At 41.4% G+C, this 144,179-nt stretch overlaps 2 protein-coding genes across 9 annotated transcripts; both read left to right on the top strand.

Moving 5' to 3' along the window:
* Nucleotides 1–20,026: 20,026 nt before the first annotated feature.
* On the top strand, nucleotides 20,027–44,893 carry LOC108710728 (retroelement silencing factor 1). Of its 2 annotated transcripts, none has more exons than XM_018251886.2 (4): nucleotides 20,027–20,180; nucleotides 37,237–42,589; nucleotides 42,674–42,751; nucleotides 43,712–44,893. In XM_018251886.2, the coding sequence occupies exons 1-4, from the start codon at nucleotides 20,115–20,117 to the stop codon at nucleotides 43,846–43,848; spliced, it is 5,634 nt and encodes a 1,877-aa protein (XP_018107375.1). In that variant the 5' UTR covers nucleotides 20,027–20,114; the 3' UTR covers nucleotides 43,849–44,893. The 2 variants fall into 2 exon arrangements, with proteins under 2 accessions (XP_018107375.1, XP_041441788.1); XM_041585854.1 differs by lacking the exon at nucleotides 20,027–20,180 and adding an exon at nucleotides 35,538–35,946.
* A 22,367-nt stretch (nucleotides 44,894–67,260) lies between these two features.
* On the top strand, nucleotides 67,261–131,525 carry LOC108710727 (protein bicaudal D homolog 1). Of its 7 annotated transcripts, XM_041585849.1 has the most exons (10): nucleotides 67,261–67,822; nucleotides 95,700–95,912; nucleotides 106,765–106,917; nucleotides 109,162–109,596; nucleotides 112,006–113,085; nucleotides 113,280–113,431; nucleotides 117,010–117,217; nucleotides 119,885–120,260; nucleotides 128,628–128,700; nucleotides 131,155–131,525. In XM_041585849.1, exons 1-10 carry the CDS (start codon nucleotides 67,610–67,612, stop codon nucleotides 131,243–131,245), a joined length of 2,994 nt encoding a protein of 997 aa, XP_041441783.1. In that variant the 5' UTR covers nucleotides 67,261–67,609; the 3' UTR covers nucleotides 131,246–131,525. The 7 variants fall into 7 exon arrangements, with proteins under 7 accessions (XP_041441783.1, XP_018107372.1, XP_041441785.1 ...); XM_041585851.1 differs by lacking the exon at nucleotides 119,885–120,260 and having other exon boundaries at nucleotides 67,262–67,822; nucleotides 128,618–128,700; XM_041585850.1 differs by lacking the exons at nucleotides 128,628–128,700; nucleotides 131,155–131,525 and adding an exon at nucleotides 122,939–124,010 and having other exon boundaries at nucleotides 67,262–67,822.
* The last annotated feature ends 12,654 nt before the right edge of the window (nucleotides 131,526–144,179 follow it).

The raw sequence follows: 144,179 nt of genomic DNA, 5'->3' as shown, positions 1-144,179 counted from the left end.
GGGGCAGATTTATTAAGGGTTGAATTTTCACATTTTCTTTTATGGTCAAAACTCGAAGGGGCACATTTACTTAGCTCGAGTGAAGGATTCTAAAGAAAAAAACGTTGAATTTTGAAGTGTTTTTTGGCTACTTCGACCATTGAATTGGCTACTTCGACCTTCGACTTTGAATCGAATGATTCGAACTAAAAATCGTTCGACCATTCGAAAGTCGAAGTACTGTCTCTTTAAAAGAATACTGTCATGGGAAAAAAAAAATATTTCAAAATGAATCAGTTAATAGTGCTACTCCAGCAGAATTCTGCACTGAAATCCATTTCTCAAAAGAGCAAACAGATTTTTTTATACTCAATTTTGAAATCTGACATGGGGCTAGACATATTGTCAATTTCCTAGCTGCCCTTGGTCATGTGACTTGTGCCTGCACTTTAGGAGAGAAATGCTTTCTGGCAGGCTGCTGTTTTTCCTTCTCAATGTAACTGAATGTGTCTCAGTGGGACCTGGGTTTTACTATTGAGTGTTGTTCTTAGATCTACCAGGCAGCTGTTATCTTGTGTTAGGGAGCTGCTATCTGGTTACCTTCCCATTGTTCTTTTGTTAGGCTGCTGGGGGGGAAAAGGGAGGGGGTGATATCACTCCAACTTGCAGTACAGCAGTAAAGTGTGACTGAAGTCACATGACTTGGGGCAGCTGGGAAATTGACAATATGTCTAGCCCCATGTCAGATTTCAAAATTGAATATAGAAAAATCTGTTTGCTCTTTTGAGAAATGGATTTCAGTGCAGAATTCTGCTGGAACAGCACTATTAACTGATTCATTTTGAAAAAATTTTTTTTTCCCATGACAGTATCCCTTTAAAAAAAACTTTGACCCCCTACTTAGCCACCTAAAACCTACCGAGCATCAATGTTAGCCCATGGGGAAGGTCCCCATAGGCTTTCCTAGGTTTTTTTGATCGAAGGAATTTCATTCGATCGATGGATTAAAGTCCTTTGAATCGTTCGATTCGATTTTTCCTTCGATCTTACGAATGACAGGAAATGCGGTAAATCCTTCGACTTCGATATTCGAAGTCGAAGGATTTTACTTCAACGGTCAAATATCGAGGGTTATTTAACCCTCGATATTCGACCCATAGTAAATGTGCCCCGAATTCTGATTTATCCAAACTCGATTCAAATTTTAATTCGAATTTTGAGATTTTCTAATTCGACTATTCGCCACCTAAAACCTGGCGAGTTCATGTATAAGTCAATGGGAGCGGTCCTGGGACCAATGTGGACATGTTACTAGCCTTCCTGGTATCAAGTTTAGTTGAATTCGATTTGAATTTGATTTGATTTTTCAAGTCGATAAAATTTGTGTTAGTTTTAAATATTCTATTTTTTTAGAATTTAGAATTTCAAGTGTATTCAAATTTATGAGAGTTAAAAAAAAAACTTTGATAAATGTGCCCTCAAAAGTTAACTTAAAAATGAATCACCCCTTTAACCCTTCTGGCTGAGCCAGAGCATGTCCCTCTGTTAACCCTGCCTGTGCCTGTTTATTCAATTAAATACAGCTGTAATAGAAACCAGGGGCCCTTGAGGGGTCCGTGGTGTCCCCTGGGTTCCAATACCTCTAACTGATTCTTGGACTTTCTGAATGATGCCCAAGGCATTCCCGTGTCGTGTGTCGGCCACCCCTTCTAAAGAATAATTAGGTTATTAATAATGAGGTCATTATCTCCAAACCTCATAATCTCTCCCGTAGTCCATTATAGATAGTCTGGATAATACAGAAACTCCATTATGATGATATGAATCTCTTACCAAAGTCCAGTCTTCCTAAAAGCACATCAATTCCATTTTTCTAGGAATAACTGTATTTGGCCGCTACATACGCGGATTTATCTGATCCTGTGGAGGCTACATCTGCTCTCCATGATAACTGTCTCGCACATATATGTGACGGCTATTGAATCCGAGTCCTTCCCTTCCATCAACATAAATGTGGCCAACGCTATCGACTTTCATTAGTGAAAGAGACCGTCGGCAGCGTTCGTTCGCACTCTAGTCGCCAGGCGACTTTTTGACTTTATTAAGGTTCCCTGGACATTTTTAATAAAAAGTGGTAACTTCAAGCATTTGCACCAACATTTATAATAAAGACATCCATACAACTTTAAATTACCCGCCGTATGCAATTGATCTAAGCGCAAGAACAAACGAACGCTAGCTCATCATCGCTATGAAATGCTTGCACTGCCGAAGTAACGCTAGCGAAAAGTCGCCGGTGTTCGGAGGCCCAGGGCGCAACTACGCATATTAGTGTATTAGCGCAGAGGTAGCGAATTTGCGTCTGGCGAAGTGGTGCGATGTGCGCGAATAGGTCGCTGGCGACAGTTCGCCCTTTAGTGAATCATTTAAACATTAAGGGCCTTATTTATCAAAGTCCAAATTTTGTTAAAAAAGTCCGACCAAACTAGAATCCACGATTGGACCTTATTTATTATTTTATTTTTTATTAAAAAATCCTAATTTAATCAGATTGGGTAAAAACTCAATTGCTTGATTTTTTTCTAGAATCGTGTAAACATTAAGGGCCTTATTTATCAAAGTCCAAATTTTGTTAAAAAAGTCTGACCAAACTAGAATCCACGATTGGACCTTATTTATTATTTTATTTTTTATTAAAAAATCATAATTTAATCAGATCGGGTAAAAACTCAATTGCTTGATTTTTTTCTAGAATCGTGTAAACATTAAGGGCCTTATTTATCAAAGTCCAAATTTTGTTAAAAAAGTCTGACCAAACTAGAATCCACGATTGGACCTTATTTATTATTTTATTTTTTATTAAAAAATCATAATTTAATCAGATCGGGTAAAAACTCAATTGCTTGATTTTTTTCTAGAATCGTGTAAACATTAAGGGCCTTATTTATCAAAGTCCAAATTTTGTTAAAAAAGTCAGACCAAACTAGAATCTACGATTGGACCTTATTTATTATTTTATTTTTTATTAAAAAATCATAATTTAATCAGATCGGGTAAAAACTCAATTGCTTGATTTTTTTCTAGAATCGTGTAAACATTAGGGGCCTTATTTATCAAAGTTCAAATTTTGTTAAAAAAGTCCGACCAAACTAGAATCCACGATTGGACCTTATTTATTATTTTATTTTTTATTAAAAAATCATAATTTAATCAGATCGGGTAAAAACTCAATTGCTTGATTTTTTTCTAGAATCGTGTAAACATTAAGGGCCTTATTTATCAAAGTCCAAATTTTGTTAAAAAAGTCCGACCAAACTAGAATCCACGATTGGACCTTATTTATTATTTTATTTTTTATTAAAAAATCATAATTTAACCAGATCGGGTAAAAACTCAATTGCTTGATTTTTTCTAGAATCGTGTAAACATTAAGGGCCTTATTTATCAAAGTCCAAATTTTGTTAAAAAAGTCCGACCAAACTAGAATCCACGATTGGACATTATTTATTTTTTTATTAAAAAATCATAATTTAACCAGATCGGGTAAAAACTCAATTGCTTGATTTTTTTTTCCCGAAAAGCCTGAATTTTTCAGATTTCTGCCCAAAAAAGATCGGATTCCAGCGCAGACCACAGAAACTTCAAAATAGGAGAGGGACCTCTGCCATTGACTAATACACAACCTCTGCAGGTCTGCAGGATTTTCGGATTCTGGCTTTTTGCTGCATTGGGCTTTAATAAATCTTGAAAAATTTGAGTTTTAAATATAATATGTTTTCCCCCAAAATGCCCGGAGGTAAATAACCCCCAAAATGTTTAATCTATACAGATTTAAGTGGAATATGCAGGATCCACTGCTCATTAGAAAAGGAAGGCGTAAGTAAATCTGGCCCTAACATCCCATTATAGAGAGAAACAGGTATATGAACAAATGTTGAGTTTTGCTGACAGTGGGATGAATGGGAACTGGGTTCAAAGTCTAAACACAATACGTGGGACCTATTATCCAGATTACTCAAAACCTGGGGTTTTCTGGATAAGGGATCTTTTTATAACTTGGATCTCCATACATTAAGTCTGCTTCAAATTAATCTAAACATTAAATAAACCCAGTAGGATTGTTTTGACTCTTAGGGGCCGATTCACTAACTTCGAGTGAAGGATTCGAATTTAAAAAACTTCGAATTTCGAAGGTTTTTTTTGGGCTACTTCGACCATCGAATGGGCTACTTCGACCATCGAATGGGCTACTTCGACTACGACTTTGAATCGAAGGATTCGAAGTAAAAATCGTTCGATCATTCGATAGTCTAAGTACTGTCTCTTTAAAAAAAACTTCGACCCCCTAGTTCGCCATCTAAAAGCAGAAGGCCCCTATAGGCTTGGCTAACTTTTTTTGATCGAAGGATATTTCTTCGATTGTTGGATTAAAATCCTTCGAATCGTTCGATCGAACTATCTGTGCCACATCCTTCGACTTCGATATTCGAAGTCGAAGGATTTTAGTTCCTAGTCGAATATCGAGGGTTAATTAACCCTCGATTTTTGACCCTTAGGGGCAGATGTATGAAGGGTCGAATATTGAGGGTTAATTAACCCTCAATATTCGACTAGGAACTAAAATCCTTTGACTTTGAATATCGAAGTCGAAGGATTTAGCGCAAATCCTACGATCGAACGATCGAAGGATTATTCCTTCGATCGAACGATTAAATCCTTCAAATTGAACGATTCGAAGGATTTTAATACAACGATCGAAGGAATATCCTTCGATCAAAAAAACTCAGGCAAGCCTATGGGGACCTTCCCCATAGGCTAACATTGACTTCGGTAGCTTTTAGCTGCCGAAGTAGGGGGTCGAAGTTTTTTTTAAAGAGACAGTACTTCGACTATCGAATGGTCGACTAGTCGAACGATTTTTAGTTCGAATCGTTCGATTCGTAGTCGTAGTCGTAGTCGAGGTCGAAGTAGCCCATTCGATGGTCGAAGTGTTATGGACAGAAATATGTCCTGAGAGTATCTGTCCCTTCCAAATTGTGGTGAATAAGTTCAGCTAGCTGATAAGAAAGAATGACACTGACACAGACAGTTCAGTATACAAAAATGCTTCTTCTTTATTGTAAGGTACAAAAGGTTATATAGGCTAGGTGGGGGGGTGTTATGACACCCCCCTAAGCTTGCGGTTTAGCTATATGACTTCAAATGGAAAAGTACAAACTTCATAGATATCAAACTTGAAATGGAAAAAAATACAAAGTACAAAGTCCTTATGCGGTTTTAATTTAGCAGTCGTCTTCCAGGAACAGGTGCATAGAACGAGTCTGTTTCTGTGAAGAGGTTCCTCTTGGTTGCATCCTAGCTTGCATAGATAAGATATATGGTTTTGCAAAATAGCTGAGCAAGGAAATATCTGCAGTAGGTAAAATGCCTATACGTTGTACCCTGTTGTGATTTGCATGTGCCAAATTTTTCTATGTTAAACTACCTCTTTCAATCACAGCAATTTAATTTTTTTTGAGTTTGGACTTTATTCTGAGTTGGGACATTTATATAATTTTCTTGACATTCCAACATAATTGTTTATAATTTAAAAAAAAATTTTTTTGATTTTCTATAAAAAAAATTTTTCACATGGTGGGAGGGGCTAGCAGACTATTTATTGCTTGTACTGATTGCATGTGAACATCACCTGACGAAGGGGCGTGCCCCCGAAACGTTGTGCAACATATGACATAATAAACACTTAGGGGTTTACCCCACATTGCATCTGTTCCTGTGTGCCGATCCTTCCTTTCTTTGATTTACATTGGATATCGAGGGAGTGCCGTCTCCCCAGAGGATTGTGCACCAGGCAATTGATTAAGGAAGGCCAGAGTGTGCGCTCACACAGTTTTCTACGAATTGTGCTCACGGCATCGTGTGCAGTACCCTGTAAGGAAGCCTCCACAAGATATGTCATTCACAGATATCGCAGCTACGACGGACCTAAGAGCCGACACATTCGGCTACACGGAAGCGGAAAGGAAAAGGATTTTAAACGCTTCACACACGCTACCTGCTTTCATCCCACCTGAGGATACAGACTATTTACGTGAACTGGAAAAGCTAAAAAGAAGAGAGGTCACATGGCTACTACACTCTTCTACGCTTACCGAATATGCCAAAGTTCAGCGCATTCCGCGTGGTCTCCGCGTCTATCTAAAGCCTGTCCTATTCAGAGAAGATCGAGAGTTTCTGAGCAAATGGCGCGGGATATTGAACCGCTGCAGTTTAGACCTCATAACACTTACTATTCAACAGCTAAATGCGGTCCTAAAGGAGGTACGCCAGCAGATCCACGTGGCAGAGGAAAACATCAAGTTGAAACAGACCAGCGATCTTTGCGACCAGAAACTGAGGGAACTCCAGACAGAGATCGACAAATTACAACAAGAGATCTTACAGAACAAATTACGAAAATTCAGAAGGGACACGAGGGACTACGAAAAAGAGGAGGTTTATTCATGGAAGGAAGGAAAGAACCAGCAACGGACACGCTCAAGAAGATTTCCTGCTTCAACGGAGCGCACTTTTTCACAACAATCCTCCGAATTGGATTCATCTGCCTCATCTTCCTTTCAAGCTTCACCGGTTTTTTTAGGAAGAAGCCTGCCACACAAAGAAAAACCAGGCGAGGCAAAAGACCTAAAACGAGCTTACAAAGGGAAAACTCAGTACAAGGACAATCGGAGGAGGTAAACAATGTATTTAATTTATCATCCTATACAGTTTATGAGATCACTAAAATTAAAAGCATATTTTTGTGACAAAGATAAGGGTGTGAATAAGGATGATACTAAGTATAAATTAATTAATAAACTACAGAAAAAAAGTAAGTTTATGCCACCAGGTTCCTTTCCATCTATTGATGCGTTTGAAACTATTGTTAAATTGGAAGTTGACACCCAGCTAAGCAAACAAACACATACTTAGGGGCCGATTCACTAAGCTCGAGTGAAGGATTCGAATGAAAAATACTTCGAATTTCGAAGTATTTTTTTGGTACTTCGACCATCGAATTGGTTAAATTCGTTCGAATTCGAACGAAATCGAACGAATCGAACGAAAAATCGTTCGACTATTCGACCATTCGATAGTCGAAGTACTTGCCCTTTAAAAAAAACTTCGACCCCCTACTTCGGCAGATAAAACCTACCGAAGTCAATGTTAGCCTATGGGGAAGGTCCCCATAGGTTTGCTAATCTTTTTTTGATCGAAGGATTTTCCTTCGATCGTTGAATTAAAATCGTTCGATCGAACGAAAAATCCTTCGATCGATCGATCGCAGGATTAGCGCTAAATCCTTCGACTTCGATATTCGAAGTCGAAGGATTTCAATTCGAGGGTCGAATTTCGAAGTATTTTTAACTTCGAAATTCGACCCTTAGTGAATCTGCCCCTAAACGTACCAATATTTCAGCTATGGAAAAAAGGTGTGTAAAAAAACTCCAAGATAATGAATTAATTACCATCTGCAGAGCTGATAAGGGAGGAGGTATTGTAGTCCTGGATAAAAGTTACTATGAGAAGGAAGCCCATAGACAATTAAAAAATAACACACATTATAAAAAAATTGAAAGTGATCCTACATCAAAGCTAAAAGATGAAGTTAACATATTGCTTTATTCGGCTATGATCGAGGGTGTCATATCTGAGGATATATATGGATTGCTACTACAAAAGGAAGCTAAAATTCCATACATCTATTTTCTGCCCAAAATTCACAAAACCCTGATAGATCCACCCGGGCGCCCTATAGTGTCCAATGTAGGATCTTTACTACAACCATTAGCAATATATGTTGATGTAGCTTTACAAGAAATCCTCCCCTCTCTAAAACCTTGCCTTAAAGACACTACTGAATTCCTGACAAGATTACAAGCCATTCCTAAACCAGTCCCACAAGGCATTCTATGCTCATTGGACGTACGTGATCTGTACACCTCAATACCACACGAGGAGGGTGTCGAATGTATACGTACTTATTTAAGTCGTACACTTTTACCTACACATGAAATTAATTTTTTATGCACTTTACTTGAGTTTGTCCTAACGAAAAATGTTTTCACCTTTAACGACGGGTACTATTTACAAATACAAGGTTGTGCCATGGGTGCCAACATGGCACCGGCTTACGCTAACATCTACATGGACTATTTTGAGCAATCATTCATTTTTAACAATAATGATTTTTCTAAACATATACACTCGTATATGAGATTTGTCGACGACACGTTTTTTATCTGGACTGGCACTGAGATTGAGTTAGAATATTTCCTCCATTATCTTAATAATGTGCACCAATCTATTAAGTTCACTTTAGAGTGTCACTCTAATAATATCCATTTTTTGGACGTGAATATACAGTATGAAAACATGGGTTTTACCACTTCACTTTACACCAAGCCCACTGATCGGAACAATTTACTAAAACCAAACAGTTTTTACCCACCCAGTCTATTTAAAGGGCTTCCTAGAAGTCAATTGCTCCGCGTCAGAAGAATTACTTCTACTGATGAGCTATACTCCCAGGAATCTGTTAAAATGATTGAGAAATTTCACACTAAAGGGTACAACTATGGAGATTTACTTAAAACTAAAAATGAGGTTGAAAAAATTCCTAGAGAGAAATTACTAACAACAAAAAATACAAATCTCAATTAAAAATTTGAAAGAGTACCATTCGTGTCAACATATGACACCAATTCCAAAGCCATTAAAAAAATCATACTAAAAAATTGGACGATACTTAAAAATGACCCTAAACTGGGGAAATTGTTTTCTGTCCCACCTATTTTTTCTTACAGAAGAGGTAGAAATATAGGGGATATGATCAGAAATGCCAACAAGAAACCCCTCTACGCTAAGGTTAACCCTGGTACTTACCCTTGCCATAACTGTGGACATTGCACTGGCATCACTAAAGGTGACATTGTCACTCACCCTTGCAAAGGAACAAAACATCACACAAAAGGTTTCCATACATGTAATTCTACTAATGTTATCTATTGCATTAAATGTCCATGTGGACTGGCCTACATAGGCCAAACAAGTAGACAAATCAAAACACGCTTGAACGAACACAAATCCACAATTCAAAACTTTCAACCAACAGATGAGGATAAAAACTCATCTAGTAAATCTAAGAAATATGAAACTACACTAGCCAAACACTTTTATGAGAATAAGCACAAAACATCGCAATTACGTTGGCAGATTTTAGAGAGAGTTGAAGTTAAGAGGGGGCAGGATGTAAAACAGAAATTGTTACAGCGCGAAAGTTACTGGATTTGGCTACTTCAAACGCAAGTGCCAAGGGGACTGAATGAAGACTTCAATTTAACCTGCTATCTCTAACATAATAATCGGTTACTATATATCTATAATGTGAAACAATTTTTGAGACATTGTGTATTTTGGTCCTGATAAGTTAGTAACCTTGTATTTCTACCTTGCAGATAACAGCTGCTTTGAATCTCCCTGACATAGTACAGCTGAATTGAATTTTTCTGCAGTAGGTAAAATGCCTATACGTTGTACCCTGTTGTGCCAAATTTTTCTATGTTAAACTACCTCTTTCAATCACAGCAATTTAATTTTTTTTGAGTTTGGACTTTATTCTGAGTTGGGACATTTATATAATTTTCTTGACATTCTAACATAATTGTTTATAATTTAAAAAAAATTTTTTTGATTTTCTATAAAAAAAATTCTTCACATGGTGGGAGGGGCTAGCAGACTATTTATTGCTTGTACTGATTGCATGTGAACATCACCTGACGAAGGGGGCGTGCCCCCGAAACGTTGTGCAACATATGACATAATAAACACTTAGGGGTTTACCCCACATTGCATCTGTTCCTGTGTGCCGATCCTTCCTTTCTTTGATTTACAGTGTTATGACACCCCCCTAAGCTTGCGGTTTAGCTATATGACTTCAAATGGAAAAGTACAAACTTCATAGATATCAAACTTGAAATGGAAAAAAATACAAAGTACAAAGTCCTTATGCGGTTTTAATTTAGCAGTCGTCTTCCAGGAACAGGTGCATAGAACGAGTCTGTTTCTGTGAAGAGGTTCCTCTTGGTTTCATCCTAGGTGCATAGATAAGATATATGGTTTTGCAAAATAGCTGAGCAAGGAAATATAGAAAACACACAGTATAACAGTAAAATAGACTTTTTAAATGATAGTGAACAGAATAGACTGACCAGTCCACCACAGAAGTAGCCCAAAAAACACTTCGAAATTCGAAGTTTTTTTAATTCGAATCCTTCACTCGAGCTTCATGAATTGGCCCCTTAGTGAATCGCCCCCTCAGGGTCAGGGCACATGCTCAAATTCGGGGATATTAGTCGCCCGGAGACAAATCTCCTCTTTTTCGGGGCGACTAATCTCCAGAGCCTCCCGCCGGCTAGAATGTAAATCGACGGCGGGATGGCACTCGGATCACTTCATTTTTCAAAGTTGGCCTACCTCATGAGGCAGCTTCGGGCGACTTCGGAAAAGGAAGCAATCCGTATTGGTCTTGATATTTACTACAGACTTTCCAACATTCAGATTATAGGTCATCAAGCCTGTTTTAAAACATACACATCTTGCTTCATTCATATATTCTGAAACCTGATGTCTAATTCACTAGGAATAAATCAGATACAGTATTTTGTCAGTCATGGGTATCTATACCCAGAGCTGGACCAAGTCCGGTCCGTTATCCGGAAACCCGTTAATCCGGAAATTACAGAAAGGCCGTCTCCCATAGACTCCATTTCATCCAAATTATTCCAATTTTTAAAACTGATTTCCTTTTTCTGTGTAATAATAAAACAGTCGCTTATACTTGATCCCAACTAAGATATAATTAATCCTTATTGGAAGCAAAACCAGCCTATTGGGTTCATTTAATGTTTATATGATTTTCTAGTAGAATGATCCATTGTTCGGAAAACCCTAGATCCACAGCATTCTGAATAACAGGTCCCATGCCTGTACTGCATAGTTTCATTAAAACTATCATCATTAAGTCCGAATGGCAAAAACTAGAATTTTATTTTTTTTTACTATAAAATCTGAATTTTTAGTGGGAAAAAAAAAACCTCGAATTTTTCCATATTCCGGAAAATCTGGCGTCTCAGACCTGCCGAGGTTGTACATAAGTAAATGGGAGAGGTCCCTATCCTATTTGGAAGTTTCTGTGGTCTGCCCTGGATTTAGCCCAAAAATCCGACTATTTGGGGTTTTTAGGGCAAAAATATAAAAAATTCGGACTTATCGAGCCTGAAATATCGAGCAATTCGGGGGAAAAAATCATACGATTCGGATCTTCGGTCGAGTATATCAAGTTTTTTTCCCAATCTGATAAAATTCAGCATTATTAATAATAAATAAGGTGAAAATGTGGATTGTAGTTTGGTCTGACTTTTTTCAATGAAATTATCATAAAATGTGGATTTTATGCTAAAATTTTAGTATGTTATAGAATGACTAATTCTAAGCAACTTTTCAGTATAGTTTTTATAGTTTTTGAATTATTTGGCTTTTTCTTCTCACTCTTTCCAGCTTTCAAATGGGAAGGGGGTTGTCAGTGACCCCATCTAAAAAAACAAATGCTCTGTAAGGCTACAAATTTACTGTTATTTTTACTTGTTATTCCTCTTATTTCTATTCAGGCCTCTCCTATTCCTATTCCAGTCTCTTATTCAAATCAATGCATGGTTGCTAGGGGGATTTGGGCCCTAGAGACCAGATGGCTGAAATTGCAAACTGGAGAGCTGCTGAATAAAAAGCTAAATAACTCAAAAACCACAACTAATAAAAATTGCAAATTGTCTCAGAATATCCCTCTCTACGTCAACAGTTAATTCAAAGGTGAACAACAATTGTCTCATTTACACAGTTCAGCAACAACCAATCGTTGTCCATTAAAGCGCAAGCCTTGTGAACAAAAGACAATTCTTCATATGGCTGCTGGCAACATGCCTAAAACCCAATAATATCAGCAGCTTTGTGTTCTGAATTTTCTCAATGTTCCCAGCACATTAGTCCCCAAAGTGACATCATATCCATTCACATTAATGAACCAAAGAAGAAGACATTACAGTTGTCTGGCTGATGCAGAGACACCATTAGAATTATATTAATATCTGATCTAGACAAGAAAGCCCGTTCCTAAAAGCCCATCAATTCTACTTATTATAAAGACATAACTGTATTTGCCCCAAACCTAAGCCGATATATATCTGTTCTGGTGGAGGCAAATGTGCCAGTAGATTAACATGAGGGTCCTAAACATCAATGATCTCTATACAAAAGGCTATTCTAATATTTCATTTCATCGTCTTTAAAGGATAAGTTAACCTTTAAAATAAGTGAATGTAAAACTGATGAGCGGTCTATTCTAAGCACTTTTGCAATGTACATTCATTATTTATTTTGTTTTTATTCCAGGATATTAAGGGATACATGTACTGTTAATATGAATGAATTTTGTTACAACAGCACCACCTGCTGGTCAGTTTCTGACCAGTCTGACCAGCAAGTAGTCAAGGAAGTTGTCAGGAGAAAGAAAGAGGCTGATGTTCTTCTGTTTAGGAATAAAATTATAAGCCTTTCTCACATCTTTCCTAAGCAGAAGAACATCAGCCTCTTTCTTACTCCTGACAACTTCCTTGACTACTTGCTGGTCAGACTGGTGGGAAACTGACCAGCAGGTGGCGCTGTTGTAACACAATTCATTCCTATTAACAGCACATGTATCCCTTAATATCTTGGAATCAAAACAAAATAAATAATGAATGTACATTGCAAAAGTGCTTAGAATAGCCCCCTCATCAATATTACATTCACTTATTTTAAAGGTTAACTTATCCTTTAATTATACCTCTCCTTCCACTGCAAGGCATATAATGTCCTTGTGTGACTGTACATGTATGGGATCCGTTATCCGGAAACCTGTTATCCAGAAAGCTCTGATGTCCTTATCCTAAATCAGTTGCTTGTACCTCATCCCAACTAAATTATAATTAATCCTTATTAGGGATGCACCTAATCCAGGATTCGGTTCAGGATTTGGCCAGGTTTCAGCCTTTTTCAGCAGGATTTGGATTCGGCCGAATCCTTCTGCCCGGCCGAACCGAATCGGAATCCTAATTTGCATATGCAAATTAGGGGCAGGACTTTTTGTCATAAAACAAGGAAGTACATTTTTTTCCCTTTCTCATCCCTAATTTGCATATGCAAATTAGGATTCTGATTTGGTTTGGTATTCGGCCAAATCTTTCACGAAGGATTCGGCCGAATCCAAAATAGTGGATTCGGTGCATCCCTAATCCTTATTGGAAGCAGCACCAGCCTATTGTCTTTATTTAATGTTTGCATGATAAACTTAAGGTAAGAAGATTCAAATTACGGAAAGATCCGTTATCCAGAAGAAAAACGCCAGGTCCCGAGCATTCTGGATAATAGGTCTCATACCTGTATATAGTATTATGGTTATTTGCGCTATTCTTAGTAATGTTCATATTCTTTCTTCTTCTTCATCAAGTTTAAGGGCTCCTAGTTGTTATTATTATTATTATTATTAATAATAATAATGTATTTTTAGAGCACCAACATATTGAGCAGCGCTGTAAAATAAATGTGTTTATACAAAATCACATGAATTACATACAGAATTACCTACATAGCGACCAGTCCTGGGACAAAAGGTGAGGAACGCCCTGTGTAAAAGAGCTTACAATCTAACAGGGGAAGGGAACGAGACACAAGGTGTGGGAGTGGGCAATATCAGAAATAAGCAATAGGTTATTGCCTCCCAATGATGACCAAGCCCAAAAGTATCCTTTAGGTGATGCTTTTCCATAGGCGAGGAACACAGTGAGACACTGATTTGAGATGCGGTTACACAGTCATTGGTAAATATTAACTCCTATATGCAATAAAAGGCACTAAGTTTGCCCAGGAGCAGTAATAGCAACCAATAAGATGTTTGCTTTTTAAACAGGCGACCAGTAAATGCTACCTGCTGAGTTCTATGGGTTACTGCCCCTGGGCAAACTTAGTGCATGTTATTACATAACCCAATAAATTGCTACTAATTTAAATGTAGTGGATCTTTTTCCTTAAAATGGTGGAGAATGCGGGAAAGGGGGTGAGTATATCTCAATTCTCACCTCATCTCATAGGATGCTCTCAGCCAAAGAAACCTGTTGAAGATGTAAGAGCTTCAACTGAAGGAGATGAAGGACCAATGTCTCCAAACCTGGCAGAACAACTAAGGATCACTGGAGTCAAGGCAGAGACTGCCAAGACTGATTTATGACCAATAACAAAATAAACCACTTCATAATGCAGCCATCCTCTCCAGACTCATAACAAAAGGAAAAACGTACCCAGGAATATTTTTTCCTATAGTATTTAGAGCTCTAAATCATATTTCAGAAGTCGAAATACATAAAAACTCCACACGATTTAGAAAGTTCTTCTAGTTCTCCTAGGTAAATTAAGAATTCCCACGATTTTTTCGGAATTTTCATCCAAAAACTCCATCAAAAAATCATTGGGACTTATATGCAACCTGGACAGGTCTGAGATGCCGGATTTTCTGATTCAGACTTTTCCATCCTCGGGGTTTAATAAATTCCGAAAAATTAGATTTTTTTTAAAAGTCCGATTTTATTAAAAAAAAAAACATCACGAATTTTTAGTGATTTTTGCATTCGGAGTTTAGTAAATAAACCCCTTAGACAAGCTGTTTGTTGACAGTGTCTTGAGATCTACCAATCACCAACTAAGGGGCAACCTTGGATAGAGAATTTTCCATGTACTTTGGTTCAACTTTGGAAAAGGGAAAAGGTTAATGTGGTTGTCAACCCTCTTTTCACTGGAAATTCTTGATTATTTATTGATCTAATGGAACGGTAATTAACGCCTAATATGTTAAAGAGAATATAAAGATCTGTCATGAGACCGGAGACGTATGTGACATCACAGCATGATGTAATAGAAGGGCAGACGTCCGCCTGCGTTAGAATTTATCTGCTTGTGAGACTTATTTTGTACTAGAGATATACTGTATATCTATTATATTAAAACTATCAAACAAGCAAAACCCTGGCTTGCCCAATGTACATTTATAAAAAAAAAATGCATGGAGGTTGAAGGATGAAGGGAGGTTGCTGTTACCAAGCTGGAGATTATATTATGGGTATTTTTTTGGTGTCTGGAATGAGATCACTGGCAATGCAAGATATATTATCATATTTTTCCTTTGCGTGACTGAGTAAGTTCTGCTTTGCTGTAGATAAGAAGGAAAGAGAAGAGCTGGATGTCTGGGGGGCCCCTCTGTTACCCCGGTGGGAGGCTGCATAACTTTCCGGACCTATAAATATAAGCTGGAGATAATTGATTGGTGAATAGGAAGAGAAGTGCAACACCGAAGAGGTTCTTGTTGACTTTCATTCATTCTTGTATTTGGCTGAAGCCCTGAGCTCTCACTTTATGCTCCTCTCACTTTATGCTCTTCTATCTTCTTCCCTCTGAGTAGCACAGTGTAAAGAGGCAGATGCTTTGGAGCTCTTGGATCGAAGAAGAGCTTGCAATCTTCATTTACTCTTCATACAGGTAAGATGCAAATGCTGTGATCTTCTTATGTTTGGAGGCCATGGGAAAGAAAGAAGCAGATGATGTCCTCTATTTACAACTGTGTGCAACTGTTGCCACCTACTTATACTGGGGGAATAGCTGAAAATAAAGGATAACTACTAAAAATAGGATGTGACTTTTGCATTATAAATGTAGAAATATATAAGGTATCAGGAAATGTATGTCATCTTCTGTTATTGGGGGGCTATGTACAATAAAATACACAACTGTTGGGGATCTATATCTGCTGGGGAAATCTGCATTTTACTTATAGTATAAAATACACAACTGTTGGGGATCTATATATGCTGGGGAAATCTACAATTTACTTATAGTAGATGATATTTGCAACTCAGAAGCAACTGTAGTGCTTTACTTGTAGAGGGGGAAATAGATGAAAAAGGAAGCAAGAGTGTCAATCTATGTATCATGGGGCGTAACTACAGAGAAAGCAGATTTGATGAGCAATTTCAACATATATTGGTAAAAAAGAACAACCTCTGGATATGTTGGGGACCCTAAAATGAATTTGCTGTGGGGCTCGGTAACATCTACTTTTACATTTATAATCTGCATACAGAGATGACGACTAACCCCGCATAATTAGGCTGGGTATGATCCCTTCAGGACATTTTGAGACCTTACTTCATGTTTAGCATTTAGAAAAATCCAGGACTGGATCATTATTGTTCCCAGGGACAGGATGGGAGTAGAGGATATTGCCCATAGCTCAGAAAGGGCAGGGAGCCCCGCGCTCAATGAAGCGGCCTTGAGAACAGAAAACGTTCTACACATTGAGCGCGTCTGCAGGGGAAGATGATGGTACAGGTTGGTATCCGGAAACCCGTTATCCAGGAAGCTCTGAATTTACGGAAAGTCTGTCTCCCAATGATTTCCTTTTTCTCTGTTATAATAAAACAGTAGCCTACGTGAGGCCCCTAGGCTACACTTTCCACAGGGGTCTGACCCCCGTGCCACCGACCCCCGCCCCTTTCCACAGTGCCCCCCAACTGCTGCTGAACTTGGTTGGGTGCCAATCTGCCCCCCCCATGCACGGCCAGTACCTGTAGGCAATATGTGTATCTGTGTGCGCTCAGGCTCTACATGCTGCATCTGCCTTGGGGAGCGGCTGTGATGTCACTGGCGCTTGCCAATTCCCTGAAACCGTGCTCGCGTCTTGCTACTTTGCCTAATCCTCTATAAACCGGCCATAAAGCAGGTACCACCTGTGCAGGAGGGGAGGGAGGTGGGAGGATGGAACAACACCCTACTGGGACAAAGCAGCACAGTTAAAAAAAACTATTTTTTTAAACAAATTAAAAACAAATTGAAAAGGCCCCATGGGCCCCTCAGCACTGTGGGCTCCTAGGCTATAGCGTAGGTTAGCCTAGGCATTAATCCGCCCCTGACAGTAGCTTGATCCCAACTAAGAATCCTTATTGGAAGCAAAACCAGCCCATTTGGGTTTATTTCATGTTTTCATGATTTTCTAGTAGACAAGGTATGGAGATCCAAATTAAAGAAAGATCTGTTATCTGGAAAACCCCAGGTCCTGAGCATTCTGGATAACAGGTCTTCTACCTGTATAATAAACCCTTATAGTTAGCAAAACCAGCCTATTGGTTATATTTAATGTTTAAATGAAATATCCGTTTCCGGAAAACCCCAGGTTCCGACTCACGAGCCTTCTGGATACCAGGTCTCATACCTGTACAATTAATGCTTATAGGAAGCAAAACCAGCCTATTGAGTTTTATAATGTTAACATGATTTTCTAGTAGAATTAAGGTATGAAGATCAAAATTATGGAAAGATCCATTATCTGAGCATTCTGGATAACAGGTCCCATACCTGTATATCTTTCCATACCTGCCAATACTCCTGTTTTCTTTGGTACAGTACTGATTTGCGGAGCCCAAAAGGGACTGGGCTTACCAGAAAATTAATGTAGTTTTGGGTATTGGGCAGATTGGGGCGATGGATGTGTCCTGTAATATCTAAGGTTGCCACCTTTTTTGTATATTCTTGCCAGGTGGCAACCCTAGTAATATCCCATTTTGAGAGGACTCAGAGATTTAGAGGTAGGGTAGCCACCTGGCCAGTATTTTACCGCCCTGGCCGGTAAAAATGATGGTTAATCCCAATGTTATTAATAGGAAAAAAAGATAAATATATAGGAAGGCCCTTATTTTTTTCCAGAAAATGTGGCAACCCTACTCCCAGTACAGCTCCCATTCACTACAGCTCACAGTCACTACAACTCCCAGTACCTTCAGTTGCCAGTACAACTCCCAGTCACTACAGCTCCCAGTTAGGGTTGCCCCTGGCAGGTATTTTACGGGCCTGGCCGATAAAAATGATGGTTGATCCCAATGTTATTAATAGGGAAAAAACATAAATTTATAGGTAGGCCGTTATTTTTTTCCAAAAAGGTCATGGCTACTGTAATAAAGGAGTGAACCTTTATCAATAATAATACTTGTATTAATTAATATTAAAAAATTTAAATACAAATATACAGAATCAATGATTAAACCTTTTGAAATACTGCTTGTGAGCAATAACACACACACAAGTAAAGGTAGAATTTAAAAACGTTTACTTTACTTCATATGATGGTAATTATATAAATAGCCAGTTCTGCACAATCGGGGAGCCCCACAACCTTCGGTTCATCACCCTTAGGTTCCCAATAAATCCCAATCTCCTTCACCAAGATTGTTACTCAATCTGAGTCTTGTCTGTCTGCTGTCTGTTCATTCATTCTTAAAGATGTTTGCTGGCCAACAATGCCTGTGTTTGCTATAGAACGTTTGCCCAGCAATGTAACTACATCGGGGACTTTGGACTCAAATAACTATCCCAAAATCTTATACTTACTCAAACTTAAGGTTTGATTCACTATAAATCAGATATATATATTGTAAATCATTAAATCAAATATTCACAGTGCTACACAAGCCTATTTAGAGGTAGGGTTGCCACCCTGGCAGTTATTATACAGGCCTGGCCAGTAAAAAGGATGGTTGATCTCAATGTTATTAATATGGAATAAAGATAAATATATAGGAAGGTCAGTGATCCCAATGTTATTAATAGGGAATAAAGATAAATATATAGGAAGGTCAGTGATCCCAATGTTATTAATAGGGAATAAAGATCAATATATAGGAAGGACAGTGATCCCAATGTTATTAATAGGGAATAAAGATAAATATATAGGAAGGCCAGTGATCCCAATGTTATTAATAGGGAATAAAGATAAATATATAGGAAGGTCAGTGATCCCAATGTTATTAATAGGGAATAAAGATCAATATATAGGAAGGACAGTGATCCCAATGTTATTAATAGGGAATAAAGATAAATATATAGGAAGGCCAGTGATCCCAATGTTATTAATAAGGAATAAAGATAAATATATAGGAAGACCAGTGATCCCAATGTTATTAATAGGGAATAAAGATAAATATATAGGAAGGTCAGTGATCCCAATGTTATTAATAGGGAATAAAGATAAATATATAGGAAGGTCAATGATCTCAATGTTATTAATAGGGAATAAAGATATATATATAGGAAGGTCAGTGATCCCAATGTTATTAATAGGGAATAAAGATAAATATATAGGAAGGCCAGTGATCCCAATGTTATTAATAGGGAATAAAGATAAATATATAGGAAGGTCAATGATCTCAATGTTATTAATAGGGAATAAAGATATATATATAGGAAGGTCAGTGATCCCAATGTTATTAATAGGGAATAAAGATAAATATATAGGAAGGTCAGTGATCCCAATGTTATTAATAGGGAATAAAGATCAATATATAGGAAGGACAGTGATCCCAATGTTATTAATAGGGAATAAAGATAAATATATAGGAAGGTCAGTGATCCCAATGTTATTAATAGGGAATAAAGATAAATATATAGGAAGGTCAGTGATCCCAATGTTATTAATAGGGAATAAAGATAAATATATAGGAAAGTCAAAACTTTATTTTTTGCCACTCTTTAAAATGGACGCAACCTTTACTACAGATTATTTTCCCTTATTAAAGATGGGAGCCGGCGCTACAATCGCTTCCCTAACAACCAACGGTAACAGACAGCCAATCACACCCTTCAATCGATAGCGGTTCATGTGTTTGCCCAATGGAATGACTACATTATAAAGGCCGCTCCCCGTCCCCTGCTATTTGTCTTACAGAGCATGCGTTTAGTCTAACTCCTTGTGATTGGCTTACCGTCGCATCCGCCACACCTCCGTAGCTTTCCTATTGGTTGTTCATTAAATGCCGCGCCTCTCGGGCGTCGGCTTCCACTGAGCTTGAGTACTACTCGCCAGAAGTTCGCATGGCTGCCCGGGTGGGAGCATCACGTCTCAGGGAGGAATCGCAGAGTTGCAGTGACCGAATCGCATGTAAGTGAGTCTGGTAGGGGCAAGCGTGATGCTCTCGCAAACTCAGCTGCCTCCCCCTATACGAGTTCTGGGACCAGCCTTGTTTGTATTCGGGGTAAGCGGCTCCCAACTCTTTTTACACTGGAGTCAAGCGATTTGCAAAATTGAACGCGTCACGTTTAATGGATATTTATATAAGAGCATTTCCCACTGGCGCCTGTTCTGATCTCTGCACCGCTGCTTCTGACTACTGAAACCGGCTGACTCCGGAGTCTGAACAGAAGTGCACCCAGGGACTGGCACGTACTGGCTTTAAACAAGGAATTAGTTGCCTAGAATGATATTTATTTAGTAGGCAGAAAGTTCTGGTTGGGTTTACTTTCCCTTTAATATTCTCCAGCTCTGAATTGATGAGGTTTTTGCACTTTTGTATCTGGGGTTTCTTATTTATTTGGGCTCTCTCTCTTCCAATCTCTCTATCTCTTGCACCCTGTTGTATCTGGGGTCTCTTGCAATTTATTTGGGCTTTATTCCTCTCTCTCTCTCTCTCTCTCTTCCAATCTGTCTCTCTCTCTCTCTTGCACCCTGTTGTATCTGGGGTCTCTTGCAATTTATTTGGGCTTTATTCCTCTCTCTCTCTCTCTCTTCCAATCTGTCTCTCTCTCTCTCTTGCACCCTGTTGTATCTGGGGTCTCTTGCAATTTATTTGGACTTTATTCCTCTCTCTCTTTCTGGTGGAACTTGAATGAGGGTCAGAATCTGTTTTTAATTCTTTCCTTCCCATTCTGGAATTCCATGGCCTTGGGATTTGCTTTATTTTATTTACGTCTCCTTCTAATTTCCTTACGTGTCCATTAAACCCTCCTCCTCTCCCCCCAGCGCTGCTCACTGGGTCATGGGGGAACTGCTCCTGTGTATTCTCTCTGCCCCTGCACTTCGGGTTGTAACCAAGTATCAAATGTACATGCTTTTCATCTGTTAATTTCCTCTCCTAAATTCTGTTTATTGTGAAAGGAGTTTTAAAGGCAGTGGCACAACTAGATATTACTCGGCCCCCAAAATGTCTAGAGGTTGGCCTGTTTTACCAATATTTATTGAAGTTGTATATGAATTAGGGCCTCATGGGGCCCCTATACCTCCTGGACCCCCCCTGCAGCTGCAGGATCTGCTTCCTCTGTAGTTACTAGGGATGCACCAAATCCACTACTTTGGATTCAGCCGAACCCCCGAAACCTTCGTGAAAGATTCGGCCGAATACCTAATTTGCATATGCAAATTAAGGGTTTTAAAGGGAAAACAATTTACTTCCTTGGTTCTTTGAAATCGCAAAAAGTCACGCGATTTCCCTCCCCGACCCAAATTTGCATATGCAAATTCGGTTCGGCCAGGCAGAAGGATTCGGTGCATCCCTGGTAGTTACACCTCTGATTAGTGGCAATATCTGAGCTGCCTCTAGGGCTGGCGTAGTGTAGTACTTTGTACAGGTATTGGATCTATTATCCAGAATGCTCAGCACCTGGGGTTTTTCCGTGTAAGGCATCTTTCTATAATTTGGATCTTCATAAGTTTGCTCAAAATTAATTTAAACATTAAACCCAATAGACTGGTTTTGCCTTCAATAAGGATTAATTGTATCTTTGTTGGGATCAAGTACAAGCGACTGTTTTATTATTACACAGAAAAAGGAAATCCGTTTTGAAAATCAGAATTATCTGAATCTAATAAAGTCTATGGGAGACGGCTTTCCCGGGAGTTTGAAGTTTTCCCACATCCGTATTGAGCTGGAGTTGTTCCAGGATAGATAGATAGATAGATAGAGATATATTTATATATAGATAGAGATAGATGGATATATTTCCAGTAACATGTAGAAAATACAGGGTAGCCCAAGCCATTGCTCTATATTACCCAGCATCCCACTAAGAGACTTAAGACAAAAACAAAACTGAAACCTGAAGGCGTCGGCACCCATGGGTGTCTCCTGGAAAGAGCTGATTGTTATGTTCCGTGCATTTGTTGCTTCTTTACACTCCTTGACTGATGTTGGCGACTCGGCTTCGCTGAATTGCGAATTTGAATGTCATCGTTTTCGGTTTACTATGATCAGGTTATAAGGACTTTCTAGGCCTATTAGAATCCGTATATTCCTTTAACTGGCACATAATACGGCACGCGAGCCATTTAACTAAAGTCGTATGTACAGCAGCGATGGAAAATCAATGGCAACCTTGGCTGCTGAGAGTCCGTATGTAGATCTTATTTTGGTTAAGCAAACAAACGTGTTTCATTGTTAGCAGAGCTCGATATTTGGACAAAAATGCACTTTTGCCCAGATGCAATATTTAAGGAACAGTTACTTTTTAACTACAATAATTAGCCTCCGCTTTCGTTGCTGATGCTGATGTAACTAAATTATAGGCTCCGATGGGTTATTGGATGGAAGCGCCTCAATTACTATAGGAATAGAATTACTCCTTCTGACCCTACAACTTGTAGTAACAAAGTATCAAACATACAAATACAACTTCTAGTAACCGTATCACGTGCACAAATACAACTTCTAGTAACAAAGTATCAAATATACAAATACAACTTCTAGTAACAGTATCACGTGCCCAAATACAACTTCTAGTAACAGTATCACGTGCACAAATACAACTTCTAGTTACAGTATCACGTGCACAAATACAACTTCTAGTAACAGTATCACGTGCACAAATACAACTTCTAGTAACAGTATCACGTGCACAAATACAACTTCTAGTAACAGTATCACGTGCCCAAATACAACTTCTAGTAACAGTATCACGTGCACAAATACAACTTCTAGTTACAGTATCACGTGCACAAATACAACTTCTAGTAACAGTATCACATGCACAAATACAACTTCTAGTAACAGTATCACGTGCCCAAATACAACTTCTAGTAACAGTATCACGTGCCCAAATACAACTTCTAGTAACAGTATCACGTGCACAAATACAACTTCTAGTAACAGTATCACGTGCACAAATACAACTTCTAGTAACAGTATCACGTGCACAAATACAACTTCTAGTAACAGTATCACGTGCACAAATACAACTTCTAGTAACAGTATCACGTGCCCAAATACAACTTCTAGTAACAGTATCACGTGCACAAATACAACTTCTAGTTACAGTATCACGTGCACAAATACAACTTCTAGTAACAGTATCACGTGCACAAATACAACTTCTAGTAACAGTATCACGTGCACAAATACAACTTCTAGTAACAGTATGACGTGCCCAAATACAACTTCTAGTAACAGTATCACGTGCACAAATACAACTTCTAGTAACAGTATCACATGCACAAATACAACTTCTAGTAACAGTATCACGTGCACAAATACAACTTCTAGTAACAGTATCACGTGCCCAAATACAACTTCTAGTAACAGTATCACGTGCACAAATACAACTTCTAGTTACAGTATCACGTGCACAAATACAACTTCTAGTAACAGTATCACGTGCACAAATACAACTTCTAGTAACAGTATCACGTGCCCAAATACAACTTCTAGTAACAGTATCACGTGCCCAAATACAACTTCTAGTAACAGTATCACGTGCCCAAATACAACTTCTAGTAACAGTATCACGTGCCCAAATACAACTTCTAGTAACAGTATCACGTGCACAAATACAACTTCTAGTAACAGTATCACGTGCACAAATACAACTTCTAGTAACAGTATCACGTGCACAAATACAACTTCTAGTTACAGTATCACGTGCCCAAATACAACTTCTAGTAACAGTATCACATGCACAAATACAACTTCTAGTAACAGTATCACGTGCCCAAATACAACTTCTAGTAACAGTATCACGTGCCCAAATACAACTTCTAGTAACAGTATCACGTGCCCAAATACAACTTCTAGTAACAGTATCACGTGCACAAAATACAACTTCTAGTAACAGTATCACGTGCACAAATACAACTTCTAGTAACAGTATCACGTGCACAAATACAACTTCTAGTAACAGTATCACGTGCACAAATACAACTTCTAGTAACAGTATCACGTGCACAAATACAACTTCTAGTAACAGTATCACGTGCACAAATACAACTTCTAGTATCAAATATACAAATACAACTTCTAGTAACACAGTATCAAATATACAAATACAACTTCTGGGGCACATTTACCTAGGGTCGAAGTAAAATCCTTTGACTTCGAATATTGATGTCAAAGGATTTTGCGCTATTCCTACGATCGAACGATCAAATTTTTTAAAGAGACAGTACTTCAACTATTGAATGGTCGAATAGTTGAACGATTTTTAGTTCAATTCAAAGTCGAAGTTCGTGGTCGGAGTAGCCCATTCGATGGTTGAAGTAGCCATATTCGACCATTCGAAATTTGAACTTTTTTCCCTCTATTCCTTCACTCGAGCTAAGTAAATGGGCCCCCTAGTAACCGTATCACATGTACAAATGCAACTTAGTAACAAAGTATCAAATTTAAGAACATTTCCTTTCCATTTCCTCTTCTGCTTCCTTTTTATTATATCCCGATTTAGCAAGTAGAAGGTACAGGGGTATCCTACAAAAACAAAACTGAAAGCTGAAGGTGCCGGCACCCATGGGTGTATATGGAAAGAACGAATTGATCTATAAGGGGAAGCTGCACTGTTATGTTTCGTGCTCTTGTTGTTTGAGTACACACCTTGTGTGATTTACCTTGCAGCATTTTAATAGTCTTCCGGGAGGAATTTGAATGCCCTTATTGTTTTCCTGATTCCCTGTTGATTTCAGTTGAAATTGTGTGTTGTTTTTTTGGCTATTTTGGGTCTGTGCATTCTCAGGCGAGTTCACTAGGAGGCGCAGTTCCGCATCCCAGGGAAGGCAGTTTCGGTCTTGGTGTTTAAGATCTTTATCTCAGGTATTCGGATTCGCTTTGTTCTTATCCCGATGTTGCTTCTCAGATCTGGGAGCCTTGTTTTGGAGGGGACGTCAATCCGTATACATTTTACAGTGACGGAGATCGATACGATTGTCGCGTACTGATTTTGTGACCCAAAAAGGAGTATAATAAGCATTGGAATAAAGTTCCAGGTGGGTGATACCATTTCCTAAGTAGCCCATAAGCTTGTTAATGTGCTCAGATTAAATTCCCCCTTATTAATATTGCAGGCAGCGGGTAACATGTTGCAGTTGGCACCTTTATTCTGTGTGTTTACAGTCTCAGTGCAGGTCGATAGGGCGAGATGACGGGGTCGGGGGAATGAAATGCGAGTGTAGAAATTCCTTAATCCAGAATTGACAAAGGTGAAATCTCAACATCTGGGAACCAACAAGGGTCTGGTTCCAATTTGTGTTGTAATTAGTCTCCGAAAATGACAGTTGCGTCTGTACAACTGAATTTTCTAGTTCAGGAATCTCAAGGTCTGAGGTCTCAGAATTTCCTTGTAGTTTTTCTGTTCATAGCCTGCGGGCGTGTTTATCTGTTCTTGAAACCCTCTTGGGAAATGATCCTAAATTGGGTGTATTAGCAGCTGCGTACAACCTGATCTTGTTTCCTACAACGTGACGCCTGCAAAGTATTCAGCCACCTTTGTGTTGGGGAAAAAAATACTTCCTTGCTTTATGGCTGACATTCTAGCTATCTGTATTACATCATTCTGTCCCATAAAGCAGGACAGGACTGCTGCTTACAATGGGGATCAGATAGGATCTGTGCAGCCACTGGGACAGAATGTTCTGTTATACAGATAGCTAGAATCTCAGCTGCCATAAAGCAGGACAGGACTGCTGCTTACAATAGGGATCAGATAGGATCTGTGCAGCCACTGGGACAGAATGTTCTGTTATACAAATAGCTAGAATCTCAGCTGCCATAAAGCAGGACAGGACTGCTGCTTACAATGGGGATCAGATAGGATCTGTGCAGCCACTGGGACAGAATGTTCTGTTATACAGATAGCTAGAATCTCAGCTGCCATAAAGCAGGACAGGACTGCTGCTTACAATGGGGATCAGATAGGATCTGTGCAGCCACTGGGACAGAATGTTCTGTTATACAGTGTTTATATTTTTTACATCTCTTTTATATCTGGAAACGTCTATTTCCTTTGACGGACGAATGGCTAGTGTCAGAGGGTCGATATCTATTACCCCCGCCCTCTATGACACAATAACGCTTTAAGGTCCAGGGCAGGATGGGCTATAAGGGCAAATGGTCAACTGTGGACAAAGGTCATTCATATAGACCAGTGATGTCCAACTTCTATGGTACCGTGGGCCAGAATTTTTCCAATCTACATGGTGGAGGGCCTAAACGGAAGCCAGTGTTAGCCACGCCCTGTTTTTAGACCACACCCACTTTAAACCACACCCATGTTACCGCAAGACCATGCCCACATTAATAGCACACCGATAAACTAGATGGTTGGTGCTCACTGCAGGGATCAGGGCCGGAACTAGATGTAGGCAGAGTAGGCGGCTGTCTAGGGCGCCATCAATTTTTTTTTTTTTTTAATTTTTTTCAAGCGTTTATTTAATAAATTTGTTTCAGTAATCATGGTCATCCAGTTGGGTGGAATCCATCTCCTTCACCTTCTCACTCTTCCCAGCAAGTAATATCTCCTTCTGTGCGGTGCACCGGGATGTGCGTATACGCGTCAATGACATCACTGATATGATGTCAGAGAGAGGCAGAGAGCTGGGGGGCTGCTTGGTGTGACTCTCGCTGCTCTCAGACTTGCACAGTTACACTGAACTGAAGACTTTCTTTCTATTACTGTAAAGTGTGAAGCCTCCTGCTGGCACAGCCACGTATAGATTGGGCTGGGCGCTGGCACAGGTACATAAATACTTGGGGGCAATATGATGTGATCAGATTTATTTTTGGCTGCTGCTGACACAGGTAAAGATTGGGGGCAATATGATGGCGGCAGGAGGGCTGTATGATGGTATGACCCACACAGGAGTATAGGGAAGGCAGAAGAGAGCAGGAGACAGGGAAACCTATCAGAACCAGTCTAATATGTACTACATACAGTGACACAGTGCTGGGGCCCCATTAGTATTTTGTATAAAGTGTGAACAATGTGGCAGTTTCAGTCTCAGGTAGAACAGTACAGGGGCTTTAGTGTGTGAACAATAGAGGTGTCACAAATCTTAACAATGCAGGGGGATCACAGGTGTGAACAATACAGGGGATTACAGTCTGAATTTGAGGTTTAAACAATCCAGGGACTAGTTAATCTCTGTAGTGATACCTTTTAAACCTTACATATGGTAATCAGACACAGCAGGCAGACTTTGATGTGGAGGGCCATGCGGGCCGCCAGTTGGACAGCCCTGATCTAATTTATACTCGGCCGTACACATAAATGATCCCCGCTGTGTTACTTAGATTCCAGAGTGTCCGCATGTCTCTCGGGGGGCCCCTTTTGCAGAAGTGTTGCTCAATTACTGGCCTCACCACAATGGCTATGTTTAGCCAACAGATGTTTACGAGGCTACCGACCATTAGAACCAGGAATAATATGTTGCAATATACTCTGCAATACATGTAATGCTAAGCAAATCATCTAGACATATAACGTACAAGGAGGAGTCAGACCATGTATGGTATCGGTATACCCCCCCATTTTTATCACCCCGTCTATGACATCAAAATGGGTATATAAACGTATGTTATGTGGGAGTATCTTTCGTAAGCGTTTGTGTACCACCTAGGTGACCCCAGGCAAAACCCATTGTCTTGTATTGGACTCAATAAACGACCTCATTGTATTTGTAATTGCCTCATCTTTTGGTTTTCCTTTACATACGAGGTCATAGAGGTAAAAATATAACAACAACAGATAGAATCTCAGCTGCCATAAAGCAGGACAGGACTGCTGCTTACAATGGGGATCAGATAGGATCTGTGCAGCCACTGGGACAGAATGTTCTGTTATACAGATAGCTAGAATCTCAGCTGCCATAAAGCAGGACAGGACTGCTGCTTACAATGGGGATCAGATAGGATCTGTGCAGCCACTAGGACAGAATGTTCTGTTATACAGATAGCTAGAATCTCAGCTGCCATAAAGCAGGACAGGACTGCTGCTTACAATGGGGATCAGATAGGATCTGTGCAGCCACTGGGACAGAATGTTCTGTTATACAGATAGCTAGAATCTCAGCTGCCATAAAGCAGGACAGGACTGCTGCTTACAATGGGGATCAGATAGGATCTGTGCAGCCACTGGGACAGAATGTTCTGTTATACAGATAGCTAGAATCTCAGCTGCCATAAAGCAGGACAGGACTGCTGCTTACAATGGGGATCAGATAGGATCTGTGCAGCCACTGGGACAGAATGTTCTGTTATACAGATAGCTAGAATCTCAGCTGCCATAAAGCAGGACAGGACTGCTGCTTACAATGGGGATCAGATAGGATCTGTGCAGCCACTGGGACAGAATGCTCTGTTATACAGATAGCTAGAATCTCAGCTGCCATAAAGCAGGACAGGACTGCTGCTTAAATCCTAGTGCTAGTAAAAGTCTAGGGTATATTTAGATATAATACACAAAAGCCATGAATATCTTGTAAATTATATCCTTATTAACGGTGAGTAGTGATGTCATCAGTTATAAACGGTGAGTAGTGATGTAATTTCTGTCACATGACTCACTAAAATTTGTGTATTATAATTAATAAAGTACCCCTAGTTGTAAAATATGAGGATATTATAAGTTACCTCGGAGTTCCATGACCTGTATAAAAACACTCGGCCTTCGGCCTCGTGTTTTTATATGGTCATGAAACTCCTCGGTAACTTATAATATCCTTATATTTTACAAGAGGGGGTACTTTATTCACTATATATCTGTTGCTTCGCTGAAAGTCTGATATTAACCCTAACCTCTCCTTATTCATGTGTAATTGTGCCCACGGGGTCGGGTGCCAGATGGTGGAAAGGGCACAAGTTTATGATGGAAATACAGAGAGATGTGTAAGGCCTTCGGTTTGTTGGAGAAAACATGTTGTTGGGTCTGACCTTCTTATTGGAGCGTTCGAGCCGTGACATGAACTTTGCTGTTTAAACTGCTCTTCTAACCTCTGAAATCAACCAAAGATAATCCAGATAAAAGGGACTTTACTGAACATGATTGATACCACATATACCTCCCAGCACCAAGCAGAGTCGATTCTTATCTGGAGATGTTTATTTAACCCAAGGAGCTGCTTTGTACGAATGACAACGGCAAATTCCTTTGTCCCATCTGAACTTTGTCTTTTATACAACGTTTACCATTATATTCCCTTTTACAGTAACGTTAAAGGGATACTGTCATGGGAAAAAAAATTTTTTTCCAAAATGAATCAGTTAATAGTGTTGCTCCAGCAGAATTCTGCACTGAAATCCATTTCTCAAAAGAGCAAACAGAGTTTTTTTATATTCAATTTTGAAATCTGACATGGGGCTAGACATTTTGTCAATTTCCCAGCTGCTCCAAGTCATGTGACTTGTGCTCTGATAAACTTCAATCACTCTTTACTGCTGTACTGCAAGTTGGAGTGATATCACCCCCCTCCCTTTTCCCCCCCAGCAGCCAAACAAAAGAACAATGGGAAGGTAACCAGATAGCAGCAGATAACAGCTGCCTGGTAGAGCTAAGAACAGCACTCTAGTAAAATCCAGGTCCCACTGAGACACATTCAGTTACATTGAGAAGGAAAAACAGCAGCATGCCAGAAAGCATTTCTCGCCTAAAGTGCAGGCACAAGTCACATGACCAGGGGCAGCTGGGAAATTGACAATATGTCTAGCCCCATGTCAGATTTCAAAATTGAATATAAAAAAATCGGTTTGCTCTTTTGAGAAATGGATTTCAGTGCAGAATTCTGCTGGAGCAGCACTATAAACTGATTCATTTTGGAAAATTGTTTTTTTTTCCCATGACAGTATCCCTTTAAGTATCTTACAGAATGGCCTATTCTAAACAACTTTTCAATTGGTCTTGATTTTTCCTATTTATTATGGTTTACCTTATTCTTCTGACGCTTTCCAGCTTTCAAATGGAGGTCGCTGACCCCATCTTAACAAGAAATGCTTTTTATTCCTCATCTTTCTATTCAGGCCTCTCCTATTCATATTCCAGTCTTTTTCAAATCAATGCATGGTTGCTAGGGCAATTTGGACCCTAGCAACCAGGCAGCTGAAACGGCAAACTGCTGAATAAAAAGCTAAATAACTAATTTTGCACAAATTGCAAATTGTCTCACAATATCACTCTCCACATTATACTAACAGTTAATTTAAAGGCAAACAACCCTTTTAAACGGGAAGTTGAGCATGGATCGGTGTTTGACATCTCAAGTTCAATTTGGGAAAGTTAATAAATAATTAGAGGAACAAAACCACTTTTATGTTGTGTTACGGCAGAGACACACGCTCAGATTCCGGGCGATTAGTCGCCTGGCGACAAATCTCTTTTTCGGGCAACTAATCTCCCCGAACTGCATCTCGCCGGCTAGAGTGTAAATCACCGGCGGGATGGCAATTGGTGTGCTTCGTTTTCCAAAGTCGCCCGAAGTTGCCTCACGAGGAAACTTCGGGGCGACTTTGGAAAACGAAGCACTTCCGAGTGCCAACACGCCGGCAATTTAGATTCTAGCCGGTGGAAAAGTAGGAGTATATAATAATAAGTTCATATAAAATAATTCATTTAAAAAAAATGATTGAAAAACATTGACTTTTTTTTAAAAAATCTGATTGATGGAATCGACCGGAAGACTCGAATCTAATTTTATTTGAGTTTTAAAAACTTTTTTTTAGTTTTTTCTCCAAAAAAAAAAAAAAACCTTGAATGTCAGGAACAACACTTGAACCCGTGGATGTCTCCCATCGACTTCAACAACAATTCGGCAGGTTTTAGGTGGCGAATAGTCGAATTTGAGTTTGTAAAAGGGCCAGAGTATGATAAATCTCAAATCGAATTAGAATTTTTTTTTTAAAAAACTCTAATTTGAATAACGCCCTAGTCGAATTTGACAGTTTCGACCATAAAAAACACAAAAATTTGAATTTCGAATTTTCAGTTCGACCCTTGATAAATCTGCCCTATAGAGGCCTATTTACTAAACCTCAATTTTTTCTGGTTGAGTTTTTTTTTTAGGAAGTTTTAGAGATTTATTATACTCCAAAGCTGCTAAAGATCCTAAAACATGCCATCTAAGACCTGTTGAGGTCATGTAGAAGTCAATGTCTTGACACAGTGATCTGCGCTGGTTAATCCAATAAAGTTGGGGTTCGAAAATCCAATAAAGTCAATTTTTTTAAACGCCCATAACTTCGAAATTCTAATTAAAAAAGACCAATCGAAATATTGAAAAAAAAATCAAAGTTTTGGGTTTTTTTGGCAAAATAGGTCAGTTTTCGATTGATTCAAAGTCCACCAATTGACTCCGAAAATTAGCTCGAAATTCCAATTTTTTTTTTAAATTCAAATTATACACTTCGGCCTTTGATAAATCTGCCCCTAAAAGTAGACCTCGCATTAGTAAAGTATGGACACTTCTGAATTAGATAAAACTGAGTTTTCAGAGCGTCCATTGTACGATACGAATTGAAGCTCGATTTTTGTCGCAGGGTTTTTTGCGCTCAGAATTTTTCAAGAAAAAATGATTGATAAATAAATTTAAATTCATGGAAGGTAGTCGGGTCAACTTTGTTTTAATAAAAAAAAAAAATCAGATTCATTTGAGATTTAGTAAATGGGCCTCCCCATAACCAATCAACTGCTGCATATAAAAAGATTGATAAGGATATACTTTTTCTTAATACAAAATAGGGATGCGCTGAATCCAGGATTCGGTTCGGGATTCAGCCTTTTTCAATCGTATTTGGCTGAATCCTTTTTCCCAGCTGAACTGAATCCTAATTTGCATATGCAAATTAGAGACGGGAGGGAAATCACGTGACTTTTTGTCACAAAACAAGGAAGTAAAAAATGTTTTCCCCTTCCCACCCCAAATTAGGATTCGGTATTCGGACTTAAAAAAATAGTATGATTTTAGATTAGTATGTGTTTTGATAGGAAAAAGAAGGTTGTACTCATATTGTTTCTGAAATGTTTGTTGAATGTCATATAGTCAAAGTTTTAGAGCTGCGACAATAAGTGTAATCTTTTTATAGAACAGTTCAGTTATTCCAAATGATTAGGTAAAATGTTATAGCTGGTTAAACAACTCCATTGGAAGTTCCATTAAGTCTATCCATGTCATCCTAGCATTAATACTATATTTCTCTGTTAGAATTTGTGCTATAAATACCCCCCCCCCCCCCAACTTCTGCTCTCATTTGATTTACATCTATAAGATAAAGCTTTTCTCAGCCATGTGTGGGGAGGTTTGAAAGAATAATTTTTTACTTTTCAATAGAAATGAAATCAGTATTATATTAGTCTCTTATAACATGTTACATGTATATTATATATTCTTTGTCATTTTATAGGGTTTTCTGTTCCCAGCTGCACTTTACCACTTAACCAAGTTATTTCATGAAACAGGATGTATCTGTAGCTCCCGAGCTTCCTGTTTTTTCTTTTCACTGATTTCAGCTTTCAGCTGCACTTCTGTACTGGTGCTGCCACAACAGTTGAACTGTAACTCACAACAGCGCACACCATTGTCCCAATTATAATAGACCTCCCTTGTTCCTGGGGGTCCTCTCAGCACTCTTACTGTGCCTGTAATTACTAATGTGAAACGTCTTACAACGTTTCAAATGAGGAATGTTATGAAAAAAATATATCTGGAACGGTCTAAATCCTAAAACGGACGAATGGCTAGTGTCAGAGGGTTGATAGTTGTCACCCCCACCCTCTATGACGCCATAACGCTATAGGGCCCAAGGCAGGATGGACTATAAGGGCTAATGGTCAACTGTGGACAATGGTCACTCATATAACTTATACTGGGCCATACAAATAAATCATCTCCACTCTGTTACTTAGAAGAGTGTCAGCAAGTCTCTTATGCCCTTTTGCAGAAGTGTTGCTCAATAGCTGTCTGTACCACAATGGCCATGTTTAGCCAACAGATGTTTACGAGGCTGTGGACAGTTGGAACCAGAAATCTCTTATGTTGCAAAACTGCACATCTTACAGGAATGTATAAATATATGTCAGTAAGTCTCCTCGCCAGACCATGTATGGTGTTTCCGTGAACCCCTTGTCACAATTACTGTAAAGGCCTTCTGAAAGTTATATAACGCCTGGACCAAGAGGTGTGTCTTTGGTAAATCCTTGGTGACATTCTGTGTGTTACTCCAACAGATTACCCAGACAAAACTGTTATGTTGTATTATGTATGAATAAATTGCCTGACTATTACTAAAGGTTTTCCTTTACTGAGTTTTGTCTTACACGAGGTCAAAAATGGTACTACTAAGAATACCATCAGATGGGCGAATTTTTTTCGCCACAGAATTGACGCCCATAGACTATTATGGCTGCGTGCGTCCAAAAAAAAAAAGACGCGCAACAAAAACATTTTGCGCGCATTTTTTTTACTTTAATGGGCGTCGGCGACAATTCGCCCATCCCGACAATATCTCCAATGTATTTTAATTAAAAAATGTGTACCGTTTTTATAAGAAACCTGACTGTATGCAGTGAAATTCTCCCTTCATTTACTGCTGTGGATAGGAATTGTCAGACGGTCCCTAACTGCTCTGCAGGGAAACAATCATACTTATGAACAGCAGGGGGAGCCCCCGCCTTACTTCCCAGCCATGCAGAACTCAAGCAGCTTTGTTTGTTTCCCTGTAGAGCAGTCGGCGACTGTGTAGAGATTTGAATTGGATTTTATTTTTGCCTTTACATCCCCTTTACTGTTTCCAACTCCAGCTGCAGGGACAAAGATCATGGAGCCAGATTTAAACAGATAAACTGGGATTCTATTTGGAGGATTATTTTGCTGCAGCCACTGGTTCTGCAGAGTTGGACAAAGTTTGTATTAAACAATACAAAAACTATAAAATCCACATTAGATTACATGACAACACAGGACCCAGTGCAGTCTGTATATTCTGATTATTAATCAGTCTTGCTGTATCGGCTTCTGGCAGATATTATTTGATAATTTATGACGATCCCTAAGCAGCCCAGACCACACTGAGCATGTGCACAGTCTTGGTCTTGCAAAGATGTATACCAAAGTTACAAGATGGTGACCCCCTGTGGCCAACTTTGAAAGCATAAATCATTTGTTTTATTAGGCTTGTGGTGCAGTAAGTTTATGTTTAGTATACAAAATACAGCATTTCTAGCCTTATTCTATTTTACACTTTACTTCCCCTTTAAGAGAGTGCCCCTCTGTCCGGCCTTGCTAATATAGAGAGGTTTGCTAGTTACTGTTTCTTCCAACTGACTTTTATTTTGTCCCTTCAGAAAATTTGCCAAACACCAGTTTAGAATCGGGACCCACTGACATGTTTTTGTATTTCCCTCTTAACCATGTTGGAAAAAATGGGAAGATGTTCAGCAGTAACAATGACGTCAAATTGCTTAGAGTTAAAAAGACGATAAAACTCAGAATTTTCATTTTGGTCATTGAAAATAAAATTCTGCTAGCCACAGAGGTTGTTGCTTTATCCGCAACAGCAGATGTATTAGAGCTCACTCAAATCACAATCTAACAAAATAACTGCCTTTTGCACAAATTCTGCATTTAGAGAGACATAATGTCTGGTGAGTTTAATAGAGTGAGCTCTACTACATCTTCTACTGCCTTTTGCACAAATCCTGCATGTAGAGAGACATAATGTCTGGTGGGTTTAACAGAGTGAGCTCTACTACATCTTCTACTGCCTTTTGCACAAATCCTGCATGTAGAGAGACATAATGTCTGGTGAGTTTAACAGAGTGAGCTCTGCTACATCTTCTACTGCCTTTTGCACAATTTCTGCATGTAGAGAGATGTAATGTCTGGTGATTTTAATAGTGAGCTCTACTACATCTTCTACTGCCTTTTGCACAAATCCTGCATGTAGAGAGACATAATGTCTGGTGAGTTTAACAGAGTGAGCTCTGCTACATCTTCTACTGCCTTTTGCACAATTTCTGCATGTAGAGAGACGTAATGTCTGCTGATTTTAATAGTGAGCTCTACTACATCTTCTACTGCCTTTTGCACAAATTCTGCATGTAGAGAGACATAATGTCTGGTGAGTTTAACAGAGTGAGCTCTGCTACATCTTCTACTGCCTTTTGCACAAATTCTGCATGTAGAGAGACATAATGTCTGGTGAGTTTAACAGAGTGAGCTCTACTACATCTTCTACTGCCTTTTGCACAAATCCTGCATGTAGAGAGACATAATGTCTGGTGAGTTTAACAGAGTGAGCTCTGCTACATCTTCTACTGCCTTTTGCACAAATTCTGCATGTAGAGAGACATAATGTCTGGTGAGTTTAACAGAGTGAGCTCTACTACATCTTCTACTGCCTTTTGCACAAATTCTGCATGTAGAGAGACATGATGTCTGAATGAGTAATAACAGATGCTGAGAGAGAAATCGTGAAGATAAACTCGATTAGTTCAGAGACGGCACAGAATATTTAATTGATTGTATTTAGAAATTAATATTTCTCAATATATTAGATATAAGATATTACATTTTAATTTTCGTTACCTTTTTTAAAAAGGAAAACCAGAGGCTTTAGCCCTCACCGATGGAATTATGGGCAGAGACGTGGCTTACTGTTGGGTCTCAAATTCCCTTCCCACCCACTGGGGACATTCCTGGGCGGCAGGAGAGCAAATCTGGGAATAGAATAGACGTCGGGTGAAAAACAAATGATCTTGTTGTTAGCGAGTGTCTTGTATTCCCAGGTAATGTGAGACGCGGCCCAGGCCTCCAGATCCCAGAATAACCCAATTGGTTAATTCTCTGAGGGTAAAAGGGGGGGCTTGTGTAGAATGAGCGTGTGCCCAACATTCAGCCTCGATTTACCAACACATGGACATTGCTGCTGCTTTTTATAGTGAGTTTCTATATTGTACATTCTGTCACCTTTGTTTCCCTTTATGGGGCTCCCAGATGCGTCTATTGTGCATTTGTTTTACCAAGGCTCCAGTTGTGATATGTTGGCAACCAAATGGCTAGTGTTTCTGCAGAATGTCCTGGATTCTGTTGCTGATCATCATCTCCCTGTTTTTCTGTAGACTCTTCCGAGCATAACTTGCATGTTCCCTTCTCTATAATCAAGCAGGGACAGGACCGTCTCTGTAATAATGCTTAAACCACTGAGCCTGCAGCCTTGTGCCTTTATATGGTCACAGAACAACCCCTCAGTGACTTCTAATATCCTTATCATTTACAGTAGGGGGTACATTATCCCTTATAATACATGAGTGATACTCAGAGTTCCCTGTATAACTCAGCCTGCAGCCTTGTGCCTTTATATGGTCACAGAACAACCCCTCAGTGACTTCTAATATCCTTATCATTTACAGTAGGAGGTACATTATCCCTTATAATACATGAGTGATACTCAGAATTCCCTGTATAACTCAGCCTGCAGCCTTGTGTCTTTATATGGTCACAGAACAGCCCCTCAGTGACTTCTAATATCCTTATCATTTACAGTAGGGGGTACATTATCCCTTATAATACATGAGTGATATTTAGAGTTCCCTGTATAACTCAGCCTGCAGCCTTGTGCCTTTATATGGTCACAGAACAACCCCTCAGTGACTTCTAATATCCTTATCATTTACAGTAGGAGGTACATTATCCCTTATAATACATGAGTGATACTCAGAGTTCCCTGTATAACTCAGCCTGCAGCCTTGTGCCTTTATATGGTCACAGGACAACCCCTCAGTGACTTCTAATATCCTTATCATTTACAGTAGGGGGTACATTATCCCTTATAATACATGAATGATACTCGGAGTTCCCTGTATAACTCAGCCTGCAGCCTTGTGCCTTTATATGGTCACAGAACAACCCCTCAGTGACTTCTAATATCCTTATCATTTACAGTAGGGGGTACATGATCCCTTATAATACATGAGTGATACTCAGAGTTGCCTGTAGGTTGTGGGCAGCCAGTCTTAGGCCAACTATTAGAGTATTGGGTACAGTTAGTATGAGTTTTGTTCTTTTTGTTTCCATAGAACTCTGAAGAAATTCAATGCAGTATGGACTGGTCCAGAAGAAACCTCAATAACTGCCACATAAATCCAGAAAACCAACAGTATTCGGTGCCAGCTGTCTCGACTGCAGGACATTCTTTGGCAAGTCGAGCCTCGTGCCAACCTCAGAACACGCCCGGTCATGGGCAGAGAGCCGGGGAACAGATGAAAAGCCAAGACAGGCTCATTCAGAATTTACTACAAGCAACAAGTTCTGAAGAGATCCTAAAAATCCAGCAGAAGGCTTTGGCGAAGTCCTCAAGCAATCCGCATCGGCAAGTTCCAAAATCCCAAGCATCTTCAGTGCCCTATAATGTTTCTGCTTCTACCCCAAACTACAGAGGAAATCTGAATTCTGTGCATGTTTCCAGCTACAGATACCAAAACATTGGCAATTCTGTTCAACAAGCAGCACTGCAGCCCCCGGCTGGACCACCCCAGGCTTCTGATAATCAGCCGAATAAATCCTACTGTGGGAATGGGTCTTATGTGTATGCTCAGCCGGGATCACAGCAGCCTGCAGCCAACTATGAGATGTATGCTAATGGCCAGAATGTAAGGCACATCCAGTTGCTCCAACAGCCTCAAAGGCAAAATGTTCCTCAGGCTGCGTATGACTTAAACAATGCAGCAATGCAGCAACAGCGATGGAATAATGCAGCTCACTCCAACCTCAAAAACCCAAAAGACTGTGTTGGAGGGCAAATGGTCTTCAGGCAAAATATCCAAAATGGCCCCATTAGTTTGTCGGAAAACGCCTTGGAAAGTCTTCATGCAAATGCAAGTTTACAGGTTCCAGCCTCTTATGCTGCCGCTGTGGGTAATCTTGGGAGCAATGTGCGAAGTGACCAACTGTACACAAACCAAAGTGCCAACTACCAGTCATCAAATTATCACAAATCTGTCCCAAATCCAACTGAACAAAGCACCAGTCCACCACAGGGCCAAGGCAGTGAGCCAGATGCTTACTCGAACCCCAGTGCATCGCAGAACATTAGAGAGGCTATTGTGGAATATTACAAAGTGAGACATATGTTGTTAACCCTTGCAAGAGAACATAAACTCCAGTGGCAGCATATGCAGTTATTAGCTCAGGGCCAGGCTGCAGCAAGAGCTCAAAATGCACCTTCAGATATAAGTGCAGTGGGGCCCCAGATGGTTTCTACCAATGCCATGTCACCACCGCTAGTCAGCAGTAGACAAACAACTCAACAAATGGGGCTGCAGGCGGCATCCGTTCCATTCAGTAATAACGCATCGTCATATGTCATGAGGCAAGAGCGTAACAGAATTAACATAACAATAGCCCAGAAAACAGGTAATCCCTTAGCTAACAGTGTTCCACAAGGCGTCAATGCCATGACTGTGAATGTTCCTCAGCAAAGTGTCAATGCCATGGCTCTCAATATCCCTCAGCAAGGCGTCCAAGCCATGGCTCTCAATGCTCCTCAACAAGGCAGCAATGTTCCTCAGCAAGGAGTCAATACCATGGCTCTCCGTTTTCCCCAGCAAGCAGGCAATGCCATAGCTCTCATTGTTCCCCAGCAAGGCGGCAATGCCTTGCCCAAAAGTGTCCCACAAAGTGTTAACACCTTGGCCAACAAGACAAGTTCTAACCACCAAGTCTATCAAATGGATGGGAGAAACAGGCCTGAAGTAAACAACTACACAGTATTTAATGGAGGTCAGATAAGTTCTGCTCACAGTTTAGTGGCCAGTCAAGCTCAAAGTTCGGAAATTAGACAGAACTTAGACTGGTCCTTAAGAACCTCATTGACTCCACAAAGAGCTGCTGTTACGGGAAATTGTGATGATCTTTGTGGTGTTAATGGCAGCCCCAATACCCAAGTATTGTTACAGAAAACACACCACTCAGGACCCCAGCAGTCCATTGCGTCAAACCAGTCCAATGCAAACATGAACATTTTACAGAATAATCTGCCAGGGTGTTCTGTAGCTCAGCAAAACTCCCTTTCTAGTCCTGTCTCTGAATCTGGCCATAATTCATCAACTGCCTTTAATGCCAACTCAACCAATATTGTAGGTGGATCACTAGAAGCCTTAGAAACGTGCTTATCTCTGTGGAAAACCACAGTACATAATATATCTTCAAATGAGCAAGGAACTGCAAGGCCGGACCAGAAATTGTCTCCTTCAAAAGCTTCTGAGAGTGGAGTCAACCTCTCAAATGACATTTCCACTGCTCATGTTGTAAATGAAGGTGTAGCTAATGAGGTTTCAGTCCAGAAGCAAGACACATTGCCTCCTAATCCGTTAAAAGGCACAGAACCTCAAATTGCTATTGTTTCTCCATTAGTACAGGAAAAGTTAAACAGATCTAAGGAACGGCAGCCCCCCAAAGAATATGAACAATGTCCTGTAGTCCAGCAAGGTAGTGTTCACCGTTTAGAAGCCAATACCAAGGAAAAGTTGGAGTCCTACTTCATGGATATGGAAAACCTTGCTGAGATCAAAGACAGTGAATTCCTAGACAAGATTAAATCTTTAAATGATTTTGACTTTGTGAAGGCTGGAATTCAGAATATGGAGACCCCGGCAAAGAGCTTATCCCCTCCGACACCCTGTGGCTTGGACTTGACTTGTGTCCCAGCACAGGATAACAATCCTGTTCTCGAACCACGGGCTGAAAATACCATAGAGAATTCTAATGGAGAGACCACAAATGATAACTGTGATGGGGATTTGCAGATAATAAGTGTCTGCTCTCTTGCTGAAGGAAACACCTTCTATGATTCATCTATTGCCCACATGTTTGATAATGATTCCTTGCCATCAGAAGACAAATTAATGTTAGAAGTTAAAAAAGAGCCTGAAGAGCCAGCAGAGGAGGATGTTGATACTAAATCTGTCTTGACTGAAACATTCACAGACTCGATCGATTCAGAAATGGCTAAAAAGGCAGAAATTCCAGAACCCAAGAGTGGGGTACTGTCGGGAAGTGCCGACTGCTTGCCGGACTTGGCAAACCCGGGTTATAGTATTGCAGCAACTTCATCAGAAGAAACACCATATGCAGAATTCCAGTCTTCCGGTGTATCTGACCAGTTGTCTGATTTATTAATGGAATTCCCTTTTGGCATTAAAAATTATGTTTCTGAGGATAAATTGGACCATGTTTATTGGCCTGGAGATAGGGATGCTGCCAAGGGGGTAACCAAGTTAGAGCCAACTGCTTCTCAAACTGCACCCTTACCTATGAGCCAAGAAGTGACTGTAGCAAAGACTGTATCTGTGCACCACACTCTGGTAGATGGTGACAGCATGTCAATGCCTCTTCATTTAGAAAGCTCTGTAGTCAAGTCAAGCTCCTTGGACATCAGTCATGGAACGTCTTTTGCAGAAATGGTGTCCACCCATATCAGACAGATGACTGTAACTGAAACAGTGACTACACTCCTCAGTGAGGTGAGGACTGTGACTCCTCCCATTGACCAAGACATGACTGTAGAGGAGAATGTGTCTGTTCTGGTCTCCCAAAGTAAGAACGTGGAGGAGACGTTCTCCATTCCTATCGATCAAATAAATGTTGTTGCAGAAAGTGGGCCTGTTGCTGTCAATGAAGAATTGACTGAGGAGACAGTGGTTTCTCCTATCAGTCATGCTTTGACTATGGTCAATAGTGTGCCAACCAAGCAGGAAAGTTCTTCAGTGGAGTGCTTGTCCTCCACGGGCAAGCAAAATTCTGCAGTTCCAATTCAAACCAAGGCTGAAGATGAGACCGTGCCTCGTATGAATGCAAATGTAAGTGACCAGTCTGAATGCGTGAATATACCCTTTCTTGATCATGCGAAAGAAGCTCTCCATATAAAAACAGAATTCCAAGAGACTTGTGAAGAAACTGATAAAAGTGCCATCAAACCATCCAAGGAACCTGAATCTAGTGATGAAAAATCTGAGACTGTTCTGGGAAAAGATTCTAAAACACCAGATCAGAACATGTTTTGCTGCTTGTTTAGTTGGCTCAATTATTCTTATGGAAGTGCACCAAAGAAATGCTCTTGTAAGGTACAAGATGACCATAAAGTTGTGCCGTCAACACAGGAGTCGGCCCAAGACAAAAGTTCTACCATTCCTATAATCAAAGAGGACCCGTCAAAGAGCTACGCTAAATCCAAAGCAGAATTTAAAGCGAGATTGTCAACAGAGGACAAAAAACCCAAGCAGGAAAATAAGTCCCCAGTTCCAGAATTGTCTGACTTGAAAAGGAAGACTGGAAGCCCAAAAAATGACCCTTCTCCAAAGTGTCTAAACCCTGAGAAAAAACATAGAGAGCAGAATTTTGATAAAAAGTCAAAATCTCTTCATTCGTCCAAAAAATCTGAGAAACTTGTTGTTAAAACAGACTTTTTGAAACACCGTCCATCCCAAAAAGAGAGAGACCGGTCAGTCGATAGTCCATCAAGCATTGACCATAAAATAAAGTCTAGGATCTCAAAAGATCCTGATGTCAACTGTCATAGTGTAGATAAAGCATTTCCATCCCGGGAGACTCCTCAACACAAGTCTTTAAAAAGGCCATCTAGGTGTAGCCAGATGTCTTCTGGACCTGTGAAGAAGCAAAGGGAATCCTCCAGTGGCCAAAAACGACAAGATGATAAACCAAGCACTCGGCAAGATAAAAAAGTTCTTACCATACAGGAATATTTTCAAAGAAACGGGTCAAAAGACACTCCCAGCAAAAGCCAAGAGCCTCAGCCCACACAAGCAGATGAATGTCCAAGACTTGAGAAGAGGCAGTCTCTTGCGGAGAAGCACAAGGCAGGGTTAAGTAGCAATGGCTCTCGTAGCGTTGCTTCTAAAACCAGGTCTCCAGCAAAGTTTAGAAGTCCCGCTTCAAGATTTCACAAAGAGCAGCCTGGAGCTCACAAAGGTTCCAGACCCCTTAAGAAAGAAAAAACGAAATCCAACATGTCAGGTGGTGCTGATCTTTCCAAGCAAAGGGACCTTCTAAAGAAACATTTTAAAGCTCCTGGATCGCAAAAGGATAATATGGGGAGGACCTATTCTTCTATCAAAGAGAAAATCTACTTGACCCCGTGTGCCCTTGCCGGTGCTGAATGTCCTTCTCGTGAAGGGATACGCTTGACCAAGCTAGAGATCAGACCTTCACCAGAAGAAAAACCGCATAAACGGGCACGGAGAAGGTTGTCCGAACCAAGTTCACAGGGCAGAGTTTCAAGTTCTTATAAGAAGGGAGCTGAATGTCCTAAAATGCTGGAGTTCAAACTGTGTCCTGAGCTGCTCCAGGGGATCTCTACCTCACAGGAACGACTGGGAGAATCCAAGACTGTGAAAGAAAAATATACTGTGGAAGGTAATGATTACCTGCTACTTGTAAAGGGAAAACTTGCCTCCGCTGGATGTTGTCCGTTATGAACTCACTGTGTTGTTTTCGTAGGTATTAAAAGCAATAAGGAGGCTTGGTACAAAGATATTCCATTTAAGAAGCGCAAGTTGGATTGCACTGAATGTGAAGGTAATTTTTTCCCTATCTGTCAGCAGCCAATGAAAGTCTCTTAAACTTTTTGGCTTTCTCTCAAGTAGGAATCTACTGTTACTATAGGCACCATCTCTCCTACTATACCTGCTATCCCACAGTCACACTCCCTTCCCAGAGACTATTATCCCACTGTTACTATAGGCACCATCTCTCCCTACTATACCTGATATCCCACTGTCACACTCCCTTCCCAGAGACTATTATCCACTGTTACTATAGACACCATCTCTCCCTACTATACCTGTTATCCCACAGTCACACTCCCTTCCCAGAGACTATTATCCCACTGTTACTATAGACACCATCTCTCCCTACTATACCTGCTATCCCACAGTCACACTCCCTTCCCAGAGACTATTATCCACTGTTACTATAGGCACCATCTCTCCCTACTATACCTGCTATCCCACAGTCACACTCCCTTCCCAGAGACTATTATCCACTGTTACTATAGACACCATCTCTCCCTACTATACCTGCTATCCCACAGTCACACTCCCTTCCCAGAGACTATTATCCCACTGTTACTATAGGCACCATCTCTCCCTACTATACCTGATATCCCACTGTCACACTCCCTTCCCAGAGACTATTATCCACTGTTACTATAGACACCATCTCTCCCTACTATACCTGCTATTCCCACAGTCACACTCCCTTCCCAGAGACTATTATCCACTGTTACTATAGGCACCATCTCTCCTACTATACCTGCTATCCCACAGTCACACTCCCTTCCCAGAGACTATTATCCACTGTTACTATAGGCACCATCTCTCCCTACTATACCTGCTATCCCACAGTCACACTCCCTTCCCAGAGACTATTATCCACTGTTACTATAGACACCATCTCTCCCTACTATTCCATCTAGGGTGCCTTTAAGATTTGAAATACAAAACTCTATAACGAGTGACTTGTTCTCCTCTTATCCAGGTGAACCTCAGCCAGACACCTCTACCGATAAAGAAACCGTCCGTCAGACTCAAGATTCTAAAACCACCTTTGATGCCTATAAAAAGATGTATCTGGAGAAGCGCAGCAAGAGCCTTGACAGCAGCCTGACCAATTAACTCCTCTCCTGTGTATTTTTATACAACTCTGCTGGACTTTCGGTAGAACCCAACTGATAAAGGTCAATGGAGAAGACCTCCATAAGTGCAGTATTATAGAGCTTGAATCCGCTCTGAGCCTGTGGTTCTGATAGCAATTAATGTTGTAACCCCAACCCTCAGCTGCCTTATCTGGGCTTTTATATAAACAAAAGTGCAAATGTAAAAGTCAGAGAGCTGATTCATTTCCCCCCACGTCCCCGGTTTCTGCACTGCTTTAAGTAACCGAAACTGGATTGTTGCATTTCCTGTACAGATGTATCTTTTTTTTTTAACCAAGCCGAGCACTGGTGCTTAATACTTTGTTGTTGTTATTTAATGCTGCTACAAAGAAGGGGGTTCCACCTCAAATCCTCACTCAACCTCCCCAGTTGCCAAGACCCAGTTTAAGCACCAATCGGATGTTTGCTTGTACCCCGGCTGCTCGACGGAATATTTGCACTAAATGTTTACGTTGGGGGGGAGGGGAGTTTTTGTTACATATTCTGTTTCATATAAATACATATATTTTTTTATTTCTCGGAAGTTGAATACATTTCCTTCGTGGTTTTTTTTTTTTCTTTCTTTTTGTAAAAGATTTTGATTTATTCTGAAAGTATTTTTCTTACACGGTTTGTAAAAGTTTCAAATTGAAATGTTTTTCGTTATTCTTACGTTCCGACCGGCCTCGACGAAGAGCTGCTGATTTTTATATAGAAAACCACCGCCGCCCCGTCCTGCAAAAAAAAACTTGTTATTGCGCAATAAATTCTCTTTCCCGAGAGACTCCCCTTCAATTGCGGCGTTTTCTATGTTCCTTTTTGGAGAAGCCAGCGGAGTCCTGGAAAGGGAATTCTTTGCACTGATAAATATTGTTTTATTGTTGGGGATTTGCTTGTACAGAGTAATACAGCTTTGTGCTGTGAGTACTTACACCCACTGTATATTGTACCGACATTTTTTTTTTTTTTTACTGTCACCAGTTGTAGCGGATACTGTTATTGGAATAAAAAGTGGTTATTGCCTTAAAACAGTGTGGCTTTTATTGTTTAAAGGTCAAGACGCTTTCTATGGTCAACTGGGGTGGGAAGAGGCTTTTCTAGAACAGGGTAGAGTCATCATCGAGTGGGGTACCCCAAAGTGGTCTGGTTTTGGTCAGAAAATCCCTGCTTCTGTGTCCACGTGGATAGTCCATGGGGAACCCGCCTGGGTAATTAAACCACAAAGAGAAATGGTGCACCCAGCCCATATAAGCACTAATGAAATAAATGCCGTTTCAAAAAGTAGAATATAAACAGGAAGGCATACTTACAGTTCACCCCAGTCCAAGGTGATGGTATTTTTAGTAATACCTTGTGTAAGACCAAGCTTAGTGAAGGAAAACCTTTAGTAATAATGAGGCAATTTATGGAGTACAAAATAACATAACCGTTTTGTCTGGGTAAGATGTTGGAGTAACACACGGAATGTAACCCAAGGTCTTGCCAAAGATACTCCTACTTGACAATAAGCTTTTATACCATTTTTGATGTCATAGATCAGGGATCCCCAACCTTTTTCACCTGTGAGCAACAATCAGATGTAAAAAGAGTTGGGGAGCAACACAAGCATGAAAAATGTTCCTGTATGGAGCCAAAAAATAAATGTGATTGGCTACTGGTAGCCCCTATGTGGACTGGCAGCCTACAGGAGGTTCTGTTTAGTAGTACATCTGGTTTTTATGCAATCAAAACTTGCCTCCAAAACAGAAATTAAAAAAATAAGCACCTACCGTATATACTCGAGTATAAGCCGTCCCGAGTATAAGCCGAGGTACCTAATTTTACCTCCAAAAACTGGGAAAGCTTATTGACTCGAGTATAAGCCGAGGGTGAGCAGCAGCTTCTGGTAAGTTTCAATCAAAAAATTGAGGGTTTCTGCTCCCATTGGAGGTGCCGGCGTCTCGTTTTTGGATGCTGGCGACCATTCTTGGACGCCGGCGAATATTCTTGGAGACTATTCTTGGACGCCGGCAACTATTCTTGGATGCCGGCGACTATTCTTAGATGCCGGCGACCGTTTTTGCGCTTGACCCGAGTATAAGCCGACGTAGAGTTTTTCAGCATATTTTGGGGGCTGAAAAACTCGGCTTATACTCGAGTATATACGGTACTTTGAGGCCACTGAGAGCAACATCCAAGGGTTTGGGGAGCAACATGTTGCTCACGAGCTACTGGTTGGGGATCACTGATGGTAAGACAGAAGTGGGGGTACACGGACATACCATAAATGGTCTAAACATTGTAAGGAATGGAAACTTACGGACATATACATTTATATGTTCTTGGGGTGCCAAATAAGGGCTGTGATTGGACATTTGGTAGCCTCTATGTGGATTGTCAACCTACATTGAGTCTCTGTTTGGTAGTGTACCTGGTTTTTATACAACCAAAAAGCCTGGTATTCAAAAATAAGCACCTGCTTTAGGCCACTGGGAGCAACATCCAAGGGGTTGGAGAGCAACATGTTACTCACGAGCTACTGGTTGGGGATCACTGGTCTAGATGAACATTGGACCATTCTCCATGTCCATATCCTGGCTTGGGCCGTTGGCATTGTGGCATCGGAGTGATTGGGGGACTCAGATAATGGCTATAAACCCAATATTATTATTACACTCTGACACTAACCATTCGCCCGTCTGAGGAATAGGTTGGTCCCATGAAATATATCAACAAAGGGTGAGTACATATAGGAAAAAAACCAAAAATGTGAGTTCCTCCAAAAAATAATAAAGCAACAAGTAAAAATATATAAAAAAAAGTTAATTAGGATGCGTTTCGTGATGGTCGGGGCACTGACTCATACACTAAATGGCACAGCCCAATACAATGCTTATATACGGGTTGTAACCAATCAACAGCGCCACGTGTTTCAACCAATCACAGCCAGCGAAGACAAATTGCCTGCTTAAAGGCTTATTTACATACAGGCTTCACATAATGTATTGCAGTACACTCCAAAAAGAAATCAATAACACTCAAGAAACAATGAATAAAAATAACAAAAAAATGATAAAGAGATATGGTAGTATATATACAAATGAAAAATAGTAAATAGGTAACCTGAAAGAATTTCTCCAATTTCTTACTTAATGAGGGTACTCAGGGAACATATTATAGACCCGTATCTTTAAATTGTGAGCACAAGATACAGTTGCATATAATGTTACGAGTTATAAAGTTGTTTTTTTGTTATTCATTACTGTCGTTTTCTTTTTGTTACTCTTATATGAGTCTACTGCAATCTATTATGTGAAGCCTGTATGTAAATAAGCCTTTAAACAGGCAATTTGTCTTCACTGACTGTGATTGGTGGACACATGTGGTGCTGTTGATTGGTTACAACTCCTATATAAGCATTGTAGTGGGCTGTGCCATTTAGCCTATGAGTAAGTGCCCCAACAGGCACGAAACACATCAGGCCATGTCCTAATAAACTTTTTGTATTTTTTTTTTTACTTTGCTGCTTTATTATTTTTTAGAGGAACTCACATTTTTGGTTTTTAACCCGCCTGGGTACCTGGCTTAATGCATGACTTGATCCTTCCACCCACTATAGGCAATTTTTTTATTCCCTTTCCGGAATCAGAGCCGAAGTGATGTTCCTTCCGGTCTAAGGTGTAGGGTCCGGGTTGGGTAACGGCTCTGGTAGGGGGATGTGTTGGATGGCGGGTTGGGTTACAGGTCAGCGGGTCCGGGTTGGGCACAGGACCTTATGATTGGACCCGTCCACGACTCTAGAACAGGCTGCTAAAGATCATCCATTGCCTCAAAGCTTAGGCAGGTCCTCCAGGATCAAAAATTGATCAAATTTCCCCCAAAGGAAAGTCAAAGGCAGGAGGAAGGCACCGTAATGATACCCAAACCCCCTTAGAAAATTGGGGCTGGAACCCTAATGGGTAAATAGCACCCTCTAATCCCTGGATTCTGTTGTGGCACGGTTAGCTGGTAAATTATTTGGTTTATTTAGCTTTGATAATTATAAGGAAGCTTGTCCGAAGCATTGCTAGTAGTTCCTAAGGCACCAAAGAGGGTGGAGTTGATGTGCATGAGAACTGGATAAAAAGTGGAAGAGGGGCAGGATTAATGGGAACCACATCAATAATGTAAAATAAAATAAGATACAAGGAGAAAACAGAGCTTGGAAGTCTTGGAAGGTTGGGAGTGTTAAGGATACTATAGGGTCCTTTACGAACACAGCTGCAAAGTAGAGTCCTGTGCGGAACCAATCTGTTAAACCCGACCCGCAACCCGCATACTTACCCACTTGGACCCGCTACCTGACCCGGAATTACATTATCCGCAACCCGATCCGCGACCTGCTGACCATCAAGAAACAGGAAGTGCTGTCATTGTAAACCAGAAGTGACATCATAAGAAGTGGGCGTGATCAGAAAAAAAGGAGTAAAACAGGAAGTGACATCATTAGAGGTAGGTGTGCTCAGAAAAAAAAGAGTAAAACAGAAAGTGACATCATTAGAGGTAGGTGTGCTCAGAAAAAAAGGAGTTAAAACTCTGCGTCTGTACCCGGTACCTGATCTGAACCCAATTGAGCTGCATTTCACTTGTTGAAGACTAAACTACGGACAGAAAGGCCACAAACAAACATTTTTATGCAATCTTTTTGTTCAACCCACTGATATAAAGCTGAAATTCTGCAGTTCAACTGCATCCGAGTTGTTTTATTTAAAAAACATTGTGGTCATGTACAGAACCAAAATTAGAAAAAACTCTGTCTCTGCCCAGATATTCATGGACCTAACTGTAGATTGCTAGTGATCCCCAACCCCTTGTATGTTGCTCCCAGTGGCCTCAAAGCAGGTGCTTATTTTTGAAATTGAGGCTTGGAGGCAAGTTTTGGTGCATAAAAACCAAATTTACTGCCAAAAAGGGCCTCCTCTAGGCTGCCAGTCCATATCCAGCGACTGGCCAATCTCCATTTTGGATTTTCTTTTGGAGAGGATTAATAGGAGTTTTTCGCCTTCTTCTTGATCAACTGGCAGTTAGGCAGGTTAAAAAAAAAAGTCAAAAGGCTGAACTTGATGGACGTGTGTCTTTTTTCAACCTAAATAACTATATCGGGGCTACCAAATGGCTAAACACTGCTCTTATTTGGCACCCCCAGGAGCAGTTTTCATGCTTGTGTTGCTCCCCAACTCTACTTACATCTGAATGTTGCTCACGGGTAAAAAAAAAGTTGGGGACCCCTGGTGTAGAGCATATGTCACAAATGCTAACCCATGAGGATGACGTGGGTACCCAAACAGATGATGCCAACCAGAGTAATGTCTGACACTTTCCTTATCCGACTGATATCTCTGTAGACTGTTCCATGCAATGTTCCTTCCAAGCCAGAGATTAAGGGGCAAATTCACTAAGGCGCGAAGCGCCGAACGCTAGCGTTAATTCGCTAGCGTTTGGCATTTTCGCTACTGCGCAAATTCACTAACGAACGCTGGCGTAGTTTCGCTAGTGTTACTTCGCAACCTTACGCCAGGCGAATCTTCGCTAGCGACGAAACTACGCAAATTCACTAACTTGCACATTGTACTGAACGCTACCTTTTACGCTAGACTTCCTTCGCCACCTCAGACCTGGCGAAGCGCAATAGAGTAGATAGGGATTGTTTAAAAAAGAGTCAATTTTTTTTTCTAAGTCCCAAATAACGCTGGCGTGTTTTCTACATGATGGCTGATAGGCTGAAAAAGATCGAAAAATTTTTGGGGCTCCCCTTCCTCCCCCCTACATTTCCTGACTCATGGCAACTTACCTAGACAGTGGGCACATGTGTAGGGCAAAATAAAATTTTTATTGGCTGATTTGAAGGTTTTCTAGGCATTTGTAGTGCTGATACGTATTCCTCCATTGAAATTTGAATTTTGCAAATTAGCCTTCGCTAGCGTAACTTCGATTTATATATCGAATCAACGCTAGCGCAACTTCGCAACCTTACGCTACCCCTGTGCGCAACTTCGGATTTTAGTGAATTTGCGGAGCGCTGGCGAAACTACGCCTGGCGAAGTGCGGCGAAGTGCGGCGAAGTTGCGCTTGGCGCAACTTCGCATCTTAGTGAATTTGCCCCTAAGACTCTCACACTTGTCTGAAGGCCAAAGCTTGCTTAGTGAATAACAAAATTCTACTATACCGGTAAATACAACGTACTGTATATCCAAGTATGAACGAGGCCACCCTAGCTCCCCATAAAGATAGACTTCTGGGTGTATCTAGGAAAAGTGAAGTGCCAGCTGTGTGCACACTTTTAAAGCTTTGAACATCCGAAGAGCAGATGGAGAACGGAAAGGAAAGATTATTTCAAGGCAAAGCAAAACAATTTTTAGATAAGAAACTGCTCCCATAATAGATGGCTCTGCTCTAAAGGCCAGGGTGGGAGACACCGTGGTTTGACTTTTATAGGGGTTGTTCACCTTTAAATTAACTGTTAGTATGATGTAGAGAGGGATATTCTGAGACAATTTGCAATTGGATTTCATTTTTTATTATTTGTGGTTTTTGAGTTATTCAGCTTTTTATTCAGCAGCTCTCCAGTTTGCAATTTCAGCACCTATCTGGTTGCTAGGGTCCAAATTCCCCTAGCAACCATGCATTGATTTCAATAAGAAACTGGAATATGAATAGGAAAGGCCTGAAATGAATGATGAGTAAAAAAAAAAAAAAAAAGTAGCAATAACAAAACGTGTAGCCTTAGTCCACACCAGGCGAACTGACACGGAAAGTTTCGGGAAAACGAAGCGCCGCGTGCGTTATAACGCAGGCGACTCTCATTACAGCCGGCGCAGGAGAAGAGGAAGTGGTTCGGGGAGATTAGTCGCCTCAAAGAAGAGGAGATTAGTCGCCAGGGCGCTAAATCTCCCCCGAATCGCCTGGTGTGGACTAAGCCTTACAGAGCATTTGTTTTTTAGATGGGGTCAGTGACCCCCATTGGAAAGCTGAAAAGAGTGAGAAGAAGAAGGCAAATAAATAGATAAAAATAAAGGCCGATTGAACAGTTTCTTAGAATTACCCATTCTATAACATGCTAAAAATTTAACGTAACGGTGAGCCATCCCTTTAAAAGAATAAGAATCTAATGTTTCACTGAGCTTTCTAATGGGTTTCCAGATAATAGATCCCATGCCCTATATATATATATATATATTTATATACAATCACATTAGCACTGGAGCTGAAGTTTTGTACTGCACCCCTACACAGCAGCTGTATAGGATGAAAGTACTGCAACTCCATTGTGGCATTGGGGGCACAGCGTGCAGTTTCCTGCACTGCCGGAAAACCACACGACTACTTGTACCGAAGGTGCAATTGCACAACAGTTATTCAAAGCAAGTGACAACCTATGATTTCCTATATATAAAAATGTGTCAGTCCTTTGCTGCCAGGAGTGCAAGGAACAATTTTTGACCTTCAAATAAATGTCGTTTTTTTCATGCAACTGACTTTGGTGAACTTGTGCAACTGCCAGGGGACTTGCGGCTCAGAAATGAGCTGTCCTCCAACCAGGACTTCATTTGCCATTTTCTTCTTCTACTTGGGCCTGTTATTTACGGAGGTGACGTTCTGGCTGGAAGACAGCTGACTACTGATACAATGCTTTACTAGTACATGTAGTCAGGACCAGCAGTGCAGAGAACAGAAAGGGACAGACATTAGCAATGACAGTTACACAGAACTATAAACCCAGTGAGAATGAGGAATGAATGGATATTGGGAAGTTGTATCAGGAGTCAGAGGCAGCAGTGCAGAGAAAGGGACAGACACAATGACAGTTACACAGAACTATAAACCCAGTGAGAATGAGGAATGAATGGATATTGGGAAGTTGTATCAGGAGTCAGAAGCAGCAGTGCAGAGAATAGAAAGGGACAGACACAATGACAGTTACACAGAACTATAAACCCAGTGAGAATGAGGAATGAATGGATATTGGGAAGTTGTATCAGGAGTCAGAAGCAGCAGTGCAGAGAAAGGGACAGACACAATGACAGTTACACAGAACTATAAACCCAGTGAGAATGAGGAATGAATGGATATTGGGAAGTTGTATCAGGAGTCAGAAGCAGCAGTGCAGAGAAAGGGACAGACACAATGACAGTTACACAGAACTATAAACCCAGTGAGAATGAGGAATGAATGGATATTGGGAAGTTGTATCAGGAGTCAGAAGCAGCAGTGCAGAGAAGAGAAAGGGACAGACACAATGACAGTTACACAGAACTATAAACCCAGTGAGAATGAGGAATGAATGGATATTGGGAAGTTGTATCAGGAGTCAGAAGCAGCAGTGCAGAGAAGAGAAAGGGACAGACACAATGACAGTTACACAGAACTATAAACCCAGTGAGAATGAGGAATGGATGGATATTGGGAAGTTGTATCAGGAGTCAGAGGCAGCAGTGCAGAGAAAGGGACAGACACAATGACAGTTACACAGAACTATAAACCCAGTGAGAATGAGGAATGAATGGATATTGGGAAGTTGTATCAGGAGTCAGAAGCAGCAGTGCAGAGAAGAGAAAGGGACAGACACAATGACAGTTACACAGAACTATAAACCCAGTGAGAATGAGGAATGAATGGATATTGGGAAGTTGTATCAGGAGTCAGAAGCAGCAGTGCAGAGAAAGGGACAGACACAATGACAGTTACACAGAACTATAAACCCAGTGAGAATGAGGAATGAATGGATATTGGGAAGTTGTATCAGGAGTCAGAGGCAGCAGTGCAGAGAAGAGAAAGGGACAGACACAATGACAGTTACACAGAACTATAAACCCAGTGAGAATGAGGAATGAATGGATATTGGGAAGTTGTATCAGGAGTCAGAAGCAGCAGTGCAGAGAAAGGGACAGACACAATGACAGTTACACAGAACTATAAACCCAGTGAGAATGAGGAATGAATGGATATTGGGAAGTTGTATCAGGAGTCAGAGGCAGCAGTGCAGAGAAAGGGACAGACACAATGACAGTTACACAGAACTATAAACCCAGTGAGAATGAGGAATGAATGGATATTGGGAAGTTGTATCAGGAGTCAGAAGCAGCAGTGCAGAGAAAGGGACAGACACAATGACAGTTACACAGAACAATTTGCAATTGGATTTCATTTTTTATTATTTGTGTTTTTTGAGTTATTCAGCTTTTTATTCAGCAGCTCTCCAGTTTGCAATTTCAGCACCTATCTGGTTGCTAGGGTCCAAATTACCCTAGCAACCATGCATTGATTTCAATAAGAAACTGGAATATGAATAGGAAAGGCCTGAAATGAATGATGAGTAAAAAAAAAAAAAAAGTAGCAATAACAAAACGTGTAGCCTTAGTCCACACCAGACGAACTGACACGTAAAGTTTCGGGAAAACGAAGCGCCGCGTGCGTTATAACGCAGGCGACTCTCATTACAGCCGGTGCAGGAGAAGAGGAAGTGGTTCGGGGAGATTAGTCGCCTCAAAGAAGAGGAGATTAGTCGCCAGGGCGCTAAATCTCCCCCGAATTGCCTGGTGTGGACTAAGCCTTACAGAGCATTTGTTTTTTAGATGGGGTCAGTGACCCCCATTGGAAAGCTGAAAAGAGTGAGAAGAAGAAGGCAAATAAATAGATAAAAATAAAGGCCAATTGAACAGTTTCTTAGAATTACCCATTCTATAACATGCTAAAAATGTAGTACTGCACCCCTACACAGCAGCTGTATAGGATGAAAGTACTGCAACTCCATTGTGGCATTGGGGGCACAGCGTGCAGTTTCCTGCACTGCCGGAAAACCACACGACTACTTGTACCGAAGGTGCAATTGCACAACAGTTATTCAAAGCAAGTGACAACCTATGATTTCCTATATATAAAAATGTGTCAGTCCTTTGCTGCCAGGAGTGCAAGGAACAATTTTTGACCTTCAAATAAATGTCGTTTTTTTCATGCAACTGACTTTGGTGAACTTGTGCAACTGCCAGGGGACTTGCGGCTCAGAAATGAGCTGTCCTCCAACCAGGACTTCATTTGCCATGATTTTCTTCTTCTACTTGGGCCTGTTATTTACGGAGGTGACGTTCTGGCTGGAGGAAAGCTGACTACTGATACAATGCTTTACTAGTACATGTAGTCAGGACCAGCAGTGCAGAGAACAGAAAGGGACAGACACAATGACAGTTACACTGAACTATAAACCCAGTGAGAATGAGGAATGAATGGATATTGGGAAGTTGTATCAGGAGTCAGAAGCAGCAGTGCAGAGAAGAGAAAGGGACAGACACAATGACAGTTACACTGAACTATAAACCCAGTGAGAATGAGGAATGAATGGATATTGGGAAGTTGTATCAGGAGTCAGAGGCAGCAGTGCAGAGAAAGGGACAGACACAATGACAGTTACACAGAACTATAAACCCAGTGAGAATGAGGAATGAATGGATATTGGGAAGTTGTATCAGGAGTCAGAAGCAGCAGTGCAGAGAAAGGGACAGACACAATGACAGTTACACAGAACTATAAACCCAGTGAGAATGAGGAATGAATGGATATTGGGAAGTTGTATCAGGAGTCAGAGGCAGCAGTGCAGAGAAAGGGACAGACACAATGACAGTTACACAGAACTATAAACCCAGTGAGAATGAGGAATGAATGGATATTGGGAAGTTGTATCAGGAGTCAGAGGCAGCAGTGCAGAGAAAGGGACAGACACAATGACAGTTACACAGAACTATAAACCCAGTGAGAATGAGGAATGAATGGATATTGGGAAGTTGTATCAGGAGTCAGAGGCAGCAGTGCAAGAGAAAGGGACAGACACAATGACAGTTTACACAGAACTATAAACCCAGTGAGAATGAGGAATGAATGGATATTGGGAAGTTGTATCAGGAGTCAGAAGCAGCAGTGCAGAGAAGAGAAAGGGACAGACACAATGACAGTTACACAGAACTATAAACCCAGTGAGAATGAGGAATGAATGGATATTGGGAAGTTGTATCAGGAGTCAGAGGCAGCAGTGCAGAGAAAGGGACAGACACAATGACAGTTACACAGAACTATAAACCCAGTGAGAATGAGGAATGAATGGATATTGGGAAGTTGTATCAGGAGTCAGAGGCAGCAGTGCAGAGAAAGGGACAGACACAATGACAGTTACACAGAACTATAAACCCAGTGAGAATGAGGAATGAATGGATATTGGGAAGTTGTATCAGGAGTCAGAGGCAGCAGTGCAGAGAAAGGGACAGACACAATGACAGTTACACAGAACTATAAACCCAGTGAGAATGAGGAATGAATGGATATTGGGAAGTTGTATCAGGAGTCAGAAGCAGCAGTGCAGAGAAGAGAAAGGGACAGACACAATGACAGTTACACAGAACTATAAACCCAGTGAGAATGAGGAATGAATGGATATTGGGAAGTTGTATCAGGAGTCAGAAGCAGCAGTGCAGAGAAGAGAAAGGGACAGACACAATGACAGTTACACAGAACTATAAACCCAGTGAGAATGAGGAATGAATGGATATTGGGAAGTTGTATCAGGAGTCAGAAGCAGCAGTGCAGAGAAGAGAAAGGGACAGACACAATGACAGTTACACAGAACTATAAACCCAGTGAGAATGAGGAATGAATGGATATTGGGAAGTTGTATCAGGAGTCAGAAGCAGCAGTGCAGAGAAGAGAAAGGGACAGACACAATGACAGTTACACAGAACTATAAACCCAGTGAGAATGAGGAATGAATGGATATTGGGAAGTTGTATCAGGAGTCAGAAGCAGCAGTGCAGAGAAGAGAAAGGGACAGACACAATGACAGTTACACAGAACTATAAACCCAGTGAGAATGAGGAATGAATGGATATTGGGAAGTTGTATCAGGAGTCAGAGGCAGCAGTGCAGAGAAGAGAAAGGGACAGACACAATGACAGTTACACAGAACTATAAACCCAGTGAGAATGAGGAATGAATGGATATTGGGAAGTTGTATCAGGAGTCAGAAGCAGCAGTGCAGAGAAGAGAAAGGGACAGACACAATGACAGTTACACAGAACTATAAACCCAGTGAGAATGAGGAATGAATGGATATTGGGAAGTTGTATCAGGAGTCAGAGGCAGCAGTGCAGAGAAGAGAAAGGGACAGACACATGACAGTTACACAGAACTATAAACCCAGTGAGAATGAGGAATGAATGGATATTGGGAAGTTGTATCAGGAGTCAGAAGCAGCAGTGCAGAGAAAGGGACAGACACAATGACAGTTACACAGAACTATAAACCCAGTGAGAATGAGGAATGAATGGATATTTGGAAGTTGTATCAGGAGTCAGAAGCAGCAGTGCAGAGAAGAGAAAGGGACAGACACAATGACAGTTATACAGAACTATAAACCCAGTGAGAATGAGGAATGAATGGATATTGGGAAGTTGTATCAGGAGTCAGAAGCAGCAGTGCAGAGAAAGGGACAGACACAATGACAGTTACACAGAACTATAAACCCAGTGAGAATGAGGAATGAATGGATATTGGGAAGTTGTATCAGGAGTCAGAGGCAGCAGTGCAGAGAAGAGAAAGGGACAGACACAATGACAGTTACACAGAACTATAAACCCAGTGAGAATGAGGAATGAATGGATATTGGGAAGTTGTATCAGGAGTCAGAGGCAGCAGTGCAGAGAAGAGAAAGGGACAGACACAATGACAGTTACACAGAACTATAAACCCAGTGAGAATGAGGAATGAATGGATATTGGGAAGTTGTATCAGGAGTCAGAAGCAGCAGTGCAGAGGAAGGGACAGACACAATGACAGTTACACAGAACTATAAACCCAGTGAGAATGAGGAATGAATGGATATTGGGAAGTTGTATCAGGAGTCAGAAGCAGCAGTGCAGAGAAAGGGACAGACACAATGACAGTTACACAGAACTATAAACCCAGTGAGAATGAGGAATGAATGGATATTGGGAAGTTGTATCAGGAGTCAGAGGCAGCAGTGCAGAGAAAGGGACAGACACAATGACAGTTACACAGAACTATAAACCCAGTGAGAATGAGGAATGAATGGATATTGGGAAGTTGTATCAGGAGTCAGAGGCAGCAGTGCAGAGAAGAGAAAGGGACAGACACAATGACAGTTACACAGAACTATAAACCCAGTGAGAATGAGGAATGAATGAATATTGGGAAGTTGTATCAGGAGTCAGAAGCAGCAGTGCAGAGAAGAGAAAGGGACAGACACAATGACAGTTACACAGAACTATAAACCCAGTGAGAATGAGGAATGAATGGATATTGGGAAGTTGTATCAGGAGTCAGAGGCAGCAGTGCAGAGAAGAGAAAGGGACAGACACAATGACAGTTACACAGAACTATAAACCCAGTGAGAATGAGGAATGAATGGATATTGGGAAGTTGTATCAGGAGTCAGAAGCAGCAGTGCAGAGGAAGGGACAGACACAATGACAGTTACACAGAACTATAAACCCAGTGAGAATGAGGAATGAATGGATATTGGGAAGTTGTATCAGGAGTCAGAAGCAGCAGTGCAGAGAAAGGGACAGACACAATGACAGTTACACAGAACTATAAACCCAGTGAGAATGAGGAATGAATGGATATTGGGAAGTTGTATCAGGAGTCAGAGGCAGCAGTGCAGAGAAAGGGACAGACACAATGACAGTTACACAGAACTATAAACCCAGTGAGAATGAGGAATGAATGGATATTGGGAAGTTGTATCAGGAGTCAGAGGCAGCAGTGCAGAGAAGAGAAAGGGACAGACACAATGACAGTTACACAGAACTATAAACCCAGTGAGAATGAGGAATGAATGGATATTGGGAAGTTGTATCAGGAGTCAGAAGCAGCAGTGCAGAGAAGAGAAAGGGACAGACACAATGACAGTTACACAGAACTATAAACCCAGTGAGAATGAGGAATGAATGGATATTGGGAAGTTGTATCAGGAGTCAGAAGCAGCAGTGCAGAGAAGAGAAAGGGACAGACACAATGACAGTTACACAGAACTATAAACCCAGTGAGAATGAGGAATGAATGAATATTGGGAAGTTGTATCAGGAGTCAGAAGCAGCAGTGCAGAGGAAGGGACAGACACAATGACAGTTACACAGAACTATAAACCCAGTGAGAATGAGGAATGAATGGATATTGGGAAGTTGTATCAGGAGTCAGAAGCAGCAGTGCAGAGAAAGGGACAGACACAATGACAGTTACACAGAACTATAAACCCAGTGAGAATGAGGAATGAATGGATATTGGGAAGTTGTATCAGGAGTCAGAGGCAGCAGTGCAGAGAAAGGGACAGACACAATGACAGTTACACAGAACTATAAACCCAGTGAGAATGAGGAATGAATGGATATTGGGAAGTTGTATCAGGAGTCAGAAGCAGCAGTGCAGAGAAGAGAAAGGGACAGACACAATGACAGTTACACAGAACTATAAACCCAGTGAGAATGAGGAATGAATGGATATTGGGAAGTTGTATCAGGAGTCAGAAGCAGCAGTGCAGAGAAGAGAAAGGGACAGACACAATGACAGTTACACAGAACTATAAACCCAGTGAGAATGAGGAATGAATGGATATTGGGAAGTTGTATCAGGAGTCAGAAGCAGCAGTGCAGAGAAGAGAAAGGGACAGACACAATGACAGTTACACAGAACTATAAACCCAGTGAGAATGAGGAATGAATGGATATTGGGAAGTTGTATCAGGAGTCAGAAGCAGCAGTGCAGAGAAGAGAAAGGGACAGACACAATGACAGTTACACAGAACTATAAACCCAGTGAGAATGAGGAATGAATGGATATTGGGAAGTTGTATCAGGAGTCAGAAGCAGCAGTGCAGAGAAGAGAAAGGGACAGACACAATGACAGTTACACAGAACTATAAACCCAGTGAGAATGAGGAATGAATGGATATTGGGAAGTTGTATCAGGAGTCAGAGGCAGCAGTGCAGAGAAGAGAAAGGGACAGACACAATGACAGTTACACAGAACTATAAACCCAGTGAGAATGAGGAATGAATGGATATTGGGAAGTTGTATCAGGAGTCAGAAGCAGCAGTGCAGAGAAGAGAAAGGGACAGACACAATGACAGTTACACAGAACTATAAACCCAGTGAGAATGAGGAATGAATGGATATTGGGAAGTTGTATCAGGAGTCAGAGGCAGCAGTGCAGAGAAGAGAAAGGGACAGACACATGACAGTTACACAGAACTATAAACCCAGTGAGAATGAGGAATGAATGGATATTGGGAAGTTGTATCAGGAGTCAGAAGCAGCAGTGCAGAGAAAGGGACAGACACAATGACAGTTACACAGAACTATAAACCCAGTGAGAATGAGGAATGAATGGATATTTGGAAGTTGTATCAGGAGTCAGAAGCAGCAGTGCAGAGAAGAGAAAGGGACAGACACAATGACAGTTATACAGAACTATAAACCCAGTGAGAATGAGGAATGAATGGATATTGGGAAGTTGTATCAGGAGTCAGAAGCAGCAGTGCAGAGAAAGGGACAGACACAATGACAGTTACACAGAACTATAAACCCAGTGAGAATGAGGAATGAATGGATATTGGGAAGTTGTATCAGGAGTCAGAGGCAGCAGTGCAGAGAAGAGAAAGGGACAGACACAATGACAGTTACACAGAACTATAAACCCAGTGAGAATGAGGAATGAATGGATATTGGGAAGTTGTATCAGGAGTCAGAGGCAGCAGTGCAGAGAAGAGAAAGGGACAGACACAATGACAGTTACACAGAACTATAAACCAGTGAGAATGAGGAATGAATGGATATTGGGAAGTTGTATCAGGAGTCAGAAGCAGCAGTGCAGAGAAAGGGACAGACACAATGACAGTTACACAGAACTATAAACCCAGTGAGAATGAGGAATGAATGGATATTGGGAAGTTGTATCAGGAGTCAGAGGCAGCAGTGCAGAGAAGAGAAAGGGACAGACACAATGACAGTTACACAGAACTATAAACCCAGTGAGAATGAGGAATGAATGGATATTGGGAAGTTGTATCAGGAGTCAGAAGCAGCAGTGCAGAGGAAGGGACAGACACAATGACAGTTACACAGAACTATAAACCCAGTGAGAATGAGGAATGAATGGATATTGGGAAGTTGTATCAGGAGTCAGAAGCAGCAGTGCAGAGAAAGGGACAGACACAATGACAGTTACACAGAACTATAAACCCAGTGAGAATGAGGAATGAATGGATATTGGGAAGTTGTATCAGGAGTCAGAGGCAGCAGTGCAGAGAAAGGGACAGACACAATGACAGTTACACAGAACTATAAACCCAGTGAGAATGAGGAATGAATGGATATTGGGAAGTTGTATCAGGAGTCAGAGGCAGCAGTGCAGAGAAGAGAAAGGGACAGACACAATGACAGTTACACAGAACTATAAACCCAGTGAGAATGAGGAATGAATGAATATTGGGAAGTTGTATCAGGAGTCAGAAGCAGCAGTGCAGAGAAGAGAAAGGGACAGACACAATGACAGTTACACAGAACTATAAACCCAGTGAGAATGAGGAATGAATGGATATTGGGAAGTTGTATCAGGAGTCAGAGGCAGCAGTGCAGAGAAGAGAAAGGGACAGACACAATGACAGTTACACAGAACTATAAACCCAGTGAGAATGAGGAATGAATGGATATTGGGAAGTTGTATCAGGAGTCAGAAGCAGCAGTGCAGAGGAAGGGACAGACACAATGACAGTTACACAGAACTATAAACCCAGTGAGAATGAGGAATGAATGGATATTGGGAAGTTGTATCAGGAGTCAGAAGCAGCAGTGCAGAGAAAGGACAGACACAATGACAGTTACACAGAACTATAAACCCAGTGAGAATGAGGAATGAATGGATATTGGGAAGTTGTATCAGGAGTCAGAGGCAGCAGTGCAGAGAAAGGGACAGACACAATGACAGTTACACAGAACTATAAACCCAGTGAGAATGAGGAATGAATGGATATTGGGAAGTTGTATCAGGAGTCAGAGGCAGCAGTGCAGAGAAAGAGAAAGGGACAGACACAATGACAGTTACACAGAACTATAAACCCAGTGAGAATGAGGAATGAATGGATATTGGGAAGTTGTATCAGGAGTCAGAAGCAGCAGTGCAGAGAAGAGAAAGGACAGACACAATGACAGTTACACAGAACTATAAACCCAGTGAGAATGAGGAATGAATGGATATTGGGAAGTTGTATCAGGAGTCAGAGGCAGCAGTGCAGAGAAGAGAAAGGGACAGACACAATGACAGTTACACAGAACTATAAACCCAGTGAGAATGAGGAATGAATGGATATTGGGAAGTTGTATCAGGAGTCAGAAGCAGCAGTGCAGAGAAAGGGACAGACACAATGACAGTTACACAGAACTATAAACCCAGTGAGAATGAGGAATGAATGGATATTGGGAAGTTGTATCAGGAGTCAGAAGCAGCAGTGCAGAGAAAGGGACAGACACAATGACAGTTACACAGAACTATAAACCCAGTGAGAATGAGGAATGAATGGATATTGGGAAGTTGTATCAGGAGTCAGAGGCAAGCAGTGCAGAGAAGAGAAAGGGACAGACACAATGACAGTTACACAGAACTATAAACCCAGTGAGAATGAGGAATGAATGAATATTGGGAAGTTGTATCAGGAGTCAGAAGCAGCAGTGCAGAGGAAGGGACAGACACAATGACAGTTACACAGAACTATAACCCAGTGAGAATGAGGAATGAATGGATATTGGGAAGTTGTATCAGGAGTCAGAAGCAGCAGTGCAGAGAAAGGGACAGACACAATGACAGTTACACAGAACTATAAACCCAGTGAGAATGAGGAATGAATGGGATATTGGGAAGTTGTATCAGGAGTCAGAAAGCAGCAGTGCAGAGAAAGGGACAGACACAAGACAGTTACACAGAACTATAAACCCAGTGAGAATGAGGAATGAATGAAATTGGGAAGTTGTATCAGGAGTCAGAAGCAGCAGTGCAGAGAAGAGAAAGGGAGAGACACAATGACAGTTACACAGAACTATAAACCCAGTGAGAATGAGGAATGAATGGATATTGGGAAGTTGTATCAGGAGTCAGAAGCAGCAGTGCAGAGAAAGGGACAGACACAATGACAGTTACACAGAACTATAAACCCAGTGAGAATGAGGAATGAATGGATATTGGGAAGTTGTATCAGGAGTCAGAAGCAGCAGTGCAGAGAAAGGGACAGGACACAATGACAGTTACACAGAACTATAACCCAGTGAGGAATGAGGAATGAATGGATATTGGGAAGTTGTATCAGGAGTCAGAGGCAGCAGTGCAGAGAAGAGAAAGGGACAGACACAATGACAGTTACCACAGAACTATAAACCCAGTGAGAATGAGGAATGAATGGATATTGGGAAGTTGTATCAGGAGTCAGAAGCAGCAGTGCAGGAGAAAGGGACAGACCACAATGACAGTTACACAGAAACTATAAACCCAGTGAGAATGAGGAATGAATGGATATTGGGAAGTTGTATCAGGAGTCAGAGGCAGCAGTGCAGAGAAAGGGACAGACACAATGACAGTTACATAGAACTATAAACCCAGTGAGAATGAGGAATGAATGGATATTGGGAAGTTGTATCAGGAGTCAGAGGCAGCAGTGCAGAGAAGAGAAAGGGACAGACACAATGACAGTTACACAGAACTATAAACCCAGTGAGAATGAGGAATGAATGGATATTGGGAAGTTGTATCAGGAGTCAGAGGCAGCAGTGCAGAGAAGAGAAAGGGACAGACACAATGACAGTTACACAGAACTATAAACCCAGTGAGAATGAGGAATGAATGGATATTGGAAGTTGTATCAGGAGTCAGAAGCAGCAGTGCAGAGAAGAGAAAGGGACAGACACAATGACAGTTACACAGAACTATAAACCCAGTGAGAATGAGGAATGAATGGATAATGGGAAGTTGGTTTGAGGTATATTGTTTCAGGAGTCAGAACCAGTAATCCAGAGAACAGAAAATGAGACCATTTGCAATTTCAGCGATGGTCCAAATTCCCCTAGCAACCAGGCACTGATGTGAATAAGAGACTGGAATATGAATAGGAGAGGCCTGAATAAAAAGATGAGAAATAAAAAGTAGCAATAACAATACATTTGTAGCCTTACAGAGCATTTGTTTTTTTTTTTAGATGATTAAAAATAAAATAAAGAATGAAGACCAATTAAAAGTTGCTTAAAATTAGCCATTGTATAACGTATTAAAAGTTAACTTAAAAGGGAACCACCCATTTAACCCAGCTGTAAGCGTTGAATAAACCAAATGACATAGTGAATAAAGTACCCCCTCTTGTAAATGATAAGGATATTATAAGTTACCGAGGAGTTTCATGACCATATAAAATAATAATGAATGTGATCTGAATAGCCAATCAGATGGAAGGATGACAGTGATGTGATATAGTACATGCCCCAACCTGGGGTCAGCTGACGTGTCTGAGCGAGGGGAGGTATTCAGTAAACAGGGGTAAGTAGCCCGGGCATAAGCTGACATACAATGTACCCCATTCCTTTATAGTTATAAGTTCAGTCCTATGGCCGATACTGGCGAATTTAGATCACATTATCCATAAACCTGTTGGAAATAGATGTGTATGGGAATGTTAGTGACTTCCCTGTATCTGATCCTGGGACAAGTTACATGTCGTTCCCCAAATAGATCACCCCCCCCCCCAAATACACTGCTGGGAGCTGAAATGACACCAAGGAATTTGCTGTGTAGCAGAACAGTGCCACGCAGGGGTCGGCCGTATATATAGATATATACCAGTGATATCATCGCTATGCATGAATGGTTCCTCTCCTGTTTGTGCATCATGAGACAGATAAAGCTGATGATAGACGAACAATTAGATACATAGATGATCGGTTAGATATACGATTGATTAGATAGATAATCAAGTAGATAAATAGTTTAAATAGTTAGATAGAAAGATAGATAGATAGATAGATAGATAGATAGATAGATAGATAGATAGATAGATAGATAGATAGATAGATAGATTAGATAGATAGATAGATAGATAGATAGATAGATAGATAGATAGATAGATAGATAGATAGATAGATAGATAGATAGATAGATAGATAGATAGATATAGATGATAGATAAATAGATAGATAGATAGATAGATAGATAGATAGATAGATAGATAGATAGATATGATAGATAAATAGATAGATAGATAGATAGATAGATAGATAGATAGATAGATAGATAGATAGATAGATAGATAGATAGATAGATAGATAGATAGATAGATAGATAGATAGATAGAATAGATAGATAATAGATAGATAGATAGATAGATAGAAATAGATAGATAGATAGATATAGATAGATAGATAGATAGATAGATAGATAGATAGATAGTAGATATAGATGATAGATAAATAGATAGATAGATTAGATAGATAGATAGATAGATAGATAAGATAGATAGATAGATAGATAGATAGATAGATAGATAGATAGATAGATATAGATGATAGATAAATAGTAGATAGATAGATAGATAGATAGATAGATAGATAGATAGATAGATAGATAGATAGATAGATAGATAGATATAGATGATAGATAGATAGATAGATAGATAGATAGATAGATAGATAGATAGATAGATAGATATAGATGATAGATAAATAGATAGATAGATAGATAGATAGATAGATAGATAGATAGATAGATATAGATGATAGATAGATAGATAGATAGATATAGATGATAGATAAATAGATAGATAGATAGATAGATATAGATGATAGATAAATAGATAGATAGATAGATACATTTGAGCGAATAAAAGGGAAACGGGGGCGAACCAGCGGCAGCGGGCCTAGGCGTGCCTACTATGTAAATCCGCCCCTAGACAGATGGACAGACACATGATTGATCAATAGATTGATGGACAGACAGAGAAAGACAGATGATAAATAAAATGGAAAAGATAGATGGTGGACAGACAGATAATTGATATATTTATTGGCCGGCAGACATAGATAGATGATAGATAAATAGATAGAGAGAACCCCTCAGTGACTTCTAATATCCTTATCATTTACAGTAGGGGGTACATTATCCCTTATAATACATGAGTGATACTCAGAGTTCCCTGTATAACTCAGCCTGCAGCCTTGTGCCTTTATATGGTCACAGAACAACCCCTCAGTGACTTCTAATATCCTTATCATTTACAGTAGGGGGTACATTATCCCTTATAATACATGAGTGGTACTCAGAGTTCCCTGTATAACTCAGCCTGCAGCCTTGTGCCTTTATATGGTCACAGAACAACCCCTCAGTGACTTCTAATATCCTTATCATTTACAGTAGGGGGTACATTATCCCTTATAATACATGAGTGATACTCAGAGTTCCCTGTATAACTCAGCCTGCAGCCTTGTGCCTTTATATGGTCACAGAACAACCCCTCAGTTACTTCTAATATCCTTATCATTTACAGTAGGGGGTACATTATCCCTTGTAATACATGAGTGATACTCAGAGTTCCCTGTATAACTCAGCCTGCAGCCTTGTGCCTTTATATGGTCACAGAACAATCCCTCGGTGACTTCTAATATCCTTATCATTTACAGTAGGGGGTACATTATCCCTTATAATACATGAGTGGTACTCAGAGTTCCCTGTATAACTCAGCCTGCAGCCTTGTGCCTTTATATGGTCACAGAACAACCCCTCAGTGACTTCTAATATCCTTATCATTTACAGTAGGGGGTACATTATCCCTTATAATACATGAGTGATACTCAGAGTTCCCTGTATAACTCAGCCTGCAGCCTTGTGCCTTTATATGGTCACAGAACAACCCCTCAGTGACTTCTAATATCCTTATCATTTACAGTAGGGGTACATTATCCCTTATAATACATGAGTGATACTCAGAGTTCCCTGTATAACTCAGCCTGCAGCCTTGTGCCTTTATATGGTCACAGAACAACCTCTCAGTGACTTCTAATATCCTTATCATTTACAGTAGGGGGTACATTATCCCTTATAATACATGAGTGATACTCAGAGTTCCCTGTATAACTCAGCCTGCAGCCTTGTGCCTTTATATGGTCACAGAACAATCCCTCGGTGACTTCTAATATCCTTATCATTTACAGTAGGGGGTACATTATCCCTTATAATACATGAGTGATACTCAGAGTTCCCTGTATAACTCAGCCTGCAGCCTTGTGCCTTTATATGGTCACAGAACAACCCCTCGGTGACTTCTAATATCCTTATCATTTACAGTAGGGGGTACATTATCCATTATAATACATGAGTGATACTCAGAGTTCCCTGTATAACTCAGCCTGCAGCCTTGTGCCTTTATATGGTCACAGAACAACCCCTCAGTGACTTCTAATATCCTTATCATTTACAGTAGGGGGTACATTATCCCTTATAATACATGAGTGATACTCAGAGTTCCCTGTATAACTCAGCCTGCAGCCTTGTGCCTTTATATGGTCACAGAACAACCCCTCGGTGACTTTCTAATATCCTTATCATTTACAGTAGGGGGTACATTATCCCTTATAATACATGAGTGATACTCAGAGTTCCCTGTATAACTCAGCCTGCAGCCTTGTGCCTTTATATGGTCACAGAACAACCCCTCAGTGACTTCTAATATCCTTATCATTTACAGTAGGGGGTACATTATCCCTTATAATACATGAGTGATACTCAGAGTTCCCTGTATATCTCAGCCTGCAGCCTTGTGCCTTTATATGGTCACAGAACAACCCCTCAGTGACTTCTAATATCCTTATCATTTACAGTAGGGGGTACAATACATAGTAACATAGTTAAATCGGGTTGAAAAAAGACAAAGTCCATCAAGTTCAACCCCTCCAAATGAAAACCCAGCATCCATACACACACCCCAACATACTTTCACACACACACACACATATATAGAGAATAAAGTACCCCCTCTTGTAAAATATAAGGATATTATAAGTTACCGAGGAGTTTCATGGAACTCTGAGGTGACTTCTAATATCCTCATATTTTGCAACTGGGGGTACTTTATTTATTATAATACACAAGTTTCAGTGAGTCATGTGACAGAAATGACATCAGAACTCACCGTTTATAACTGATGACATCAGAACTCACCGTTTATAAGGATATTATTTAAAGATATTCATGGCTTTTGTGTATTATATATATGTATAGATATATAAAGTAGACACAGCCAGTGTCAGTCTGTTGTTCACACAAACACAAAAACACACAGAGTTGGACACTGGAGCAGAATGTCTGGCTGAGACACCTGAGCCCAGGCGGACCCCCCTCCTTCCTGACATGTGCTGTTCCTGAGCAAGCGCCGAGAATGCCGGTTCCTGGCAGACTGCATCATTTGGAAGGCTGCGGTAGGGGGGAGCAGGTGGATTCTTGGCACTGCAGTGTCGCTGCTGGAGGCGCCGCCGGTGAGTGAAGGGAGAGCGAGACCATTGCTGGGGGGGATCGTGAGGCTGGGGGGCTGAGTGTGATGCTGCAGATGTGAGTGTATCGGGCAGATCCCCCTCCCCAGCCTGTGCTCGTCCCCTCCCCTCCCATCTGTCCATCCAGTGATTGTGTCCCAGCACAAGGGGCTATGGCTGCGGAGGAGCTGCTGCAGACTGTGGAGGATTACAAGGAGGAGATCCAGAGACTGACCAAGGAACTAGCCGAGACCACTCAGGAGAAGATCCAGGCGGCCGAGTACGGGCTGGTGGTGCTGGAGGAGAAGCTCGCGCTGAAGCAGCAATATGATGAGCTGGAGGCCGACTGCGATTCTCTGCGACACGAACTGGAGCAGCTGAAAGAGGTGAGTGTGGGGCCCTCAGTCTGATGCTGCTGTGGTGGTTGGGATGGACTCTATATGTCACTCTGAGCATGGGGGTCTGAATTGGGGGGATTTAATCAGATTCTATAGAAGTGATGGGGAGACAAAGTGGGGGTTCTTATGGGGATCAGTTTACTGTACAAGGGGGCCCAGGGGCTTGTCTGTAACAAGATATTACTGGGCCCCACAACCAATGATTTTTCAGGCCCCCAAAATGTCTAGAAGTTGATCTGTTTTACCAATATTTATTGAAATTATATATGAATTAGCGCCTCGTGGGGCCCCTATACCTCTTGCCCCCCCCCTTCTTCCTCTGTAGTTACACCCCTGGTCTCTTATATTGGGGAGATGCTGAATATTTGGGAAGCTCATATGGTGCAAGTGGGGCTGCTCTTTCCATTGGAATCAGCAAAGTGTTGGGAGAAGAGGCGTCTGGCAGGGGTCGTTCAGGTGTGAGTATTTGGGGTCACTAAGAAAGTGAAAGTTTGGGGGGGATTCAGCGGCTTAACGGCAGATACCAGGAAGGTACAGGAGGACAAGGCTGAAATTGTTGGTGTCAGAGAAGCAATGGACCAAGATAAATAAATGGGCGGATGTCTGGGTTTTTGTTTGGCAGAGATATTAGGGGTGTAGGGGTTAACATAGACATTTGGGGACTGTTGAGAAGGATTCCTGGCTGAGAAAGAAGTAAGGAAAGGCCTGTGTAGACATTGAGGGGTTGGCACTGTAGGGAGAACTGTAGGGATTTGGCTTTAAATGATTATGGGGTGTGAGAAACAGGAGCCTGTGTGATGTCTGGGGGTGCAAACAGTAGCACTAGTGATACATATATATATATATATATTGTTACTTATAGTTACTGTATAATTTATATGTAGCACTAATATATATATTGTTACTTATAGTTACTATATACTGTATATGTAGCACTAGTGATATATATATTGTTACATATAGTTACTATATCATTTATATGTCGCACTAGTGATATATATTGTTACTTATAGTTACTATATCATTTATATGTAGCGCTAGTGATATATATATATATATATATATATATATATATATTGTTACTTATAGTTACTAATATACTGTATATTTAGCACTAATATATATATATTGTTACATATAGTTACTATATCATTTATATGTCGCACTAGTGATATATTGTTACTTATAGTTACTATATAGTGTATATGTCAGTGGCGTAACTAGATATTACTGGGCCCCACAGCAAATTAATTTTAGGGCCCCCAACATATCCAGTGTTTGTCCTGTTTTACCAATATATGTTCAAATTGCTCATCAATGAGCGCCTCATGGGGCCCCCTGTACCTCCTGGACCCCCCTGCAGCCGCAGGGTCTGCTTCCTCTGTAGTTACGCCCCTGGTATATGTAGCACTAGTGATACAGGGGAGTAGAAAGGCTGACAATCACTCCTGACTTTGCCAGAGATGCGAGGGTGGTGCTGAGGCAGGAGGAGGAGGAGGAGGAGGAAGAGCATCAGCTGTGCCTTTTGTTGCTGCTGAAATAGCTGCTGCTACATTGCCTCACACCCATGAACTTAACCTCTGCCTGCAGCCTGGGTGCAGCTCATTGGCACAGCAAGATGCCAGCTCCACTCTCAGCGCAGCCCCTTGTGACTTCTCAGCTGACTCCATAGATTTATCACAGGCCTCACAGAGTGCGGGTGCAATTAATCCTCCCACCCATAGCCCCTAACCCCCCATAAATCCTCTCTTTTTACCCTCCCCGCCGCAGATACAAATGGTAAATATATTTGATTTAATAACTCAGACACTGTAAAGAGAAACGGCTACTTTAAAAGTGACAGCGCATGTATCACAGCTGGACAGCAGGATCAGACAAAAGTGTTAAAGGACACAAGAGCTTACAATCTGGAAGCAGAGAGTATATAAAGACAGAAATTAGGGATGCACCGAATTTGGTTCGGGACTTGGCCAGGATTCTTAAGCAGGATTCGGATTCAGCCGAATCCTTCTTCCCAGCCAAACCGAATCCGAAACCTAATTTGCATATGGAAATTAGGGGTGGGGCGGGAAATCGTGTGACTTTTTGTCACAAAACAAGGAAGTATAAAAATGTTTGCTATGCAAATTAGGATTCGGTTCGGTATTCGGCCAAATCTTTCGCAAAGGTTTCGGGGTTTGGCCGTATCCAAAATAGTGGATTCGGTGCATCCCTAACAGAAAAACACAGATAGACAGACAGAGAGATGGAAGGATAGACACCAGAGTTACGTTACTAAAGATATTTCCATGAAAGCAGCATTTTTATTACGTTAGAGGGTTTTTTCTGCCGTTTAGTTGATGTTGCCAGACACTGACAGCCTGAGAAGCCATCGATCAAATGTTGTTTATTGCTGGAGAGGGAGGTGGCTGTTGATTGTAAATCCGGGAATCAAAGCTCCCCCCCCCCCAACATGACCTTTATCTTAATGTTTCACTATAAATTAAACAGCGTTTGTATCAGCAAGTCAGTAACCCATAGAGCTTACAATCTATTCTTTTTGCTGTGGTTCCAAAAGTCCAGAGAGAGAGAGAGATTTAGTGACTTTCTAAAATAGTTGGACCTCACAGCTTAACCCCTTAGTGCACTACTTGCGGAGGATAAGTAGATTGCAAGCTTTAAGTCCCAGTATATCCTGGATTTCTTGAGCAGGGTGAATTGCAGCAATTACCCAATGTAGCTTAGATGTTGTAGAGGGGATGCTGGGAATGGTCAAGGGCAGTAGAAGCAGTTTGTGTTTGGGCAGAGCCTGGGGCAGTTATAAAGTCAGCGGCAGCTGCAGGGGTTACTTTCAGTGCAGTGACAGCATGTCTGGGGCATTATTATTCCGTGAATCAGATGACAAAGACGCATAGTGATTCAGTAGGAGCAAGGAATGTGGAGCAGGCCGAGCCCAACTCTGTAGTTGCATTGTCAGCTCCCGCTCGATTGGCAATCTGCAGCCCAAAACAATTGCCATGTCTGCGCTCCTTGAATTAGCAACAGCACTGCCTTCTCGTTGCTTTCTCCAAAATATATGTATTTAAATATATGTATATAAGCGGCCTGGTTAGGAGGAAACATATTGGCACCCCAAAGGATTGTGGGTTTAGTTCTCCTTTAATGGAACAACGCCGGATCCCTATGGTAAAGCAGTGATACATTGTAGATCTGTCTGTGCGGCATGTTCCATTTTACCTTTGTAGGGGACAACTCAACTTTTAACTGGCGTTTAGGGGGGCCACGGCTGTATCCCCATTGGATAACAGCGTAGTAAGGCCTTTGCTTTGATTGGAGAAGACTGTTCTGCTTATCACCCGCAGCAAAAATCTGCAGCATAAAATAACAAAGGGGAAGTCAGCAAATGTAAAACTCACATGGTAATTACTAATACGACTCATATGGTAATTACTAATATCACTCACATGGTAATTACTAATGCCAGCGCCAATGACGTTAACCAGTTAACCAGTTAAATCCCTGTATAAAACTAAAAAAAGAATTTCCTTTATTCTAAAAAAAAGTCAGAACCCTGAGCGGGGCATTCCATTTCAGCTTTGTTGGGGGGGGGGGTCGCTTATGCTTCTGCTGTCCCAGGGGAAAATAATGTCACGTAAGCTGGGACCTAAATGGATTTGGGCCAAACATTAGCTGAACTAATGCACTGACCTCAGAGCCGGGGGATCAACGGGCAGTCACTAATATTGTGTCTGTGAGCTGCGATAATCAGCTTGGGCCCTGTGCTGGAATGCAGAGCTGCTGTATATCAGACTGTATATATATATATATATATATATATATATATATGAAACATATTATTCTAAGCCTGTTTATATGCATTTCCAAGGAAGGCTTATTTCACATGTATAAGTACTAGAGATAGGCAGATACCCTGCTTGCGTACTGTCTATGGTAATCAGCATGGCAGCTCCCACCCATATGTATTAATAAATATCTTTGCGTTCTTAATATTAAGACAAATACAGTCAGAAGTTGCCCTTTAATAATTTGCATTGCCTAGAATGTAATATTCGAAAACGTCAGGGGCCGGGACGCAATCCATTAGGGAGTAAAGCAAATCAGACCGACCGCCATGTGTAAAGGCTAAGAGCTTCTCTTGGAACTGAAGTCCGACCCTGTTCGATTAAGGAGATGACATCATTCCGGGAATTTCAATAATAGTTGCGGGACGCCCCGGAGGGTTCTGGTGCTGAATACAAATGAGTCTCGGATCTTGGGTGCTAAGGTTCTTGTTCCAATGGGGTTGCTGTAGATTTTGAGATTGTGCAGACGCCCTACGATATGGGTTGAAGGTGCAGGAAAGGAGCATAGATTGACGTGTCTTCTACATTCTACTGCCCCTAACAATCTCACTCCCGACCCTCAGAGCTGACAACCCAGTGCCAGTGTATGTGGCCACACAAAGAGCTGATGTGTTAGACTGTAGCAGATAAACGCCTACATGTGTTGTGAGATAAGCGCCCTGACATAGGGATATATGCGAGGGAGCCCTAGTGCCCATTGGCTAACATTCAGGGCAGGTCTTATTCTGGTGGCCAAACCCACTGCAGATCTATAGGATTCTGTTGAACCACGCTGGATGCACAAATAAATAGGACTTCAATGAAACACAGTCTTGCACCCGTGTGCCAGATGCCTCACTAAGGTCTGCTGCACCCTGTTCCTTATAGAAGCATCTCCCACTTAGGACTTGTTGTTTATCCTACTTGGCTATGGGTTAGGCCAGGGGTCCCCCAACCTTTTTCACCCGTGAGCAACATTCAGATTTAAAAAGTGTTGGGGAGCAACACAAGCACGAAAAATGTTCCTGGGTGGTGCCAAATGATGGTTGTGATTGGCCGCTATGTGGACTGGCAGCCTACAGGTGTGTCTGTTTGGCAGTTCATATGGTTTTTAAGCAACCAAAACAAGCCTGGAGTTCAAAAATAATCACCTGCTTTGAGGCCACTGGGAGCAACATCCAAGGGGTTGGTGAGAAAACATGTTACTCACAAGCTACTGGTTGGGGATCACTGGGTTAAGCTATTAATCATAAAGTCCCAGAAATGTGTCTGCTACAGGTTGGCTCAGGCCCCACCAATGGTACATATGAAGATGGCCTGAGGGTGCAGCACTATGGACTGGCCCATACTACTTTTTATTGATATGCAAATCCTAAATCATCTGTCCCCCTGCAGCCATGGGATTTAAAGTAAAGTCTAAAATAGAATAAGGCTAGAATTGCTGTATTTTGTATACTAAACATAAACATGAACTTACTGCACCAGAAGCCTAATCAAGCAAATGCTTTCAAAGTTGGCCACAGGGGGTCACCACATCTTGTAACTTTGTTATACATCTTTGCAAGACCAAGACTGTGCACATGCTCAGTGGGGTCTGGGCTGCTTAGGGATCGTCATAAATGATCAAAACAGCACAAGTCAAATAATATCTGCCAGAAGCCGATACAGCAAGACTGATTAATAATCAGAATATACAGACTGCACTGGCTCCTGTGTTGTCATGTAATCTAATGTGGATTTTATAGTTTTTGTATTGTTTAATACAAACTCTCCAACTCTGCAGAACCAGTGGCTGCAACAAAATAATCCTCCAAATAGAATCCCAGTTTATCTGTTTAAATCTGGCTCCATGATCTTTGTCCCTGCAGCTGGAGTTGGAAACAGTAAAGGGATGCAAAGGCAAAAATAAAATCCAATACAAATCTCTACACAGTCGCCAACTGCTCTACAGGGAAACAAACAAAGCTGCTTGAGTTCTGCATGGCTGGGAAGTAAAGGTGGCCATACACTGGCCGATAAAAGCTGCCGACAGACCGTGTATGGGGCCCCCCGACGGGCTTCACCGATCGAGATCTGGCCGAAAGTCAGCCAGATCTCGATCGGATGGGACAGAAAATCCCGTCGGATCGCGGCCGCATCTATTCGTTGATGCGGTCCCGCGATCCGACCGCCCGTTAAGGCATCATTAGGATCTGATCGTTGGGCCCTAGGGCCCACGATCGGATCAGCCCGATATTGCCCACCTCAAGGTGGGCATTTCGGAAGGAGATCCGCTCGTTTGGCGACATTGCCAAACGAGCGGATCTCTCAGTGTATGGCCACCTTAAGGCGGGGGCTCCCCCTGTTTCCCTGCAGAGCAGTTAGGGACCGTCTGACAATTCCTATCCACAGCAGTAAATGAAGGGAGAATTTCACTGCATACAGTCAGGTTTCTTATAAAAACGGTACACATTTTTTAATCAAAGTATATTGGAGATAGGTTTCTTTTTCAATACAGAAAGTAAAAATGGGATTTTATTTTTTTGCATTTACATGCCCTTTAACACACATTAGATACACAATATTGATGAAGGATTGTTTGTTATGGGACCCAATACACACTGCAGCCTCCCTTAGTCCAAGCAGCTTGAATGGGACTGGATAAACCCTCGGAGCTTCTGAATAATTCATCCCTTTCTCCATGTTCTGGGACAAACAAGCCGATAACCGGTGGTGCAAAGTACGGCAATTTGATGCTTGCAATTAAATATTCAGGCTCTGGCTTTCTCTAGGTCTTTATTATGAGGTTTAACTGTCATAAGTGCATCTCATATTGGCTCCTTCTATACCCAGGGAAACGGATGGGATGGAATTTCAGTCATGCGGAGAATAAACCACTTGCTTGTTTATTGGTCATTGGTCAAACCTTTCTAAGAGATCATTTGTCAGCAAGTTATAGGTCCTTGTCCAACCATCTTCATCTTGCCCTACTGTCTCTAACTCTCCATCTTGTCTTACTGTCTCCATTTCTTGCCCTACTGTCTCTATCCTGCCCTACTGTCTCCATCTTGTCCTACTGTCTCTATCCTGCCCTACTGTCTCCATCTTGTCCTACTGTCTCTATCTTGTCCTAATGTCTCCACATTTTGTCCTACTGTTTCCATCTTGCCTTACCATCTCCATTTTGCCCTACTGTCTCCATCTTGTCTTACTGTCTCCATCTTGCCCTACTGTCTCCACCTTGTCCTAATGTCTCCATCTTGTTCTACTGTCTCCACATTTTGTCCTACTGTCTCCATTTTCCCCTACTGTCTCCATCTTGTCCTACTGTCGCCATCTTGCCCTACTGTCTCCACATTTTGCCCTACTGTCTCCATCTTGCCTTACCATCTCCATTTTTCCCTACTGTCTCCATCTTGTCCTAATGTCTCCATCTTGTTCTACTGTCTCCACATTTTGTCCTACTGTCTCCATCTTGCCCTACTGTCTCCACATTTTGTCCTACTGTCTCCATCTTGCCCTACTGTCTCCATCTTGCCTTACCATCTCCATTTTTCCCTACTGTCTCCATCTTGTCCTAATGTCTCCATCTTGTTCTACTGTCTCCACATTTTGTCCTACTGTCTCCACATTTTGTCCTACTGTCTTCACCTTGTCCTACTGTCTCCATCTTTTCCTTTGGTCTCAGAATTGGTGAGACCAAAGTAAAATGTCAATGTGAGAGGGGGGCGGTTTTGGTCACTTCAAGAGTATAGAGACTACATCAAAATACTAATGGCTAAAATCCAGTGGCAAAACTAATGTGTGCCAGGCCCCCCTGCAAAAAAAATCTTCGAAGTGGCTCAATGCACAGCAATCCCTACATGGAAACCTGTTGACCCACTCCTTGTGTCCTTCCCCTGAACAACGGGGAGTTCTTTACTATAGAGGAAGCAGATCCTATGGTCCAAGTCCCCCTGTTACCCAGGCTCCCCTGCAACTGCCAGATCTGCTTCCTATATAGTTAAGCCACTGCTAAGGTACAAGGGCTTTTCATGCTATTTAATTATTTTAATAAATTGAGGCTGAGGCGGTGATGTTTCTTGTGCGTCAGCGCTATGTTTTTTTTTGGGGCTATTTAAAAATGCAGAACTATTTAGTTTTCTAAACGCATCCATTGGAGAGACAGGCCCTTGAAGGTTCCAGCTGTCACTTGGGGTCTGACAGGTCACTTAGATACTGTAAATACAAACTAACAGCCGGCTTCTCCATGTAACTGTCAGTAACACAATGCCTGTTGCTTAGATACTGTAATCACAGACTAACAGCCGGCCCCTCCATGTAACTGTCAGTAACACAATGCCTGTTGCTTAGATACTGTAATCACAGACTAACAGCCGGCCCCTCCATATAACTGTCAGTAACACAATGCCTGTTTCTTAGATACTGCAACTACAAACTAGTTGCCGGCTCCTCTGTGTAACTGTCAGTAACACAATGCCTGTTTCTTACATACTGTAACTACAAACTAACAGCCGGCTCCTCTGTGTAACTGTCAGTAACACAATGCCTGTTTCTTACATACTGTAACTACAAACTAACAGCCGGCTCCTCTGTGTAACTGTCAGTAACACAATGCCTGTTTCTTAGATACTGTAACTACAAACTAACAGCGGCTCCTCTGTGTAACTGTCAGTAACACAATGCCTGTTTCTTACATACTGTAACTACAAACTAACAGCCGGCTCCTCTGTGTAACTGTCAGTAACACAATGCCTGTTTCTTACATACTGTAACTACAAACTAACAGCCGGCTCCTCTGTGTAACTGTCAGTAACACAATGCCTGTTTCTTACATACTGTAACTACAAACTAACAGCCGGCTCCTCTGTGTAACTGTCAGTAACACAATGCCTGTTTCTTACATACTGTAACTACAAACTAACAGCCGGCTCCTCTGTGTAACTGTCAGTAACACAATGCCTGTTTCTTACATACTGTAACTACAAACTAACAGCCGGCTCCTCTGTGTAACTGTCAGTAACACAATGCCTGTTTCTTACATACTGTAACTACAAACTAACAGCCGGCTCCTCTGTGTAACTGTCAGTAACACAATGCCTGTTTCTTACATACTGTAACTACAAACTAACAGCCGGCTCCTCTGTGTAACTGTCAGTAATATCTGTTACTTAGATACATACTAAAAGCTGATCCCCCATGTTATCACAACACCTTAATCGACTTCCATTTTTGTGTACATATGGCCAGTGATTTTTTAGTAACACCTGGGGTCAACGCTCCCAAAATCTCTCTCTCTGGGTGTGTGAGCCATTGTCCAGAGAAATAGAAATATTTACCAGTCGACTCTTCTAGATATTATATGTGTTCTGCCTATTTCCAGCACAAACCTACATATACAATAATGAATATTCACCTTTTTGAGTATCGGGGTGTGTTTGCTGTAGTACAGGGATGTTATTACTGATAATTCCAGGTTTATACATATTTCATGGGCTGAGTACTTTGACTCTGGATTTGAGACTGATACTATAACGCATTTCTTACCACAATCCCAAAATAGCTTGGAACTCAGAGCTGTAAATGGCAGAGATACATTGTCATAATGCGGAAAACTCCTGTGGTTTTCTACTACAGACTCTGACCATATGTACTCAATATGCAACATAGTGGCTGAGCCTGGCATATACTTATTTATACCTTTCTGTTCTCTGTGCTCACACTGTAGCAGATGTCTGTCCTCCTCCCGGCCTGTTAATCAGCTGGCTACTGTGTTTCAGGAGTAAGAACCCACAGTGCAGAGAATATAAACAACCAGACACATACCACTTTCAATAGAAATTACATTTACATTTAACCAAAATTTATTTAGAAGGGAAGAAATTAGTCCTTGACATCAGTCCCTTGGAAAAGCTGTCCTAATTCAAACCTTTTAAAATGCAAGCTCTTGTGTACAGGGCTGTCTGATCCCACAGTTGTATACTCCAGAGCAGAGACAAAATTCTCACAGGAAACCTGTAGCCTTTGAAATGCGACTCTGTACTGACGATATCAGAAATTCCAGGGCCCCTGAGATGCCGTTGCCCTGTCTGGCAGGAGGTGTAGCTGCTAAAACTGACACTTTGAGATTAAGCCCAGTGGCCAAGCACAAAGGCAGGATGAATGTCGTTAATTTGCTTTGTCATTTCCATTTGAAAGGAAATATATAGGCAGGTGTTTAACCCGGAGACATGGGAAAATATTTTGGCTATTCCATTAGTTCTGGCCATTTGTTTAATGAGAAACTATACTATAGGCATTTTGAACTATAAAGCCCCTCTCTGCCCCATCCCTAACTGCATAACTCTGCCCTGATGTGCGGGTCGATGCATTTTCAACCCGCAACTGGCCCTAACCTGTTGCTGTAGGACCTGCACTACCTACTATAGTTCCAGGGGTACCCAGGGTACAAATAAACACTCACCCCAAATCCCCCCCTAACTGACCTTCAGACTGGGCCCCCTTATCTCATAACAAGGTTACAGATATATAGAAACATTGGGGTAACAGTCACCCTGCTATAGTTCCAGGGGTACCCAGGGTACAAATAAACACTCACCCCAAATCCCCCCCTAACTGACCTTCAGACTGGGCCCCCTTATCTCATAACAAGGTTACAGATATATAGAAACATTGGGGTAACAGTCACCCTGCTATAGTTCCAGGGGTACCCAGGGTACAAATAAGCACTCACCCCAAATCTCCCCCTAACTGACCTTCAGACTGGGCCCCCTTAGCTCATAACAAGGTTACAGATATATAGAAACATTGGGGTGTCACCCTGCTATAGTTCCAGGGGTACCCAGGGTACAAATAACCACTCACCCCAAATCTCCCCCTAACTGACCTTCAGACTGGGCCCCTTAGCTCATAACAAGGTTACAGATATATAGAAACTTTGGGGTATCACCCTGCTATAGTTCCAGGGGTACCCAGGGTACAAATAAGCACTCACCCCAAATCTCCCCCTAACTGGCCTTCAGACTGGACCCCCTTAGTTCATAACAAGGTTACAGATATATAGAAACATTGGGGTAACAGTCACCCTGCTATAGTTCCAGGGGTACCCAGGGCATAAATAAACACTCACCCCAGACAGGTGTGATGGGCAGAATCACGGGCAAATTGTGGCTCTACGTGGCATTAAAATTGGCATAAATGAAATGTTTACTGGAACATAATGAGAGACATAACAGTGAGAAGTGACAGGAGCTCAATCATATTCCCCCCCCCACAGGATACTCAGCACTGATCATTCATACGGCACATTTATACAGACTGTGTAAGGGAGAGTGTAATGTAAGGTATAAAGCTTTCTGTTATTCAACTTGGAGGGTTGGAGTTTTTTTTTAAATCAGGTAACATTTGCCCTTTAATTTCCTTCTTTAGGGTTTAAAAAATAAAATGTAGGGGTTCTGAATATACGGAAAGGGGAAATGAGATTGATATAAATATATATATAGGACTGTCTCTTGCACAAGCCACTTCCTCTTCTCTTTAACTTCCTGTTTTTCGAGATGAACCCATTTATTAAATACTGGAGTGGATTTGTATTAGAGGAGTAATGAAAGTGGTCTTTGTATTTGTTTATTTCTGGACAGTGGTATAAAGTCGGGATTCAGCCTTTTTCAGCAGGATTCAGATTCGGCCGAATCCTAATTTGCATATGTAAATTAAGGGGAGGGGAGGGAAATCGCGTGACTTTTCATCACAAAAGAAGAATTTTTTGCCACTTTTTTCCTTTCCTGCCCCAATTTGCATATGCAAATTAGGATTCGGTTCGGTATTCCATCGAATCTTTCACCAAGGATTTGGGGATTCGGCCGAAACCCAAATAGTGGATTTGTTACATCCCCAGTATGAAGGTGATACGTTTATTAACTAACTAAGGTAATTATGTTAATTAAAGGACCAGTAACATCATTTCTTTTTTAAATTCGTTAGTATAGAATGAAAAAAGACCACAAAGACAAATTAAACTTTGAAGTCTTTATTAAGAAACAACTTACCGAAACTCTTCAGAAAAGGCAACACTGTGATGATCCATCATGCGGCGCTCGATTTCTCCTCCCTGGCTATCTCCTATAATAAGGAAGGCAGGGAGGAGAAATCGAGCACCGCACAACGGATCGCCGTTTCTGAAGAGGAGCACAAGCGGAGTTTTGCGATGTTATTTCTTAATAAAGACTTAGCGATTTCAAATCTTTCATTCACATTATCTTGTACCTTATCTGTCTGTCCCTTGCATGTCCCCCTGTATATGACTTTGTTAACCCCTCACACACTGTGATCTATGAGCTGAATGTTATACAGGTATGGGACCTGTTATCCAGAATACTCAGGACCTCGGGTTTTCTGCATAATGGATCTTTCTGTAATTTGGATCTTCATCCCTTAAATCTACGAGAAAATCAAATAAACATGAAATAAAGCCAATAGGCTGGTTTTGCTTCCAATAAGGATTAATTATATCTTAGTTGGGATCAAGTACAGGTATGGGACCTGTTATCCAGAATGCTCAGGACCTGGGGCTTTCCGGATAATGGATCTTTCTGTAATTTGGATCTTCATACCTTAAATCTACTAGAAAATCATAGCCCAATAGGCTGGTTTTGCTTCCAATAAGGATTAATTATATCTTAGTTGGGATCAAGTACAAGTGAAAATCATTTTTATAAATTTGGATTGTCTGTATAAAGTGGAGTCTATGGGAGACGACTTTTCCGTAATCCAGATCTTTCTGGATTACAGGTTTCCGGATAATGGATCAGATTCCTATAAATATATATATATATATATATATATATATATATATATATATATATATATATATATATGTATATATATAGACAAATCCTCTTTGCTCAACCCATTATCAATATATTTAAGACATAGTATATATATATATATATATATATATATATATATATATATATTAGAGAATGGCACAGCTTCATTATATTCATCTTGAATACCTGGAATTAGTACAGGTATTGGATCTTTTATCCGGAAACCCGTAATCCAGAAAGCTCTGGATTACAGAAAGGTCGTCTCCCATAGACTCCACTTTATACAAACAATCCAAATTTACAAAAAGCTGAAGGGAAAAGCCGTATCCCATAGACTTTATCCAAATAATCCAAATGTTTTTTTCTGTGTAATAATAAAACAGTCGCTTGTACTTGATCCCAACTAAGATATAATTAATCCTTATTGGAGGCAAAACCAGCCTATTGGGTTTATTTCAAGTTTTCTTGATTTTCTAGTAGATTTAAATTCTGGAAAGATCTGTAATCTGGAATACCCCAAATCCCGAGCATTCTTGATAACAGGTCCCATCTGGAATATTGGGGATGGCAATGGCTCCCCTACATTCGTTCTGACTCTGGCTCTATCCGGGCATTAGCTGGACCTGCCGGGGAATTTACAGTTTTCTATGGAGAATTCATTTATTGATTATTATTATTATAATATTTTTCTTGGTTCCATTAAGAGCAGCGACTAATGCGTCTCCTGTCGGATCAATTCCAAGGAACGTAGCAAAGCCGGGGAGGCATCATGACGTAGAAATCAATGCTTTTAGCGTATTCAATTACCAATATCAGGAATTCTGCATTTCTTCCATTAACCACAACCCGCCCCTTTGGTTTCCCAGGAGGAAGAGGTTATTTCATGGGACAGGGATCAAATACATAAAACACAAGATATAATAACAAGCGACATTCACATCTCTGCTTTATACACTGAACAAAGGGGCCTATTTTTGGGGGTTCAGAAACTTTACCCCACCTTGTTCCCTTGTTCAAATAGGGGTCACCGACCCCACCAACGAAAATCCTATTGCTCTGTATTGTTATTTTTTATCCTTTATCTTATCTTCTATTCATCTTCCAGCCTCTTATTCGCACCACTGCCTGGTTGCTAAGGTAAATGGGACCTTAGCAACCTTATAGCTGCTGAAATTCCATACTGTAGAGCTGCTGAACGAAAAGCTGAAACAACCTCACAAAACTGAAAAAAATGCAGACCAACTGCAAATATCATCATGGTATAAGTTCTTTTAAAGGGGAATAAACCCTTTAACAATATATATTCTGATGCAGGTTGGAAAATACTGGTTGAATCTCCCTGTTTGAGATATGCATCAGGGAGTCAAGCTTCTTATGGGTGTTAGAGCATGGTGTTGCTGCTGAACCGCACTGTGTTCTAATACCCCATAAGAAACAATTGTGATCGGTGGCTGAAAGCCCCCCTAGGGCTGCTGTTATGAGCCTTCTTTAATTTATTTTCTTTATTTATCTAATTAAAGGCAAACATTTTCAAAATAGAATACCTTCTTATTGGGCAACCGCAGCCTGAAATTGACATGGTCATGTGACTTTCTAGATAGGCTTGCTGTATAAATGTCTGTGTACAGGAGCCCTTTGCAACTGAAGTTCTAGCAGATCATGTTCCTGATAATGGCTGTACATATAATGTGCTATTTGTATATATATTATATATATATAATGCATTATATAAGGCTGGTTATACCCCGCCCTGGGACCTGAGGTGACCTTCGCATGTAATGGAAATAATCATAGAGATAATACATTAAGTCATTACTGGGGAAAAAATACTCTGTTTTATTCTGTGTATCAGCCACTGATTATTATTAATGGCCAATAATGTATCCGGCCACTCAAGAAATAAGATCATTATAAAGCAGTTATCATTATACACTGGGTCAGAGCTGCAGCTCAGCCAGGGACTGTACACTTTCCAGCCAGTCAGAGGCAATTGCTAGGTTTCGATTGCAAGCTTTGGTGGTTAGGACAGTTTAAACAAGTCAAACTTCCCCTTTAAAAAGAATTTGTAAATGCTTGTGTTTTGACACATGACACATCTGCATAGATTCTGCCCACAAAACCCGATTTTTTGCAGTTGTGTGTGAATTAATATTAGAGGCAGACGCCATGATTGCTCCAACTTCGTCTGCTTATTTCTAATGAAACAGTGACCCCCAGTGGCCAGACTGTCAGGAAGAGGAGAGAATGACCAAGGGCAGTGGTGTAACCAGATATTTCTGGGGCCCCTATACCCCCTGGGCTTCCTCTGTAGTTACACCCCTGCCCATTGCTCATCTTTGTCACTTTTTTTCTCAGGAGACACTGCAGGCCGTTTCTTATTGACTACAACTGGAAGCCCTTTGTGTCTCTTCTGCCTTGGGGGTATCCCCCAATATCATGGCCATTTAGTTGGATCTTGTGTTGTTTCCCTCAGCTCTAGCTCAGTTGCCTTGATCTGATTGGATAAAAATTGGATAGAATTGGGTGTAAGTTGAGTGACACTCACTAGTTACTCAGGAGCACCATTGTCCACATCTGGTCAATGACCAACACTGGACAGGAGACATATTAGTAATGGATAGTTTGTCCATCAGTCCAGTTACATGGTGGTGTGTTCTGTCCATTGTTTAGTTTAGGGTTCTCCTGTCTCATCCCAATGGGGTTTCCTGTCCAACCACAGTGCGGGGTTCTCCTGAGCATGGGCCCTGGAAGAAGGGAGCAATGATACATAAAGAAGGATAAAGATGGAGAAAAAGAAGAGAGCTGGTGGTGCATGTATCTAAGGTTTCCCTACTTGACCTTGCTTTTACCCACACCCTGACCTTGAGTAGATATTGTATGAGGTCCTTGACATAACGTTCTGCTTACTGGTAATTCCTACTTAGTGCCACCCTCAGCTGTATTCCCCTCACCCTCGCACAGCGATGGAAGCTCGGATTTAGCTAGGAACATGAGCCCAGCAAAGGCTGTAGGGGTGATACTATTTATTTTAACCGGGTCCAACTCTACATGATGGTTCTATCATTTTCTGAAGCTTTCCTCTTCATCTATAGGTGAATGGGCTGTAATGGATGGACTGAACCCAATGGCAGGATCTGGAATAGAATGATCTGGGCTATTTCCAACCATCTCCAGAGATTGAAAGTCATATAAGGACCAGAGCCCTCGTACGTGAGGCTAATGGGTGGCCAGTCTTCCCAGTCCAGTTTCTTGGCACCCACTATTCATTGCTTGTATGATCTCACATATCTACATGGGCTTTTGTGTCTTGTGCTTTGCTTACTCAGACCTAAAGATTAGTTTGGTGGGGAAGCAAGGAACCAGACTGGGTTTTCATTGGGCAGGGGCCCAGAAGTGTAGGCCCAGTAAGACCCTAACCAATAAGTCATTTCATTATATCTTGGTAGAATAGCTAAGCTTACGCATGTTTTTGGGGCGCTAAATTGAATGTGCTGTGGGGCCCAGTAACATCTAGTTATTCCACTGGTGGTGGGAAACACACTGGGGGAGACAGGGGTTGGTGGGTAACACAATGACTAGTTGGAACCAGGGGAGGCTACACCTAGAATGGACACAATGCCTTTCTATATATACACACACAATTGCAATCCATGAGCTTCTATGTATATATATATATCTGGGTCAGTAAGCATGATTCAACTCTCTGCACAGAGCTGCCAGACTGGTGCTGGTGTATATTTAATTGTGCCAGTTCTGTGTTTATCCAATGAATATACTGTATATACTGTATGTATATATATATATATATATATATATATATATTTTTTTTTTTTTTTTCTCTGCCCAAAGGCATCAGATCTTGCTGATAAAATAAAGTTTGGAAATTGCTCTAACACTCTCGATCTTGGTTATGTGGCACAGAGTAAATATTGGGCAGTTAGCACCCCAAAGGCAGATTGTAGCAAAATGATTGGCTGCTGGGCAGGTAGTGACGGAAGTGATTGGTTGACAATGCCAGGTTAGAAACTATTAGCATTACTCCTGCATTTTGTCCATCTGGATTTTTATCTGATTAAGTGACAATTGATTAAGTTGGGCTGCCGACACATTATATGGACCATTCATTTACATTCAATTTAATGCAGGGGACTTGTTATTGCTCAGCATAAAGCCTGGTCATAGCAATGTGCTGTAGGGCTGCCGCAGTCACATATCCCAGTCTGTCCATTAATGTGTCTGGGTATTTGCCAGCGTTCTCATCCTTTGCTCTGTTCATATTTAGCAATTTTATGATTTAATCCTGTTGGATCAGTTCATGGTTCAGGTGGAGGGACCATAAGGCTCCTGTGGATAATTCCCATGATAATTAGTGTGAATGTCAAGTGACTTGTTATATCCTGAACACACGAGTCAGAGCTAAAAATCCTGTTTTATCTCAATTTGATGCCTGTCAGTGCGGCAGAAATAGGAGCAGGGAAGAGGATTTGAAGATTTACTGAATAGCGGCTTTGGGATTAACTATTTCTAGTCATGAGAACATCAAGGAAAGTGTCTGCTTGTCCCCAAATCCAAATGTGCCATTCTAAAATCATTACAAGGTTACAGATATATTGGGGTGTCACCCTGCTATAGTTCCAGGGGTACCCAGGGTACAAATAATCACTCACCCCAAATCTCCCCCTAACTGACCTTCAGACTGGGCCCCCTTAGCTCATAACAAGGTTACAGATATATAGAAACATTGGGGTGTCACCCTGCTATAGTTCCAGGGGTACCCAGGGCACAAATAAGCACTCACCCCAAATCTCCCCCTAACTGACCTTCAGACTGGGCCCCTTAGCTCATAACAAGGTTACAGATATATAGAAACATTGGGGTGTCACCCTGCTATAGTTCCAGGGGTACCCAGGGTACAAATAAACACTCACCCCAAATCTCCCCCTAACTGACCTTCAGACTGGGCCCCCTTAGATGGAAAGAGATAAAGAAGCAGGACACAGGAATCAATAGCAACAGTTAATTAGGAGGAATATTACAGGAATACTGTATAATTACCCGTGTGAAATATTTATAGAGATAGAGAGCGGGGAGCGTGGGATGTGGGAATGTGGGTGCAGCTCGGAGTGGATCCATTACATGTGAATAAATGCTGTGCCAGGGAGAAGTGGATGAGAAGGCAATTAATCATTGGTCTGATCATTATAACAGAATCTGGGGTGGGGGAGGTACATCAATTAATCTTATTAATACCTCCAAGATTTATAATGAACAGGTTTAATCAGATTATTTTAGGGTAATTGGTGCTAATGGGGACAAGTACAGGCTGTAGGGAATGATGGGAAAGAAGGGTCCCCTTGGCACATCTGAGCACGGGGTGCCATCAGCACGAGGTTTGTATTAATGGAGGGTGGTGGGTGCCATAGTAAAGAGGTTGGGTACTGGTGCCCTGTCTGCACATTATTCTTTAGGGGAGGTGGGTCGTGGGTGCTGTAAGGTCCGTACCAAGTGGTAGGTTTCCCAATAATCACAGCCATGACTTTTTTATTAACCAAGTATTCAGTAGCAATGTGAGATCTCTCTCTAACTGCCCGTTACAATCTTAGTTATCACTTAGTATGTCATGTCAAAATCATGTCTTTATTTTAATTGCTTAAGTTCAACTCATAATGCTAAAGAAAATTCAGATTAAAGTTTAAGCAAGTTGTTTCTCAATAACCATTGATATCCTAATTCCCTCTCCTTATCTCCCTGTGTCGCCCAGTGTCTTCCTGTGTTTCGCTGTATCTCCCTGTGCCCCCTGCTTCACCCCGTGCCCCCTGTATCTCCCTGTGCCCCCTGTTTCATCCTGTGCCCCCTGTATCTCCCTGTGTCCCCTGATTTTCCCTGTATCTCCCTGTGCCCCCTGTATCTCCCTGTGCCCCCTGTATCTCCCTTTGCCCCCTGTTTCACCCCGTGCCCCGTGCTTCACCATGTGCCCCCTGTATCTCCCTGTGCCCCCTGTTTCACCCCATGCCCCCTGTAACTCCCTGTGCCCCATGTTTCACCCTGTGCCCCTCTGTTACACCCTGTATCTTCCTGTGCCCCCCTGTTTCACCCTGTGCCCCCTGTATTTCCCTGTGCCCCCCTGTTTCACCCCGTGCTCCCTGTATTTCCCTGTGCCCCCTGTATTTCCCTGTGCCCCCTGTTTCACCCTGTGCCCCCTTGTATCTTCCTGTGCCCCCCTGTATCTCCCGGTGCCCCCTGTATTTGCCTGTGCCCCCCTGTTTCACCCCGTGCCCCCTGTATTTCCCTGTGCCTCCCTGTATCTTCCTGTGCCCCCTGTATCTCCCTGTGCCCCCTGTATCTCCCTGTGCCCCCTGTATCTCCCTGTGCCCCCCTGTATCTCCCTGTGTCCCCCTGTATTTCCCTGTGTCCCCCTGTATTTCCCTGTGCCCCCTGTATCTCCCTGTGCCCCCTGTATCTCCCTGTGCCCCCCTGTATCTCCCTGTGCCCCCTGTTTCACCCTGTGCCCCCCTGTTTCACCCCGTGCCCCTTGTGCCCCCTGTATCTCCCTGTGCCCCCTGTATCTTTTTGTGCCCCCTGTATATCCCTGTGCCCCCCTGTATCTCCCTGTATCTCCCTGTGCCCCTGTATCTCCCTGTGCCCCCCTGTATCTCCCTGTGCCCCCTGATTTTCCCTGTATCTCCCTGTTCCCCCCTGTTGCACCCTGTATCTCCTTGTGCCCCCCTGTATCTCCCTGTGCCCCCTGTATCTCTCTGTGCCCCCTGTATCTCCCTGTGCCCCCTGTATCTCCTTGTGCCCCCCTGTATCTCCCTGTGCCCCCCTGTATCTCCCTGTGCCCCCTGTATTTCTCTGTGCCCCCTGTATCTCCATGTGCCCCCTGTATCTCCCTGTGCCCCCTGTATCTCCCTGTGCCCCCTGTATCTCCCTGTGCCCCCTGTATTTCCCTGTGCCCCCTGTATCTCCCTGTGCCCCCTGTATCTCCCTGTGCCCCCTGTATTTCTCTGTGCCCCCCTGTATCTCCCTGTGCCCCCTGTATCTCCCTGTGCCCCCTGTATCTCCCTGTGCCCCCCTGTATCTCCCTGTGCCCCCTGTATCTCCCTGTGCCCCCCTGTATCTCCCTGTGCCCCCTGTTTCACCCTGTGCCCACCTGTTTCACCCCGTGCCCCTTGTGCCCCCTGTATCTCCCTGTGCCCCCTGTATCTTTTTGTGCCCCTGTATATCCCTGTGCCCCCCTGTATCTCCCTGTGCCCCCTGTATCTCCCTGTGCCCCCTATATCTCCCTGTGCCCCCTGTATCTCCCTGTGCCCCCCTGTATCTCCCTGTGCCCAGGCATCAGATGGTTCTGGAATGTGAAACAGATAATATTTCAGGGAGTGGAAGTTGGAGAAGGTACAGACTGGTCTCACTCAGTTCTATTGGATTGACATATAAATTGGCTTTATTGGCTGTCAGTATGTGTGTGTATATATATATATATATATATATATATATATATATATATATATATATATATATATATATATATATATATAGTAAAGGGGAAATAAACCCCAGGCTGGGCACTTCCAGTCAGACCTGCCTCCTCACTAATAATAATGTCTCACTGGTTACTGGAACATAAAGACATTCCCCGAAATGTTTCCTCTTTCCTCCCACAAAGGGGCAATAGTTCCCCGGCACTTATCTGGATTACTGGGCATCAATCAATGTTACTGGCTGTTTAGTTCTGACCTATGTGACGGGTACCAAACGCTTAACGTCTGTGTGTCCCACCACCTGATAGAGCCCCCTCGCACCCACCGCCCAATTGTGCTCCATGGGATTAGAGCTTTCAATTTTAAAATTCAAAAAGCCTAAGAATGTACTATGGATATCGGGTCAGTCCAGAGATCGGTGTTGCCCAGAAATAACAGGATTGTATTGTGTCCCCCCATCCCTGATCTGCCATTGGCTGCGCGACAGTAATAAGATAATAAGGGAAATTCTATAACTAGAACATGATTCAGCACAAGGATCAATAACTTCCATTTCCCGCCTGGGGAGGGGGGTCTGACGCATGGGCCCGACATTTATCCTTTAGCGAAACAATACCCTTGGGTTTATATGTAAAATTATAATTAGATTTAATATGAAATGCAGCAATTACTAATTGGGCTAATTCTGGGCAAACATGTAGCTGGTGTCCATATGAAATGCCAAGCAGGGGGGCCTGGTAGTTGTGATGGGGAAAAGAACTGACTGCCACTGGAACCTTGGGTTCTGGCTGCCCAACAAGGCCTCGTATTCCGGATCCGGGGAACTTGCACAAATAAACATCAGAATAACAAGTTCCGTTTATTGAAGGCCAAACATAGGCTTATATAGGTTATAAGTAAAGACATCCCAATATAGTGAGGTATTAGCATAGTACATGTCTGTAACAGGTACAGCATTGAGGATGGACAAGAGAGAAATAAAGAGACAAATATGTGCGTGCGGATTTGCTAAGACATTTCGGCTGAGACAAGCTGATAATATTGTTTATAGTACATGATGATACTTGTGCAACGTTGTCTAAGAAGAGCCAGTACAGGGTCGTACAGAAAAACAAGTACAGAGGCCTACAAGGGTCGGCACGTAGGCATGTAACCCTTCAAGTTGGTTCTGTCCATCTGGGGCCCTAGGTTTGATTCCAGCCAGGGTACTATCTGCAAGGAGTGTGTTGGTTCTATCCCTGTGTGCAGCCTCTTGGTTTGCTCTGGGTTCCCAGGTTTCTCCTCATACCCCAGATACATAAAGTGACTGTATCCAGGGGAATTGATACATTGTATCAGGGACTGTATCCAGGGGTATTGATACAGTGTATCTGCGACTGTATCCAGGGGGGTCGATACAGTGTATCAGCAACTCTATCTAGGGGAATAGATACAATGTATCAGCGACTGTATCCAGGGGAATCGGTGACTGTATCCAGGGAGGTCGATACAGTGTATCAGCGACTGTATCCAGGGGAATCTATACAGCATATGAGCGACTGTATCCAGGGGGGATCAATACAGTTTATCAGCACCTGTATCTAGGGGAATTGATACACAGGGGAATCGATACAGTGTATCAGCAACTGTATCCAGGGGAATCAATACAGTGTATCAGTGACTGTATCCAGGCGGATCGATACAGTGTATCTGCGACTGTATCCAGGGGGTCGATACAGTGTATCAGCGACTGTATCCAGGGGAATCTATACAGCGTATCAGCGACTGTATCCAGTGGGGATCGATACAGTTCATTAGCACCTGTATCTAGGGGAATTGATACACAGGGGAATCAATACAGCGTATCAGCAGCTGTAGCCAGGGGAATCGATACAGTGTATCAGCGACTGTATCCAGGGGGATAAATACAACATATCAGCAACTGTATCCAGGGGAATCGATACAGTGTATCAGTGAATGTATCCAGGCGGATTGATACAGTTTATTAGCGCCTGTATCTAGGGGAATTGATACACAGGGGAATCGATACAGCGTATCAGCAGCTGTATCCAGGGGAATCTATACAGCGTATCAGCGACTGTATCCAGTGGGGATCGATACAGTTTATTAGCGCCTGTATCTAGGGGAATTGATACACAGGGGAACCGATACATCGTATCAGCGACTGTATCCAGGGGAATCGATACAGCGTATCAGCAGCTGTATCCAGGGGAATCAATACAGCGTATCAGCAGCTGTATCCAGGGGAATCAATTCAGTGTATCAGCGACTTTATCCAGGGGAATCAATTCAGTGTATCAGCGACTTTATCCAGGGGAATTGTTACAGTGTAACGGCGACTGTTCCAGGGGAATCGATATAGTGTATCATTTGTGGGTGTGCAGCTCCTGCCCAATGTGCCGCTCTGAGTCTCGCTCTGCTGCTCCGCAGTCCGTGTTGCACAGCAGCTGATTTATGGCACAGCTAATTGGGTTGAGCAGAAGTAATGCTGGGTAATAAAGTGAATCCTCATTAGTTATGTTTTCCTATTATGTCTTTATACAGTCACTGCGCTAATGTAGTTCTTTTCTGCTTTTTTGCTCGGAAGTTTGGAATTTATCTGGTTGCTAGGGTGCCACTCGCCCTAGTAACCAGGCAGTGGTTTGAATGACAAGCTGGAAGATGAACAGCAGAAAGTCTTGATAGAAAGCAGAATTCTGTTAGAATGACAGTGGCTTTTCTTCACTGCTCCCCACATATCGTATCTCTACTGTAATATAGTGAATAAAGTACCCCCTCTTGTAAAATATAAGGATATTATAAGTTGCCGAGGAGTTCCATGACCATATGTTTTTATACAGGACAAGGTGACTTCTAATATCCTCATATTTCGCAACAGGGGGAACGTTATTTATTATAATACAGAAGTTTCAGTGAGTTATGACATCACTAAGCTCCGATTATAAGCGATGACATCACTAAGCTCCGTTTCTATCATTTACAGGATATTCATGGCTCTTGTGTATTATACCAAATATATCACATTGGCTGCTATAATTAGAGTTTCTTAATAAAGATGGCTGGTGTTAATATATTACACTCCTTCATTAAAGGCCCCACAATGCACAGAGTAATGTCCTTTGCATATACAAGTAGAACTTTATAATGAATATATTAATACTATAGTTCCTTCCCTCTGTATAACGCTCAGTCAGACTTATTGATGTCTCTGTTATATTCTCTCCCCCCCTCCAGACCCAAGGAATGTGTTTGTCTGGAGCTCTGATGGGGGAATAAATCACTGGAGGTTCTTATACCCGTGGGGGGTTCGACATAATGGATTAGAAACTACCAGCAGAGTTCATTAAAGGGGCAGCACCTAATTTCCCCTCTTTAAAAAAAAAAAAAACACCTTGTGTTTAAATAATTTAATTCTAGAAGAACCGCATTTTAAAGGGGAAGCAAATGGTTTTTAATTTATATCCCTGCACTATCCCTTGTGCTGAGAAGTTAGTTGCCCCCCCCCGTACCTGTACTAAATTGCGGATGGTGGGGTTGGAGACCACTATCGCAGGCTCCTGACATGGGTGTGACCCCGCATTATCAAAATAACTGGCATTAAGGGCAGAGACACACGGGGAGTCGGCGACAAAACGCCTATTCTACGGGCGACTAATCTCCCCGCAATGCCTTCCTGCCGGCTAGAATGTAAATCGCCAGCAGGATGACACTTGGATCAATTCGTTTTCCAAAGGTGCCCGAAGTTTCCTTGTGAGGCAACTTTGGGCGACTTCGGAAAACAAAGCGATTCAAGTGCCATCCCAAGTGGGATTTAGATTATGGCCAGCAGGAAGGCAGCTCGGGGAGATTAGTCGCCCGAAGAAGAGGCGATTTCTCGTGGGGCGACTAAATCTCCCTGAATCGGCATGCGTGTCTCTGCCCCTAGGGCAGGGGCACATGGGCAGATTCGGGGAGATTTAGTCGCTTGGCGACTAATCGTCTCTTCTGGGCGACTAATCTCCCCGAACTGCCTTCCTGCTGCCTTCCTCCTACTATAATGAGAAAACACCAACGCAATGGCACTCGGATCGATTGGCTTTCCAAAGTCGCCCGAAGTTTCCTTGTGAGGCAACTTCGGGCGACTTTGGAAAACGAAACCCTCCAAGTGCCATCTCACCGGCGATTTAGATTCTGGCAGCAGGAAGGCAGTTCGGGGAGATTAGTCGCCCGAAGAAGAGGCGATTTCTCGTGGTTCGACTAAATCTCCCTGAATCTCCACGTATGTCTCTGCCCTTAGGGCAGATTCGGGGAGATTTAGACACCTGGCGACTAATCGCCTCTTCTTTGGGGCGACAATCCCCTTGAACTGCCTTCCCCCTGCCTTTCGCCTGCTATAATGAGAAAACACCAGGACATTTTGTCAATTTCCCAGCTGCCCCAAGTCATGTGACTTATGCTCTGATAAACTTCAGTCACTCTTTACTGCTGTACTGCAAGTTGGAGTGATATCACCCCTCCCTTTCCCCCCCCCCAGCAGCCAAACAAAAGAACAATGGGAAGGTAACCAGATAACAGCTCCCTAACACAAGATAACAGCTGCCTGGTAGATCTAAGAACAACACTCAATAGTAAAAACCCATGTCCCACTGAGACACATTAAGTTACATTGAGAAGGAAAAACAGCAGCCTGCCAGAAAGCATTTCTCTCCTAAAGTGCAGGCACAAGTCACATGACCAGGGGCAGCTGGGAAATTGACAAAATGTCTAGCCCCATGTCAGATTTCAAAATTGAATATAAAAAAACCTGTTTGCTCTTTTGAGAAATGGATTTCAGCGCAGAATTCTGCTGGAGTAGCACTATTAACTGATTCATTTTGAAAAAAACATGTTTTCCGATGACAGGATCCCTTTAAGGTTACAAATATATTGCTATTGCTACTCTTTCTATTAAAGCCCTCTCCTATTCATATTACAGTCTCTTATTCAAATCAGTGCGTGGTTGCTAGGGGAATTTGGACCCTAGCAACCATATGGCTGAAATTGCAAACTGGGGAGCTGCTGAATAAAAAGCTAAATACAGTAACTCAGAAACTATAAAAAAATGAAAACCAATAGAATATTATTTATTATTATAATTATATTTTACAAGAAGGGGTACTTTTCACTATATTATGGGAGCCTTGGAGTTCCAGGACCTGTATAAAAACATATGGACATGGAACTTCTCGGCAACTTAAAATATCCTTATATTTTACATGAGGGGGAACTTTATTCACTATAATACGGTAGAGATCAGATATTTGGGGAGCAGTGAGGAAAAAGCCACTGTCATTCTGCTTTCTATAAAGACCTTCTGCTGTTCATCTTCCAGCCTGTCATTCATCCCATTGCCTGGTTGCTAGGGCAAGTGGGACCCTAGCAACCAAATAAAATTTTAGAATATCACTCTCTATATCGTACTAAAAGTTAATGTAAAGGTGAACAACCCATTTAAATTTAGTACTATCTACAGGGGTGTATCCTCCCTGAGGGGGGGCATTAACACCCGCGGTGCCAACGGATTCCTGCCCTATTAAACCGAATGCCAACGGCAATGTTCCCAGACTGGTATGAAATGAATGTGTTATTTCCATATGTCTGCTGGAGGCCAATTACCTCTCTGGCACATTCATGCCTCTCGCTGGGTTTGAATGAAATCCCCGGGGTGACGGAAACAAGTCGCTTTTAATTAGTGGGACTCGTTAGTTTGGGAGCTTAATTATAAGGAACCTTTACGAGCGATCCAAAACTCGGGCAACTGGGGAGGGAGAAGGTACTGATCATTTATCATTCAATCGGTAACTAAAGTGTGTAATTAGGAATACGTGTGTCGAGATAGAGCCTTTGGTTACCAATAGATTGTCAGCTTCGGGGAGACAATTACAGACAAGAGAACAGACGTAGACCAGGAGTCTCTTTGTTCAGTTCTGCCGGATGGGAGGACAGAGCTTTATTTTATCTTCCTATTTTTGCACAACTGGTTAATGTTACACCTGGGGTGGTTTCACAATCCGACCAATCAGGTAGAAGAGTTTTAGCATCAGTAAAATTTCAAAAAGATAAGCGTTTCCCCAGTTACACAAACCAGAGTCTTTAGAGTCAATCGTTTGTTTAAACAAAGTTATTTGCTCAAACAGAAATGACACATTTGGTGTTTTCCGTCAGGTCATCTCGACCTCCCAGTCGCGCTGTAACCCTTGCTTGTCCTTAGGTTTCTCTGTTTTAAGGGACTTTTACGGATTTTAAAATTAGTATTATTAGTATATATTATATAAGCTCATCATCCCCCCCTTCTGGTCAATCTACTGACCACACAAACCTAACACTAAACCTGTCCTATATGTAAATAACCTTATTGTAACCACTATGCCTCAAAGAGGGACTTGACCATCTTCAATACCAAGAATCCTGTCTCCCCCAACTGTTTGACCTTACTCTCCCCCATCCTCCCTCTTCTCTCCCCTTCTATATTTCTCCTCTCCCCCATTTGTCTCTCTCCCCCCTAACCCCCTTTCCCTTCTCTCCTTCTGTCTCTCATCCCCTCTCCTTTCCTTCCCCAACTGTTTGGCCTTACTCTCCCCCATCCTCCCTCTTCTCTCCCCTTCTATATTTCTCCTCTCCCCCATTTGTCTCTCTCCCCCCTAACCCCCTTTCCCATCTCTCCTTCTGTCTCTCATCCCCTCTTCTTTTCTTTTCTCCCCAACTGTTTGGCCTTACTCTCCCCCATCCTCCCTCTTCTCTCCCCATCTATATTTCTCTCCATTTGTCTCTCTACTCCCTAACCCCCTTTCCCATCTCTCCTTCTGTCTCTCATCCTCTCTTCTTTTCATTTCTCCCCAATTGTTTGGCCTTACTCTCCCCCCATCCTCCCTCTTCTCTCCCCGTTTATATTTCTCTCCATTTGTCTCTCTACTCCCTAACCCCCTTTCTCTTCTCTCTTTCTGTCTCTCATCCCCTCTCCTTTCCTTTTCTCCCCCAACTGTTTGGCCTTACTCTCCCCCATCCTCCCTCTTCTCTCCCCATCTATATTTCTCTCCATTTGTCTCTTTACTCCCTAACCCCCTTTCCCATCTCTCCTTCTGTCTCTCATCCCCTCTTCTTTTCTTTTCTCCCCCAACTGTTTGGCCTTACTCTCCCCCATCCTCCCTCCTCTCTCCCCTTCTATATTTCTCTCCATTTGTCTCTCTACTCCCTAACCCCCTTTCCTCATCTCTCCTTCTGTCTCTCATCCCCTCTTCTTTTCTCCCCCAACTGTTTGGCCTTACTCTCCCCCATCCTCCCTCCTCTCTCCCCTTCTATATTTCTCTCCATTTGTCTCTCTACTCCCTAACCCCCTTTCCTCATCTCTCCTTCTGTCTCTCATCCCCTCTTCTTTTCTCCCCCAACTGTTTGGCCTTACTCTCCCCCATCCTCCCTCTTCTCTCCCCTTCTATATTTCTCCTCTCCCCCATTTGTCTCTCTACTCCCTAACCCCCTTTCCCTTCTCTCCTTCTGTCTCTCATCCCCTTTCTTTTTCTCACCCAACTGTTTGACCTTACTCATCCTCCCTCCTCACGACCAGATAACTTGGAGGGGCAATTTGAAACACTACTTATGTTGCAGTATTAGACATTGATCTGCTTATTGACTATTGGGCCAGCAAGCCTACTGTTGTTAATGGTACATAGACGTGTTTTATGCTCATGACTCTTTCCTATATCAAAAGTTCTCTGTATTCACATCCTATTTTCCCTTTTCTCAGGCCTTTGGACAGTCCTTCACCGTCCATCGCAAGGTTGCAGAAGATGGCGAGACCCGGGAAGAGACCCTACTGCAGGAGTCGGCCTCTAAGGAGGAGTATTACCTTGGGAGGATCCTGGAGATGCAGAACGAGGTCAAACAGAGCAGAGCCGCCATTATCAACGTCCAAGGGGAGAATGAGCGTCTCAGTTCTGTGGTCCAGGACTTAAAAGAGGTCAGCAGAATTTTACATTTTAAGTTTGCAGTGGTGGAACTATCCACAGTGCAAGTCAATCTTTAGGGCACTCACTGAAAGGGTTTATTCTGATATAGTGGGTGGAAGAGAGCCCCATCTAATAGTCTTGTTCCACCCCTTGTTTCAAGACTATCATTATAATATATCAGTATCTAAAACGTAAAGGTCCAATAACTTTAAAACTGAATGATGAATACTTGTACTTGCAGGGTCTGTAGGATATATCAGCATATTGTTGAAGTAGTAAGAGACGAGGCTCACATTTATGCACCTATAGGATAAATCCAAGGGAAAGAATCTATATGATCTCAGATAATGTAACTGTATCTTCCCCTCCCTCCCCGGAGGTCTGATTAGTGTAGACCCACAATATGGAGGCCTCAAGCATGTACAGCGTGTTGCCAAGCACAGCAAATCTTCAGCACGTTTGCCGTGGAACAGAACATCCAATCAATTCTGCAATCCATGTGATAATGGAGAAGCTTCTATGTCTCAAAATAAACCAAGCTCTGTCATTCTGCCGTGTTCCGATCCAAGGTCACACCAGTCAGTGCCATTGGCAAGGCAAGGTCATCCTCTACGGCTATCGAAATCTGTGGGTTCTTTTTCTGATTATAGATGGAAAGTATGTGTTTTGTTAGATAAGGATCTGGGTTCCATTTGGGTTTCATTGAGAATAAGTCATTGAGCTTTGGGTCACCTACCTACTCTATGACTGTAAGTCTGCCCTCTTGGGTAGTGTCTGGAGCGGGTGCTCTTCAAGGCCTCGTTCCACCCCAGGTATGTGTATAGGTATTCCTGACCATGACTATAGGCTGCATTTGATGATGGCTTCATTTATGGTTGGCCAGTTGAGATACAAGTAGGCAGCAACCCGGCTTTCCAAGTGAGAGGTAGTGTCCGTATGCCTTTGTGCCGTCCTACGAGTGCATTTGGATCTGTAGGTAAAAGTGAAGCAAGTGATTGACCACAGCCGAGAAGAAAGGGCAACAACCGTCATGCTCTGGGCACTTGGAGGCCATAAAGTCACTTGGCAGTCAGACAAGACCCTAACCCTCTCTTTGTGATTGGCAAATCCACTGTTAAGCTTCGCTTTCAGAGAAATTCACTTGTGTTGGCAAATGTGCTACATGTGTATATCCAGCCTGGCACGGAGAGCGACCCTCGGGCTTCTGCCTCGGCCAATCACAAAGGGGCACGGGGGGTTCGTTGTAGAAACGTGTTTAAGGAATGAGAAGAGTTTTATGTAATAAAATGGGCAAACCACCTGTATAAACCAACCAGCAGGTTCCAATTACCTGTTTAAAACTGTTCCTATGAGTTACTGCACCTGAGCAAATTTCGAGCCTTTTATTACATATAGGGGTAAATCTCTCAATCGCATCCCAAACAGTCAAGCTGCCAAAATAATAGTTATATTTTTCTGAAAAATGAACCTATGCCAATGTTGCTGCTGGGTAATAAGATTGTGCCATCTACTGAAATTTTATTGGCTGGCAGGGCACGTGTGACCTTATGATAGGGGCTTGGACTGTAAGCTCCACTGGATGTACCCCAAGAGATGTACCCCTGGAACTATAGCAGGGTGACTGTTACCCCAATGTTTCTATATATCTGTAACCTTGTTATGAGCTAAGGGGGCCCAGTCTGAAGGTCAGTTAGGGGGAGATTTGGGGTGAGTGTTTATCTGTACCCTGGGTACCCCTGGAACTATAGCACGGTGACTGTTACCCCAATGTTTCTATATATCTGTACCCTTGTTATGAGCTAAGGGGGCCCAGTCTGAAGGTCAGTTAGGGGGAGATTTGGGGTGAGTGTTTATCTGTACCCTGGGTACCCCTGGAACTATAGCACGGTGACTGTTACCCCAATGTTTCTATATATCTGTAACCTTGTTATGAGCTAAGGGGGCCCAGTCTGAAGGTCAGTTAGGGGGAGATTTGGGGTGAGTGCTTATTTGTACCATGGGTACCCCTGGAACTATAGCAGGGTGACACCCCAATGTTTCTATATATCTGTAACCTTGTTATGAGCTAAGGGGACCCAGTCTGAAGGTCATTTAGGGGCAGATTTGGGGTGAGTGTTTATTTGTACCCTGGGTACCCCTGGAACTATAGCAGGGTGGCACCCCAATGTTTCAATATATCTGTAACCTTGTTGTGAGCTAAGGGGGCCCAGTCTGAAGGTCAGTTAGGGGGAGATTTGGGGTGAGTGCTTATTTGTGCCCTGGGTACCCCTAGAACTATAGCAGGGTGACTGTTACCCCAATGTTTCTATATATCTGTAACCTTGTTATGAGCTAAGGGGCCCAGCCTGAAGGTCAGTTAGGGGGAGATTTGGGGTGAGTGCTTATTTGTACCCTGGGTACCCCTGGAACTATAACAGGGTGACACCCCAATGTTTCTATATACCTGTAACCTTGTTATGAGCTAAGGGGGTCCAGTCTGAAGGTCAGTTAGGGGGAGATTTGGGGTGAGTGCTTATTTGTACCTTGGGTACCCCTGGAACTATAGCAAGGTGGCACCCCAATGTTTCTATATATCTGTAACGTTGTTATGAGCTAAGGGGGCCCAGTCTGAAGGTCAGTTAGGGGGAGATTTGGGGTGAGTGCTTATTTGTACCCTGGGTACCCCTGGAACTATAGCAGGGTGACACCCCAATGTTTCTTTATATCTGTAACCTTATGTGCTAAGGGGGCCCAGTCTGAAGGTCAGTTAGGGGGAGATTTGGGGTGAGTGTTTATTTGTACCCTGGGTACCCCTGGAACTATAGCAGGGTGACACCCCAATGTTTCTATATATCTGTAACCTTGTTATGAGCTAAGGGGGCCCAGTCTGAAGACCAGTTAGGGGGAGATTTTGGGTGAGTGCTTATTTGTACCCTGGGTACCCCTGGAACTATAGCAGGGTGACACCCCAATGTTTCTATATATCTGTAACCTTGTTATGAGCTAAGGGGGCCCAGTCTGAAGGTCAGTTAGGGGGAGATTTGGGGTGAGTGCTTATTTGTGCCCTGGGTACCCCTAGAACTATAGCAGGGTGACTGTTACCCCAATGTTTCTATATATCTGTAACCTTGTTATGAGCTAAGGGGGCCCAGTCTGAAGGCCAGTTAGGGGGGATTTGGGGTGAGTGTTTATTTGTACCCTGGGTACCCCTGGAACTATAGCAGGGTGACACCCCAATGTTTCTATATATCTGTAACCTTGTTATGAGCTAAGGGGGCCCAGTCTGAAGGCCAGTTAGGGGGGATTTGGGGTGAGTGTTTATTTGTACCCTGGGTACCCCTGGAACTATAGCAGGGTGACACCCCAATGTTTCTATATATCTGTAACCTTGTTATGAGCTAAGGGGGCCCAGTCTGAAGGCCAGTTAGGGGGGATTTGGGGTGAGTGTTTATTTGTACCCTGGGTACCCCTGGAACTATAGCAGGGTGACACCCCAATGTTTCTATATATATGTAACCTTGTTATGAGCTAAGGGGGCCCAGTCTGAAGGTCAGTTAGGGGGAGATTTGGGGTGAGTGATTATTTGTACCCTGGGTACCCCTGGAACTATAGCAGGGTGACACCCCAATGTTTCTATATATCTGTAACCTTGTTATGAGCTAAGGGGGCCCAGTCTGAAGGTCAGTTAGGGGGAGATTTGGGGTGAGTGATTATTTGTGCCCTGGGTACCCCTAGAACTATAGCAGGGTGACACCCCAATGTTTCTATATATCTGTAACCTTGTTATGAGCTAAGGGGGCCCAGTCTGAAGGTCAGTTAGGGGGAGATTTGGGGTGAGTGATTATTTGTGCCCTGGGTACCCCTGGAACTATAGCAGGGTGTCTGCTTGTGCCTAAAGAATCCTGTGCTGACGTCATTGTGAGCCCGAGTGACGGAACGAGGCAAAATTTTCAGCACAATTGTGACGGGTCTGGTGAATGAGCCCCTGTGTTTCTGTGCAGTGTTAATGGATTAGGACAACAAGAGAATTTCTATGGGTGTTTCCTATGGGCACAATGAAGCTCAGTATTATCTGTCCCTGTGACTCCTGTATAAACTATTCATATTGACTTGAGTTTGGAATTCTGGGGATACTAATTAGCTCTGTATCTCTGCCCATATTAACTGTCAGTTTTATCCTCTATGAATCATGTAACACATTAAACTGGGGTTGATCCCAAGGTGCTCATGTACCAGTCACTACTGAAAAGTTAATTCAGTCGCCCAATAAAAGTATCAGTTCATTACTGAGATATACTGTCCTGGCAAATAAATCTTGGTAGGGTAAAGGACAGGTCCCGGGTTCCTCAGCTCTTACATTCTGTTTTCTTTGCTCGTGTTGCCCATGTTATATCAATTTTATTTAGTCCTACAACTTAAAAGGAATGGTTCAATTATAAGCAACTTTACAATTGGTCTTCATTATTTATTTTTATCGTTTTTTGAATCATTTTCTTTTTTCTTCTGATACTTTCCAGCTTTCAAATGGGGGTCACTGACCCCATCTTAAAAAAACAAAAACAAATGCTCTGTAAGGCACAAATGTATCGTTATTGCTCCTTTTTTTATTATTCATATTTCTATTCAGGCCTCTCCTGTTCATATTCCAGTTTCTTCTTCAAATCAGTCCATGGTTGCTAGGGGAATTCGGACCCTGGCAACCAGATGGCTGAAATGGCAAATTGGTGAGCTGCTGAATAAAAAGCAAAGTATCACCAAAACCATAAAAAATAAAAACCAGTTGCAAATTGTCTCCGAATTTCACCATCTACATCACAATCTACAGTTAACGGAAAGGTGAACAACCCATTTTGATAAGGTGTCCCTTTAAAAATCATATACAGGTATAGGATCTGTTATCCAGAAAGCTCAGAATTACAGAAAGGCCTTCTCACATAGACTCATTTTATCCAAATAATACAAACGTTTTAAACTGATTTTTTTAAACTGTGTAATAATAAAACAGTCGCTTGTACTTGATCCCAACTAAGATATAATTAATCCTTATTGGAATCAAAACTGGCCTATTGGGTTTATTTCATGTTTATATGATTTTCTAGTAGACTTAAGGTATTGCAATCCATATTACAGAAGGATCTGTTATCTGGAAACCCCAGGTCCAAAGTTTCTGGATAACAGGTCCCATATCTGTATATATATATATATATATATATATATATATATATATATATATATATATATATATATATATATATATATATATATATATATATATTCCTAGAAAGCTCTGCTAATTGAATATTTTGTTATAAGGAGGCTTCTGTGTGTTACACCTCCATGTCATTCCACAAAGTTCACAGTCCAGGTCCAGTCTTTTAAATACAGAGACTCGTATGGGATTTGAAAATCAATTTATTGAAGTGTATTAATGGGGATCAGCAAGAAGCCAGGCTTTAATGAATCAATGGAAATCCAGATGGACATAATACAATGTACACAAGTTTTCCAACACCCCCTTATTTCTAGCTTATTATTATTATTATTACTATTATTATAGTCACTTGTGTTACTCCACCCCCCAAATCTGTTAACCAATCAATGCCCAGTGCCCAGTATTTCAACCAATCACAGTCCAGTTTTATTGTTCTTCTCCTTTGACGCACATCGGGTCTGTCTGCTCGTTGGTAATAACACATTCTAGACAAAATACAGATGACTGATATGATCCCTGAGTTGTTGATCTTCTTTTTAGCGGTAAATAAGTCACAGAAATAACAGCATGGATGAAGTTGGGGCCTTTGTTTGGGGCCAAACTTCTGGCTCAGGGAATTTATTACAATTATAGGAAACTAAACGTATTGAGTAAATAACAATGTATTATATTTGCAATGTATTACAATAATAACAGTGACATTGTATCATTGTTACGTTTATGGGGAAACAGGAGAGACGGGCGCTGGTCACTGGGTGAAGAAAAAAGCAAATAATAAATATATAAAAGACTTCTCGGGGCGTATGTCTCTGCCCAGTGACTCCCCAGACTCCTGGGGGCAAATTCCCTAACCGGCGAAAATTCGCCAGTTTATTGCAACACTTCGCCAGGCGTAAATTCGCTAGGACAACGCTAATTCACTAAAAGGCGAAGCTGCGTCGAGGGCGAAGAACCATGGCGAATTTTCGCTAGCGTTACTTCGGCAATCAATGCGAAGATACGATAGCGTTGCCTAATTTGCATACGGTGGGAAATGATAAAATTAAACGGACATATATGTTGCAGCAAATACATTACATTACACAAGTCCAGGGAACCTTAAAGGGATCCTGTCATCGGAAAAGATGTTTTTTTTAAAACCCATCAGTTAATAGTGCTGCTCCAGCAGAATTCTGCACTGAAATCCATTTCTCAAAAGAGCAAACAGATTTTTTTATATTTAATTTTGAAATCTGACATGGGGCTAGACATATTGTCAATTTCCCAGCTGCCCCTGGTCATGTGACTTGTGCCTGCACTTTAGGAGAGAAATGCTTTCTGGCAGGCTGCTGTTTTTCCTTCTCAATGTAACTGAATGTGTCTCAGTGAGACATGGGTTTTTACTATTGAGTGTTGTTCTTAGATCTACCAGGCAGCTGTTATCTTGTGTTAGGGAGCTGCTATCTGGTTACCTTCCCATTGTTCTTTTGTTTGGCTGCTGGGGGGGAGGGGGTGATATCACTCCAACTTGCAGTACAGCAGTAAAGAGTGACTGAAGTTTATCAGAGCACAAGTCACATGACTTGGGGCAGCTGGGAAATTGACAATATGTCTAGCCCATGTCAGATTTCAAAATTGAATATAAAAAAATCTGTTTGAGAAATGGATTTCAGTGCAGAATTCTGCTGGAGCAGCACTATTAACTGATTCATTTTGAAAAAAAAATATTTTCCCATGACAGTATCCCTTTAATAAAGACAATAGAGTTGTTATATTGCCCTACACATGAGCCCACTGTATAGTTTATGTTCCATTTATGTTTTGGCGAACCAAAAAAAATTTTTTTACGGACCTTTGCAGGCTATCACTCTGAAAAAAAGGAAAAGGCGCCAGCGTTGTTTTGGGACTTTGCACTTCGCCGGGTCTGAGCTGGCGAAGGCAAGTCTGGCGAATGAGGTTGCGTTCAGTAAACTCCGCATCTTAGTGAATTTGCGGAGTTACGTCCATTCGCCAGAGGCGAAAATTTGCCTGGCGTAAGAGTGTGAAGCGTCTATCTCCTTCACTAGCGAAGCGACGCCTGCGCGAAATTGGCGAATCCCTGCGGGCGGTAACGCTAGTGAATTGACACTAGCGTTAGCCACTTCGCCCTTTAGGGAATCTGCCCCTTTCAGCCTGCAGGGTCCAAGCTCCGGCGCCGGGTTCTGTATAAATGCTCGCGTAAGGAACAGACACTAGGGGGCCGATTCACTAACTTCGAGTGAAGGATTCGAAGTAAAAAAACTTCGAATTTCGAAGTATTTTTTGGGCTCCTTCGACTACGACTTCGAATCGAAGGATTCGAACTAAAAATCGTTCGACTATTTGACCATTCGATAGTCGAAGTACTGTCTCTTTAAGAAAAAACTTCGACCCCCTAGTTCGCCATCTAAAAGCTACCGAAGTCAATGTTAGCCTATGGGGAAGATCCCCATAGGCTTGGCTAACTTTTTTTGATCGAAGGATATTCCTTCGATCGTTGGATTTAAATCCTTCGAATCGTTCGATTCGAAGGATTTAATCGTTCGATCGAAGGAATAATCCTTCGATCGTACGATCGCACTATTTGCGCTAAATCCTTCGACTTCGATATTCGAAGTCGAAGGATTTCAATTCCCAGTCGAATATCGAGGGTTAATTAACCCTCGATATTCGACCCTTAGTGAATCGGCCCCTAGGAGTGAGATTGGTTCCCCTCTCTCAATACATATTTCATGGCCATGTTTGTGCATAATGGGGCAACCGTGTGAGTTTCAGTGTGAACAGATGTTTCCTGTTATTATGGTCTGTTCCTTGGCTTTCTGCCTGTTTTGTGTCTCTCCCCTCCCCCTGCCTCTTGCGCTTCCCTTATCCTTGTGTCACGCTGCACTTTTTATTTTGAGTTTTAACTAAAGCCAATAAAGATGTAGTAGATTGGGGGGTGGGGGGATCAGAGGAAGAGTGGCTACCAACTGATGAGTCTGTTAGTCCTTATTGTCCCGGAAGAAGTGATGGGCGAATAAATCCGCCAGGTGCGAATTAGTGGCGAATTTGCCGCCGGCAAATAAATTCGTAAAACTGCTGGAAAAATCGCAGTCGAAAAACCAAGCACTTCAAAAAAATTTGCCCGTGCGTCAGAATAGTCGCACACATAAAAATTGCCGTGCTTAAAGGGGAAGGAAACCTAGTCTGCGCAGGTCCAGTCCAGGGAGTTCACCAACGACATCTTCTTCCACGCGATCTTCTTCCTGCTGTGAACGGCGTTTTGGCGCATGCGCAGTAGGATCATTTCGCCGGTACGATCTAATGCGCATGCGCGTGACTTTTGGCACATGCGCAGTAGATTCGTACCGGCGAAATGATCCTACTGCGCATGCGCCAAAACGCCGTTCACAGCAGGAAGAAGATCGCGTGGAAGAAGATGTCGTCTGTGAACTCCCTGGACTGGACCTGCGCAGAAGGGTAAGTAACAATTAGGGGCATTTGCCCAGCGGGACAGGTAGGCCAGGGGGGAGGAGGGAGGGTGGGCAACAAACGGGAGGGGGGGTGGGGGGTTTGCGCCGACTAGGTTTCCTTCCCCTTTAAAAATGATTCGGACGCCCGTTGACTTATGATGCATTTGGACAAAATAGGCGCGTGTATAAAAATTGTCGAAATAGACGTGCATCAAAAAAAAAAAAATTCCCCCATCTTAAAAAAACAAATGCTCTGTAAGGCTGCAAATGTATCCTTATTGCTACTTTTTTTTTTTTATCATTCATCTTTCTATTCAGGCCTCTCCTTTCTATTCCAGTCTCTTGTTGAAATCAGTGCATGGTTGCTAGGGGAATCTGGGCCCTAGCAACCAGACGGCTGAAAGTGCAAAATGGAGAGCTGCTGAATCAAAATAACCACAAATAATAAAAAATAAAAGCCAGTTGCAAATTGTCTCCGAATTTCACCATCTACATGTTCTACAGTTAACTGAAAGGTGAACAACCCCTTTAAAATAAGGTGTCCCTTTATAAACCATATACAGTTATGGAACCCATTATTCAGAAAGCTCCGAATTACAGAACGACCGTCTCCATTTTATCCAAATAATCCAAATTTTTAAATATGAATTCCTTTTTTCTGTGTAATAATAAAACAGTAACTTGTACTTGATCCCAACTAAGATATAATTAATCCTTATTGGAGGCAAAACCAGCCTATTGGCTTTATTTCATGTTTATATGATTTTCTACTAGACTTAAAGTATGAAGATCCGAATTACGGGAAACCCCAGGTCCCGAGCATTCTGGATAACAGGTCCCATACCTGTACTTGATCCCAACTAAGATATAATTAATCCTTATTGGAGGCAAAACCAGCCTATTGGGTTTATTTAATGTTAATGTGATTTTCTAGTAGACTGAGGGGCAGATTTACATAGGGTCGAATATCAAGGGTTAATTAACCCCCTCGATATTCGACTGTCGAATGTAAATCCTTCGACTTCGAATATGGAAGTCGAAGGATTTAGCGTTAATCCTACGATCGAACGATCAAAGGAATAATCGTTTTAATCCATTTTAGTCCATTCCCCATAGGCTAACATGGCACCTCGTTAGCTTTTAGATGGCGAACTAGGGGGTCGAAGTATTTTTTAAAGAGACAGTACTTCGACTATCGAATGGTCGAATGGTCGAATAGTCAAACGACTTTTAGTTCGAATCGTTCGAAGTCGAAGGACGAAGTAGCCTATTTGATGGTCGCAGTAGCCATATTCGACCATTCGAAATTCGAAGTATTTTTTTCTTCTATTCCTTCACTCGAGCTAAGTAAATGGGCCCCTGAAGGTATGAAGATCCAAATTACAGAAGAATCCGTTATCTGGAAACCCCAGGTCCCGAGTATTCTGGATAACAGGTGCTATACCTATGTAGATATATATTCCTAGAAAGCTCTGCTAATTTTTTGCCGTTTCGCGGATTTCGCTGTAAATTCGCAAAACAGGACAAATTCTTCCATCACTACCCGAAAGGCTTACGTGGGGGTCATGGTTAGTGGTGAATTTTTCAGGGTATTCTGAACAGACTAGACTAGGAGGAGGTGCCATATTGATTCCCTTAGACAGTACAGTATGAGGGTATAGCTTATTGTGTGCCCAGAACATTCCTTCTCTGTATATTTGTATTTATACATATGGGAGGAGGAGGTGCCATATTGATTCCCTTAGACAGTACAGTATGAGGGTATAGCTTATTGTGTGCCCAGAACATTCCTTCTCTGTATATTTGTATTTATACATATGGGAGGAGGAGGTGCCATATTGATTCCCTTAGACAGTACAGTATGAGGGTATAGCTTATTGTGTGCCCAGAACATTCCTTCTCTGTATATTTGTATTTATACATATGGGAGGAGGAGGTGCCATATTGATTCCCTTAGACAGTACAGTATGAGGGTATAGCTTATTGTGTGCCCAGAACATTCCTTCTCTGTATATTTGTATTTATACATATGGGAGGAGGAGGTGCCATATTGATTCCCTTAGACAGTACAGTATGAGGGTATAGCTTATTGTGTGCCCAGAACATTCCTTCTCTATTTGTATTTATACATATGGGAGGGAGGTGCAACCTGCAGCCAGTGAATTCTTACCTGTGCCCTTTTATTCTGCTGTTTTTTGTAACATTCTCCCCTTTTCTGGGCAGACAAATGAGATCCTGGAGCTGCAGCGGCTGAGGATGAAAGACGAGATCAGAGAATACAAATTTCGGGAATCGAGACTCCTGCAGGATTACACGGAGCTGGAAGAAGAGAACATCACTCTGCAGAAGTTGGTGTCCACTCTGAAGCAGAACCAGGTCAGGGGCCGCCATGCCGTTGGCTTGTCTAAACCGGTCAATGGATTTTATTTGGGTGTTGTTGAACTGTAACTCTCAGCCCTGCTGCTACTTGGAATTTAACTCTATTTCATAGGTTTTGCTTTCCTAACGACCCTGGGAGGGTATAATAGTCTCATAGACTTATAGAAAGGGAATCATAAAGAACTAGATTACAGTGATTATTTTACCCTGTTTTTTGCATAGATTAGATATGTAACAGGAGCGCCCCCTGCTGTTCAGTCAGAGGCAGAGATTTGGCAAATAATGAAAGAAGGGAGACCAGGTGAATGTTGTGGGTACAAGTCAGGGCTTCTGATATTACAGACTGACGCTCATAGGGGAGTGGGACCTCGGTGGCTGTGCAATGTCAGTACACAGGAGCTTAATTAGGGGGATATATCAAATTTCATCCAAAATAAGTGCCATTTCTCGTGGGAATGCATCAAAGAGTGAGTGCACCGATCCTTAGGGACCCCCAACACAACACACAGACCGTCAGCAAATTATTTCTGCTGGGCTAATTAACGCCCTTCCTTTTTCTATAGCTTCAATTGATCATTACCCCCAGTGTTTGTTCTATGGAATTCTAGGGTAGTGGGTTCATCTCAACGGTGTCTATTTCATTTGTACCATCGGATCAGTGACTGGGTTTATTCTTGGGTCCAAGGCTTTTATTTAACTAATTACTCAGGGGACCCCTTTCTGTGTCATTTAAAGGAGAAGGAAAGCTACGGAGACATTTTATTGCCAATAGATTAGCCACAATAGTGCAAGCTATAACACTATATTTTTTCTGCAGAATGCTTTACCATACCTGAGTAAACAGCTCTAGAAGCTCTCTGTTTGTTTAGGATAGCAGCTGCCATATTAGCTTGGTGTGACATCACTTCCTGCCTGAGTCTCTCCCTGCTCACTCATAGCTCTGGGCTTAGATTACAGCAGGAAGGGGAGGAGGGAGAGAGGAACAAACTGAGCATGCTCAAGCCCTAGCCCTGGAGGTTTAAGCTGAAAACAGTTAGTCTGATACAGAAGCCCATGAGTACACAATAGAAGGAAAGAAATGTGCTGTTTCTTATGACAGAGGACTCAGAGCAGCATTACTTTGAGGGTTTACTGGTGTATTTATATAGACCTTTCTGATAAAGCTTACTTACTTTTAGCCTTTCCTTCTCCTTTAAGGAGGAAAACTTTTTGGATTGTCTTATAAATAGCAAAGTCCAAACCCTAGGGCCTTATTTATCAAAGTCCAAATTTTTCTGATTATTTCAATAAAAAACAAAAAAAACAAACTAGAATCCCTGATTTGACCATATGTATTATTATAATAAAAATCAAGCGAAAATCCAAATCATAAGTTTTACGTTGATTTTTTTAGGGTTTTTCCTGAAAAACCCAATTTTTTGGGGGATTTTTGCCCAAGAAGTCGGCCTAATTCCAGTGCTGACCACAGAAACTTTGAAATAAGATAGGGACCTCTCTTATAGACTTATATACAACCAAGATAGGTCTGATATGCTGGATTTTCGGATTCTGACTTTTTTCATGCTCGGGTAGAAAAAAATTTAATATTTTCAGTTTTTGGCATTCGGACTTAAATAAATAACCCCTTTATAGTCTTTCAACCAACACACTCCAGACAAGTAGCTCTTGGTCAGAATCTTTGGCCCCTGGGAAAATGCAACACAACAGGAACCTATGGAGCAAGCCATTAATGTGGTCCTCACCTGATGCAGCCTGTGGTCTTGACCCCAGACATAGGCCTCTAAGCTCCAAATCTGGGTCTGGAGTGACCCAGATGTTATCCATCATCAGTCTGTATATGGCATTGCTTAAAGGAAACGTTATGTTAGCCAATTTTGCCATTTTCAAGGCATTAGCAGTTTCTACATTATTTATATGACAATTGAAGCAACAGAGCCATCCCCTGTCCATTTCGGACACAGTCGGTAGAAAATGAAGTTGCTGAGACAGGGAACGTCTTGTGGTGTTGCGCAGAAAATTAAGTTAGTAAGCAGTGAAGAGTCATCTGATGTTTCTCTGGTCTGTTTTAAGTATATATATATCTTGGAACTACAGCTGAATGGGGCAGTGTTTTCATATGTTTACAAGATTATTGTGAGTTAAGGAGGCCATGGTTAAATGATGGGCCTCAAAGGCGGCCTGATAAACCTAAGAACCACCGCTTTAAAGTCCAAATAATCTTCTGTTTTTTCACCAAATCAGGTAGAATACGAAGGCTTGAAGCATGAGATTAAGCGTTTCGAGGAGGACACGGTGCTGCTCAACAGTCAACTGGAGGACGCCATCCGGTTGAAGGAGATTTCGGAGCATCAGCTGGAAGAGGCATTAGAAACCCTAAAGAACGAACGAGAGCAAAAGAACAACTTGCGGAAGGAGCTGGCCCAGTACATCAACATCAATGACAGCATGTACAACACCCACCTGAACATTACGGTGGATGGACTCAAGTTCTCCGAGGATGGAGAACCCAACAACGAGGAGAAGGTCAATGGTCACATTCATACGCCCCTTGTTAAACTAAACGGGGATTACCGGACTCAGGCAATGAGGAAGGGAGAATCGTTGCACCCTGTTTCGGACCTTTTCAGCGAGCTGAACATTTCTGAAATGCAGAAGCTGAAGCAGCAGCTCATTCAGGTGCCTTAATGTTATTCGATTGTAGGATCTGTCGTTATAAGGATATGAAGTCACTGAGGGGTTGTTCTGTGACCATATAAAGACACAAGGCTGCAGGCTGAGTTATACAGGGAACTCTGAGTATCACTCATGTATTATAAGGGATAATGTACCCCCTACTGTAAATGATAAGGATATTAGAAGTCATTGAGGGGTTGTTCTGTGACCATATAAAGGCACAAGGCTGCAGGCTGAGTTATACAGGGAACTCTGAGTATCACTCATGTATTATAAGGGATAATGTACCCCCTACTGTAAATGATAAGGATATTAGAAGTCACTGAGGGGTTGTTCTGTGACCATATAAGACACAAGGCTGCAGGCTGAGTTATACAGGGAACTCTGAGTATCACTCATGTATTATAAGGGATAATGTACCCCCTACTGTAAATGATAAGGATATTAGAAGTCACTGAGGGGTTGTTCTGTGACCATATAAAGGCACAAGGCTGCAGGCTGAGTTATACAGGGAACTCTGAGTATCACTCATGTATTATAAGGGATAATGTACCCCCTACTGTAAATGATAAGGATATTAGAAGTCACTGAGGGGTTGTTCTGTGACCATATAAAGGCACAAGGCTGCAGGCTGAGTTATACAGGGAACTCTGAGTATCACTCATGTATTATAAGGGATAATGTACCCCCTACTGTAAATGATAAGGATATTAGAAGTCACTGAGGGGTTGTTCTGTGACCATATAAAGGCACAAGGCTGCAGGCTGAGTTATACAGGGAACTCTGAGTATCACTCATGTATTATAAGGGATAATGTACCCCCTACTGTAAATGATAAGGATATTAGAAGTCACTGAGGGGTTGTTCTGTGACCATATAAGGCACAAGGCTGCAGGCTGAGTTATACAGGGAACTCTGAGTATCACTCATGTATTATAAGGGATAATGTACCCCCTACTGTAATGCGCCCAAGGATATTGTACCAAGGAAAGATAACAAGAACATAGATCACGGCGCTGGCACCTATCCATGAGAAGGGAGGCTAGAAATATCCTCTGGGTAATTACAAGTTCACAATCCCAACTTTGTATAGAATTATTCTGTGACCCTATTGTTCTCATTTGCATTTCCCCCCTCCCCCATAGCAGAGACTGGTACCTGCAGTTTGTCCCACTTCCCATCTTGTTGTAGATCAGCGAAGCAAAAGTGTTTTAAAGGTTCAGTGGGGTGGGATTTGTTTACTCCGACCTCTCTGCTTTGTCAGAACTCTGGCTCCTTTCCCTTTAAACCTCTATTGATTTTATTTCGCTGCCAAAAGCCAAAGAATTCGTGTTTACGGCCCGCATGGTGTGGTCGTTACTTGAGAGGTGGAGAAATGGATTTTTCTCTCTATATAGAGTAGTTAATGCACGGATGGAGCTATAAATATATCTGTAGTGAGGCCGGCACTTCCAGTAGATCAGGAGGGGTTCTGGAAGCTTCTGTAACCTCATACAACCTCTTTTCCCAATGTCACTGTGTCAGCTCAGCATCTTAAAGTGCGGTGGTTAATTGTACGTTGATCTTCCAGACCTATTAGTGATTTATATAGTCAAAGAGAGGGGGGAGTGAAAGAGAGAGTAGCATGGAGCACTCACCATCTTAACCATCTTAAGTACAGAATAATCTCCATATGTTAGAGAAATGCAATATGATTGACATTGTGTTGGTATGCATGATTCTCATTGGTCAGTCCTCTTGCATTTGTAATTAATTTTGGGCCACCAATTGTTAGAGATCTAGGTTGCACGGCGCCTTTCAACCATCAAGGTCCTACTGTATTACTGAGCTGTTGGAATCTACCATGCCAAAATGTAGACCACCCAGACCCAACATGTATCTGATCCCTCCATGACCACCCAACTCACCCGTCACTGACTCCACTTAAGTGTGGGGTATATAAATGTATGCTGGCTGATGACTGAAGAAGGTATAAAGTAAGTTCTGGTGCATGCTGAGGTTGTGGGTAGAGTAAGACCCACTACTTGCTCCAAATCTAACCTGTAGGCGACCCACTACCTGTCCTCACTTATATAACTGTACTTTACCCACCTACTGCCAATGTCAACGGAGGGTGAGCAGGTGCAAGTCTATAAATGAAAGCCAACAGGCATCTCAAAAGGGAATAAAGGGAGTTTTGGAGCACGTTGAGGTCCTCAATGGGGAGAGCCATGGGCAGAGTCAAACCCAACATCCATCCATATGTCCAACCCATTGATTTTAGGTTGGCAGATGCAACACTGTAGACCTTACCAAGTACATTTTTAACTAAATGAATGATAGAGTTGATACCTAACTTTTTATGTTGGCTTTCTTAAACACAACGGGTTCATTGTTTACTATTGAGAGAAACCCTACTGTTTCTTGTTGCAGGTGGAACGGGAAAAATCCCTTTTGCTAACAAACCTACAAGAGTCCCAAACTCAGCTGGAGCATACACAAGGAGCCTTAACAGAACAGCACGAGCGGGTTCATCGACTTACCGAGCATGTCAACGCCATAAAAAAGCTTCACAGCATAGAGCTGGACTCTGAGAAGCCTAAAGTCTCTGGCGAGGAGAACCATGATTACGAGGTGGATATCAACGGGTTGGAGATCTTGGAGTGCAAATACAAAGTGGCAGTAACGGAGGTGATTGACCTCAAAGCTGAAATCAAAGCCTTGAAAGAGAAATATAATAAACATATAGAAACCTACACGGAGGAGCGGACAAAGCTGGACTCAAGGATCCAGATGTATGATGAGCAGGTAGGGGGTCTGGAACAAGCCAGTAAGGAGAGCAGCGAGAAGGTCATATTGATGGAGAAAGAACTTCAGATAATGACTACAGTTACAAACGAGACCCGTAACACTCTTAATACTGCTCAGGATGAGCTGGTGACCTTTAGTGAAGAGTTGGCTCAACTCTATCACCACGTATGTCTGTGTAACAATGAAACGCCAAATAGAGTAATGCTGGACTACTATAGACAAACGAAAGTAACCCGTAGTGGAAGTTTGAAAGGTCCTGATGATCCCAGAGGTCTTTTATCACCAAGGTTGATCAGGAGGGGCATAGCATCTCCTGTGGAACTAAGAAGTCCATGTGAACCTGGTCCTAAAGAAACCATGGAATCTGGCAAAGAGCAAAGTCCACTAAAGTCTAATATGGTGTCTCCAATTATCACAGCCCCTCCTTCCTCCCCGGTGTCAGACACTAGTGACATTCGCAAAGAGCCAATGAACATCTATAACCTCAATGCTATAATCAGGGATCAAATTAAACACCTACAAAAGGCAGTGGACAAGTCTTTGCAGCTGTCACGCCAGCGTGCGGCGGCTCGGGAGCTCGCACCCATGATTGATAAAGACAAGGAGGCCTTAATGGAGGAGATTCTCAAGCTAAAATCTTTGCTGAGCACCAAGAGAGAACAGATAGCCACCCTCCGAGCCGTACTGAAGGCCAACAAGCAGGTAAACAGCTTTTCCAGTATTTTCCATACAGCAATTCCACACATAGAAATCCAGGGTGTTTTGTGTTGTCCCTTTAAGGGGAAATAAAAGGAAGATCTAGATATTCCTTACAACGCATAGGTCCACTTTGACCATTTAGGGAAATTCTCAAACCCCTACTCCATGTCTTGCCTCACTGCTGCCTCTCATTCTAGACTGCAGAAGTTGCACTTGCCAACCTCAAGAACAAGTACGAGAACGAAAAAACCATGGTGACCGAAACAATGACCAAACTGAGGAACGAACTTAAGGCGCTTAAAGAAGATGCGGCCACATTCTCATCATTACGAGCTATGTTTGCTACCAGGTAAAAAAATACATCTTGATTAGGAAGTTTGTATCATCTTTAGCTGTGGAGGTACAATATTTGGTCCAATCGCCCTTCACCAAAACAAGGTTACAGATATATAAATACATTGGGGTAACAGTCACGCTGATCTAGTTCCAGGGTTACTCAGGGCATAAATAAGCACTCACCCCAAATCTCCCCCTAACTGGCCTTCAGATTGGGCCCCCTTAGCTCATAACAAGGTTACAGATATATAGAAACATTGGGGTAACAGTCACCCTGCTATAGTTCCAGGGGTACCCAGGGTACAAATAAGCACTCACCCCAAATCTCCCCCTAACTGGCCTTCAGACTGGGTCCCCTTAGCTCATAACAAGGTTACAGATATATAGAAACATTGGGGTGTCACCCTGCTATAGTTCCAGGGGTACCCAGGGTACAAATAAACACTCACCCCAAATTTCCCCCTAACTGACATTCAGGCTGGGCCCCCTTAGCTCATAACAAGGTTACAGATATATAGAAACATTGGGGTAACAGTCACCCTACTATAGTTCCAGGGGTACCCAGGGCATAAATAAGCACTCACCCCAAATCTCCCCCTAACTGGCCTTCAAGCTGGGCCCCCTTAGCTCATAACAAGGTTACAGATATATAGAAACATTGGGGTAACAGTCACCCTGCTATAGTTCCAGGGGTACCCAGGGTACAAATAAACACTCACCCCAAATCTCCCCCTAACTGGCCTTCAGACTGGGTCCCCTTAGCTCATAACAAGGTTACAGATATATAGAAACATTGGGGTGTCACCCTGCTATAGTTCCAGGGGTACCCAGGGTACAAATAAACACTCACCCCAAATTTCCCCCTAACTGACATTCAGGCTGGGCCCCCTTAGCTCATAACAAGGTTACAGATATATAGAAACATTGGGGTAACAGTCACCCTACTATAGTTCCAGGGGTACCCAGGGCATAAATAAGCACTCACCCCAAATCTCCCCCTAACTGGCCTTCAAGCTGGGCCCCCTTAGCTCATAACAAGGTTACAGATATATAGAAACATTGGGGTAACAGTCATCCTACTATAGTTCCAGGGGTACCCAGGGCACAAATAAGCACTCACCCCAAATCTCCTCCTAACTGGCCTTCAGGCTGGGCCCCCTTAGCTCATAACAAGGTTACAGATATATAGAAATATTGGGGTAACAGTCACCTGCTATAGTTCCCGGGGTACCCAGGGCACAAATAAACACTCACCCCAAATCTCCCCCTAACTGACCTTCAGACTGGGCCCACTTAGCTCATAACAAGGTTACAGATATATAGAAACATTGGGGTAACAGTCACCCTGCTATAGTTCCAGGGGTACCCAATGTACAAATAAGCACTCACCCCAAATCTCCCCCTAACTGACCTTCAGACTGGGCCCCCTTAGCTCATAACAAGGTTACAGATATATAGAAACATTGGGGTGTCACCCTGCTATAGTTCCAGGGGTATCCAGGGCACAAATAAACACTCACCCCAAATCTCCCCCTAACTGACCTTCAGACTGGGCCCCCTTAGCTCATAACAAGGTTACAGATATATAGAAATATTGGGGCGTCACCCTGCTATAGTTCCAGGGGTACCCAGGGTACAAATAAGCCTCACCCCAAATCTCCCCCTAACTGACCTTCAGGCTGGGCCCCCTTAGCTCATAACAAGGTTACAGATATATAGAAACATTGGGGTGTCACCCTGCTATAGTTCCAGGGGTACCCAGGGTACAAATAAGCACTCACCCCAAATCTCCTCCTAACTGGCCTTCAGACTGGGCCTTCTTAGCTCATAACAAGGTTACAGATTTATAGAAACATTGGGGTACCAGACATGCAGCCACAGATCCCCAGGTGTTACACTAACTGGCCTTTAGGCTGTGCCTCATTAAGTCAATGCCCCCCTATGATGAGCCAGCCCCACAGTCAGAGAATGTATAAAAAGGTGCCATTATGTTACTATGATGTAGAGCTGATATAGTTTGGTGCTGTGCCAGTAGAACTTTGGCAGAAGGAGTGCTTCTTATCCAGAGCCAAAATGATTTGGTGTCTGTGCCAATAGGGAGGAATAACTGTGACTCACATTGTCTCATGACCAGGTAACAAACAATGTGGCTAATTGATAGCATCGGACTAGAGTTCTGATACATTTTATTTGGTCCAAGCCCTTTAACAGGCAATGCAGTAAATCCATTCTCAGAACTGATAACATCTTCACTCTGATAAGAAATGGTTGTGCGATATAGACAACACCGTTTACAACACAGCAGAAGAAATATTATGCCACCAAAACTGCCGTCTCATTCTCACAATGTTTTGGTAGTATTTTGAGTATCTCCCTAAGGAATTTGTAACCCACCTACAGGCTGGAATTTCTTTTAGTGGCCAGGACTCCAGTGAAGTGTTAGATCTACAAAGAAAGATTATGAATAATATATATATGTTGGCTCTCACCGCTAAGTTCCATCAAGATAAAATATTTATGTCTCAAAGTATAAAACCCTTTTAATTCTATAATTGATGCTGAAAGCTCTTTCCGGGGGGCGAGAACAGTACATAATTTCATTTTGTTGTGTTTTGTTGCCCGGTGGTTTCCTACAATAAACCAGTGATATACCACATAACCAGATGTGAAGGCCACATCCCAGCTTCCCTACTATAAAGTACTCTATCTATTGGTAATATGGAAATTATCATTCCTCTTAGTCCTTCCTAAGGAGACACCTTGCCAACAGCAGGTTCCCAGTTAAGGAACTTGGCTGGGGCTCACTAAGGCCTACCAGAAGACCTTCAGATGCTTTTGCGGACCAGGCCAAAGACATCTAGTGTGATTTCCTTATTATTAAGTGCCATCAAGTCCATATGGATAGTATTTCTCCAAAATGTCCTGTTTGGTATCAGTTTTCTTAAGAGCGTTGTTATGATTGTGGATTGTTGCTGGTTGACCTCTTTTCCCTTCAAGAATAGTTGTCTTTCCCTATAAATGATGTCTTCTCATAATGGGCCAGATTCAGTTCCATGTGAAGCAGCATATCTCATGAAAACCCAATAGAAGTTTATGGGTTAAGAAAGAACTGATCTATTAGATGTTGTCATCTAATTGATCTCAGTAGGCTTTAGGTAGAACTGGGGGCATGTCTGGAATTAACAAAGCTAGACTTCCCTTATGTCTTCTTATGGACCCCTTATAGAAATCATCACCATTGATTTAAATAAGAAATATATGTGTAGAGAACCACAAGCCTAAGCCAAGATCATCGATTAGCCAGAGGAATACAAGTGGCCGTCAATGGCAGATTGATTCTTCTGTCTTCAGTATATTTTTGGATTCTAACAACGTTCTTCATATTGAGCTATTTATCCCCCCATGCATATAATCAATGCTTGACCATAATTAATTGTTCCTCCTTAACCACATCTTGATGATTTTATTATATGATTTGATTGTTTCAGTAAAGGTCATGGTCTTCTTGGTGCTACTTTCTTGATGTCCTCATTAGCTCTCTATTGATTGAATGTCACCAAATTTGTAATTTTCCCTCTTTTGCATGTGCAGGTGTGATGAGTATGTGACCCAGCTGGACGAGATGCAGAGACAGTTGGCCGCTGCTGAAGATGAGAAGAAGACATTGAACTCACTATTGCGGATGGCCATCCAGCAGAAGCTGGCGCTAACACAGAGGCTGGAAGATTTAGAGTTTGACCATGAACAGTCCTGGCGCACCAAAGGCAAGCTGGGGAAAACCAAGATCGGCAGCCCCAAAGTAAGTTCAGAGCTGTCAGCTACTGTGAAATGCATAGAAACCCAGATACCTATCCAGATCTCCCAGCTCACAAACACATCACCCATCATTGGCGTGATCAAGAGGAGGCACTCAGCTAGGGATCAATCTGATCAAAGGACACAACTTGGGGAAAATATTTGATGGGATTATGAAGGAGAATATGTCTGTAGTGTCCTCATTGTTGACTTCTTTGATTTGACATCCCATCAGTTAGGACTTTATTTTATATTTTGTGCTGTGGAACAAGAATGAGCTACAGATGTTTGGACTGTGTGGTGTGAGAGCAGGTGGGCGATACTCCGGCAATTACACAAATATGTAAATATCATCTGTATTGCTGAGCAATCAACAATTTGTGCTCTGTAGATCCTCATCGTTGAGTATTGTGGCTTGGTATTGGGCACAAAAATGGTAATATAATAAATGAGTAATATTCATTAAAAATCTTAAACATTCCCCAGCAAACTGTTTAATGCAAACAAACAACAAATTAGAGGGTAAGTGGTCACTTTACTGAAAAGGATAGTGAAACTGAACATGCTGCAAGTGACTAGTGTGTAAAAAGTCATGGTGTGTGTTGTTGTTAGCTGTTGTGTGTGTATCTAGAGTGACTTGGAAAAGGTGTGAGGGTCCAACTAGAGATGAGTAACCTCAAAGAGGTGGAAGGCAGGGGGAACGGAAGATATCAGGTATAGTAAGGCAAGATCATGATGGTAGGGAAAGATGGAGACAGTAGGAAAAAGAGATAGAGAAGGGCAAGATGGTGACAGTAGAGCAAGATGGAGACTGCTGGGAAGGATGGAGACATAAGGCAAGATGGTGAGAGTAGGACAGCATGAAGAATGGAGGACTAGATATTGACAGTAAATAAATGTGAAAACAGTAGGAGAAGATGGAGACAGTAAGGCTAGATGGAGTCAACACTGAAGATGGAAACAGTAAGGCAGTTGGAGAATGCTGGACGAGATAATGACAGTACAGCAAGCTAGAGATATTGTGACAAAAAGTGGCAGTAAGGCAATTTGGAGTAAATAAAGATTAAGGCAAAAGGGAAGTCACCAAAAAAGGGAACACCACATACTATCACTGAGATCTGTATGGCTTATATCAAAGACCAGCCTGAAGACATGTTCAGCATAAGTTCATACGGTGGGAAATGGACATTAGGGATCTTTCTAATAAATAAGTAGCTATTAAAACATTTAATACATCTGCATCAGCCTAGCACTCTTCCCCAACGAGTAATATTTTTAATACAGAGGGTTACACTCCATGCTTGCCAACGGGAGAAGTTTGTTGATTCAATCCACAGCCAGTGGGATTCAGAGAAGTTTATCATTGGTTGAATTAACAAGAAGGCTTAAAAGGGAAACTGGATCCAGTCTCCCTATGTGGAACCACAGAAATTGGACAATGTCAACTCAACGCCAAGAAACAGCCTTTAGTCAGTTGAGACAGATTGGGAAATAAAGTGAGAAATGGATTCCTGAAGTGGACAGCGGCAACAAATGGATTCTTGAAGAACTGAAGAGAATATAGAATTCTTGTTTTTCTCTACCATGGAGCAAGCACCAGCGAGGCAGTGGAGCTCAGGGTGGTTCTTTGTTTGTAAATTGAGCATTGCTTAATAAAACATTGAGTATAAAACATTGTAGATGTAGATTATGGCCCCTCCCTTTGTAAACTGCCATCAGAGTATTCAAGTCCCACCCACTATATGCACCTCCCCTTCATCAGAACATTCTAGTCCCACCCACTACACGTCTTCCGCTAAGTTGCCTTTTTACAAGCGGTGAAATTGGCTAATGAATTTATAGAGATCTATGGAGATCTTATGTGAAGGGGACAGTACCTGCTCAAGGGCCTTCAAAAAGGGTTGGAATAGGAGGAATTTTGGATTAAAGTGATATATGTTTGTGATTGGCTAAGCTTTTATGCATGCTTAATAAGAGATCAAATGTGAAAAAAGTCTTCCCCATTGTTCCTAGGATGACTAGCCATAACCTCCCTTATCTTCCCCTATAGTTCTATTCTGTGTGATAACCAAGTGGGCCCAGTGGCCCAAGTAGACTGGTCAAAATTGGAGAAGCTAATTATCCTTTCTTAATTAAATCTTGTAGAATGCGCCATGATGTTAAAAATGATGATGGCTGAAATTTTATGAAAACTGTATATTAGATTTAGCCACATTCGTAGACACACACACACACATATATCTATAGAATGCCACCATTACCCAGAGATCACTTGTTAAATAGAGTGTGATAACATGGCAATAATATGTGTCCAAGCAGATCATATCTACTCTGTGTTGGATCACAAGGTGGGATTTGACACGAAATGCTGAAGGAGTCTAAAGTCATTAACATCAAGACTTTATACCAAATTTGCCCCATAATCCTTTGTAGAAATGACAGTATAGAAAGCTGAACCAGCGCCAATGCCATTTGCTTAAAAAGAATAGCTCTAGGAGTGGTACCTGTTTTAACAATGGCTTCTGCCAGAGTGAAGGAGAAATTAATATCTGTACAAACCCTTCAGCAACCACAAGATCAAGCTCATTCTGAGTTCAAGCAACTACATGTTCAGGTGTCAGGTAGAAGGGCCTTCTACCAACACCCGGTAATACCTTTGCTGTCTTTGCAGCAGTCCACCGATGCAAGAAAACCACTTCAGTCGTATTGCACCAGGTTGCCGTTCCAAGCCGATCAGGACGGGACTTCTCTCAGGTCTTCTGCTGCACCGTCATCATCATCAACTACAACATCCCCCAAGTCCAGTCCAGAGAAATCATCATCGCTCTTCTTCCACCAGCTTCCGATGTCAAGAAGCCTTAGTTCACAATTCAACAGCATGTCTTCATTCCAGACTTCCAGCCAAAGTTTTATATACAATTCAGAATCACCTCGTTCCAGGCAACAAAGCAACATGTTGACTTATGCAACATCATCTTCATCACCACCAACTAGCTTCAGAGACACACACTCTCTAACTGCCTCGGCCCTCTGTTCCAGGCAAAAAGGTAACCACTACCCACTCGCTGCAGCCACCAGCAGGTATGGCCAACAGCAGTGGACTAACTACAGTTTCAGTGAAACAGCACCAGGGCCACCCTACCAGGCAGTAAAGGCCTTCTCCTCAAGGCCATTGACCTCTCCCAGTTACAGCACCGATTTCACTGAAACAATTTTTAGTCCTGATACAAATGGTCAAATATAATAGATGGGTTAAGAGTAATGGCTTCCTAGGGATCCCCTTATGTAACACTCCGCTCCCTGAATTATCTGGCCAAGTTGAGCGAAGGAACAAAGTGTTGTACGTGTTATGCATTCTTCCTAAAAAAATGTTTAGCAGGGTTGAAGAGACAGTTTTGGGCCACCCCAAGACAATGAGCACCTTATTGCATTAGGGCTAATGCAGGAAAAAATTAATTATGTTATGTTATGGAGATGTTCAAGAGTGTTGAAATCTAATCACAGGTTCTTGTGCCATTTCCCTGACATCCGACAACCAGATGCACCAAATATTTTAAATTTTTAGACATATGATGTTATAACAATGTAGCATTATACCACGCACAATGTATCTTGTGGAATTACATATGTTCTATATTTATGGAAAGGAAAGTTGTATATCCTAAAATATAGGTTTGATGTCAACCAAGTCATCTTCATGCTAATATATGGCTGGAAATGTTTATATTCTCCGTGTTCTATCCATGTGGGATAAAACTTTATTAAAAAAAAGTGTGTTTTGAACCTCATAAGAATTTTTGAAGGCTCTGAGTCCATCCTCAACTTTGTGTTTCACATACGTGTCCAAAATTGCCGATCAGGCCTGGATTTTTGGAAAGGCCACCTAGGCCCGGGCCTAGGGTGGCAGGATTTTAGGGGGCGGCATGCTGCCCAACCACACCCACATTGGTTCAAAAACAGTGGGGATGCGCTGGAGATACAATCCCCATTTCTCCAGTCCAGATGATGAGGAGATGACAGGGGCGAGGAACGGCAGTGAGCCTAGGGGTGCCCACTATGTAAATCCAGGCCAGTCGATGATTGAAGTAGTCTTCTACAATATTGGTTATCTGGAACGAAAGTAGAGGTCAGACAAAGGGTACATAACATACAGAAATAGTAAAGTATCCTGCTTTCAAATGATGCTTCAAAGCAGGAGAGTTGAGGGACAATGCCTTAAGCCATCTATTTTAGAAAGTGTGCCTTAAATACATGATGTATTATAATTTTATGATGGAACGTTGAGAGCATCTCCATTACCTTCAACAACCAGCAGTAATGTAGTTTCATCAAATTTGAATTTGTTAAAGCCCGATACGTTGTTCGGATCTCCATAGCTTTTCATTTAGCCCGACTGTTGTACTCAGGGACTATTGGGCTTAAGCATGAGACTCAGAACCAGAACTTCTGCTTGCCAGAGTTAGGTTGTTCAGTTGCAGTTCAGGCTGGTTTGTTGGCAATTACATTCATTGTTACTTTGGTGACTATATTGAGAAGATCTGCTCCAAAAATAGTGAGGAACCTTGTAGTCTTGTTGAGTATCTGGCAGATGTAATGTTCAGAATCTCACTTTCAGAACATTCCAAGAAGCCAAGAATCTTCTAAACCTTTTTACACAGCTTTATGCCTCCAACAAATGTATTAGTCACCAATTTCTAGGCTGTCGTTCCGTAGAAGACTTGTACCAAACAACTAATTTCGTGATACCTCAATGGAATAGCTTCTCCCATATATCTAAACTCAAGGCAAACAGGTTGTGGAGGTCAATTCTTGATCTGGAGAAGAGAAGAACTGAGGAAAAAATTTCCATGGGATGTCTATTCCATGTATTTCCCTTTAATAAATGTCATAAGTGGGGTTCATGTTTTTTTTTTTTTTTAGTTTACCGGGGTGTGTTTGAGCCAACTAAGCTCAGTATCAGGGCAGATTTTCTTCTATTTCTTCTATTTAAATAGACTTTAAACATAACATCATATATGCAACTATCAGGTCCAATTCGCTTGTACTCACTAAATTTTTTAAAGTATTATAAACAGAAGCTGCTGCATGGATGTATATGTATGTATGTTGTATGTGCATCACTTGCCTCTCAGCACCCAGCAAATTCTGTTTCAGGGACCCACCACCACTCCACTCATATTGGGGGGGGAATCTAAGGCAGAAAATATGGCGGCACCCAATCACATGTTTAGATGCATAAATGCAGAGAAGGAATGTTTTTATGTTCACTGTCTCCTGCTTCATTTTGTCAGTTTGTCTAAATGTTAAAAAAAACGATGAACCAATCATAAAACCGAGATACATCATTAAGGGGCAGTCCCTTCTGGAACCAAAATTCCACTAAAAATGGCCGCTGAGCCATTACAAGTATATGTGGGTAATTTATTTTTTTCGGAAGCAGCGTGTTTCAAAGTGGTTTATTGATCAAATTAAAACAGGGGCTGCCCCTTAAACCCCCAACTGTTTTGCTTTAATCTCTCCAGCTTCCACCTTGACAATCATTAATGAGATCCACGCTGAATTTGTCACCCTAATTAGCCTTCGCTAAGGGATTTGCTGGCTGGTTGACTTTAATTTAAAGGCGAGCGATATTGGACTTGGCAAAAAGATGATGAAGCAGAAGTCGTGAACGGCGATTGTGAGTAGAGCACATGCCAAGTAACTGACTGCGGGAATCTCATTTCAGCTGCCTGTATCCTGGATCTGTTCTCCAGAACGTAAATGAGCTCGGGAAGAACGTGGACCAACCATGGGGGGACGTTTGAGTTCCACTCAATGGAAACTTTTGGACTCTTAGTAGACATTTTTGAATTGTCCAACACTGGTCGCCTTTATGTGCCACAAATTCCTGAACCGTGTCCGTTGCTTTGTTTATTCTTAACAAAATTACAAAAAAAAAGGTGCCTGGCAAATTCTTTCCCCCAGTCCTTTGTTGGCCTCACTTTGACTTCGCATAAGCATGGGAGGAAAAAAGCCAAATTATGTGAGAAGTGAACGAATTTTTCAATCCGCCACCTGGAAACGTGAAACCAAATAACTTGATGTCAATGGAAACATTCTGCTTGCAACAATGTATCAAATGATTTGATTATAGCGGCCATGTAACACGTTTTAGGATAACGGTATGCGGGTGGAACAGATTCAATATGGCTCCTCACCATGGAACTGTGGTTTAGCATTAAGCAATTCCATTGGATCACAGCAGACGGGACTGTTTTATTTACCCAACTGTCTTCGAGAATGTAGCACAAGTCATGATGTAAATACATCAATCCTAATACTGAGAATGAACTGACTTTAAATGGTATTCGGAAAGACTTTATTTAAGTGTCAAAGACTTTATGTAAGTGTCAATGATAGCGGAGGGTGCTCTCTTGTTTTACCAATGTTTTTATTTATTGCTATTTATTTATTTATCTATTGGCTGATTCTGTAATATTTCTAGCCTTATAGGGCATCTCATTTATGCAAATTTGTTTGACTTGAGAGATATATATATATAGGGCCAAGGTTTACTGAAGTGGCATTATAATACAAGGAGAACACACAAAAATAACAATTAATACAATGAAACAGAAGGTGGGTGGAGTCAGGATGGGTTGGGATAATAGGGTGTGGCCTAAACATTGGGGGTGCTGCCTTAAATGTACCAGTTTTAATGAGGCGTGCCTGGGAGGCATAATAAGGAAAGCTTAGCTAATATTTTAAATCATTTAATTTAATATGTAATCATAATTCACTTTAAGGGGCAGATTTATCAAGGGTCGAATTTCGAAGTAAAAAAATACTTCGAAATTCGACCATCAAATTAAAATACTTTGACTTCGAATTTCGATTTTTTTTTTTTACTTCGAATTCACTTTGACCCTTGATAAATCTGCCCCTAAATGTAATTTTAGTTTAAATGTAAATTTAATTAAAATGTCATTTAAACTTAATTTAAAAATTGCATTTATTTTAAATTCAATGAAAATGCCTGGAGGAGGCATAAAAAGTTTAGGAAAGCATAGCTAATATTTGAAATTATTTAAATTTAAATGTAATCATTAATTTAAATGTAATTTTAGTTTAAATTTAAATTTAAGTAAAATGTCATTTAAACTTAGTTTAAAAATTGCATTTATTTTAAATTTAACGAAAATGCCTGGGGGGGGCATAAAAACTTTGGGAAGGCCTAGCTAATATTTAAAATAATCGAATTTGAACTTAAATGTAAACATCATTTAATTTAAACTTAAATGTCATTTTAGTTTAAATATTAATATCATTTAAGCTCAATTAAGATTTTACATTTAATGTAAATGTACAAGATTTTAACCATCAACATTTACCTTTATTTTAAAATTGAATTGACGTTTAATTTTAAATGAAATTTATTTTATATAATGAAAATGCCTTGGAGGCTTAAAAACTCAAGGAAAGCTTAGCTTATATTAAAAAATAATTTCATTTCAACTTAACTTAAATGTAAATTTATTTTAAACTTAATTTGCATGTTATTTTGCATTTAATGTAAATGCGCACAGTTTAAACAGTTAACATTTACATTTATTTTAAAATGAATTTTACATTTCATTGGCATTTCATTTAAAATGAATTACATTTAATTTAAAATGATGTTCGATTTAATTTTGAAATTGCAACGTAATTTACATTTACATGTACCGTAATTTAATTGTCATGAAATTTAAATTGAATTTACATTTCATTTATTTAAACCTATTTTTAATTTAAAATTATTTATAGTTTTATAAATTGTAAATTCTTAATGTTCTAAATATTTTTTTGTATTGGTACATGGGTATGAGTGGCCATATTGCTTGCCTTTGATTTTGGTGCTCAGACATCAGCAACATAATATTCTTTCCTGTTGCTCTCCAATCTATGGAAATGGTCAGGCTGACCTAACTCGGTAAAGCAATATGGCAGCCCCTACTTATATGTACAAATACCATCAATATTTATATCATATTTTTCTTTTGTTTTTTTTTTTAAGTTATTGGAATCCATTGCCATGAATATGCCATATGTAGATATATATATGGTACAACTAATTCATATTTGCCTTAACTCCGCCTTTCTGAGTATTAATGGTAGGGACTGTTAATGTATATTATCCTTCAGTGTGAAGCCTGACCTCTCTTTGAAATAAAATCTCTTTGATTTTATTGTACATAAAGAGGTTAAACACATTGAGTGTGACCAGTGATTGACATTGGCTGAGACATTGACATTAGATGAGCCTGGCCAACTTGGCAGATAGGCTTGATATGATAAAAGTGAATTATGTTTTGGGTCACTATTGAATGAGATGGGTGGGGGATCAAGCTCCCATTTGATGTCCAACATATAGTCGGGGCTTCACTTAGCTCATATATGAAAGCATTCGGTGCTTCATGAACATGAATATCTAGAAGATGAAATGAGAACTCAACCAAAATCTTAACCTAAATTACCCTCTGGCTGGACCTTCAGAAGCACCTAGGAGTCCCAAATATCCCACCCTGACGGGCCTTCAGGGCCACTCCTGAGCTATTCCCTCCTGTATTACTATAAAATAAAAACATAGGACACTTAGGGACAGATTTATCAATGGTTGAAATAAAAAAAATGTTAATTTTTGAGTTTATTTTTTATTTTTTTAGTGCAATTCAATTTGGGAATAGTTAAAATTCGATTCGAGTTTTTAAAAAATTTCAAAATTTCAATATTTTTCATGTACTGGCCCTTTAAGAATTCAAATTCAACCTGCAGAATTGCTGTTTTAGCCTATGGGGGACATCCTGGAAATTGAATTTGTTTGGAGACATCCTGAAAATCCAGCTTTTTTTTGGTGAAAAAAACTTAAATCGAATTTGATTCGAGTTTGCGGGTCGATCCCATTCACCCGAATTTGAAAATTTAGATTTTTTTTTTTTTTTAAATTCGAATGGTCTTTTTTTTTTTTTCAAATTTCAAGTTCATGGAAGTTTATGGGAGTTTGTACATGAACTCCCATGAACTCGAAATTGACCCTTTATAAATCTGCCCCTTAGTATTTAAATGTAGGTCAACTTGCATAAACGCCTTCCCATAGATAGATAACTGGGTATAGAACAGTGATTATCAATACTGCTCCTCGGTTGCTGCCTTTACCATGGAATCTACCACCCAAGGTAAATTAACCCAAATGCCCCCAGTACTTACCCAGGTACAGAGCTCTGATTCTCTGTACTTCCTGCTCCTGGGCTGCTCTCTTTCCCATGGTCAGACAGGAACCTCCCCCTGGGTAAGTGAATCCAATCTCCCCCAGTACTTACCCAGGTACAGAGCTCTGATTCTCTGTACTTCCTGCTCCTAGGCTGTTCTCTTTCCCATGGTCAGACAGGAACCTCCCCCTGGGTAAGTGAATCCAATCTCCCCCAGTACTTACCCAGGTACAGAGCTCTGATTCTCTGTACTTCCTGCTCCTAGGCTGTTCTCTTTCCCATGGTCAGACAGGAACCTCCCCCTGGGTAAGTGAATCCAATCTCCCCCAGTACTTACCCAGGTACAGAGCTCTGATTCTCTGTACTTCCTGCTCCTGGGTTGTTCTCTTTCCCATGGTCAGACAGGAACCTCCCCCTGGGTAAGTGAATCCAATCTCCCCAGTACTTACCCAGGTACAGAGCTCTGATTCTCTGTACTTCCTGCTCCTGGGCTGTTCTCTTTCCCATGGTCAGACAGGAACCTCCCCCTGGGTAAGTGAATCCAATCTCCCCCAGTACTTACCCAGGTACAGAGCTCTGATTCTCTGTACTTCCTGCTCCTGGGTTGTTCTCTTTCCCATGGTCAGACAGGAACCTCCCCCTGGGTAAGTGAATCCAATCTCCCCAGTACTTACCCAGGTACAGAGCTCTGATTCTCTGTACTTCCTGCTCCTGGGCTGTTCTCTTTCCCATGGTCAGACAGGAACCTCCCCCTGGGTAAGTGAATCCAATCTCCCCCAGTACTTACCCAGGTACAGAGCTCTGATTCTCTGTACTTCCTGCTCCTGGGCTGTTCTCTTTCCCATGGTCAGACAGAGGGAAGTTCCTAGTGGTCTAACCTAAATGTATTTACCCTTTAAACCTCTGCAAGTGGGTTTGCTGTTTTCTCATTGTTGCTAAAATAGTGTATCTCCGAAATAAAAAATACTGATCCTGCCATATTTCAGTGAACACGTGAGCAATAATGGTGGCTTTGAAATATGTAGTTATTGCTAAAAATCCCCTCTCCAGATAAGTGTGACTTCCCACATTAAACATTTGCTTTGAGAAAAAACTGTCAGTGTATTTAATCAACTAGGCATGCTGGGACTTGTTGTTCCTGTAGTCCCAATGCTGATGTTTATGAGGTTCTGCAGAGCAATGGTGCTTAGCAATGGATCAGCGACCGTATGTGTGGATGTATGTTTGATATATGTGTTGGCTTTGGCTGCATGAGAGCGGAGTTGGGTTTGGGGGGTTTAAGCTTTTAAGATCCTTTTCTTCCTCCTGAGTTGGTAGCACAGTTTGTCCACATTGTGCAGCTCTCCTTAGATCCTCGTTGGATTTGTTAGGAGTCAAAGCCACTTTTGATGTCCAACATGTTTCAAGGTTCTACCTTATCTCATAACAAGGTTGCAAACGTGGACCAAGTCCCAAGAATATCTAGGACCAAAGTGGTGTTCACCCCAGTTCTTGCTCTAATGGCCCTTCAAGATGGTCTTCTGGGTTTATCTAGGAGAGCCAATCCAAAACAGTCTCTAAATGGCTTTCAATCTGGACCAACCCAACCAAGGAGGCAGTCAATCCCAATCCTACATAGGTCAATCTAGAGCAGAGGTCCCCAACCTTTTCTTTACCCGTGAGCAACATTCAGCAGTAAAAGAAGTTGGGGAGCAACACAAGCATGAAAAATGTTCTTGGGTACCAAATAAGGGCTGTGATTGGCCATTTGGTAGATCCTATGTGGATTGGCAGCTACAGGAGGCTCTTTTTGGCAGTACGACTAGCTTTTATTTACCCAAAAGTTTCCTCCAAGCCACAAATTAAAAAATAAGCACTTGCTTTGAGGCCACTGAGAGCAACATCCAAGGGGTTGGAGAGCAACATGTTGCTAATGAGCCACTGGTTGGGGATCACTGTCTAGAGCATCTTTGGGGTGAAATGCACCATTAGTGGGACACAGAAGGAATGGTTTTGGGTGCTTCTCCACCCACTGAGATATATGTGTGGAGAAGACTTCCCATGTGCCACCAGCCTAAGAGCTAAGTTTAGGTTGTGCAGCAGAAAGCTCTTCCTCCTTACTCCCTATGTCTGTCTTTCTGTCTGTATCTAACCCTGGTCTACGTCATCTCTCTGTATATATATATCTAATTTATCAGTTTCTTGTAGATTGTCAGCAGTCTGCTGCCTCACCGACACACAGCCCACAACTAACCCGCCGGCAAGAAAGCCGCAGTGCCAGGTAACGCTTTGCAACACTTTCCCTTTAACCGCATGCCGACATCCCCGTCCTGTCCATATGCACCGACCCCCAAGCTGACACTCTAATATTAAGAATCGATACGTGCCTGTGTTCAACCTGGGCCATGTCATTAGGCTTGTACTGGGCATTTGTTCTCATTAGTAGCTCCAATGGTGATGATACAGGCTGGACTGCCCAAAAGGGGTGAGGCTTACTAGAAAGTGGGAGGGTATTTGGTAAGCTATGGGTGTGTCTGGGCGTGGGATAGGTGGATCAAGGGAGTGATCTTTAATGATTAAAATGTATTCAATTAGATTCCCACTCCCTGTGCTTTCAGTGCTGCCCATGGGTAGAACATATGTTCAGTACAAACATTATTTATTTGGGTCTCTGTACATTGGAGCATGTTGCCCTTTAATTGCACACCCAGGTCTACTCTCAGTTATATGTTGTTAACTTGCTATCAGTGTGTAATTGGTAAACATCTCACTCACTATGCACACTAACCATGTTCTGTGTCAGAGAACTAACTCACCTCCTATCCTGATGATGAAAAAGACAATTCCCAGCATCCTTAGGGGCAGATTTACTAAGGTTTGTATGTTAATTCGATTTTTTGAGTTGTTTTCTTTGGTCAAAACTCATAATTTTGAGTTTAAAACCAACAGCTGAAATTCGAAATTGATTTTGAATCTGAGATGTATCACCCTCCTACCCTGGAAACAACTCGAATTCGATAGGTCGCCACCTAAAACCTGCCGAGTTCATGTAGAAGCCAATGGCAGAGGTCAGCCGACCCCCATTGAAGATGTTAATAGCCTTAAGGAAAACTTAATTCGAATTGCGTTTGAATTTCATTCAAATTTGATTTGAGTTTTCGGGTTGTCAACATTCAATTGAATTTTAGACATTACATTTTTTTCATAAATAAGCTCCCATTCGAGTTGTGAGTAAATTCGAGTTTATTTGAGTAAAAACTCGACCCTTGATAAATAACCATATTCAACAAAAACAAAACCTTCAATCGGGGAAGGCAAATAAAATAGCCAAACACAGAGATGACGATTTAAACATTTTTTAATATTTTACAAAAACCCAGGTGCGAAAAAATATCTTGAATAAGCTTACATTTTTTTCCAACTGCAAGATATTTTTCTTCACCTCTACATACTGTATTTACAGAAAAAATTTGAATTAAAAAAACCTTGATTGTTTTAATATAATTCCATTTATTTTTACAAACTTGACTTTACAAAAGAACTATAATGTAGCTTAAATGTTTGATTCCTACAGAAGCTCACCAGGTTTTAGTTGACCTTTTTTTTTTTTTTTTAATTTTTCAGGAAAAAAATGTCATTAATGTTTTTGAATTGCAGAAAAAACTTGAGTTCAAATAAACTTGCCCTTTAGATTTTTCAATCTTTCTGCATTGTAAAAAAAGTGGCAAAACAAATCCCAGATCTTGAAAAAAAAAATGATCACATTTTTAAGATTTGTCAAAGGAAAACATTTCAAATTATTCTATTGATTTTTAAAAATTCTACTTTTTTTTTTTTTTAAATACCTTGAAAATAAAGTAAATGTTGATAACATACCTCCCATTGACTTCTACAGAAGGTCATCAAATGTAGATATTTTATGGGGGGTTTTTGGGGCAAATTTAAATTTTTCATTTTTTTTTCAATCTAATTTTTCGAGATTTATTAAAGGCCAATGCAACAGAAAGCCTGAATTTGAAAATCTGCCATCTCAGACCTGCCGAGGTTGTGTATAAGTCAGTGGGAGAGGTCCCTATCCTATTTTGTGGACTGTGCTGGAATTAGCCCGAAAATCCAACCTTTTCAGGGGTTTTGGGCAAAAATCTGAAAAATTCCCGCTTTTTCTAAAAAAGCCAGTAAAAAATTGAGTGATTCAGGAAAAACCTCCATACGATTCAGGTTTTCACTCGATTTTATCATGTTTTTACCCAAGCCAATTAAATCAAGCTTTTTTTAATAATAAATAAGGTCAAATCGTGAATTCTAGTTTGGTCAGACTTTTTTTAATAATCAGAAAAATTCGGATTTTAGTAAATAACCCTCTAAATTTTTTATCTTAAAAAAGTGGGAATTAGAAAATAAATGTACCCCTTAGATGAATATTTGAGGACGCCATGATGCAAAAAAAAAATCACAATCTTGAATAGATTCGAGTTCAGGTTACTTTTGGAACTTCAATTTTCTATATTTATGAAAGGGAAAAATCTTGAAATTTCATTTTAAAAACTCTAGCAACTAAAATCTAAAAACAAATTTCTGTAGAAGTCATTCGGAAGTGTATCTAAAGATTTTTTTTTTTATTGCAATTTTGTGATCTTTTTTTTTCTCTCCCCTTGAACTTGAAAATTTATAAATTATCCTTCCCGGGTCATGTGACGAAAACGGAATCACAATTTTCCTTTTTTTCCTGTTTCAGTGCGAATTTAGTTCTTCAAGAAGAGTCGCCACATTCCGGACCACAATACGCCGCGCTCAGCTGTCTCTCTAAACCTCACCCCAAACCCTAGTTGGCTGCAAAGGGGCTCATTCAACTGACTTTGGGACAGAAGCCAGGGGCAAACTGATGGACCACAGGGCAGCAATGTGGGGCAAATTGCCTTTATGGTGGCAAATGTACGAAGACAAGAAGCACAGAATTTGGAAAACTCCGGCTGGAGATCACGGCGGCAAATATCAGTTCTACGCAGTGGCGGCACCTCATACCGTTCTCTGTATAATTTAATCGACGGTGTTCCGGCAATTGAAGCCAATATTCTAAATCTGTGTTAAAATTCCCACTTTTAAAAAGAAAAAAAAAAAACGGGATTTAATTTCAAGTCGGTTTAAGGATTTGCTTGTGTTTTCTACTCCGGATGCTACGAGCACGATATTTATTTATTTATTTATTAATCTTATATCGTTTTGCACTTTTCGGTGGCTTGTGAACACTTTAGAAACCCGAGGAACCAGAGAGCGGCGGGAGGAAATTTTGCCAGAATTTTGTGAAATATTTCGCAAATTGGAATTCATTAACATGAAAGCGAGCAGAACGTTTAGAAGCAGGGAAATGTCTTAATACAATGAAGTTGATAAACAGCGCCACCTGCTGGCCAGTTTGGTTGACCGTCTACAACCGGCTGAAAATTAATTTCCTTAAGAAAAGAAACGTCTTGTGATATTGCTCTGCTCAGGACTGGCCAGAGAAAGGTCACATGACTCCCTGGTTGGAAGATCATTACTGTTTGTATCATTTTATCTGTACCCATTTCCTTTTGCCATTTTTATTCTCACGCCAGTCCGACTCCAGGCGGGTTAGAAAATAAGAGATTTATTCTAAAGTCTAGAATTTGTTTCCTTGGCCAACGCGTGGCCAACAGTAACTGCACAATGTACCTGTGATTGGGGTGAACTTGACGGACCATAGTCACGTGGTTTCGCTGATGCACTGATCTCGCACTTAATATTTTTTTTATTGTTATTATTTAAATGATTATTATGGTTATTGCAACATTTGTGATGATTCTGCTTTGGGAGCTAATATTTAAAAAAGGAATTTTGTGGAAAATAGAGTTTACTAGCATTTAGCCTTGCTTATTGTGTGCCCAGAACATTCCTTCTCTGTATATTTGTATTTATACATATGGGAGGAGGGAGGTGCCATATTGATTCCCTTAGACAGTACAGTATGAGGGTGTAGCTTATTGTGTGCCCAGAACATTCCTTCTCTGTATATTTGTATTTATACATATGGGAGGAGGAGGTGCCATATTGATTCCCTTAGACAGTACAGTATGAGGGTATAGCTTATTGTGTGCCCAGAACATTCCTTCTCTGTATATTTGTATTTATACATATGGGAGGAGGAGGTGCCATATTGATTCCCTTAGACAGTACAGTATGAGGGTATAGCTTATTGTGTGCCCAGAACATTCCTTCTCTGTATATTTGTATTTATACATATGGGAGGAGGAGGTGCCATATTGATTCCCTTAGACAGTACAGTATGAGGGTATAGCTTATTGTGTGCCCAGAACATTCCTTCTCTGTATATTTGTATTTATACATATGGGAGGAGGAGGTGCCATATTGATTCCCTTAGACAGTACAGTATGAGGGTATAGCTTATTGTGTGCCCAGAACATTCCTTCTCTGTATATTTGTATTTATACATATGGGAGGAGGGAGGTGCCATATTGATTCCCTTAGACCAGGGGTCCCCAACCTTTTTCACCTGTGAGCAACATTCAGATTTAAAAAGATTTGGGGAGCAACACAAGCGTGGAAAATGTTTCTGGGTTGTGCCAAATAAGGGTTGTGATTGTCTATTTGGTAGCCCCTATGTGGGTTGGCAGCCTACAGGAGGTTCTGTTTGGCAGTACACCTGGTTTTATACAACCAAAACTTGCCTCCAAGCCTGGAATTCAAAAATAAGCACCTGCTTGTGGATACTGAGAGCAACATCCAAGGGGTTGGAGAGCAACATGTTGCTCACGAGCTACTGGTTGGGGATCACTGCCTTAGACAGTACAGTATGAGGGTATAGCTTATTGTGTGCCCAGAACATTCCTTCTCTGTATATTTGTATTTATACATATGGGAGGAGGAGGTGCCATATGGATTCCCTTAGACAGTACAGTATGAGGGTATAGCTTATTGTGTGCCCAGAACATTCCTTCTCTGTATATTTGTATTTATACATATGGGAGGAGGAGGTGCCATATTGATTCCCTTAGACAGTACAGTATGAGGGTATAGCTTATTGTGTGCCCAGAACATTCCTTCTCTGTATATTTGTATTTATACATATGGGAGGAGGGAGGTGCCATATTACATAGTTACATAGTTAAATTGGGTTGAAAAAAGACAAAGTCCATCAAGTTCAACCCCTCCAAATGAAAACCCAGCCCCATACACACACCCCTCCCTACTTTTAATTAAAATTCTATATACCCATACCTATATTAACTATAGAGTTTAGTATCACAATAGCCTTTAATATTATGTCTGTCCAAAAAATCATCCAAGTCATTCTTAAAGGCATTAACTGAATCAGCATCACAACATCACCCGGCAGTGCATTCCCCAACCTCACTGTCCTGACTGTGAAGAACCCTCTACGTTGCTTCAAATGAAAGTTCTTTTCTTCTAGTCTGAAGGGGAGGCCTCTGGTACGGTGATCCACTTTATGGGTAAAAAGGTCCCCTGCTATTTGTCTATAATGTCCTCTAATGTACTTGTAAAGTCTAATCATGTCCCCTCGCAAGCGCCTTTTTTCCAGAGAAAACAACCCCAACCTTGTCAGTCTCCCCTCATAATTTAACTCTTCCCTCCCTCTAACCAGTTTAGTTGCACTTAGTCTCTGCACTCTCTCCAGCTCATTTATATCCCTCTTAAGGACTGGAGTCCAAAACTGCCCCCATACTCCAGATGAGGCCTCACCAGGGACCTATAAAGAGACACAATTATGTTTCATCCCTTGAGTTAATGCCCTTTTTTATACAAGAACTTTATTTGCTTTAGTAGCCACAGAATGACACTGCCCAGAATTAGACAACTTCTTATCTACAAAGACCCCAAGATCCTTCTCATTTAAGGAAACTCCCAACACACTGCCATTTAGTGTATAACTTGCATTTATATTATTTTTGCCAAAGTGCATAACCTGCATTTATCAACATTGAACCTCATTTTCCAGTTTGCTGCCCAGTTTTCCAGTTTAGACAAATCACTGAGCAAAGTGTCAGCATCCTGCATGGAACCTATAGTTCTGCACAATTTAGTCTCATCTGCACAAATAGAAACAGTACTTTCAATGGCCACCTCCAGGTCATTAATAAACAAGTTGAAAAGCAAGGGACCTAGTACAGAGCCCTGCGGTACTCCACTAACAACACTGGTCCAATTAGAAAATGTTCCATTTACCACCACTCTTTGTAGTGCTACTTTATGCCAGTTCTCTATCCGGGTATAAATACTATGTTTCAGGCCAATATTCCTTAATTTAACCAGTAACCTTCTGTGTGACACTGTATCAAATGCTTTAGCAAAGTCTAAGTAAATCACATCCACTGCCATCCCAGAATCTAGGTCTCTACTTACATTCTCATAAAAAGAAATTAAGTTAGTCTGGCAAGATCGATTACGCATAAAACCATGCTGGCACAAACTCATAGTATTATGATTTGCTATGAAGTCCAGTATCTTATCCTTTATTAACCCTTCGAAAAGCTTTCCTAATACTGACGTCAGACTAACTGGCCTATAGTTTTGAGGCTGAGAACGGGATCCTTTTTTGAATAGAGGCACCACATTAGCAATTCGCCAGTCTCTCGGCACTATGCCAGATCTCAATGAATCCTGAAAAATTAAGTAAAGAGGTTTGGCAATCACAGAGCTAAGCTCGCTAATTACCCTGGGATGAATACCATCTGGCCCTGGACCTTTGTTAATCTTAACATGTTCAAGTCTCTTTTGAATTTCTTCATGTGTGAACCATGCATCATTAGTTGTACTACTAGAATTGGGAGTGTTAAGAAGGAAACCTTCACTTACTGGTTCCTCATTTGTGTAGACAGATGAAAAATACGAGTTCAGAATCTGCGCTTTTATTTTGTTTTCATCAACCAGCTGACCCCCCTCTGATAGTAAGGGTCCCACCCCTTCCTGCTTTGATAATATTGATTCCCTTAGACAGTACAGTATGAGGGTATATATATATATATATATATATGTATATGCAGAGAAGGAATGTTCTGGGCACACAATAAGCTATACCCTCATACTGTACTGTCTAAGGGAATCAATATGGCACCTCCTCCTCCCATATGTATAAATACAAATATACAGAGAAGCAATGTTCTGGGCACACAATAAGCTATACCCTCATACTGTACTGTCTAAGGGAATCAATATGGCACCTCCCTCCTCCCATATGTATAAATACAAATATACAGAGAAGGAATGTTCTGGGCACACAATAAGCTATACCCTCATACTGTACTGTCTAAGGGAATCAATATGGCACCTCCTCCTCCCATATGTATAAATACAAATATACAGAGAAGGAATGTTCTGGGCACACAATAAACTATACCCTCATACTGTACTGTCTAAGGGAATCAATATGGCACCTCCTCCTCCCATATGTATAAATACAAATATACAGAGAAGGAATGTTCTGGGCACACAATAAGCTATACCCTCATACTGTACTGTCTAAGGGAATCAATATGGCACCTCCTCCTCCCATATGTATAAATACAAATATACAGAGAAGGAATGTTCTGGGCACACAATAAGCTATACCCTCATACTGTACTGCCTAAGGGAATCAATATGGCACCTACTCCCATATGTATAAATACAAATATACAGAGAAGGAATGTTCTGGGCACACAATAAGCTATACCCTCATACTGTACTGTCTAAGGGAATCAATATGGCACCTCCCTCCTCCCATATGTATAAATACAAATATACAGAGAAGGAATGTTCTGGGCACACAATAAGCTATATCTGTGTAAGGGAACCATCTACCATCTATGTGTGTAAATATAAAATGATGGGGTTATTCTACCAAATTAATAATTAAAAGTTGGGGCCTGATACTTTGCTGGGTATAACACCTCCTTGATAGGGAGTATCTTTACTGTGTATTGAAACATGATTTGCAGTGTGAGCCACTGACTCTGTGTGTTGTTTGTGTTGCACATACAGTGACACAGCAATTGCGCCAATAATGAGATTATTTAAACTAATTAGCACTCGTTACTACATTTACTAGTTGGTTTTACCAGACAGAACACATTGTGACACTTCTGTAGGTCCAGTAGTGAAAAAAAATCACAAAATTTGGGATTTATTATTATTTATTACCTTTATTTACCTTTAAGTTAACTTTTAGTATGTTGTAGAACTGCCAATTCTGGTCAACTTTTCTATTGGTCTGACTCATTTATTTAGTATAGTTTTGTTTTTTAAATTTGCCTTCTTCTGACTCTTTCCAGCTTTCAAATGGGGGTCACTGACCCCATCTAAAAACAAATGCTCTGTAAGGCTACAAATGTATTGTTATTGCTACTTTTTATTACTCATCTTTCTATTCAGGCCTGTCCTATTCATATTCCAGTCTCTTATTCAAACCAATGCATGGTTGCTAGGTAATTTGGTCCCTAGCAACCAGATTTTTGAAAGAGCAAACTGGAGAGCTGCTGAATAAAAAGCTAAATAAGTCAAAAACCACAAATAATAACAAATGAAAACCAATTGCAAATTATCTCAGAATATCCCTCTCTACGTCATACTAACAGTTAATTTAAAGGTAAACAACTCTGTTAAAGTCTATATAGTTAGAGCCTTGTGTAACGGATATTACTGACCTTGTAGCGCTATTAGAGTGCACCCGCTAACTGACCAATTCTATGGGTATCTGACAGATCCCGCCTCCTTGTCTAAATAGAACAGTGGGCGGGGCTTAGTGTAAGATATATTATATACATATATATATATAGGAACTTTAGCATAAGGAAGGCAGTGAGAAGTAGGAAGGCACAATTTCCACTTTGCTTGAATGCAGGTATGGAGCGTGGAGGTGCAGATAATTGTATCAATCACATTGGGTTTTCTCTTAGCAGAACCAACTTAAAATGTTACCACTTGGACCCCCCTCCCTGGACAACCGCATTGATAGATAGAAGCACTTCTTATACTCAGATTGGTTTCCCGGCACATTTCTATCCATTTAGGCAAATGCTGCATGAACATTGTGTTTAACCTATTTATACAATGTACATGGAATTCTAGGAAATAACATGTTCCCTTTGAACAAAAATAAACTTGTTTTTTTTAAATGAATTGTGATGGATTTATTTAATTAGTCTATTGCATAGAAAACCTGTATTGTGTGCTATTATATGAAATAACTCAGCCTTGTGTCTTTATATGGTCACAGAACAACCCCTCAGTGACTTCTAATATCCTTATCATTTACAGTAGGGGGTACATTATACCTTATAATACATGAGTGATACTCAGAGTTCCCTGTATAACTCAGCCTGCAGCCTTGTGTCTTTATATGGTCACAGAACAACCCCTCAGTGACTTCTAATATCCTTATCACTTACAGTAGGGGGTACATTATCCCTTATAATACATGAGTGATACTCAGAGTTCCCTGTATAACTCAGCCTGCAGCCTTGTGCCTTTATATGGTCACAGAACAACCCCTCAGTGACTTCTAATATCCTTATCATTTACAGTAGGGGGTACATTATCCCTTATAATACATGAGTGATACTCAGAGTTCCCTGTATAACTCAGCCTGCAGCCTTGTGTCTTTATATGGTCACAGAACAACCCCTCAGTGACTTCTAATATCCTTATCATTTACAGTAGGGGGTACATTATCCCTTATAATACATGAGTGATACTCAGAGTTCCCTGTATAACTCAGCCTGCAGCCTTGTGCCTTTATATGGTCACAGAACAACCCCTCAGTGACTTCTAATATCCTTATCATTTACAGTAGGGGGTACATTATCCCTTATAATACATGAGTGATACTCAGAGTTCCCTGTATAACTCAGCCTGCAGCCTTGTGCCTTTATATGGTCACAGAACAACCCCTCAGTGACTTCTAATATCCTTATCATTTACAGTAGGGGTACATTATCCCTTATAATACATGAGTGATACTCAGAGTTCCCTGTATAACTCAGCCTGCAGCCTTGCGCCTTTATATGGTCACAGAACAACCCCTCAGTGACTTCTAATGTCCTTATCATTTACAGTAGGGGGTACATTATCCCTTATAATACATGAGTGATACTCAGAGTTCCCTGTATAACTCAGCCTGCAGCCTTGTGCCTTTATATGGTCACAGAACAACCCCTCAGTGACTTCTAATATCCTTATCATTTACAGTAGGGGGTACATTATCCCTTATAATACATGAGTGATACTCAGAGTTCCCTGTATAACTCAGCCTGCAGCCTTGTGTCTTTATATGGTCACAGAACAACCCCTCAGTGACTTCTAATATCCTTATCATTTACAGTAGGGGGTACATTATCCCTTATAATACATGAGTGATACTCAGAGTTCCCTGTATAACTCAGCCTGCAGCCTTGTGCCTTTATATGGTCACAGAACAACCCCTCAGTGACTTCTAATATCCTTATCATTTACAGTAGGGGGTACATTATCCCTTATAATACATGAGTGATACTCAGAGTTCCCTGTATAACTCAGCCTGCAGCCTTGTGCCTTTATATGGTCACAGAACAACCCCTCAGTGACTTCTAATATCCTTATCATTTACAGTAGGGGGTACATTATCCCTTATAATACATGAGTGATACTCAGAGTTCCTGTATAACTCAGCCTGCAGCCTTGTGTCTTTATATGGTCACAGAACAACCCCTCAGTGACTTCTAATATCCTTATCATTTACAGTAGGGGGTACATTATCCCTTATAATACATGAGTGATACTCAGAGTTCCCTGTATAACTCAGCCTGCAGCCTTGTGCCTTTATATGGTCACAGAACAACCCCTCAGTGACTTCTAATATCCTTATCATTTACAGTAGGGGGTACATTATCCCTTATAATATAGGAGTGATACTCAGAGTTCCCTGTATAACTCAGCCTGCAGCATTGTGCCTTTATATGGTCACAGAACAACCCCTCAGTGACTTCTAATATCCTTATCATTTACAGTAGGGGGTACATTATCCCTTATAATACAGGAGTGATACTCAGAGTTCCCTGTATAACTCAGCCTGCAGCCTTGTGCCTTTATATGGTCACAGAACAACCCCTCAGTGACTTCTAATATCCTTATCATTTACAGTAGGGGGTACATTATCCCTTATAATACATGAGTGATACTCAGAGTTCCCTGTATAACTCAGCCTGCAGCCTTGTGCCTTTATATGGTCACAGAACAACCCCTCAGTGACTTCTAATATCCTTATCATTTACAGTAGGGGGTACATTATCCCTTATAATACATGAGTGATACTCAGAGTTCCCTGTATAACTCAACCTGCAGCCTTGTGCCTTTATATGGTCACAGAACAACCCCTCAGTGACTTCTAATATCCTTATCATTTACAGTAGGGGGTACATTATCCCTTATAATACATGAGTGATACTCAGAGTTCCCTGTATAACTCAACCTGCAGCCTTGTGCCTTTATATGGTCACAGAACAACCCCTCAGTGACTTCTAATATCCTTATCATTTACAGTAGGGGGTACATTATCCCTTATAATACATGAGTGATACTCAGAGTTCCCTGTATAACTCAACCTGCAGCCTTGTGCCTTTATATGGTCACAGAACAACCCCTCAGTGACTTCTAATATCCTTATCATTTACAGTAGGGGGTACATTATCCCTTATAATACATGAGTGATACTCAGAGTTCCCTGTATAACTCAGCCTGCAGCCTTGTGCCTTTATATGGTCACAGAACAACCCCTCAGTGACTTCTAATATCCTTATCATTTACAGTAGGGGGTACATTATCCCTTATAATACATGAGTGATACTCAGAGTTCCCTGTATAACTCAACCTGCAGCCTTGTGCCTTTATATGGTCACAGAACAACCCCTCAGTGACTTCTAATATCCTTATCATTTACAGTAGGGGGTACATTATCCCTTATAATACATGAGTGATACTCAGAGATTCCTGTATTTGCGATTTGCATTACGTGACATCTTTCTGCCTTTAGAGGATCTTGGGAAATGTAGAGCAATAGCCACTGGGCAGAAAACAAGCAATGGTTCATCTGCAGATGATTAGATAGGCCACTAGGGGTCGCCGTTGGTTTAATATAATTACTCCAAAACAATGGCACCTTTCATATGGGGCACAGAACTGAGCAATATCTTTATGATTCAATGTAGTGAAGTAATACAAAAATATAAATATTTCCTATTTAATATCCGCCGTAAGAATCATATTCACTTATAAACATCACAAAAAATACAAACAGTTTTTCCTATTGCCATGCACCCAGGCTGGTAGGGGAAAAAAGGGGTTATTTGCCTTAAATTTAAATTTTAGGATGATATTGACTCCAGAAATATGAGCCCTTCTGTATTTAGACTTCAGTTTTTATTTGATGTGACTTTTTTCTACAGAATTCAGGCTTCAACTATTGATTCTTGTCTGGTTGCTAGGGCTCCCTTACCCTGGCAACCAGGCAGCACTGTGGAAGTCAAAACGAGCATTTAATAGGAGAGGGTCTGAATGAAAAGATATAATAATAATAAAATTGAATCCATGTTTTTATTTTTTAGTTGCTTGGGTCAGCGACCCACTGCTTTATCAAATGGCATTTTCAGGACTTATAAAAAAAGGCAGTATAGGAAGACTAGAATATTAATAATAAATAAATAAGACCAGTTGAAACGTTGCATGGAATAGGTCCAGCTATAACAAACAATATGTGTCTCAAGGTCAATTTCACCTTTAAACTACAGTAGTGCCATATTTAAAGGTGATATAGTGAATATTTGTTGGTATAAGTTGGACTTTAAAGTGTCAGTCTTAATTTGCTTTAAAAAAAAAAAAATTCAGTAAATAATTCTCAAATAAATTGCAAAACTCGTATCGATATAAATATATTCCAGGAAGACAATTTTCTACACCCAATACCTTCATTTAAAGGCAAACTGACCCATTAGCCTCGGCAGAACCTCTAGGACAAGAAAACCCAGGTTGCCTCCGGGGCTTATTAGTAGCCAAGGATGTTGGTATCTACTTCCTCCTCTTGGACTGTCCTCCTTCCACTGTTCATAAAACAAGCCTGTGCGTAAGAAGGTAAGTCATGTCCTTTTATAGTCATCTCAAACAGGGAGTTCTTTATTCCCATGCAATGCTTATTTCTGTGTATACAATGTAGAAGCCACAGGTGAGCAGCTGCCAGCCAATCAGAACGCCAGGCCTGGGGCTCCCATAACCCCATGAGTCCTCCAGCTCCAGGGGATGATTTCCAGCCCCACCAGGATTTCCCAGCAATGACATTTATTCTTTCATCGGGCTCCTTACGGGAAATGTTCCATTTACTGTCAGCCTTGAACGGATAGAACAAACCTTCAGCCAATCAGAAGCTAGGGCTGCCACCAGAACACACCCACTTGGCCCTATGGGCCCCTTTACAAGGCCAAGAAAGGTTTCTGCTATTTTCCACCTGTCCAGCAGAGGGCATTAGAGTTTTTGGATGCAGCTCCTACTCACAAGGAAATATTAATGAAATCAGGAAACCTGTTGGCAGAATTCCCTTTATTGTGCCTGTACTCATATTATTTTCATTTTAATTGAAATATCTACAGAGTCTGTGTTTGGCCTGGAAACCACAAACCTGCAAGTACAGACTTGTCACTTACTGGAAATGGAGCAGTTCCCAGCATGAGCCTGAGCGACCCCTCCTGGCCTCTCATTAATACATTGTCCACATAGAGAAGGAATGTTCTGGGCACACAATAAGCTATACCCTCATACTGTACTGTCTAAGGGAATCAATATGGCACCTCCTCCTCCCATATGTATAAATACAAATATACAGAGAAGGAATGTTCTGGGCACACAATAAGCTATACCCTCATACTGTACTGTCTAAGGGAATCAATATGGCACCTCCTCCTCCCATATGTATAAATACAAATATACAGAGAAGGAATGTTCTGGGCACACAATAAGCTATACCCTCATACTGTACTGTCTAAGGGAATCAATATGGCACCTCCTCCTCCCATATGTATAAATACAAATATACAGAGAAGGAATGTTCTGGGCACACAATAAGCTATACCCTCATACTGTACTGTCTAAGGGAATCAATATGGCACCTCCTCCTCCCATATGTATAAATACAAATATACAGAGAAGGAATGTTCTGGGCACACAATAAGCTATACCCTCATACTGTACTGTCTAAGGGAATCAATATGGCACCTCCTCCTCCCATATGTATAAATACAAATATACAGAGAAGGAATGTTCTGGGCACACAATAAGCTATACCCTCATACTGTACTGTCTAAGGGAATCAATATGGCACCTCCTCCTCCCATATGTATAAATACAAATATACAGAGAAGGAATGTTCTGGGCACACAATAAGCTATACCCTCATACTGTACTGTCTAAGGGAATCAATATGGCACCTCCTCCTCCCATATGTATAAATACAAATATACAGAGAAGGAATGTTCTGGGCACACAATAAGCTATACCCTCATACTGTACTGTCTAAGGGAATCAATATGGCACCTCCTCCTCCCATATGTATAAATACAAATATACAGAGAAGGAATGTTCTGGGCACACAATAAGCTATACCCTCATACTGTACTGTCTAAGGGAATCAATATGGCACCTCCTCCTCCCATATGTATAAATACAAATATACAGAGAAGGAATGTTCTGGGCACACAATAAGCTATACCCTCATACTGTACTGTCTAAGGGAATCAATATGGCACCTCCCTCCTCCCATATGTATAAATACAAATATACAGAGAAGGAATGTTCTGGGCACACAATAAGCTATACCCTCATACTGTACTGTCTAAGGGAATCAATATGGCACCTCCTCCTCCCATATGTATAAATACAAATATACAGAGAAGGAATGTTCTGGGCACACAATAAGCTATACCCTCATACTGTACTGTCTAAGGGAATCAATATGGCACCTCCCTCCTCCCATATGTATAAATACAAATATACAGAGAAGGAATGTTCTGGGCACACAATAAGCTATACCCTCATACTGTACTGTCTAAGGGAATCAATATGGCACCTCCTCCTCCCATATGTATAAATACAAATATACAGAGAAGGAATGTTCTGGGCACACAATAAGCTATACCCTCATACTGTACTGTCTAAGGGAATCTAAATGAAAAGTTCTGGGCGACAGGACTGCTGCACGTTTATAGTTTTCCATAGTTTGGTGTGACATAATAAATGAGATTACACGATATCTATAAGAAGAGGACTTTCCCCTTTCAGATAAGGATTAATGTGGGCCCGATGTATAAATTGCAGGTCGTCATTCTCTGTAGATCCCTGTGCTGCGCTGTTGCCTGGTAACACACTGCTGCATTGTCACATCATTGCTTTCTCCTTAGATTTAAGTATCTCTACAATTACTGAATATGCCAGCGTAACACACAGTGACAAATACTATGCCTTGCGGTTGCTAGGGGCGGCAGACCCTGGCAACCACAAAGTCAACTGACTGCAAGGACGTGCTTCTGTTTTGTTGCTGGTGCTGTCGCTCTGTTCTCTGTTCAGCCAGACCTGTTTCACTTTCATTCTGCCGCCTAGAGACAAGAAAATTAACAACCAGACAGGCAGGAGCTTAAAAAAAACAAAAAAAAACAGTTTAAATTAATTCAAGAGCATCGGCAAACTTTCTTAGAATGTCATGATATACAGCAT

The sequence above is a fragment of the Xenopus laevis genome, chromosome 3L (genome assembly GCF_017654675.1).
Source record: "Xenopus laevis strain J_2021 chromosome 3L, Xenopus_laevis_v10.1, whole genome shotgun sequence".
In the NCBI taxonomy this organism is placed as follows: domain Eukaryota; kingdom Metazoa; phylum Chordata; class Amphibia; order Anura; family Pipidae; genus Xenopus; species Xenopus laevis.
Note: the sequence above shows the minus strand (reverse complement) of the source record. Positions and strands in the feature narration are given on the sequence as shown.

Bases quoted from the DNA above. Each gene is read 5' to 3' on its own strand.
- LOC108710728 (XM_018251886.2), top strand. From the start codon at position 20,115: ATGCTCTCGCAAACTCAGCTGCCTCCCCCTATACGAGTTCTGGGACCA. The intron at 20,181-37,236 runs GTAAGCGGCTCC...TTGTTTCCATAG, and splicing joins CAGCCTTGTTTGTATTCGGG to AACTCTGAAGAAATTCAATG. The intron at 42,590-42,673 runs GTAATGATTACC...TTGTTTTCGTAG, and splicing joins AGAAAAATATACTGTGGAAG to GTATTAAAAGCAATAAGGAG.
- LOC108710727 (XM_018251883.2), top strand. From the start codon at position 67,610: ATGGCTGCGGAGGAGCTGCTGCAGACTGTGGAGGATTACAAGGAGGAG. The intron at 113,086-113,279 runs GTAAACAGCTTT...CTCTCATTCTAG, and splicing joins TACTGAAGGCCAACAAGCAG to ACTGCAGAAGTTGCACTTGC. The intron at 113,432-117,009 runs GTAAAAAAATAC...TTGCATGTGCAG, and splicing joins CGAGCTATGTTTGCTACCAG to GTGTGATGAGTATGTGACCC.